A 144179-nucleotide genomic window follows, 5' to 3' on the forward strand; every position below is an offset into this window, starting at 1 on the left:
CTTTGGTCCATGGTAGTTAGTCCTTGGTATTTGAACCTATGGTTTTGGACCATGGTACCTCGTCAAAAGTGTGTATATGTTGGAGAACTTACCTTTGGTCCATGGTGGTTAGTCCTTGGTATTATTGAGCCCCATGTTTTTGGGTCCCTTGTATTAGTTATCTATGGTATTGATCCATGATTTTAGGAAGAAGCTTGCCTATATAAAGCAAAGGAGATCACTTGGCTAATTCATTCTTGCAAATCGAATATCTTAAGATCTGAAATATTGGGTTATTGTTTTAAAAGTTTGATCTATGAAAGGGAAGTTGAAAGCGAATCTGTGAAGGATGATCTCTCGAGCGCTGCAGCTGCGGAAGTGCTGAGGCGCCACAGAAGGCGCAGTGCGGAGACGCCACAGAAGGCGCAGTACGGAGACGCCACAGAGGCGCCACAGAAGGCGCAGTGCGGAGGCGCCACAGAAGACGCAGTGCGGAGACGCCACAGAGGCGCCACAGGAGGCGCAGTGCAGAGGCGCAACAGAAGGCGCAGTGCAGAGGCGCCACAGAAGGTGCAGTGCGGAGGCGCCATAGAAGCCACAGTGTGGATGCGCCACAGAAGGCGCAGTGCGGAGGCGCCACAGAAGGCGCAGGTGCGGTGGTCGCGGCGCCACAGAAGGCGCAGGTGCGGAGGTAGTACAAATATCCGCAGATCTATACCAGTGAAGTTGCGATCCCTGCTTAAAATTTGTTTTAACTGTCTTTGACTATTCTGCATGGTTTTGGGTGCATAACTGATGTTTGGTTACTGGTATTGAGTTCAGATAACAGCATGATTAATGACTTATCTTTATGTACTAGATCTGGTTGATAACTCTCATAATATCATTGTATATGTATGGATCTGGTGATTGGGTGATTCAGAAGGTTGTTTGATTATGAGCTTCAATGTTGTTGTTGGATCCAGTTTGAAAATTTATGAAAAGTGGTCCTTGAAAGAAAAGATGTAGGGGGTTGTAGCTCCCTTCCAGGAGAGATTGGAAAACGAGAGAGAGTTGTAGCTCTCTGCAGGTTGCAGCCTGCGTACTGGTAAAGGACTGCACCAGTACAAAATCATTGTAACAGGAGTTTCTAATTTGAAAGAAGATAGAGACATATTGCAGCAGGTGGTTTTCACCCACATTGGGTTCCACCTTATATCTGGTGTTCTTTGGTGTGACTATTTGTTTTTCTTGTTCATGCTCATTATTTTATGGTACTGATATGCAAAAATAATTCAAAGTGTAAATAAGGAAGATTTGTTAAAATAACTTGATAATACTGATTCACCCCTCCTCTCAGTATTATTTTCAACAATTGGTATCAAAGCAGGTCCTTCAGAGAAGCTTGATTGCTTGAAGGTAGATCATTCATCATGAGCAACTACGAGAGAGAAGCATCAATCAGGCCACCAATTTTTGATGGGATGAACTTCAATTATTGGAAGATAAGAGTTACTGCCTATCTTCAATCTCTTGGTACAGAAGTTTGGGATATCATAGAGACAGGCTACACTTTTCCTTCAGCTAGTCCTACAGATTCGGCCGAGAAGAAGAAATATGAAACAAATGCGAAAGCAGTCAATACTCTATTGGGATGCTTATCCCAATCGAAATTCGTGAAGGTAATGCACTATAAATCCGCAAAAGAAATATGGGACAAAATTGTCACGAGCTATGAAGGAGACGAACAGGTAAAGCGTGCTAAACTTCAAACTTTCAGGATTCAGTATGAGAATCTCAAAATGTATAATGATGAAAGTGTGGCTAACTATTTCCTTAGGGTAGATGAAATTGTTAACTGCATGAAAAACTTGGGTGAAGAAATAAAAGAGGCTATTGTGGTTGAAAAAGTCCTAAGATCCTTGTCCCCCAAGTTTGAATCTAAAGTGTCCACTATAGAGGAAAAAGCAAATCTACAAACTCTCACCATGTCTCAACTACATGGAATTCTAACTGCTTATGAAATGAGAAAGGGAGGTCCATCAGACAGAAGAGAAGCGGCTTTCAAGGCTTTAGGCAAAGGAGATTACTATGAAGCAAGTCACGTGCCAGAAGAGGAAGAAGAAGAATCAAATTTTGTCAGAAATCTTCAAAGGGGTTCTGGAAGGTTCATAGGTAAGTTACCTTTTGAATTTTTTGCTTGTGGAAGAGTAGGTCATTATGCTGCAAAATGTCCTTATAAGGATAAAGGAAAGGAACCTGCTAGATGGAACAAGAAACAGAGTGCAAACAAGAAAAGTTACTACACTCATGAAGATAGTGATGGTCTATCGATTAGTGATGAAGATGAACAAGGTAATGACTATAAACTGTTAATGGCATTTGAAGATGATGATTATATGGATGCTATAGATGTGGATAGCCTTTTTGAAGAAATTACTAAACTCAAGAGATGTATAGAAGAAAAGAATATGATCATTGATACTCTACAATTTCAAATTGATGAAAAGGAAAAACATCTTGAAAAATTAGAAGGTGAAATTGTTGGTCTTAGAAAAGAGATTGAGAAAACAAAAGCTATTAATCTTAAGTTTGTCAAAGGATCTGAAACTTTGGATGAGATTATCAATGTACAACGTTCTCCACTAAACAAGACAGGTCTGGGCTATAATGGAGAAACTTCTCAAGCAACCACTTCAAAAAGTTATCTTGATGCAGCAAGAAGGAATGAGCAAAAGCACAATGAAGACCATCAGGCAAGGCAGGGACGAATTGCAAACAGAGACTATCAAGGGAAATCCGTTTTAAGGGTGAACAAAAGCTACAACCAGCAACAGGTAAAATCTTCTCAATTTAGTTCAAGAATGGATGACAATAGAAATTACAATCATTTGGCCGATAGATTTGATAACCGCAGAAATTTCTTCAATGGACAATGTTTCTCTTGCCATAACTTTGGTCACAAAGCAGCTCAATGTGTTGCATATAAAACAATCATGACTAGAGAAGCTCAAAAACAAAGAAGTATGATCGGGATTACAAAAAGGACCTATAACAACTTTTCTGCTCTTGAAAATGAAGTTGAATGTTCTATTTGCAATAACTTTGGTCATGAAGATTCTGAATGCAGGAGCAGGTTTCAGCAGACAAAGGAACAAGCCTCAAACACCAAAACATGGAGAATAAAGGAACCAAAAACAGAAATATGTGGGATAGCATTCTATGCAGAGGGACAGGAAAATCTATGGGACATTGACAGTGGATGTTCGAAGCATATGACAGGTGATAAAGAAAAACTTGAGTCATATTCTGCTCTAGAAAAGGGAAAGAAAGTTTCTTTTGGAAATGATACTCCTGCAACTATAAAAGGAAAAGGCACTGCTCAGTTAAAAGAAAAGGTCAAGGCTGGAAATGTTTTGTATGTTGATGGATTGAAACATAATCTTCTAAGTGTCAGCCAGATGTGTGATCAAGGAACCGAGGTGATATTTAGAACAAATGGATGTCTTGTTCGTGATCTTGATACAGGTAAAACGGTGATCAAAGGTAAAAGAACTCCAAATAATCTATACGTATTGAAGAAGGACAACAACAATGCTATCTAAGCAAGGATGATGAACACTGGCTATGGCATCGGAGGTTGGGGCATCTAAGCTTTTCACAAATAAGGAAAGCATGCAAATATCAGGCAGTTCGCGATCTTCCAAATATCAAAATTCCAGACAACACCATATGCAAATCATGTCAGTTTAGAAAGCAAACCAGAACTAATTTTCCAGAGAAGGAAGGATCAGCTAGCATGCCTCTTGAGCTAGTACATACAGATACATGTGGTCCATTCAGAAAAAGAACACCTCGAGGAGAAGAATACTTGATATTATTCATTGACGATTTCTCCAGGTTTGTCTGGTTAGGACTAATGAAGCACAAAGATGAAGCATTCGAAAAATTCAAATCCTTCAAAGCCTTGGTTGAAAATGAATCAGGATACAAAATTAAGTGCCTCAAATCTGACAGAGGTGGGGAGTTTACCTCGAATGAATTTTTCGATTTCTGTGAAGAACATGGGATAAGAAGAGAATTCTCTACAGCTAGAACTCCTCAGCAAAATGGAGTTGTGGAAAGAATGAACAGAACAGTCCAACAAATGGCTCGTGCTATGCTTGATGAGTCGGGTACTCCCGCAACTTTCTGGGGTGAAGCTGCACATGCTGCGGTTGTTATTCTCAACAAAACAAATGTCCGTGTTAACAGCACTCAAACCCCTCATGAGCTCTGGTGTGGTGAGACTCCTTCGGTGAAGCACTTCAAAATCTTTGGGAGCAAATGTTATATTAAGAATACTGATGAGCAACTTGGCAAACTTGAACCTAGAGCAGATGAAGGCATTCTTCTTGGTTATTCTCCACATAGCAAAGCATACAAGTGCTACAATAAAAGACTTGGCAGAATTGTTGACAGCATTGATGTAGTGGTTGATGAGAAGGGATACATTCCTAGGCAAGTACATCATGAAGACATCGAAGAAGATGAAGGCTACCCTCAAAGACAGAATGATGAAGAAGAAGAACCTCAAGAAGAACCAGAGGAGCAGACAAGAATAGAAGAGAAGACTCCATCCAGATATGTTCAGAAGAATCATCCAGAATCTCAGATTGTGGGGCAGAAAGAAGCAGGTGTACAAACAAGAAGAACAATTGCATAAGCTTCAAGCTATTTGGCATTACTCTCTTCCACTGAACCACAAAATGTGAAAGAGGCATGCAAAGATGAATGTTGGGTCAAAGCAATGGATGAAGAACTTGAGCAGATCGAAAAGAACAACACTTGGGAGTTGGTTCCTAGACCAAAAGATAAGAATGTTATAGGAACAAAATGGGTCTTCAAAAATAAATTGAATGAAAATGGAGAAGTAATTAGAAACAAGGCCAGACTTGTTTGTAAAGTGTATGCGCAGCAAGAAGGAATAGATTTTGAAGAAACCTTTGCTCCTGTTGCAAGACTTGAGGCCATCCGAATGTTCCTTGCTCTCTCAAGCTTTCAAAACTTCAAATGGACGTGAAATCAGCCTTTTTGAATGGAGACTTAGAAGAAGAAGTATATATTGAGCAGCCAGATGGTTTCATTCTTGGAAATGATCCAAATCTTGTATGCAGATTGAAAAAGGCTCTCTATGGTCTCAAACAAGCTCCAAGGGCTTGGTACTATCGTTTGGACAAATATCTTCATCAACAAGGTTTTTCAAAAGGATCAGAAGATAGCAATCTTTATATAAAAGTTGAAAATGACAAATTGCTAATACTTGTTGTGTATGTAGATGACATTATCTTTGGCAGCAATGAAGAAGCTATGAGTCAAAGCTTTGCCTTGGTCATGCAGAAAGAATTTGAAATGTCCTTGCTGGGAGAACTGACATATTTCCTTGGTTTGCAAATCCAACAAAAGGAAGGAGGAATCTTTTTGTCTCAAACCAAGTATCTCAAACAGATTTTGAAGAAATATGGCATGGAAGATGCAAAACTAGTATGTACACCCATGGTCACAGGATGTAGCCTCAGTGCAAATGATGAATCTGCAATAGTACATCAACCAACCTACAGATCTATGATTGGAAGTCTACTTTATCTGATAGGTACCCGACCGGACATCATGCATGCAGTTGGAATTGTTGGAAGATTTCAGGCAAATCCGAAGGAGACTCATCTTCAGGCAGTGAAGAGAATTTTCAAATATCTTCAAGGGACTCAAAATTATGGTTTATGGTATCCTAGAGATACAAATCTCACACTTCATGCTTATACAGATGCCGATTGGGCCGGAAGCGTGGATGACAGGAAGAGCACAAGTGGTGGCACATTCTTTATGGGTTCCAGACTAGTATCTTGGTTCAGCAAGAAATAGAGTTCGATTGCCTTATCTACAGCTGAAGCAGAATATGTTGCTGCTGCATCTTGCTGCACTCAACTCCTTTGGATGATGCAGACCTTGCAGGATTTTCAAATCACTTGTACACCACCTATCTCCATCTTATGTGATAATACAAGTGCAATAAGCATCTCAAAGAACCCAGTCATGCATTCAAAAACCAAGCACATACCAATCAAGTATCATTTTCTTCGGGAACAAGTGCTTGAACAGAAGGTCAAGTTGGAGTATGTTCCTTCTAAGGAACAAGTTGCTGATATACTCACCAAACCATTGCCCAGGGAGACTTTTGAATACATCAGGCAAAAGCTGGGGGTTGTTGATGCATCATCTTGTTGTTGAATCTCTTCTGATTGTTGGTTGTACGGGAATATGCGTACATGTGCTGGGTTGCGGATTGGTTGAAGATCAAATAGCACTGGTTCAGGGGGAGCTTATAATGCATTGTTGGCATTATGGAGGATGTACAGAAGGCGATCATGGATGCTGATCTGAATATTACTGCAATATGTCTCTATCTCTTTCATGGTCATTTATGGTGTTTGGTGGATTATGTTTCTTCTTTACAGATCTGGTTCATATTCAGGGGGAGCATGCTGTTAGGGGGAGCATAACCCTTTGCCCTTGATGTCAAAGGGGGAGAATGAGCTGAAGATTTTGAGGTTGCCATCAAGTCCAAAGGGGGAGATTGTTGGCATTATGATTCTGGTATGGCTTTATGATACATATGTTGTACTTGATGGCAACCCACTCATCTCAGATGATAAATTATAGTGCAGAAACGTTCACGCACTTATATGCAGAGAAAAGCTTATTCTATGTAGAGAAAAGTTCACGCACTTATATGCAGAGAAAAGTTTATTTCATGTAGAGAAAAGTTCACGCACTTTTATGCACAGAAAATTTTATTTCATGTAGAGAAAAGGTTCACACACTTTCATGTTGGAGAACTTACCTTTGGTCCATGGTAGTTAGTCCTTGGTATTTGAACTTATGGTTTTGGACCATGGTACCTCGTCAAAAGTGTGTATATGTTGGAGGACTTACCTTTGGTCCATGGTGGTTAGTCCTTGGTATTATTGAGCCCCATGTTTTTGGGCCCCTTGTATTGGTTATCTATGGTATTGTTCCATGATTTTAGGAAGAAGCTTGCCTATATAAAGAAAAGGAGATCACTTGGCTAATTCATTCTTGCAAATCGAATATCTTAAGATCCGAAATATTGGGTTATTTTTTTAAAAGTTTGATCTATGAAAGGGAAGTTGAAAGTGAATCTGTGAAGGGTGATCTCTCGAGCACTACAGCTGCGGAAGTGCGAAGGCGCCATAGAAGGCGCAGTGCGGAGGCGCCACAGAAGGCGCAGTGCAGAGACGCCACAGAGGCGCCACAGAAGGCGCAGTGCGGAGACGCCACAAAGGCGCCACAGAAGGCGCAGTGCGGAGACGCCACAGAGACGCCACAGAGGCGCCACAGAAGGCGTAGTGCGGAGGCGCCATAGAAGGCGCAGTGCGGAGGCGCCACAGAAGACGCAGTGCAGAGACGCCACAGAGGCGCCACAGAAGGCGCAGTGCGGAGGCGCCACAGAAGGCGTAGTGCAGAGGCGCCACAGAAGGCGCAGTGCGGAGGCGCCACAGAAGGTGCAGTGCGGAGGTGCCACAGAAGGCGCAGGTGCGGTGGTCGCGACGCCACAGAAGGCGCAGTGCGGAGGTGCCACAGAAGGCGCAGGTGTGGTGGTCGCGACGCCATAGAAGGCGCAGGTGCGGAGGTAGTACAGATATCCATAGATCTATACCAGTGAAGTTGTGATCCCTGCTTAAAATTTGTTTTAACTGCCTTTGACTATTCTGCAGGGTTTTAGGTGCATAAATGATGTTTGGTTACTGGTATTGAGTTCAGATAACAGCATGATTAATGACTTATCTTTATGTACTAGATCTGGTTGATAACTCTCATAATATCATTGTATATGTATGGATCTGGTGATTGGGTGATTCAGAAGGTTGTTTGATTATGAGCTTCAATGTTGTTGTTGGATCCAGTTTGAAAATTTATGAAAAGCGGTCCTTGAAAGAAAAGAAGTAGGGGGTTGTAGCTCCCTTCCAGGAGAGACTGGAAAACGAGAGAGAGTTGTAGCTCTCTGCAGGTTGTAGCCTGCATACTGGTAAAGGACTGCACCAGTACAAAATCATTGTAACAGGAGTTTCTAATTTGAAAGAAGATAGAGACATATTGCAGGAGGTGGTTTGCACCCACATTGGGTTTCCACCTTATATCTGGTGTTCTTTGGTGTGACTATCTGTTTTTCTTGTTCATGCTCATTATTTTATGGTACTAATATGCAAAAATAATTCAAAGTGTAAATAAGGAAGATTTGTTAAAAGAACTTGATAATACTGATTCACCCCCCCCTCTCAGTATTATTTTCAACAAATTACACAACTGCAGATCCTTGAAAATACTATAGGAAGCTTCCCCAACCCAGGAGTTCACAGAACTGGTTGTTGATCAAGATATGGCTGGCTAACACACTTCAAAAGAGGGTAGAGAGAGTTAGTGACTGCACTAACTCTATGTATGCAAGACAACGGAGTGTTATAACTATCTGGTTGCACTATTGGGGCACGTTAGGGGGGCAAAATCTAAAAAATATGTCTTTCAAGGTCAGAACAAAGGTTGGGCATAGTGAGGATGGTGCTGAAGAGTCCTAAATGGTCAGAAAGGGAACCAATAATAATAGGAGGTCCTATAAGAAAGAGAGATCTAGGAACTTGGTAGGAGAAATTCAGGAACTAAATATAGTCCCTAGTGGAGTCACTAATTTTGCTATAGGGATTAATGCACGGGCTGTTGTGGCTAGAATACCGTCAAGGATCTTCCCTGCATCCTTGGTAGATAGATTAGATTAGCTGTAGCTGGCACAAAGAATCATATACATATCAAATTAATGTATGATATTCAAAGCAGGAGGGAAGAGATTACCTCAGATCTTGATGCATTTTTGATGGAGAACACAATGTAGCAGAGAGGAAGACTTCTTTGCTAGCTCCTACATCAACACCTGCATATAGACCAGACAAGAAGTAATACTACATCTTATAGACTCTGATAATGAAGATAATGATATATAAGGACATCAAATAATATGCATATAAGCTACTCATAAACTATGGCAATGCATCAACATGTAACATAACACAATATAAAAGACAAAGAGTAGACAACACAACTACATTTCTATATTATTAATAGGAAAGGATGATTACAACCATTAGGGAAATAAATCTTCCCTTAATCCTCCAACTCCTTTCTCTCTCTCTCTCTCTCTCTCTCTATCTTCTTAATCTCTTAGTAAACCACTATGTCTCATACAAAGTTTCAACAATAAGTTGGAAAACCTTCAACCTTTCAACCTCTTTCACAATTCCCCAAGTCTCCAATATATAGAATGAGAGGCTGATTGTTGCCAACTCTCTCATGAGTTCCCTTTGGCAAAGGCTAGGATGTTTCCTTTCTTTGTTTCTCTATCCATTTCTATTAGACTCTGTTAGAAATAACAATATCCTTAACCAAGTCGAAGGTCGATGTTTCCTACTTTTCGGGCTGACATATGAGTAAAACGTGGGATATTATTCAATCAATCTACTCATTTGACCTCCAGAACCTCACAAACGTTGACTAACTCTACCCCTAAGGCAACACAATGAGTTACCCTAGGGACTAACACCGTTGGCTCATGCATGGGGAGCATTATAACTCATCCTGCTAGTTCCAGGGGAGCATTACCCTAGAAAATAGGACTGTGAACTTGGTCATGTCTTCAGCCAAACTATCTTCCTCCTCTGAGTAGATGAGGAGGTCATTTTATTGTATAACATCCACTCCCCATCCAAAGCCTGCACACAAAAATAACCAAGCAAAGATGACAAGTGATCTTCTACTAAATATCGTCAGCTCAAAACATTTATAAATCAAACACATAAATTAGTGAAAAACTGATATACGGGGAAGGAACATAGATTTTTATTAACCGTATAAGTGAAAGTACATCAATATACCTTCTAGCAAAGGATATCCTATCCTCAAGCTTATAGTATGGTCTCCTCTCCCAATACAACAAAGCTCTCATGTTATAGTTGGGATACCATATCTTACTCCCTTTCCTCTTGGTGAGATTATACAGTCTCATTATATCCTTTGGGAGAATGTGTCTAGACACCTAGGGGTTTGATAAGTTAGGTAACTTCTACAATAATGGACTCCTATCCAACTCATACACAAGTGGGTCAAGTTAATCTCCTTGGGAATGGAAAAATCTATAAAACTTTATCATAATTATGAGTTTTTTCTCAATTATCTCAATTATGAAAGAAATATTATCTCATAATTATAATATTTGGGAAAAATAATTATGAAAAATTTCTCAATTATGTAATTTCACCCTTTTAACATACCATAAATCCCATATAAGTAAAATAAAAGTTGAAAAGGGATGCATTTTAGCCAGACAACTAAGGTAAGTTGATAATGGGTTTCTCTCTCTATAATGGAGTGACAAATAGGGTTACAAAATCATGGTTTGAGCAAAAATCTCCTTATAGAAGGATCATATTTTCCGTCGGAACTTCATTGACCAAAAGATGTAACCAACAGAAGAAAGGAGGACTGAAGTTTAGCCAAATGTTGTAGTATCACAATTTGTTTTTCAAATTTTCCACATTCATTTTGAGCCAATAGAGCATATTCATGCAAGGTCTTACAAAACAAAAGATAAGGCAACACACAACAAGGAAACAAAAGCAAAAGACAAAATAGGAGGCTAATCGAAAGATGATGCGAAACCAAAATGAGAAAACACAAGACAACTATAGAAACTGGATGTAAGATGAATGTGTAGGTAAACTAATATGAAACTAGACCTACTCCTAACCTAATCATCTAGCAGGTAAAGGTTATGTATAATGAAATTTCTAATGGATCCATCGTAACTTCCTCTGACCTACATTCGCAAAGATATAAGAAACTAAAACTAATATAAAGCAATGTGAAACAAAATAGACAAGAACTTAATTAACTTGCACAACAACTTGAAGGTGTTTCATTTCAGTAGAAAGATAGGCCATAGCCACTACTTTTAACCAATTCACATTCCTACCATTTTGGTGAAAACCATCATTGAAAAAAATCAGAGGCTTCTTGCGAATGTGTCTTCAGATACATCAAACTCCTTAGTAAGCACACAAAAAAACCAAAACTTGTTATTTGTGACGGAGCCTACCAGGTAAGATTGCTCCAACCATTCGATGATTGGATCACAAAATTTGTGACAAACCTCTTAAAACCCTGAAATATTTGAAAAGATGAATTGTCACTTAGAGGCATGTGATTACGATGAGAATATTGAAAAGGAAAATAGATATGATCATATTCAACAAGGATGTAAAGATAGTGACGATTTGACATAACCATCAACGAGTGTGGAAGTGCCTCAATAGCGTGACAAGTACCCAGATAGTGAAATGTTAAACCACAAATACCAAAGGATCTAAAACAACTGTCATTAGATGTATTGATGGGAAAATAGTAAGTTGAATGAGAGTCATCAGAGACAAAATCATGATCAAATGGGTTGATTAAAGCATCATATTCCCAATTTGAAATTACTAAATATAAATCAACTTGAACAACTTCATAAATTCTCTTCTATTATGCAACCAACTCACAAATAGATAGATCAACAACTTAAAACTTATCCTCTACTAGGGGGAAACCTCCTTTACATTACATAAATAAAAAAATATTGGATGACACAAAAGAAAAGACCTCATTTGTATATATAAGAGTCTAATGGTTCATAATATAATTAGAGCCTATATAAAAATACTAATGTAAGGGAACAACAATAGAAATATGGGGGCTACATAGGCAAAACAATAAAATAAGGGGGATACACTAGTATTATAGGGACCTAACATGCCCCTCTCCTTCAAAAAAGTGTTTTCCTCAACGATTGAGTAGTTCAGGATGCTTCTGTCTAAAATTTTCATCCTCCCATGTGGAATATTCAACAGGAAAGTTTTTTCACTTAATGAGATACTCTGAAATTGATCAATTCTATAGTTGTCAGGTTCTTGTTTCCATGACTGCTTGCGGCTGAAATATGATTTTTCCTTCTTCGACAAGTTCTGGAAACACTACTTAGACTAGAATCTTGTCACCTATAACCTTCTCTAAGTATGAAACACGGAGAAATGGGTGTACTTAGGAATATATTGACAGCTCCAATTTGTATGTCATAGTACCAATATTTTGCAACACCTTGTAAGGGCCATAGTACTTGGGTGATAATTTATTATCATTCTTAGCTTGCTTGAGATACATTTGTTTGTATGGTTGAAGCCGTAAAAATACCAAGTCACTTACATCAAAAAAAATTCACTGTGATGTTGATCTGCTTTTTGTTTCATTCGATTATGTGGCAGAATGAGGTTAACCTTTAAGAGTTGGAGAACTTGTTGTTGATGCTCTATGTGATCTTCCACTACTTGAACCTTAAACTTTTCTCCTCAATATGATGTGATGGATGTGGATGATATTCATAAAGTGCCATAAATGGGGTCATTTTTGTTGTAGTATGGAAGGATGTGTTATACCACCATTCAATTAGAGTTAACCACTTGACCCATTGTGTTTGTTTGTTAGATACAAAGAAACAAAGATATCCTTCCAAACATTTTCTCACTATCTCAGTTTGCCCATCAGATTGAGGATGATAAGATGAGCTATGAGCTAATTAAGTACCAAGACAAGAAAATAATTCCGTCCAAAAATTTGCAGTGAAAATGGGATCTCCGTCACCTACTATAATATTTGGATTTCCATGAAGCTTTTGAATTGTTTCCATAAATGCATAACACTTGTTCTAGCTTTAAAAGGATGAGATAATGTAAAAAATTGTGCATACTTGGTAAGTCTATCAACTATTGCCATGATGAAAATATTTCCTTCAGACTTGGGTAAACCTGTGGTAAAATCCATTGATACCTCCTCCCAATTCTAACTTGGAATGGCTAAAGGTTGTAGTAGACCTGGGGTATTAATTGTCTCAACTTTATTTTGTTGGAAAACCAAACATTCTGCCACAAGTTTTTGAATATCAGATTTAAGGCCATCCCAAAAAAAATCATTCTTGACCCTACAGTAAGTTTTTAAAAATTTTGAGTGCCCTCCTGAGGGAGAGGTGTGCAATTCGAAAAGAATCTTTTGTTTGAGTAGGGAATTCTTACAAATATATAAGTGATCATTGTACCATGATGAATCATTTTTCCAGCTAAATCTATCAAACAAGAAAAATTTTAATCTATCAAACAAGAAAAATTTTAAGGATGAAAATTTATCTTAAAGTTTAGAATCCTTGGTGAATATCACTAGTCCATAATATTTAAACTATAAAATTTTTGACTATGTGTTTATAAAATATTCAAATTTATAATGATTTTATATAGTGTATATAAATTATTGGCAATTTTAAAGGAAAAATATTTTTATACTATTAAATTTGGGCAAATAATTTTTAGAAAAAATAGAATTTGGGAATTTTTTTTTTTTTTTTAAAAGCATGAAAAATTAGCCTACCTATGAATATTAGCCCCTAAAGTTTTTCGTAGTATCAGATGTACTAGCATCTTTCTACAACTTTTGAACGAGTGACCACTCCTCTTCATCATTATTCCATTCATCCCTTGCTTCATCTATCTTCCTAGGTTGGATAATAGAAATTGCACAAAGAAATGCTTCCATATCCTCATCCTTTATTGAGAGTGCATCTACAATAACATTTTTCTTCCCCTTTTTGTAGATGATTTCAAAGTCAACCAAACATATTTTTCAACCATTTTTGCTGCTCTTTTGAAGATATTTGATCCAAAAAGTATTTAAGACTATCATGGTCTATGTTTACCTTGAAGTATCTTCCCATTTGGTAAGATCACCATTGCTTTAGTGCATGTAGTATCACTAGCATTTCCTTCTCATAAATAGTTTTGTGTAAATACTTTCTTTTGATTGGAAAACTTTCAAAATCAATGGGTCTTCGTTCTTGCATTAAAACAACACAAATTCCATTTCTTGAAGCATCACATTCCGTAATAAAATATTTTGTGAATTCTAGCGTAGTTAAGATTGGTTCTTGGTACATTGCCTCTTTAAGCTGTTCAAAGGCCTTCATTTCTTTTTGAATACATAAAAATGCATCTTTCTTTAGTAATGATGTTAGAGGTGCCGCTATTATCCCATAATTATTAACAAACTTGTGATAATACCCTGTCAACCCGAGAAATCCTCCAACATACTTTATGGTTGTGAGGATTATCTATTCCTTAATAGTTGTAAGTTTTTTAGGGTCTACCTTAAAACCTTCACGAGATACAATATGAACCAAATATTCCACCTCCTATACTCCTGTTGTACTTAACAACAACCCCCCATTTATTAATGTTAGTAGTAAAATATTACTTTAATAAATGGGGACCCTTTCAAAAAATATATATACCCAAAAAATCAATCTTAACATGGAGGTATTTTTTTTATTTTTAGAATAAATAAAGATATCAAACAAACCCTATAAAACCATTAAAATGCTACTTTTTCATATTTAGCATGAAATGCATCACACACAATACCTTTCTAAGCCGCCATGATTTACGATGAAACAATCAAAAAAGCAAATCTATATTTGAAAAATAGTCATAATGTTAGAAAGTCCTTAAAGCTTCTTTAAAAAGCTAAAGTCTCGAATCGCAACATCATTTTTTATAAAAACTTCTCTTAAGAGGCTACCCCAAAGGATTGCGATTTGCAAAATTGTGATGGTATAATAGCCTTCTTGCATCGCATTTCAGTCATACAACACAAGCCTCAACCTATTATATGCTGATATTGTGAAATGCGATCTCAGCCTGGACCCACCTCTTAATCTTTCCACCAACACATGCAGAGGTCCATTATTCGTTAAAAAGAAGCTTGACAAGTGATGACGCTTGTTTCTCACATCTCACATTTCGCACAAACTCAAAAAATGGTAAGTTAAAGAAAAACGAATTATGCGATATAACGATCTGTGATATTGCTTTGCAAATTGCAAAATCACTATTATCATAGTTTAAAGGCTCACAACCCTAGGAGATTTTTTCTCGATTTATGACGTGAATATTTGTGGACATTCAAGTTAAAAGACAATGAATCATTAGTGGGCATTTATGAAGAATTAATTGCATGTGTGTGTGAAAGGTCATTTAGCATGATTTGATATCTTCTTATGTGATCTCAAATAAAACACCTTTATCACCTTTACTTGTTTTCTTCATCGATTCATTCCTACGTTCAGTATTATTTTTATCCAATAAACTGTTCCTCTTGAAACTTTCAGGAAAAAGTCGCAGAACAGGACGCCGAAAGTAATGGTGAAGAAAGGGAAAGCAGTTGCCTCTAAGAATTCAACAATGACTCCTCTGTTCACGGATACTACATGTAATAAGGAAGCAGGGACATCTACATGGGAGGCTATGTATCAGTTATTGGAGGAAGAAAAACCAAGGATTCTTGAGACAATGATTACAGTTGATGGGCGTGATTCCTCTGATGCTTCCATAACTGAGCTTTCATTCTCATTTCTGCACCGAATAGCCACACAACCAAAAATAATCCCCTATTCCGACATGGTTAAGTGGATCACTGACGACGCTGATATATCTGACAGAGAATTCAAAACAAGAGGCTAGGAAGTTATAGGATCTTTCACTCTAGATAGCCTAAGACTTATGTACCACCTACTGGAGCCATAGGTTACCTACAACATGCAATTTGTTGAGAATTTATTCAAATAAAATGAAGACCCGATGGACTGCACAAAGAATTGGTCAAATAATGATGAAAGAATCAAGAAAGACAAAAACAATATGTACGCCACCGCATTTGTTTGTTCTCCTTTATGTTTTGCTGCAGCTATGCTATGTAGACTATTTGGAAAACCTGACAGTAACAAATTCTCCTCAGAATGGTTTCCCTTAATAGATGTAGCTGTTAATGCAACAATAATAGATTGGAACAATGTAAACTTTGAAACGGGAACTGATACTGTTACCCGTTTTGTAGAGATAGCAAAAAAGTGACCCGATTTTGAAAAGGGGTGATGCAGAATACACATGTTTTGTAGAGATAGCAAAAAAGTGACCCGATTTTGAAAAGGGGTGATGCAGAACACACATGTTTTTTTTAGAGCATAGTTTTTGGCACTTTAATTTTTTTTATGTACATTGTGTTTTAGAATGGTAGTGATTTTCATGTTGATTTTAAAAAGTGGTTATTCTGCATCAGACCTTTTTTTAAAAGACCTATTTTTTGACTTTAACTTTTCTAATGTATGTAATGTAAATAATTATTTTGTAAATTTAATAATTTTGGAAGTGGTCTTCTTCTTCATATTTTCTTGTTTTTATTTTTTTTTTTTTTTTTGGTAGTGAGGTTTTTATTGATTTGCATATTTAAAAAAGAAGGTCAATATTTTGCATTTTCCATATTTTACATATTTATACATCGTTAATTAAATTTTCAATCCAAATGAAATAATTGTCTCTAAAAAACAAATATAAAATTATATATAAAAAAAGACAAAAATAAAAGATAAAAAAGTGTTAAAAAATTTTTATCTTATAAACCATAAAACACTTTGGCAAAAAAAAAAAACAAAATTATATATATATATATATATATATATATATATATATATATATATATATATATATATATATATATATATATATAATTAAGTCGATAAAAGTTGAGAAATTAAAAAAAAAAAAACATTAGCAAAAACTAGGAATAAACTTTTAAAAACAAACTAGTTAAAAAAAAAAATAGAAAATTAACCAAAAAATAAATTAGAAAAACTAATAAAATAAATATTAAAAAAAAAGGGTTAAAAAAATTATCTCACAAAAAAAAACATTAGCAAAAATGGAAAAAAAAAAATAAAAAATTAAAAAAAAGAAGAAAATTAACGAAAAAAAAATTGAAAAAATAGTAAAATTAATATTAAAAAAACAAAAATAAATTCAAATTATAAAAAAAAAACAAAAAAATACGTAATTTTTATTAAAAAAAATGTAATTATTTTTTATTAAACATACATATTTTATTTAAAATAAATAAGTAAATAAATAAATAAATAAATAAATATATATATATATATATATATATATATATATATATATATATATATATATATATATATTAAAATTTATTATTTTTTTTAAACAACCTCTTTTATTATTTAAAAAAAAAATTATAACTTTTTAAAAATAATTTCTGTTTTTATTTTTATTTTTTCCCTAAAAATACAAATTATTAAATCTACGTTTTATATTTTAAAAAATAAATAAATAAATAAAAACTAAATTTAAAAAATAATATATATTTATTTTTTTATTTAAAAAAAAATTAATAAAATTAATTTTCTTTTTTAAACAATTCTTTTTTTGAAGGTGATCTCTACTTGAGGCACAATACTTGCTAAGGTTTTGCAAATGGGGTAGCAAGCTAAGTGGGCTTGATTGTGGGGAAAACTCCACAGTTAAGCGCGCTTGAGCCAGAGGAGTTCTGGGATGGGTGACCTCCTGGGAAGTCCTGGTTACCGGGTGCAAGCCCCGGAAGTGATGATTGATGCTATGTGATTCATTTCACTAGTTTCAATCCCACTTCTTCACCCCTGTGAGCATCACCCGATGCAATGAGTGCTAAGTGAACTATTCAAAAAATACCAAGACGCTATTCAAAAAATACCAAGATGAATTCTTTTTTTATTAAAAAAAAATTATAACTTTTTTTTTTTAACATTTTTTTTTGTTTTTTATTTAAAAATATAAATAATAATAAAAAATGATTTAAAAAAAATAAATTATATATATTTTTTATTTAAATATTAAAAAATTATTAAAAAAAAATTAAAAAATTTAAAAAATTTAAAAATTCGCATTTTTTTTAATTATTAAAAAAAAAAAATTACCGGCCGCCGGTGGTGGCGCGGCGATGGGCGGAGGGGCTGCACTGCAAAGCACTATTCTCAACAAGTCCAAAACCACACAAAACCTAAGAAACCAGAATGCATAAAACATAAAACAGTTCCTTAGTACTCGTCTCCCTCATCACCTTCCTCTCCCTCTGCAGACTCAGCGCCAACCTTCTCATAGTCCTTCTCAAGGGCAGCAAGATCCTCACGCGCTTCAGAAAACTCACCCTCTTCCATACCCTCGCCCACATACCAATGAACAAATTCTCGTTTGGCATACATGAGATCGAACTTATGATAGATTCTCGAGAACACCTCTGCAACACTGGTCGAGTTAGAAATCATGCACACGACTCTCTGAACCTTGGCGAGATCGCCTCCGGGGACAACGGTGGGAGGCTGGTAGTTGATTCCGCATTTAAATCCTGTGGGACACCAATCAACAAACTGGATAGTTCTCTTTGTCTTAATCGTTGCGACAGCGGCATTGACATCCTTGGGCACGGCATCTCCACGGTACATGAGACAACAGGCCATGTATTTCCCGTGGCGAGGATCGCAGTTGGCCATCATGGAGGACGGCTTGAATGCACTGTTAGTAATTTCTGCCACAGAAAGCTGCTCATGGTAAGCCTTTTTTTTTTGTTTAATTTCAATGCTCGCTTGAAATACAGAACAGCCTTTTCATGTTGACCTTTCAGACTGTAATAATTTCCAATAATGCAGCAAGACTGTGGCCTATATTTATCTGTAGAAAATACTCGGTGTGCCAAGTGGCTCAATGAAGCAAAGGACTCCTTCACATACAATATGTTTGAAAAAATATCCATTCCATCTACACGATAAGGATCATAGCGTAGCATATATGAATATAAGTTTTCTGCTTGGTCATATTCACGTGAATGGTAGAGACCTGATGCTATCTGACCTAAAATATACTCACTGAAAGGAAAAACCTCCTCTAACTTTGCATATTTTTGTAATCCTTCATTGTTTTTCTGTAGTTCCAAATAAGTACTTGCAAGAAAGAAATCTTTCATCCAGTGATCCTTTAGCTCAAGACTGTTTAAAGTGCTAATATCCGTGCACAGAGCCTGTAGCTCGAGCCAAGCACTCCAGTTCCATGGATAAGCATCAACAGACTTTACAAGAATATGACGAGCTGCTGTATTGTGTCCATTTTCACGTAGCACAATCCCATACATATACATCCCAAATGGATCAAGAGTACCATTCTTCTGACTGCTAGATAGCTCCTGTGCTAATACAGGCAGGTCACTATTTACAACATCATTCTTCCCTAAAGGCCCTTCAAGTTCTATCGCTTCTTCCTCCTTTCGCTTCTCCCCAGCCAGATAAAGAGAATAACAGGGGCGTATGACGAAAGCATAAAGTGGATTCGAGGATACGGGACCAAGTTTGTTTGGAACTCCGTTACATCGACATTCAAGGCACCGTCAAAACGGAGGGACGCGGTCAATGAAGAAATGACCTGTGAGACAAGTCGGTTCAGATTTGTGCATGTGGGACGTTCAATGTCCAAAGAACGACGTTCAATGTGGGATGTTCAATGTGGTTCAACAGAATTTTGATTCCGATTCTAAATTCATTGCTTTGTTTGCGTGGGCGGTTAGCATAAGATGTTAGGATTTGAAAAAAATGAGCAAATTAGGGTTTGAGTGCAACACAATTCATCTTAATTTGTCAACTCATGGAGGTGGAGTGAAGAGGCCTGCAAGTTGAGATGCCACAACGTGACTTTACCCATTCCAAGAAACTTCGCCTTACGCTTTCCCAAAGGTTTATCTTCACCATTCATCGTGACCAATTCTCCATGTGAGGGTTGTAAACGGTTTTTTCGGATTTGGCAAGTTAGGTTGAGGTTTATTTGGTTAAGGGAAGTGAGTGAGATTAATACTTAGTATTACTGGTATAATTTCATTAGTTGATATTTTATATTTTTTATTAAAATTTGGTAATATAATGTTGGGTGAAATTGTGATTTTATTATTATTTATAATGTATTTTTGAATTCATAAATAGATTTAACATTTAAAAAAAATGTTTAAGATATTCAAATTGTATAGATTACACAACTCAAATTTATGATACCAACTAAATTTTTACAAAAACCATTAAATATATATATATATATATATATATATATATATATATATATATATATATATATATATATATATATATATAAACCAAAACATCAAAAAATTAAAGTGAACTTATACAAGCAATTACATAAAGGTGAGAATATAAGTGTGTGAGTGTGTGTGTGAAGTAGTATATATATTTTTACATGATAATTAATATTTTCTCGTAGCTAGTTGTCTAAATATAAAACGTAGATTTAATAATTTGTATTTTTAGGGAAAAAATAAAAATAAAAACAAAATTTTTTTAAAATAATAAAAAAGGTTGCTTAAATTTTTTTTTTTAATATATATATATATATATGTATATATATATATATATGTATATTTAGTAAAAAATAATTACATTTTTTTTTAATAAAAATTACGTATTTTTTTGTTTTTTTTTTAATAATTTTAATTTATTTTTGTTTTTTTAATATTAATTATACTATTTTTTCAATTTTTTTCGTTAATTTTCTATTTTTTTTTTAAACTAGTTTTTTTTAATTTTTAAATTTTTTTTTTCCAGTTTTGCTAATGTTTTTTTTAATTTCTCTATTTTTACTTACTTAGTTTTATATATATATATATATATATATATATATATATATATATATATATATAATTTTGTTTTTTTGTTTTCCAAATTTTTTTATGGTTTGTGAGATAATATTTTTTAACATTTATTATTTTTTTATTTTTATCTTTTATATATATTTTTATATTTATTTTTTAAGTAATCAACATTTTAATCTTAATTTTAGTAATTTTTATCTTTTTTTTTTTTGGTTAATTTTCTATTTTTGTAGATCTAGTTGGTTTTTAATTTTAATTTTTAGTTTTTCCTTCTTTTTTTTTTTTTAATTTTTCTATTTTCACCTACTTAATTTTTTTGTTTTTTTTAAATGTTTTTTTTTTCTTTTCCATTTTTTTTGGGCAATTTTTTTTTTTTTTTTATGTTTTACAAGATAAATCTTTTTCTTTTTTCTCTCCATTTTTTTAAATATTTTTTTTACTATTTAATTGTTTATAGTTTTTTTTTTTTTTTTTTTTTTTTTTAAATTCTTATCATTAATTTTGTTTTTTTTTACATTTTTATGATTGACTTTTTTTTTTTTCGTTTTTTATTTTTATTTTATATTTTCCTTTTAGTATATATTTTAATCTATGTTTTGTTATTTTTTTTAAACCTTTTTTTTTGTGTTTTTTTATTGTTTTAATTTTTTTTTTATTTTTTTATTTTTTTATGTTTTCATTATTTTTTAAAATTTAATGTTTTTCAGGTTCATGATAAAATATTTTACACCATTATTTCTAAATGTTGAAATTTTACTGTTGAAAAAAAAGGTGTTCTCCCAACATCAACACTTTTCGTTTTGAGGGTGTTTTTTGGATATTTTTTGCTCAAAAAAATTGTTTTCACCGCCATTTTTAAAACATGTTGAAAATTTACGCACGAAAAAAAAGGTGTTATTCCAACATCAACACTTTTCATTTTTAGCACTGTTTTTGATGTTTTTTCGAGGTTTTTTGGCCAGAGTTCCCGTTTTGAGTTTATAGTTCCCGTTTCATAGTTTACATTGTTTTGGGCACAAATCTTGTCTGATAATTTAGCTAAAGCAATTATAGAGTATAGAAGGAAAAGAAGTATTGCTTCGAGGGTTTACCCTCCGTTTTTCATGAGTGCTTATGTAATGGATGCTATTTGTTTTGGTTCTAAATTCCATCTTATGGGATGGAAGTGGATTATTCAAGATCCACTTCCTATTCACATCCACCACAAAGACATGTGGGAATCTAATTTTGAACCACATTTTTTCAAGATTTGTCACGGGTTATGTTTCTTATCCATAAACAAATTTATAACTGAGATGCCCCCAGATTCTCCCAAGAAGCCGAGATAGACATCCTCCCAATAGCCCAATGGTTTGGGGAAAAGACATTTACATATATCAGAGTATTTGGCAACATTGCCTCTCCAAATGTTCTCCCTTTCTATGTCCCAGATAAATTAATGGCTAGAGAGATAGCTTATCAGACATGTAGTGAAGGAGGGATGAAAAAAACATTGAAGGAGTCAAAGAAGGCCATTTGGCCTCAATTTCCTATGTCATGTGGAGTGTTTGCATTGCATGACCTTGGACATGCGTTCAAGGAAGTAGATAATATCTTGTCCCTATGATTACCTAAGTTCCTCGGAAGACAATACGACCCATTTGGTATTGTCAAGGATTTTACCACTATGGTCAAAATAGAGATATTCAACAATGAGAAGGACCCATTTGATGATGTTTTCTTACAAAAGAATGCCTTCAAAGAAGTAAAGAATATGGCACAAATACTTTTTTATCAAGAGGGTCTTGAAGCATTTTATAGCTACAGAGAAAAGATATTATCAATGGTCCCATTGGATTAGTTGTTAATTGAACCAATAAAGGATCCCACTCCCAGTGTAAGCGTAGATGGTGACTCTAAGGAAAAATCTAAAACTAATTCTAGAAAGGAATCCCAAGAGAAATCTACCAAGGTATCTGGGAAGTCATAAAAAATAGGAAAAGCAGGAGCAGGGAATAAATCTAGGATACAACCCAGTCTACAGCAAAGACAGATGAATAGACTTCGACCATCAAGCAGACTGAAACCCATACTCCCTCTATACAACTGATAAAGCCTCGGGTAATTAATTTGGAAGAGGAGTGGGATAATTTCAACAACAAACTCAACACAGAGGAACAAGCACCGGAGATGCAAATGACACATTAGGAAACAATTCTGGAAATTATAATCGGGGAACTATGAATACTCAGGAAATAGAACACATTCCTGTCACCCCCACCTCTGAGATTGTTTTGAGAATAGAAGAAATTCCCCAAGATGAATTCTTTTTTTATTAAAAAAAAATTATAACTTTTTTTTTTAACATTTTTTTTTTGTTTTTTATTTAAAAATATAAATAATAATAAAAAATGATTTTAAAAAAAAAATTATATATATTTTTTATTTAAATATTAAAAAATTATTAAAAAAAAATTTAAAAATTTCAAAAATTTAAAAATTCGCATTTTTTTTAATTATTAAAAAAAAAAAAATTACCGGCCGCCGGTGGTGGCGCGGCGATGGGCGGAGGGGCTGCACTGCAAAGCACTATTCTCAGCAAGTCCAAAACCACACAAAACCTAAGAAACCAGAATGCATAAAACATAAAACAGTTCCTTAGTACTCGTCTCCCTCATCACCTTCCTCTCCCTCTGTAGACTCAGCACCAACCTTCTCATAGTCCTTCTCAAGGGCAGCAAGATCCTCACGCGCTTCAGAAAACTCACCCTCTTCCATACCCTCGCCCACATACCAATGAACAAATGCTCGTTTGGCATACATGAGATCGAACTTATGATCGATTCTCGAGAACACCTCTGCAACACTGGTCGAGTTAGAAATCATGCACACGGCTCTCTGAACCTTGGCGAGATCGCCTCCGGGGACAACGGTGGGAGGCTGGTAGTTGATTCCGCATTTAAATCCTGTGGGACACCAATCAACAAACTGGATGGTTCTCTTTGTCTTAATCGTTGCGACAGCGGCATTGACATCCTTGGGCACGACATCTCCACGGTACATGAGACAACAGGCCATGTATTTCCCGTGGCGAGGATCGCAGTTGGCCATCATGGAGGACAACTTGAATGCACTGTTAGTAATTTCTACCACAGAAAGCTGCTCATCGTAAGCCTTTTTTTTTTTGTTTAATTTCAATGCTCGCTTGAAATACAGAACAGCCTTTTCATGTTGACCTTTCAGACTGTAATAATTTCCAATAATACAGCAAGACTGTGGCCTATATTTATCTGTAGAAAATACTCGGTGTGCCAAGTGGCTCAATGAAGCAAAGGAATCCTTCACATAGAATATGTTTGAAAAAATATCCATTCCATCTACACGATAAGGATCATAGCGTAGCATATCTGAATATAAGTTTTCTGCTTGGTCATATTCATGTGAATGGTAGAGACCTGATGCTATCTGACCTAAAATATACTCACTGAAAGGAAAAACCTCCTGTAACTTTGCATATTTTTGTAATCCTTCATTGTTTTTCTGTAGTTCCAAATAAGTACTTGCAAGAAAGAAATCTTTCATCCAGTGATCCTTTAGCTCAAGACTGTTTAAAGTGCTAATATCCATGCACAGAGCCTGTAGCTCGAGCCAAGCACTCCAGTTCCATGGATAAGCATCAACAGACTTTACAAGAATATGACGAGCTGCTGTATTGTGTCCATTTTCACGTAGCACAATCCCATACATATACATCCCAAATGGATCAAGAGTACCATTCTTCTGACAGCTAGATAGCTCCTGTGCTAATACAGGCAGGTCACTATTTACAACATCATTCTTCCCTAAAGGCCCTTCAAGTTCTATCGCTTCTTCCTCCTTTCGCTTCTCCCCAGCCAGACAAAGAGAATAACAGGGGCGTATGACGAAAGCATAAAGTGGATTCAAGGATACGGGACCAAGTTTGTTTGGAACTCCGTTACATCGACATTCAAGGCACCGTCAAAACGGAGGGATGCGGTCAATGAAGAAATGACCTGTGAGACAAGTCGGTTCAGATTTGTGCATGTGGGACGTTCAATGTCCAAAGAACGACGTTCAATGTGGGATGTTCAATGTGGTTCAACAGAATTTTGATTCCGATTCTAAATTCATTGCTTTGTTTGCGTGGGCGGTTAGCATAAGATGTTAGGATTTGAAAAAATGAGCAAATTAGGGTTTGAGTGCAACGCAATTCATCTTAATTTGTCAACTCATGGAGGTGGAGTGAAGAGGCCTCCAAGTTGAGATGCCACAACGTGACTTTACCCATTCCAAGAAACTTCGCCTTACGCTTTCCCAAAGGTTTATCTTCACCATTCACCGTGACCCATTCTCCATGTGAGGGTTGTAAACGGTTTTTTCGGATTTTGCAAGTTAGGTTGAGGTTTATTTGGTTAAGGGAAGTGAGTGAGATTAATACTTAGTATTACTGGTATAATTTGATTAGTTGATATTTTAAATTTTTTATTAAAATTTGGTAATATAATGTTGGGTGAAATTGTGATTTTATTATTATTTATAATGTATTTTTGAATTCATAAATAGATTTAACATTTAAAAAAAATGTTTAAGATATTCAAATTGTATAGATTACACAACTCAAATTTATGATACCAACTAAATTTTTACAAAAACCACTAAATATATATATATAAAAACCAAAACATAAAAAAATTAAATTGAACTTATACAAGCAATTACATAAAGGTGAGAATATAAGTGTGTGAGTGTGTGTGTGTGAAGTAGTATATATATTTTTACATGATAATTAATATTTTCTTGTAGCTAGTTGTCTAAATATAAAACGTAGATTTAATAATTTGTATTTTTAGGGAAAAAATAAAAATAAAAACAAAAATTGTTTTTAAAAAATTATAATTTTTTTTTTTAAATAATAAAAAAGGTTGCTTAATTTTTTTTTTTTAATATATATATATATATATATATATATATATATATTTTAAATAAAATATGTATATTTAGTAAAATAATTACATTTTTTTTTAATAAAAATTACGTATTTTTTTGTTTTTTTTTTTTAATAATTTTAATTTATTTTTGTTTTTTTAATATTAATTATACTATTTTTTCAATTTTTTTCGTTAATTTTCTATTTTTTTTTTTAAACTAGTTTTTTTTAATTTTAAATTTTTTTTTTTTCCAGTTTTGCTAATGTTTTTTTTAATTTCTCTATTTTTACTTACTTAGTTTATATATATATATATATATATATATATATATATATATATATATATATATATATATATATATATATATAATTTTGTTTTTTTGTTTTCCAAATTTTTTTATGGTTTGTTAGATAATATTTTTTAACATTTATTATTTTTTTATTTTTATCTTTTATATATATTTTTATATTTGTTTTTTAAGTAATCAACATTTTAATCTTAATTTTAGTAATTTTTATCTTTTTTTTTTTTTTTTAATTTTCTATTTTTGTAGATCTAGTTGGTTTTTAATTTTAATTTTTGGTTTTTCCTTCTTTTTTTTTTTTATTTTTCTATTTTCACCTACTTAATTTTTTTGTTTTTTTTTTAAATGTTTTTTTTTTTCTTTTCCATTTTTTTTGGGCAATTTTTTTTTTTTATGTTTTACAAGATAAATCCTTTTCTTTTTTCTCTCCATTTTTTTAAATATTTTTTTTACTATTTAACTGTTTATAGTTTTTTTTTTTTTTTTGTTTTTAAATTCTTATCATTAATTTTGTTTTTTTTTTACATTTTTATGATTGACTTTTTTTTTTTTTTTCGTTTTTTATTTTTATTTTATATTTTCCTTTTAGTATATATTTTAATCTATGTTTTGTTATTTTTTTTAAACTTTTTTTGTGTGTTTTTTTATTGTTTTAATTTTTTTTTTTAATTTTTTTTTTTATGTTTTCATTATTTTTTAAAATTTAATGTTTTTCAGGTTCATGATAAAATATTTTAGACCATTATTTCTAAATGTTGAAATTTTACTGTTGAAAAAAAAGGTGTTCTCCCAACATCAACACTTTTCGTTTTGAGGGTGTTTTTTGGATATTTTTTGCTCAAAAAATTTGTTTTCACCGCCATTTTTAAAACATGTTGAAAATTTACGCACGAAAAAAAAGGTGTTATTCCAACATCAACACTTTTCATTTTTAGCATTGTTTTTGATGTTTTTTCGAGGTTTTTTGGCCAGAGTTCCCGTTTTGAGTTTATAGTTCCCGTTTCATAGTTTACATTGTTTTGGGCACAAATCCTGTCTGATAATTTAGCTAAAGCAATTATAGAGTATAGAAGGAAAAGAAGTATTGCTTCGAGGGTTTACCCTCCGTTTTTCATGAGTGCTTATGTAATGGACGCTATTTGTTTTGGTTCTAAATTCCATCTTATGGGATGGAAGTGGACTATTCAAGATCCACTTCCTATTCACATCCACCACAAAGACATGTGGGAATCTAATTTTGAACCACATTTTTTCAAGATTTGTCACGGGTTATGTTTCTTATCCATAAACAAATTTATAACTGAGATGCCCCCAGATTCTCCCAAGAAGCCGAGATAGACATCCTCCCAATAGCCCAATGGTTTGGGGAAAAGACATTTACATATATCAGAGTATTTGGCAACATTGCCTCTCCAAATGTTCTCCCTTTCTATGTCCCAGATAAATTAATGGCTAGAGAGATAGCTTATCAGATATGTAGTGAAGGAGGGATGAAAAAAACATTGAAGGAGTCAAAGAAGGCCATTTGGCCTCAATTTCCTATGTCATGTGGAGTGTTTGCATTGCATGACCTTGGACATGCGTTCAAGGAAGTAGATAATATCTTGTCCCTATGATTACCTAAGTTCCTCGGAAGACAATACGACCCATTTGGTATTGTCAAGGATTTTACCACTATGGTCAAAATAGAGATATTCAACAATGAGAAGGACCCATTTGATGATGTTTTCTTATAAAAGAATGCCTTCAAAGAAGTAAAGAATATGGCACAGATACTTTTTTATCAAGAGGGTCTTGAAGCATTTTATAGCTACAGAGAAAAGATATTATCAATGGTCCCATTGGATTAGTTGTTAATTGAACCAATAAGGGATCCCACTCCCAGTGTAAGCGTAGATGGTGACTCTAAGGAAAAATCTAAAACTAATTCTAGAAAGGAATCCCAAGAGAAATCTACCAAGGTATCTGGGAAGTCATAAAAAATAGGAAAAGCAGGAGCAGGGAATAAATCTAGGATACAACCCAGTCTACAGCAAAGACAGATGAATAGACTTCGACCATCAAGCAGACTGAAACCCATACTCCCTCTATACAACTGATAAAGCCTCGGGTAATTAATTTGGAAGAGGAGTGGGATAATTTCAACAACAAACTCAACACAGAGGAACAAGCACCGGAGATGCAAATGACACATTAGGAAACAATTCTGGAAATTATAATGGGGGAACTATGAATACTCAGGAAATAGAACACATTCCTGTCACCCCCACCTCTGAGATTGTTTTGAGAATAGAAGAAATTCCCCCTCTTGATGTATTTTACAACCCACAACACAAGGCCATTATTAAGAGAAGGAGAAAGAAAAGAAAATTGGAATCCACAATTGCTACCACTCTAGACAATAAGCCGATGGATGTCCTGTGGAAAGACTCATCCGCCGACCCATCGGCCAACCTCACCAACCTCTCGTAGTTCGTAGGTGCATATGTTGCGACAACCATTGACAAAGCAACAGAATTACAACTGTTTCTTAAAGAAAAAGAAGACAATTTTTTCACTCGAACAACAGTTACAACAAGCCAGAACCAACCAACAAGCAGAAATACAATTGGCTAAGCTACAACAGGAGTTCCAACAAATGCAAATAGAACATCAAAGAAGCTTGGCAAATAAGGAGGCATAGATACAGAGCATAACAGATTTGCATAAGGATGACCCAAATATTGAACAGTTTTTCACCGAAGCACTCGGCATCAATTCCCGGCTTACACACCAAAAAGAATTGCTGTGCCAAAAAATCTCGTAGTGGAAATCTCACTGCAAAACAAGCCACAAATTAATAAGACAAGTTGTGGAACTGCGACTTGAATATGATAAAATTCTTAAAAGGGCTTCAGATTTCATAACTTGGCAGAATTCTGAAAATGGAAGAAGAGCCGACATGCCCAAACTAGATGAATCACATAAGGAGATCTTATTTGCAAGTTGGGATTCTCGGCTCAAAGAAGCAGAACAGGCAACAAAGTATGCGGCAACGGTGGAAAACAACGTCATTGAAAGTGTAAATGAAAATTTTCATAATGATAATCTTGTGGTAGAGATCGCCCCTGGTTTCCTTCCGAATACAAAACAACTCGAATTACTATGGAAACATCGAACAAAAGAAAGAGCAGAAGAAATTAGGCAAGTGACCAGGTTAAACTAGGAAGGATATTGGCAATATCTAGTAAAACTGCACAACTAGTGGTGACCCTGAGATGCCTAATTGTTTCTATCGAGAAAACGGTGCCAACGCTCATCAATGCCATGTTTACAGGACAACTGAATGTCAAAGTCGGCCAACCTACACTCCTCAAGACCATGCTAGATATTTGCGATCTGAAAGATTGAATGCAGGATTAGTCATTATGCACATCCCTATTTTTGTTTTATTTTGCTTAAATTGAGGTAGGTCATTTAAACCTCCTCAACTTTTTTGTAATAATCTATTTTTAGTTTCATAAGTTAGTATTTAAACCCCTCTCATGAATTTAGAGAGGGGTCCAAAAATTTTATCAGAAACATTGTTTAGAACATGCACTTTTGTCCCTTTGAGGAAGTTCTGGTGAACTTAATGGAACATGATTTATTTTCTACTTGAATTTGACATCTTCTATTGAAATTTCACTTCTGTACTCTTAGATGATGTTGGATGATTTTAAAGTAGATCAATATTGCCGGAGAAAATGAGTAGAACGTATTATAAATGGTACTTTTATCTCTTAATTCTTTTTACTTATGCATCAAACAATACATTATCTTCAAGTTATTTATGTATGAAAGTTTGAATTTTTTATTGCCATTATTGCACTATTGTATGATGATGATCTATAGTTTATGCTAAATACATGAATGATTTTTATGCGGTATATCTCTCATATCGTTTCGGCTAACTTTTTATACGAAACAATCATTGCTAAACAAATTTACTTCTTATCATAATTGAATGATATTTATTATCAATTGCTTTCAGACATCATTTTAGATTTCATATATCATGTTACTCCCGGGATAGTTATAATTAGATAAATATTTTTGATTAGGACAAACTGCACATGATTATTAGTTAAATTAGATTAGTTTGAGGATAAGTATTACTCCAAAATCTCAAAACATCATCCCGTTAGCATGAGCATAAAAATAGATTGGGAAATTGGTCCCATCATCCCTAGTCAGAGCCACTATTCCAAATGGAAAAGGAGTTGTCCCAAGGTCCGGACCGGGTGGTTATCCCCCTTGTTGAGGCAACGATTTTCAAGCCTTCAACAACTCCAAAGAAACATTTGGAGGTTTTTTCATATAATTGTTTCTTCGCCAATAGTTTGAGCACCTTGTGAACATGTTGAACATGATCCATCCAAGACTTGTTGTAGATTAATATATCATACCAACAAATTTTTTCTAAGGGTTTGAAAATGGAATTCATCAAACCTTGAAATGTGGAAGCTACATTCGTAAGGCCAAAAGGAATGACCAAAAATTCATAATGATCCTCATGAGTTTTGAATGTTGTTTTTAGAATGTCTTTAGTCTTCATTCTAATTTGATGATATCCTGAATGAAGATCTAGCTTGTTGAAGTAAATTTCTCCATGTAATTCATGCAAAAATTCATCAATGACAAGAATCAAGTGAATCGCATGATTCTAATCACGAATAGGTGGGAGGCATTTTGGAGTCTCAAACACCTTGAATGATTGTCCAATACTTTTTGGAGATATGGAGAAATAGATTATTTCGATGTTTTAACCCCTAGTGAGAAAGATTGTACAATTATGCCCCATTTTTCTTTATTCATAAGATTTGTCATGCCATTAGAACATATTATCTTACCTCGTTTCCCTATGATACCCCTTAATTCAACTTCCTTTCCTTCCCAAAACAAATCAAGAAAATTTCTTGAAAATTGAAAGTTATTGACCACAAAAATTTTAACCATTGGACTCCTAGTACAACATCAACACTACCCATTGGAATGGAATGCATTGGACTATTCAACACATATTCCCCCATGGTTATCTTGATATTATAACACTTTCTAGAGAAATTTATAGTTCCTCCATTTGCAACCATCACATGACACTATGGTGCTGGATATAGGAAGAAATTCAATTCCTTGGCTATCTTACAACAAATAAAATTATGGGTACTACCAGAATCAATCAACACTATTACCTTTTTTTTCTTGATATATCCTTCTATATTCAGAGTTTGAGGAGTGGTAATTCCTGCCAATGCATTACAAGATATGAAAAGATTCATTTCTTCTTTCTTTGGGGTTGGTTCCTAGTGCATATCCTCCTCTTTTGATGTTTCTTGTTCCTTTTATTCCTCCTCTTCATATTCTATGTAGAATAATTTCTTCCTAGCACACTTATGACCTTTAATTTATTTTTTGTCACAACTATAACAAAGCCCTTTTCCTCTTTTTTCCTGCAATTTCTGTGGTGTCAACCTTGAAGGTTATGGAAGACTTGGAGAAACAACACTTGTATATTTATAGATGTTAGTAGTAGACTTCCTTGTTGCCATACTTTTTCTTTCAACTTTTCTTGCCACCTTGAATGCCTTCTCCAATGAATCACGTTCCCAAAGATGAACGTCATTTTGGATGTTATTTTTTAAAGTCCCTATGAAGACATCAATCCTATGATCCTCTGGATATGGGTTACCCTAATATTCAATTTTTTTGATGTATTCAATGTGTGCCGCCATTGAACCCTTTTGTTTTAGATTTATCAATTGGCTAAAGAAGGTGTTTCTCTTTGTATCTTCATAATGTGCTAACATTTCCTCTGTAAAAATTAACTTGGTGGAAAGTGGTTTGTGAGAAAAAATCCATATATACCATACAAATGGATTGGGTTCTAAATGTAAATATTCAATATGTACCTTTTGTGAGGGTTTCACATCATGTAGATCAAATATTGCTCCATATGTAGTATCCAAGTTACTAGATCCTTTCTAGCAAACTTAGTCATATATATCTTTTCAATGGGGTGGTTCTTAAACCCCACATTGGAGTCTCTAAAATATAAATTCATATTCCTTTTGTCTTCATCATGATTTTCATGGATTTCCTTGTCACCGCTGGGAAACCTTTCTTTTAGAAACTTTGCCAAACCTTCCTTCAACCCCTCTATCTTGACATTCATCATTTCTTCCATGTTTTCTTTTAAAGCATCATTCAAAGCTCCCAAGTCCCTTTTTATACCATCTATATTAATCCAATGTCCCTTTTTATACCATCTATATTAACATTCATCATGGTTTCCAATTCATTTTTTGTTACCTTTTGCAATAGAAAAAATTGTTGCACTTGGTCTCGTAAATTTGATATATGATGTTGCATTTCTTCCTCTTCTTCATGCATCATAGAAGATATTTCTGGTTTCTTACTAAGTTTGTTCAATTTTTTTAGGAATTTTGAAATCAAACAATGATATCTATTCTTTAATATGTCCCTTGAATCACTTAAAACTGATTTTTCCAACAAAATTTATGCAAAGATTTAAAAAAAATACACACCTTTTTCTTTCTTTTTAGGAGATCAATATTGCAGTTGTTGTATCTATGTAATTGCAAATCTCCAATATCTAAGATTCCTTCCTGTAGTATCTCTATAATTCTTCTTTCCAACCAACAAGTCAAAGCAATATTTGATTCCTCAAGAAATATTTAGGCCCAATATCCCACAATAACCTGATTATAGACTAGTTTAGTAAAGAGAACTTGTATGGAGTGCCACGTGTCAATGTTTCGACCTTCGGCCCTGAAAATGATACCCAAGAAACTAAATTCTTTCCTTGTTATGTCACTTTTTACAAAACTCAAATGCAATTCTTAGACATAAAGTTATGACGATTTTCCCTAGGTCACTAGTTTGAGTTGGAATTATGGAGCCTACAAAAACCCTAACTTCCTCGGACTATATCTCCAAAAATATAGTGAGACAAGATTTGAAATTCATACAAAAATTTCATCAATATTTTGAATCCACGCGGTTTTAATTTTAGCTTCTGAAGCTTTGTATAATTGTTTTATAGCGAACATGCCATGATGACCTATTTGAAGCAGCGAAACCCTAGAATCCAAAGCTTTAAAACCAAATATTATTCAACCAACTCACAAATAGATAGATCAACGACTTAAAAATTATCCTCTTCGAGGGGCAAACCTCTTTTACATTACATAAATGAACAATTATTGGATGATACAAATGAAAAGACCTTCTTTGTATATATAGGAGTCTAAGGGGTCACAATATAATCAGAGTCTACATAACAATAATGATGTAAGGGCACAACAATAACAATAAATGGGATGCAACACTATTATAGGGACCTAACATCTACATAATAGAATCATCTTCCTCGCATGATGATCATTTTCTTGCAACTGGTTACACACTAAACTAACATCATAATCATTGAAAGGAGTAAAAAGGAATGCTAATATAACAAAAGAACAAATCGAGTTAGGGTAAAATGAGTGAAGAATAATTGGATTCATTAAATAATCCATGAATTCACTAGCTCTCAAGAGGATTTCAGGTGCGATGAAGAAAAATATTAACATCATAATTTTCACAAGAAGGATTAGGAGCTGATTGTTTTCAAAATAGTGTGACATGCATGACTTCCTTGGCCAAAGCTAATATTTAGGATAAAAAACTTCACAATTCCATGATTTTGTGAGAGACACACACTCCAGATTTGGGTTAAGAGCAAGAGTTTTTCATGGAGATGAATAAACTAAAATAGGAAATTGAATCCAATTAGAAATTGAAACTTGAAAGTTTGAAATGTTATATCCAGAATGCCAAACATATTTCAAAAATAAATTTACATCAAGTGAAATCATGAAAAGAGAAGGATTGTGCGAGAAAAACCATATCTAAGTTAGTTTGGAGGGCTTATCAGAGTCATGAGATCCTAACATAACCGTCAACAAAAGTTGAAGTGCCTCAACTTACTAAATAACTCCCGAAACCTTTAAAGAAATCACATTTCAAATATTGAAATAGATTGTGCATGGTTTGAGGATAAAACCTACATTGCTTTCAATAATACCATTGCTCACTGGATGGTAGCCATATTTTTCACTGATTTGACTAGATTTTTTGACTTCAACAACTAGAGTATTGACATTCAAATATTTTTTTGATCGCAAATATGATGTATCAATAGGAGAAATTTCATGAGAAAGATGATTTGAAGAGTTATATTAACGCAAGAGAAGAGATGATGAGGGATTGAAAGTGTACTCAATTATTTGATTTTTTTCATTTTCATGATGGATAATCTCACCACCCAATGTCAATTGAGAAGTAAACTTTTCAAATGAATAACTTGAATAGCAGGAGTATCTCCGTCACAAATAGATGCATTGCAAATGATTAAGCACAAGGGATAGTGAGATAAAGAGGAAGTTTCAATAAGGACTTTGAACGAATTAGATTGTAGATCTAAATCAAAATCTTCATGAGAAATAGAAAGATCAGCTGATATACTTGGGTATTTGTGAACAATTGGGTCATCATCATGAGAATTATTGTTGCCCGAGACTTCAGATTAATTAGGTAAGTAAACTTCATTTGATTCATCACTGATATTCTCAGATTCAAAATCAACCAAGAATGGAAGAGAATTATCCTGGAATGGGGGAATTTGAAAAATATAATAAAGATAAAAGGTCTCTTCACTTGCTTGTCTGTCGACTTGTGTAATGTGACTGCCTTGTACTCGATCACAATTTGAACCAACAACTTGAATGTCAAGTGTTATAAGCCATTTTGTCACATCCAAACAGTGAGCCTCCTAATGGGATGAATCAACATCCTATTCCCCCTTGTCACCATCTTGCACAAATCCCTAATCATGTTCCCTTCATTCCCCAGAATTTCAGCCCTAAATTGCATCATCTAAGTAGGGTTTTCGATCAACACTCCCTATATGCCTACTGGGGTGTGATCACCTACATGTTTCTCCATTGTGGCATGTGTTGGTCACCATCATGTTTCCCCCCTTTGCACCTACGTTGGTTCTAGAAATCCAATAGAATGATTGGGATTCTGGAAGATTCCACTTCTAGGAGTTTCCAAAAGTTGTTTTAACTACTTACCTTGGATAAAAAGATTCAGATCCTATCCTTCACTACTTTGGGGTTTTCACCAGTTATCATTTGATCTAATCTCTCCATCAAATGTTGATCTCAAACCCTAGATTGGTAATTGGATAAGAACTCGCAACTTACCCTACTTCTCTATATATTCTGAGCCTTCTAAGAGGTTGGGGGTTGGCTTTTGGAGAGTGATTATGCCCTTATGCTACTGCAGTGAGTCGTTATTATCTCATGCATTTAAGGTGATTGATGTGCATATTGTGACAAGGAAAGGACAAGTCTGCAACTTGGAGGAGGTCTTCTACAAGATCAACTGCTACTTATGGTTGGAATCTCATTTTATTTATATCAATGCAATCATTGTTTTCCTATATGTGATATTGTTATTTCATATATCTCAATACCATGTTGATTTATTGAATGAATTATTTAAATGATACTGCATAGATCTCGTAGTTTCTTGGCTTGTGTTATTTGACTCTGCAGGTTCTAATTTTGGCATCTAGAGCTAGAAGGAGTGAAATGTATAAAGGATTCTAGCTAGGCCTCAATCCATTATCTATTTACTTTAAGGAAAATAATTGAGTTTCGTGTCTCTCTTTTCTTCTAGGTTAGCCACCGACCTATGGGAGATAATTTTGTCCACAATCATAAATCTTGTATAACATCAAGAGAGTATGAAGAATTAGTTGGTGAAGCAAATTGATTAAGAAGATAATGATACAAAGGGTCATGGCATATAAATGATAAAGGGTGAAATATATCCCTTGAAGAAGTAATATTTTCAGTGGAACAAGATTTACGATTGAAGTTAATAATGCCAAAATCATCTTGAGGAGTGGCAGAATTAGCCTTCACCATAGGCTTCACGAGCCATTCCTGGGTTCGCTCCATTGGATTTGAATCATGAAAATAAAAAATAGGATGAGAAGATGGATTAGGAATTTGATGTGCATATTTTCCACCTTTATTATCATCGCACAGAGGCACCCTCACTGCAAATTGAAAAGGAGGAGGAAAAGGAACAAAAGGAATAATAGATTCGTCCTCTGAAATTAGGGGTGTCTCATGATTTACAAGAGTTGGGGAAGAAGAGACATAAGGTGGTTTGGATTCATCGTGAAAAGAGATATGAACGAAATGCTCAAACTTATGTTTCAAGAAATCCCAGCACATATCTTCTTCAGGAAATTCGCAACGAAGGTGAAGGAATCGATTATAGAAATCCTTAATTGATTCATCAAGATCCATTCTAATATGATTGATTCTTTTATAAACATATCGGTAATCATACCTATCAAATGCTAAATGAAGCGCCTCGATGATATGGCTAAGAGAATGAATGAAATCAGGTGGCAGAGTGTGACACCATCGACTAACTCAACCTTCAAGGGTTAGGCAGAAAATAATACAAGGCACATCTTCATAATCAATTTCGTAATATTCATGGAAATTAAGAAAAGAGATGCATGCTCGACAAAGGACGTATCACCCTCACCATCAAACATGAGTTGAGAGAATTCATGGAGAGACTCATTGGGGATTTAAATTTCACCAAGGGACAAGTTAGAAAAACACCCTTGGAGTATGATATGAGGATGACCCATTTACGACAAGAGATTCAAAATAGACTCAAAGGGCTCAAATTGTCATCTCGCCCTCCTTCTAGCACCATTTTTTTATGGTGTTAGAAATACATCAACCAAGCTGGTCTCCCTGATGTGAATTTCCAATTAGACCTCACACTATTTGGAATAGGAGCCCCATATAGAGTATCAACCCATTTTCCATATTTTCTCATAGGTTTTCCTTGGTCATAAATTTTAGCACAAGAGAGTTATGCACATGTAATATTGGATCAAAAGGTGGATATGCCTGGTGAGTGTTTAGTTTTATTTGTTTCAATATTATTATACTATAGAGGGAAGTAAAAATTAGCCTCTAGGAGAGAGGTAATAGGACCACCATAGTAGACACACATACACACATAGATGAAATATCTATCTAACATCTAGAAGAATAGTCCACAAAGATGCGACAGTCATTGCAACTATCATAAACAAGAAAGATCTATCTAACAACTGGCAAAATAGTCCACAAGGATGCGAAAATTATAGCAACCATTATAAAAAATTCTCAATATGATAAGTACTAAAATAATTGAAATAGTTCAACTACTTTAGCACACATAAAAGCAAACATGAATTACAAAATTCCATAGAATAGTCTTACAAATATTCATACTCCATGCAGGAAGAACGTGTTGGCCATGATGCTTCTGATATTAAATAATAGTCACAAGATACATGTATACAATGAACACCACTAGCCCTAATAGTGGAGCAATGGAGCCACTCCTTGCTCCCCAAAAGAACTAGCTTGTCTCTCTAATTCCTTGCAGGAGGAGCCAAGGTGAAAAGTGCTTCACTCATAAAATGAGGGTGTATATATAACCAATGGGGTGATGCTTCACCTCCCTTATGACTCTTTGACTACCCTCATGACTGTTTGACCTTATGACTTTTCAACTTTACATGACTCTTCATATTATCTATGTGTCCTTTGGACTTCCATTTTACAATACATTTTGAATAGGTAATTACATAGTCCACAATAATTATGTGTCATATGAAAATTCATGATATGACATGACATGACACTACTGATACGAAATGCTTGATGACATGGCAATGTCAAGCCACTTCTGTTGCTGCTTGCTACATGTCTTCTTGAGGATGCTCTTCTATCCACCTCCTTATGGATTAGAGGTAAGGAGTATTCAATGATATCAATTTTGAGATGTGGTTTCAAACATGGAAAATCTTAGGGGCTAATATTCACAGGTGGGCTAATTTTCCATGATTTTTCCAAAAAACGATTCACCACTTTCCATTTTGTATAAAAATGGCTTACCAGAATTTTAAAATATAAAATTATTTTACCTTAAAAATCGCCAACGTTATATAAAGAGTATGTATAAAATCATTATAAATTTGAAAATTTTACAAAAAAATCAATAAAAATTTTATATTTTGCATATTAGGGACTAGTGAGATTCGCCAATGTTTTTGAACTTCAAGATAATTTTCCATCCTTAAATTTTTCCCTCATCGTAAACTAGTGTCCCTTTGTCTTTTCTCGATTGATCATATTGCATAATTATCGACAAAGATGTATTTAAACATGTTTCCCTTGTCCATTCATCATTTTTCATGGTGTGATAGAGTACATACATTAGAAATTCACTCATGATTACATGACATCAGTCTGATAAAACCCTAGTGTAAGATGGTGCACGTTGATCCAATAACTGAGCTGGAACTAGGTTGTAGGCTAAGGAGGAGGATTAGCCACTACACAATTGCAAAAATGAAATAGTAAGGGGTGAAGATTGAGCATTGAAACTACACAATGCACAGTTCAAGATGTACTAGGTAGGAAAATTACATAGTTTTGTGATTCATTGGGTTGGGTTGAGGGACTTTGCACTATTTCAACGAATTGCATAGTCCTAGGGGGCAGAGTAGACCTGGGGATTTCATAATTTCATAGCTCAAGGGTTGGGCTTGAGCTCAGAGACTACGCAATACGTAGTTGAGCCTAGGTTAGAGGGTTTGATCGCGCAATTATGGGGGCAAAGTTATGATCTTGAGCACTAGAACTGCGCAATGAAAATTCTTAGGAGGAAATAGTTGCACATTGTGTAATTTCAAGGGGAAGGGTTGCAGCTTGAGGGCTAGAACTGTGCAATGCATGGTTGTGGAGGGCCAGATGAGGCTAAGTTATTGGAAAAAATTTGGAATTTGGCTAAGTGTCAGATCAGTGAATTGATGTGATGAATGACATGACTTGATTATGATCACAGACTTAAAACACTTGATGGAACAACCATATAGATCATCCATGACACATGAACCACAAATTTCCGATAGTGTTGAAACTTCACGATGACTTACAACAAGTGAGACACTAAAGATATCCTTTGTGGCCACTATGACGACACTTGTGCGAGTGTGCCTACAACTTAGGAATGAATGTGATGATTGTTTACATGGTATGATCAACTCATTCACACAAATATAACCATTTGAAACCACCAAAATAGGCTTATATACATCATACGACACTTAACATGTGGAAATATGATATTTTTCTTTTCTCACAAAAGGGACCAAAACACTTACAGAAAAAACATGGAATGGATTTCAATGTTTGTGAAAACAATGTACAAGACTAAGGTAGGCTCTGAAATTTGGTGCAATCCAAAATTTCTGAGGGTGTTGTAGTAGCTATAATACATACATAAGATTGTTTCATAAATACACATATATGTTTTCGTAAATGTGCATTTATAGAAGTGGGATTTTGTATGTGCACATATATGGAAACATGATTTGGTAAGTGCACATATATGGTGTTAGCGTCCTAGCCACACTAACATCTAATAGATATATTAATGTAGTGTTGTGTAAGAAAAAATTCATTTGCTGTAAATAATTCTAGTAATAGTGTGAAAATAACTCTTCGAAGAGAGCTTACTAGAAAGTTTCTCTTACTAGAGAGTTTATCCTCTATAATATTCTAGAAGGATAGAATTAGTATATATAAATATAACCATTGTAAAATCTATCTAGAGAATTATTGTAACTAAGCTATGCTTGATTGGAGGTTTCTCATTGAAGGGGTGACTGAATATTATGCTATTGTAATAAAAGTAATATCTTTTTATCCTTTTAACATTATGCTAACTATTATTTTCTATAGTTTATTAAATATTTGGTGCATTCATATTCTAAATACACTTAGCGTATACACTACAACTGGTAACAAAGTGCCTTCCTCTAACCTATTTTTCAATTTTATTTTTTTAAATCTTTGTTAGCTAGAGAGGTTTTTTGAAATTTTTAAAAATCCATAGTGAATTGTCACTAGGCAGGTAAAATTATGGTTGAGGAAGAATACACATAGGTTCTACACATAGTTTCACATAAGCTATAATACAGTGAATGGATACACCACTTGAGGATGCCACCTAGAATCCCACTGACATTCTACTACAATTTCCAAAAGTAAAGCTTTGAAGACAAGGTTGTTGTCAAAGGGGAGAAAATCTTAGATTCCGACCTGCCTTAAAACCTAATACCTATACTAATGTATTTGTATGTAAGGAATTTCATTAGTAGTAAATGAGGTCAATAATAGTGTAAACACATCTCTTCTAATAAGTCTTACTAAATGGTTCCTCCTCCTAGAAACTTTCACGTCTAGAATGTTCAGAAGGATACAAATTAGCATAAATAGAAGTAGAGCCATTTGTTGGAAATAATACTGAGAGGGGGGGTGAATCAATATTTTCAATTCCCAAAAGGATTCATATACACTACTTCAATGAAGTGAACTTGTGTGTGTACACAATGGTGATTAAGGAAACTAGTGTATACCCAGAGAACTTATGATTTAGTCAATTTATCATGTGTTAATCTTTAATCAGTGCATCAATATCTTATTATATAGTAACTATGTTCAATAATAACATAATAAACCATCAAACATAAACATTGTTATAGACATTTTTGTGCCTTACAACATTGAGCATGAAGTGTCCATAATCTAAGGGATCCAAAGTCCCTAAACATGTTCCTACCCCTAGAGGAACAAGGCTAACAAACCACAGCAATTCACAAAAGTTCTCCACCTGAAACTGCTCAGAAACAAGTCAATTCAGGATCATTTCAGTGGCTACACTAGCTGTCTGTGCTGAATGTCAAAGCCAACACTGGCTACCTGCGTTGAATGTCAACTAGACCAAAGGCTACCTGCGCTGAACGAGAGTGGACAAGTGGCAGGCTCATTTCTCAAGGTGTCAAGACCCAGGAAGCTTCCAAAATGACACTTGCCTCAGGGAATTCGACTGGTGATGAGTAAGAGGTTCCAAATCTCCAAGTGGAAGCAAGAACCTCCAAGTGGACTCAAGAACTGACAGAGGGAGAGGACACTAGTCAGATCTCAAGCTGACTCATCCTCTCTCCAAACATCTATATATGGATCTCTCCTCCATGAGATCTAGAGGCTGGAATTTTGTTATTGCAAAGAATTGCTGTTGGTTTGAGACTGGAATCATTGGGTGCTTAATGCTTTCAAGGGGCTGAAGATAGGAATTCCATTCGCTGGGAAGGAGATGCTGGATTGGAGCCCTCTGGGTTGTATCTCTTCCTGAACCTTGTTATTCATCAATAAAGCTATCTTGGTTTTCTCGTATACGCTGATGTATTTTGATGTATGAATGTATTAGTGTATTTGGTTTATTTCTAATCCTAAACTAGTTATGAATGTGAACATCTGTCTTTGTGTAGTGTTCTTCTCTTGTCGCAAGTAGCTGTTCTCTTGTGATCTTGTAGGAACCCATTGAAGCTGGATAAGCAAGAAGGCAAGTAGCTGTGAACACCCAAAGAGAAGGGAGATTGGATCGAGGGACAAACGGAAGACACCGGTAAGTCTATTGATCTCTCTTCTTTCACATTTCATAAAGGAAGAAACCAATATAGCTGTACTCGTTTGTTGCTAAGGCACTGTCACACCTTAGGTGGATAGGATCGTCCTACATAGGCATTTTTCCCCACAACAAATTGGCGACTCCACTCGGGAGATTTGTTTAGTCATTTTATTTGTGTTTCTATCATTGTTTGCATCATAGACATGACAGCAACAATCAAACTGCATCTTTCCCGGATGCAAAGTAGAAAGTTGTTGCTTTCATCCAATTTCTGGACTTGTCTATGATCTTAACAATGGATTCACAAATGATTTGATGATCCTTGTGATAGATCTTAGTAACCTTTCAAAGTATCCCTTTGATTACACCTTGCTTGTTGCTATTATTTGGCCTAAAACAGTGAATTAAATAGCAATCTGTGACCCAGAACCTGAGGGAAACGAGAGTTTCTCCTTCAGCGCAGACCCAGTGAAGGGATTTTGCATTTCAACGCAGGTCCCGTGAAGGCTACCTGCGCTGAATGTCAAAACCCCTGTGTTGAGGTTGCGCTGAACCAGTTTGTCCTTGTGCAGCTGGGGTTCTCTGCTCTGTTTTGCCTTGATTTGATCTCTGATTTTTGTGGCCTGTAACTAGCATAGGTACTAGTCTAATAACCCCTTTTCTCTGCTTACATTCCGCCTCCTTTTGTACAAAAAGACTGTGAGTGTTTTTATGTGTTTGTGGCGTCATTTACAGTCTTCCTTTGCATAAGTGAAATAGTCATCCTGTAGCCCTTGATTCAGATCTGTTGGTTGTGATCTTAGAAGAGAGTTAATTGGCTGTTTGCAGATTGATTATACATTTACTTTTGCTTATCGGTTTGAATTTGTCTCTTTTAAGTGTCGAAACAAGTCTTTATTTCAAAAATCGTTAAGTGTTGTAATCTCTTCTATCTTCTCTGATTTTGAAAAAGTAAACTTGTTTGTATTGATCATTTAAAAGCAAATTCAAAGTTGTACAAAAAGCTTTCTTTGTAGGCATCAATACTAAGAAAGCGGAAAACAAACACCTGCATTGTGCATTTGCATTTGATAGTTTGCATGTTGGATTTAGGAAAAGTGCATTAGAGTGTGCTGATGGCTCTTTGAGAAAAGATGGTGTCTTTCTTTTCCCTTAGTAGCTAGGATTTTCAAAGTTGAAAAGATATAAAGCTTGCTTATCATCTTTAGACTGCATTTAGGAATTTGTATCATACATCTCGTGGTGAACCTTGAAAGGCAAACTTTAAAAAGATCAACCTAAAATAAATTGAATGAACTTAACAACGCTTTGTAACATATCGCACAACATAGAGGTCTAGGCTAGAGATGTGTTCCGGCGTCGTTAAGCCTGGTGACTGTCGATCTCGTGGAAGGTGGGTGATTCCTCCTGAGGGACGATAGCGCCAGTAAGAATTGTGCTCCCACGTACTGTCGCGTATATATTGGGAGACCCCTATAGGCATAAAACCTTTATCCTTAGGAAGCCGTGTCGGCCGCCCTACTGATCGCAATGCACTGAACACAGCATTCAGGAAGATCGACCGCCCGTACCCTAAAAAGTATTTTGCGGTTTTGCGAAAAGTTTGGCACACCCTCTGCCTAGAACTCCAGAGCAGTTCCTTTTGGCCTTTTTCAGACTCTATAACGGAAAAAGTCCATCCGAGCATTTGTCACTTCGGGCTCGTTAAAACATCGAAGGAGACTAGAGTCATCTTTAGCTTTTTCTCGACTCTTTAAAACTGAAAAAGCAAGTTGTGTCTAAAAGCGTCTAAAAAATTCATTTAATTCGGAAACACACTTTCCCCTTTTGTATTTTGTTGATCGAGTAATCCACAATCGTGGAAGAAAGTCAATTGAAACCCCGTCGTTCGCAGAGGCTTACGAGTCAACCGTCTTTGTCTCCGGAATCGAAAACAGTACGGACAAAGCGAACTCGTTTAACCGGTTCAAAATCTCCTATCAAAGTTAGAACAAGTGTTCCAACCACATCTGAGATTCCGGTTACTCCAAACATTTCTGGAAACCCTGCCTCTATAGAAGAAGTTCAACAGCCACGGAGGGACAGTAATACTGATCCTAGTCTGGGGGCAAATACTTGTGCTACTGAACCAGTTCCATCTGTAACCGGTTCAGAGAGTCTTGCTCCTCAAACAACTGTCGCTGTCGATTCAACCCCTTCTTCGGCACCAGAAATATTTTACGGACCTGACGGTCTTCCTCTTCCACCGGGTTTGATTGCGATAGAGGAAATTGCAGAGGATCCGCAAGCAAGTACTCCAACACATTTTGGAGTCGGGGTCACTCTATTTCCTTCATCAGAAGTTAATCCACCACAAGTGGAAGTTCCTGTAGAATCGCTAGGAAATCTATTGGATAGACTCAAAATGTCTGAACAACCGTCAACATCTAGGACTGTGTCGAATGACACAGCGACAGCAGAAGCCCCTTCCGTCACTCCGACGATGTTTGCCGGCATACCATTTGTCCCGACTAGCTCACAACCACTAGAAGGAGTCTACCAAGGGACTATTTCGACAGTGTGGTCTGTTCCAGTTTGCTCATCCGAAATAATATCCGGCAACTCTTATGTTGAGACTCGCCAGATTGATCCATATGGAGGTCAATTTGGGCAATCCATTCCACAAGGACAAACAATCCCCTTGAGTTCCGGATTGCTACCGTATGGGGGGCAGCATGCCCTTTCATTACCCCCTCCGGGAGGGTATCCATACGGGAGTTCACAACAGTATTCAGGTTATACTAGAATTACATCAAGTGGTTGGGTACCTATGCTACCTCAACAACCAAGGGTTGTATATCCTATGCAACAGTGTGTACCTATGTCGAACATCCCGACCACACCGGCTATTGTGACAGTGTCGCAGGTTCAAACATTGCCTGTTGTATGCCAACCTCAGATTTCTCAGGTTGTAATGCAACAGCCACTCGACCCTGGGTCACAACCACAATCGCCAACTGGTGGGGCGACACAGGTCCAAACGGGTACAATTACCCCACACCTTGGTCCAACAGTTAGTATAGCACCACAGAACATGGCTTCACAACCGTGGCTGGTGCAATACCAACAACCACAATTCCAGCAAGTGTACCAAGGCTCTGAGCAGCAGATCTTTGCGAACAGTGGGCAACCATATATTCAAAACGGTCAAAACCAACCGCTTTACAGTGGTCAAGTCCACCAACCGTATCAGTCATACCAACATCAATTACATTATGCTGGTATGCAAAGGCCCACTGCTCAGGCGATCCCATCGTACCCTAGGTATGCTTCACCTAACCTGAATCAATAGTTACCATTCGTGGCAACTTTAGAGTTACCCGATTTACACCGGTTAACCAACGATCTGATTGCTTACGCCCCTTGGTGGCCAGGGATTCCTCACAAACTTCCATCTGACATTCCTAAATTCAATGGAAATCCAGGTGAAGACCCATCGAATCACGTGATGACTTTTCATCTGTGGTGTTCATCAAACACCCTGAATGATGATTCGATAAGGCTTCGCCTTTTCCAGAGGACGTTAACGGGTCCAGCGGAAAAATGGTATATTGAGTTACCAAGAGCCTCATTCGACAATTTTAGATCCCTAGCCACGACTTTCTTAACCCATTTTCAATTACCGATAAGGTATGAAATGGGAACAGAAATATTAACCAACTTCAAGCAGACAACTGCCACTCATATATCCGATCATATACATGAATGGCGTCGTCGTCGTAGGATGGTGAAAACATACGTTCCCGATCAGCTGTTAGCTGAATGGTTTATAAAGTCGTTACTTCCTGCTATAACAGAAGATGTGGCAAAGGGGGAGTCGTAATAGAGGAGCAAGTTATTGCTCGTGCACAATATCTAGACTTAGTTTATACTCAGTCTGGCACGCTCTACGATAAAATACCTGACGCCCCTAGACCGGAATTTTCAATTCCTCCTCCTCCTAAATCAAATTGTGACTCTCATGCCGGAGATGGCGTGATTGGCACGGCAAACGCGAAATCGACAAAGGCTTCGTCTAAGAAAGCCCATAAGAATTCGGATCAAAATGCAAAAGAAGAAATTCTTGCTTCGGAAGTAAATGCCGTATCAGAAAATAAAGGAAAAGAAACCAAACAACCAGGGAGCAAGAAGAAGCAAAACAAGGGGAAAAAGAAGAAACAGGGTGAGTCATCCCCTGAAAAAACTTCTTCAAACCCTCCTAGAAATAGGAAATATCCATGTCAAATATGTGATGAAGAGGATCATTGGACAAGGGATTGTCCCTATAAAGCTGAGCTGAAGAGGTTCTTTAAAAGTTCACAAACCTCAACTGTGTTAACTGATCCATTTCCCAATCCAGGTCAAAATCTGGTTGATAATGGAAATGCTTCCCCGTCGCAAGTGCTTGTGTTGTCGGTTTCAAAACAACAGAATGATGCTTTGATTTCGACAAGGAACAAAGATTACGGGAATCCGCAGCTGTCGAACGACAAAGGTAAAGATCAACCAAGTAGTTCGACAACAACTTCGACAGAAGTTGTACCGCCCATCATTCCTGAATTAATGATAAAACCGCCAAAGGGAGTAGTATACAAGTCGACATTTAATCCTCGCGCCAGAGCGGCGCAGCATTATAACATAGTGGAAGATTTGGCCCAATCGCCATCCACTATGTCGACTATTGAAGTACTACAAAATTGCCCATCCCAAGGCAGGCGTTGTTATCGGCTATTGGTGGGCTTGATCCTAAGGATTCTAATCTTGTATCCTTCGACCACAAAGGATACGATCCTCAGTTACCAGCTCAACTAGCTTTCCTTATTCAAGTGAAAGCCCTCAACAAAACTGTTCACAGAACAATTATTGATGAGGGGGCATCTACATGTATTATGTCGATGAGTTGCTAGAAAACTTTAGGATCTCCAACCTTGTCGCGATCTTCGACGACATTAAAAGCTTTCGACGGAAGGACTTATACCCCGTACGGTATCCTGAATAACTTGAAGGTTGAACTGGGAGGAAAAACAGTAGAAATAGATGTTGAAGTCATCGATGGGAATCTTGACTACAACATCCTACTGGGAAGACCATGGATCTATGCCATGGCAGCTGTTGTGTCGACTTATTTTAGGAAGATCGCATTCCCGTTTGAAGGAGGGATTACGATCGTCGACCAACAAAACTTCCTCCCTAATGGTTCACAAGTTACAGGAAGCATTCCCATGATCCATGGAAGCAACCATTCGCTTCAAGACATCGGAGTAGGCCTACTGAAAGACCCCACATTAATGGGAACTTTCGCACTTCCACCTCCATTCTATATAGGAGAAGTAGCATTCGTAAGAGCCTGCAACATGATATCTTCCACGAAGATCTCAGAAGACGATGTCGAAATGGATCATGCAATGGTTTTGCCCCCAAGCCCTATAGAAATATTGTAGCAATCAATGTTTCAAACATGGGAGGCGAACCCAAATCAACGCTCATCAAGCGTTTGGGTAGATAGGTCTAGAGAATATGGTACCCCATTAGATCCTTGGTCGAAAGTACATGGGATTGACGAAGGAATTCTACAATCAATGTTGATTGAGGGGGCACCATGGAATGATTGCCACCATCGTTCCCTTCTTCCGGAATATGAAGAAAATACTCAACATGACCTTTATCACCCTTCAGTTTTTGAATTCCTATCAAATACTGTAAATACGGTGGATTCCGAGCGAGACTTATCCAATATTGAAGAGACTATAGCCATAAATATCTCGACTAAGAAAAATGTTGTAGAGAATATTTATGTCGGCAAAGGTTGTTCCCCTTCAGAACTGGAAATATATAACGCTCTTTTTTCGCGAATTCAGAGATGTCTTTGCTTGGTCATATGATGAAATGCCAGGCATTGACTCGAGTATCGTTGAACATGAAATTAAAATGTATCCTGATGTCAAACCAGTAAGACAACGGCTTCGGCAGGTGCACCCCAAGAAAGCCGCTGCCATTAAAGCAGAAGTTGAAAAGCTCCTCCACGCTGGTTTCATCTACCCGGTTCCTCTAACCGATTGGGTATCGAATATTGTCCCTGTTATGAAGAAACAAGGGACAATCAGAGTGTGTGTCGATTATAGGGATGTAAACCAAGCTTGTCCGAAGGACAACTACCCTACACCCTTCATCGACCAGATAATTGATGAATGCGCCGGATGTGAAATCTTTTCATTTATGGATGGATTTTCTGGGTATAATCAAATAAATATCCGCCCACAGGACCAGTCAAAGACTGCATTCATCTGTCCGTGGGGCACATTCGCTTATCGAAAATTACCCTTTGGTTTAAAGAACGCAGGGGCGACATTTCAGAGGGCAATGAATTATGCCTTCCATGACATCAAGAACATCGTTCAACCTTATCTCGACGACCTTTCGGCTCATTCGCGAAAGCGGACTGATCATCCACAGCATTTAAGAGCGATATTTCTACGTTTCCGACACTACAAGATAAGACTCAATCCGCACAAATGTGTGTTTTGCGTCGGTTCTGGTCGTTTACTTGGCCTTGTAGTCTCTAAGGATGGGATTCGGCTCGACCCTTGCAAGGTTCAGGCAATCATTAATTTGCCTCCACCTTCAAATTTTCTTCAGATTCAGAAACTCCAAGGGAAAGCAAACTTTCTGAGGAGGTTCATTCCAAATTACGCAGAACTTGCTAAAGGTTATACTCGTCTTTTGAAAAAGGATGTACCTTTTGTCTGGGATCAGGTGGCGCAAGCTTCCTTTGATGCTCTGAAAGATTCTCTAGTAAAAGCATCATTAATGTATGCCCCAGACTATCAAAGAGATTTTAACCTGTATCTGGCTGCAGCGGATACGACCATTGCGATGGTTTTAGTTCAAGAAGTCGATGGAATTGAACATCCTATATATTATTTAAGTAAAAACTTGAATGATACAGAAAGCAAATATTCTTACGTTGAAAAGCTAGCACTCGCTGCTGTTCAAGCGATACAAAGATTTCGACATTATGTCCTCTTTCGAAAACTACCATTCTATCAGATTGCAACCCCATGACTTATATATTGTCGCGACAGTTGCTGGGGGGCAAATATTCAAAATGGATAGCGATCCTTCAAGAGTTTGATCTGGAATTTGTAAAATCCAAATCAAAGAAAGCTTTAGTTTTCGCAGAATTATTGTGCGATCTCCCATCGTCGTCCAACGATGAAACATCAGAAGAATCAATCGTGGACGAAAGTTTGTTTCTGATATATGCAAGCAATGAATGGTATGGAGATATAATAATTTATCTCCAAACCAAAAAATTCAGGCCTGACACCTCTCACTCAGAACAGAAATGTATACGATACCAAGCAAAAGACTACATGATTGTCGGTGATGCACTTTACCGTCGTGGTATCGATACAGTTCTGAGGAGGTGCCTCACCCATGAAGAGGCCGAAAAAGACCTGAATGAGTGTCATTCAGGCGCGTGTGGGGGGCATCAATCTGGATATGCTACAGCACAGAGAATCTTACGAGCAGGATACTTCTGGCCAACCATGTTCAAAGATTGCATAACCGCAGTCAGAAGTTGCCATGCTTGTCAAATTTTCGATAGCAAAACCAGAAGACCACCCGCACCTTTACAGCCAATAGTTGTTGTTGGGCCTTTCGCCAAGTGGGGCATCGATTTCATGCAATGTAACCCCACCTCGACCGGGGGGCATGGGTATATTATAGTCGTTGTTGACTATTTTACCAAATGGGCCGAGGCGATGCCTACATTAGATAACACTGGTGAAACAGCTGCCCTTTTCTTTTTCAATCATGTAGTCGCCAGGTTCGGCGTACCACAAGCTATAGTTACAGATCATGGATCTCATTTTCGCAATCACATGATGGTCGAATTAGCTGCCAAGCTAGGGCTATCTCACGACAGCTCTACCCCGTATTATCCGCAAGCCAACGGACAAGTTGAAGCAATCAATAAGGTCCTGAAGCGTATGTTGCAAAGGATGATCAGGGTTCACAAAAGAAGGTGGCACCTAATCCTGTACTCAGCCTTGTGGGCTTACCGAACATCGGTAAAGAACGCGACCGGGTTCACACCTTTCCAACTGGTGTATGGCCTGGAAGCAGTCTTGCCAATCCAGTGTGAAATTTCGTCGCTTAAACTCGCAATTGATCTCCTCCTCGGAACTTCGGAAGAAGAGGCTCGTTTCTTGGAATTAATCCAATTGGATGAAACCCGTCGTGATGCCGCTTTGGCTAACGAAGCCCATAAGAAACGAGTCAAGGCGCAGTTCGACAAAAATGTCAAACCCCGTGTCTTCTCAGAAGGTGACTTGGTCTTGCTTTATGACCAAGAATCCGATAAATTGGGAGCAGGTAAATTTAATTCTTTATGGATGGGCCCCTATATTGTTAAACGAGTGTTAGCAAAAGGAGCCTACGAGTTAATGGATTATGATGGAATTCCACTGGCGCAACCCCGTAATGGGTTGTACCTCAAGCGTTACTATGCTTAAATAGTAACCTGTATGCTTTTGTTGTATTTTGTTTTCGCTAAAGTGTTTGTTTTGGTCGAGTGATCCACCCTTTTTCATTTATTGCAGATGTCAAACCTTCTGGAGACATGTGTTGGATATGCCGACGGAGCGAGTCGTAGTTCGCGGAACCTGTCCTCCGCAGCCTGGGCCATTTTTGATCCAAGCGGCGAGTTAGTAAGTTTCAGAGGTGTGTGTATTGGGCAATCAACGAATAACATCGCTGAATATAGCGCGTTGATAGAACTACTCTCTGATGCCATCACCCGTGGTATACGCCGACTAATTGTCAGGCTAGACTCACAGCTCGTAATACTACAACTCAATGGTATATATTCCGTTCGCAATCCAACTATTTATCGCATGTTCCTAAGGGTTAAGATTTTGGAAAGACAATTTGATTCAATTCAATACCAGCATATTTCCAGAAACTTAAACACATTAACCGACTCATTAGCAAACTATGTGTTAGATAGACATTTGCGACATTTATAAAAAGGGACACATCATCAATGATTGTACATATGGATCATATAACTCAACCAGAATAAAACTCGAAAATCAAAATATATATAAGTTGTTTATCGTTCATACATAATGTTCTGTAACCAAGAAAAAATCGGTCATATGACCCAAAAACTCAAAAATGCTAGGGGGCACCCTAGCTTAGTGATGCTCATGATAGCACGTCACGGCCTGTGCAATCATGCGCAAGAGACGAGTCCATCGTCTAGGCACGCCAGTAGTATGCCGCTGCAACTGTAAAGGTAACTCATCAATCCTCACATCGGGAATGCCAAGAGTAAGGCTCTCAACCTACTCCTGCACAGCTGTAAGGGTCTCGGCTACGTCAAGGTCGCGGAGAATAACTCTCCCAGCAGTCTCCCCTGCTGGGGCAGCAACTGGCGCTCTCGGGCGAACTGCTGGACGAACAGGACCAACATCTGCATGCACACATGAGTTTGACTAAAGTCTTGATAGAATAAAGCACAAGGACATTATAAATGAGAACAGTAAACAGTAATATGGTCGAAGATTTTACCAATAGCGCCCCACTGTTCGCCGTCCGGCAGTACCAAGTCCGGATCACCTCGGAAATCCATACCAACATATGGATACTCGGAATAGACCATCTCCTGACGCTCGAACCACCTGAAGAAGATATCAGTGAAAGAAATCTGAGATTGACCTGCATGCCTAGACATGTGATCAACCCATCTCTACATGCGTGGCTCGGTAGGAGAAGGCAAGTCGAGTGCGATATACTGAGGCTGCATCAGTGGTATTTTCTCCAAGGCAAAGGCAGTCAGAATAGAACCATATCCAAAGTTCTTCAGCTTCCCGTCCTTTACCTTGTTCAACTGAATTTTCATCTGAAGAAGTACTGCATCACACCAGTTGAATACTTTCGGTTGGAGACACTCCAAGGCGTGCTGCACATAAGATTTGTTGGCGACATGAAGAGATGCGCTACCGGCCATCCTACCAATAGTATACAAGATGGACCTGAGAGACCTGTCAGTAATCTCACGGATAACAACCTTGTCGTCTCTGCTCGGCTGGGATCCCTCCCTGCAATACTGGTGGACATAATCCCTCACGGAGTCATTCCCTCGGGCCGAACCAGACAAAGAAATGGGGGCACCCCGCCTCGACAAACCAGTCAAGAAGTAAATGTCTACCACGGTCAAAGGGATGGATTTTCTCCTGATCTGAAATACTTGGTTAATAGGATCCCAAGCATCAAGCATATACTGCAGTAAAGAGATCTGTGCTCTCATACTAGAGATACAGAAGAACTTCAGCATGCCACAGTTCCGCAGCGCGTTCACCGTGACAGGGTCGTGGAGGGCAATCATTTCCTCCTCTTCATGTTCTCGTTCTCGCCATGTGAGGGTCATTTTGCTCAAAAGTCCCTGCAAAACAAACAAGAGAAAGAGTAAGCTCCTGGATTTGATGAGAAACTGGCAAAATTTCATCAAAAACTGTGCAATAGAATTGCTTTTCTATGATCAACGCAATGGGCAAGTGTCCTACCTGCGTTGAAGGTCAAACTGCCTTAAGGCAGCTTGACATTCAACGCAAGTTTCGAATGGACTGCCTGCGCTGATGGCAGAGCGCCCTAGCAAAACCCCAGGGGCTCATGGGAACAGGAAAACAGGCATAGAATGGAAAAAGGAAACCATGAAAAGAAAGAGCTAGAGTTTAGCTCCTACCTGGTCCAGACGGCGCCGAAAATCGTCCGCAGAATCTCTCGGAATCAGCTGGTGAAAATCAAGGGGGAAGAGGCACCTCCAAAGCTCCAACAAACCAAGTTCAAATGAAATGGTAAAATGAGAGGTAAAAACACCTTTTAATTGCTTTTTACGTAGTTCAAAGCAAAATATTAGGGTTCTATTCTCATTTCCATGCAAATGTTATTCATTTCTAACTAGTTTGATGCAGCAATTGAGGATACAGTACTATCTTTGAAAAGGGCAAAGCTAGTCATGGTGAAAATAAAAAATTTGACCATATAATATTCGAGCAGTTTTAGCATAAAGTTCATGCTCGTTAAAAAATAAACGCAAGATCCGAGCAGTTTTAGCGCATAGTTCATGCTCATTAAAAAATAAACATAAGATCGAGCAAATGTTTCCACCCGCGTTTAAGCTCGTTAAAAAATGAACTATCCCAGTAAATAACCACTGTGAATGTAATATCATCTGCCATTAAAGCCTTGGTCGTGTTTGCACCATCACCACCACTTTTCATTTGGCCGATCGTTCACCTCCATATGATTGTTTACCCATTTTGAGGAACAGCTGCGAAGAGTGATTTCACCTAGCCATCCTTGTGACACTGCCGTGATTGGAAAATTCAAACCTGTACCTGGAATCAGCTGCTATCCCTGTTTATCACTCGTTCCTCAAAAGACGAGTCTTCTTTAAGCTCTTTTCAACTGACTCGTAAAATATGAAAAGGTTGCCGAGTTTTGGCCTTCCAGCTCGTTAAAGCGACAGGAAGAGCTATCCCTCCTCTAGATTTTAATCTTTTTGGACCTGAGGGATTATTGCACAAAAAGATCGAGCGCTTGTTTTGTTCGGCTCGTTAAAACTATCGAAAACTCATCCCTTCTGTATTGTTTTATACTTTTTTGGACTTAAGGGATTAGATGACGAAAAAGGACTTTTGGAGTTAACTTTATGTACCTTTTCAGACTCTCTAAAAATGAAAAGGACCGAGTTATCCTTGTCGTTAGACTCGTTAAAATCATTAAATAGCGACAAACTTGTCTTTAGACGAGAACGAGTTTCACTATCGCTAGGCTCGTTAAAACATAGCGATGGGCTTGCCCGAAGGGCAGGTTATAGAACAAGCATATGTTATCCTCCTCAAGCTTGACAAAAATAAAGAGGTACTGGTCAGCAATGACTGGGAAAAATTGGGAGAAATTAAAGGAAACTTTGATGGTAGCAGGTCGCTCTTGAACATGACACTTTTCCTCCGTACCACAATCGGGTTGGGTTGTTTCATTCACCGGTCACATCCATGGTCTCGCCATACCATCCATATTTGGGGTAATGCTACCGATCCATCGCATCAGTGTCGCCATATGTTCAAGAGAAGTCGTTCAGAAAGAGTCAACCGTGTCCCATCCACTGCCATACATTATCCTTCATCCTTTCATGACCGCCACCCTGAATCATATGTCACAGATCGTTTTCACCTCCACTAAAGTCATTAGCTCCGTTCCGTGTCACTGATGTGGGATTCATTATGGCCCTCCTTTGACGGATCGCTTCTTGTCGACATCAGCTCATTATCCAAGAAGTTGATCTAGGAATAACCCCTTCAGTACTTTGAAGCTTGCATGCCACAATGGCAAGTTTCTCACTTCCGGCGACAGGTATACATCAATGGCCTTCGACCGAAAGATTTTGCGTGGTGTTCGACGCCAAGTCCTTTATTCACACCACGTGAATTGTACTGCAGTACCTTGAGGGTCATTATCATTATCGGTGATTCCTCTCGCGCTTGTTAACGGTTTACATCATTGACCGGTAATCAAGCGATGTCTTTCCATGTTCGACTTCAGAACAATTCTCACATGGATCGACTTGTACTTAGAGTGAAGATCGAACGAGTTTGAAGACCCGGATCTAGTTTCATCCATCCAGGCTGCGATATATATTCAGGAAAGATAAAGACATTGACATGTACATCATTGCAGCAGATAATCATCCTACTCAAAGGATGATAATTTCATCAAAATTATCAGTCTATCATCAGACGATTGTCTGTTCTATGTACAGAAAAATGAATTTATAAAGCTGAGCATGGGAATGCCCGCCTCAGCTAGATCATGAAAGCAGTATGGAAAATAATATATTGTATTGTATTGTATTACAGGTCTCCTCCCAGCATTGGATGAACTTCGGATCCCCCTGATAAAGCATTTCGCCCGATGAACAGCCTCATACTTTAGGGGGCAACTGTTATAGACATTTTTGTGCCTTACAGCATTGAGCATGAAATGTCCATAATCTAAGGGATCCAAAGTCCCTAAACATGTTCCTACCCCTAGAGGAACAAGGCTAACAAACCACAGCAATTCACAAAAGTTCTCCACCTGAAACTGCTCAGAAACAAGTCAATTCAGGATCATTTCAGTGGCTACACTAGCTGTCTGCGCTGAATGTCAAAGCCAACACTGGCTACCTGCGTTGAATGTCAACTGGACCAAAGGCTACCTGCGCTGAACGAGAGTGGACAAGTGGCAGGCTCATTTCTCAAGGTGTCAAGACCCAGGAAGCTTCCAAAATGACACTTGCCTCAGGGAATTCGACTGGTGATGAGTAAGAGGTTCCAAATCTCCAAGTGGAAGCAAGAACCTCCAAGTGGACTCAAGAACAGACAGAGGGAGAGGACACTAGTCAGATCTCAAGCTGACTCATCCTCTCTCCAAACATCTATATATGGATCTCTCCTCCATGAGATCTGGAGGCTGGAATTTTGTTATTGCAAAGAATTGTTGTTGGTTTGAGACTGGAATCATTGGGTGCTTAATGCTTTCAAGGGGCTGAAGATAGAAATTCCATTCGCTGGGAAGGAGATGCTGGATTGGAGCCCTCTGGGTTGTATCTCTTCCTGAACCTTGTTATTCATCAATAAAGCTATCTTGGTTTTCTCCTATATGCTGATGTATTTTGATGTATGAATGTATTAGTGTATTTGGTTTATTTCTAATCCTAAACTAGTTATGAATGTGAACATCTGTCTTTGTGTAGTGTTCTTCTCTTGTCGCAAGTAGCTGTTCTCTTGTGATCTTGCAGGAACCCGTTGAAGCTGGATAAGCAAGAAGGCAAGTAGCTGTGAACACCCAAAGAGAAGGGAGATTGGATCGAGGGACAAACGGAAGACACCGGTAAGTCTATTGATCTCTCTTCTTTCACATTTCATAAAGGAAGAAACCAATATAGCTGTACTCGTTTGTTGCTAAGGCACTGTCACACCTTAGGTGGATAGGATCGTCCTGCATAGGCATTTTTCCCCACAACAAACATCACACATGAACACCAAGATTTAAGGTGGAAACCTAATGTGGGAGAAAAACCACCTGCTGCAGTCGTCTCTGTCTTCTTTTAATATAAATAAAATTTGTTTACAATCTTGTACTAGTGCAGACTCATACTAGTATGCAAGCACCCACCTACAGAAGGATACAACCTTCTCTCATTTTCTAGCTTCTACTGGAAGGGAGCTACAACCCCCTAGCTCTTGCACTAGCCGATGTGTTTACTACTATGTAGGCTCCGGCCTACAGAAGGCTATGACCTTCTCTTTTCCTTCAGGGACCACGTTTCATTAATTTTCAGACTGGATGCTCTTGGTACACATCAATACAATATAAAGGCCTCGTTTCATCAAATTTTCATACTAAGCCCATCAGAAACTTTGAAACTCAAACTACATCAACCTACAATCAGTTAATCTAAACAATCAGATCACTGTCACCAGAACACTGTGCTCAACCCAAAAACCACCATCATCATTTAGAACCAGCTGCAACCTCAAAATCATGCATTAGAATGCATACGGCACTTTACTGAACCCAACCTGCATGTCTACCTACTTCCTTTAGCAAAACCTTTGTATACCTTCAGAACTATTGAAACATAACAACTTTTGAATCAAATATGTACCAACCAATAATATTCTGAACATCTACTATCAATTTGCAAAAATCTAGACAGTCAACATCAAAGATAACCCTTCTTACTTAATTAATCAATCAATTAGACACAAACTCCTTATGCATTCATTTTTACATTCAAATCTAAGAATACATCATTCACTGACAACAATAAAACAATAGGAGTGATCAGATAGATCAATCATTTCTAAATAATAGGATTTTCCTTTACATATGCTACTTGGAAGAGATGAACCTGCATGTACACACGCCTTTACCAAGGCAAACCAACATATAGATCTATACATATTAACTCACAACTTCATTGCTATTCTAGACTTTAGACATACCCTGATCATGACATTTAAAGAATAAAACATGTCTAAGCAATCAGATCTAGCCCAACCAATATCAGATAATTCAATGATAAGTCGTTTCAGGTCTCATGATCCTGATCCAACATTGAATTCAAGGTGCACAAAATATTTTAGATTATATCATAATCATAACCCCTGCAACATCAAATATAATTCAGATAGAAGTATTCCTGAGAAAACCTTTTCATTTGCACACCTAGACCTTTGATCTTCTCCTCCTTATATAGTTTTGGCCTCCCTCAATACCTTAGACAAAAACCACACTTAGGACCTATGGTATTCTTGGATGGGCTAAAATAGTCATTACCACGGTCAATATTGTGGGCTAATACCTTGGTATTCTTTACTCTTGAATTTCCTTGATTTTCCAACCCATACACATTTTTCCTCTTGTGAACGTGCATGTATACGTATACACACTTTTTCTTCTGTGAACCTACATGTATATGCTGCTTTGACAAGGTGAACCTGCGTATACAGCTTAAAATATCTGAAAACATCCCTTTCCTTCAACTTCTTGATTCTGATAAGTAGACCTTTGTTCCAACTTCCTATTCTTTTGTACCACTACCCTGTTACCTCTGAATTGACCTGCTACACTGCGAGTTTCCTTTTATAAAATCTAAACTGACGTGTGAGTGAGTTTCCATGAAGGACAACACCTGTATCATAATGCCAACAATCTCCCCCTTTGGACTTGATGACAACCATATTGGTGTTGATTACTGAAGATGTAGAAACTGTTAGATATATCAAACAACATCAAAATACTCTCCCCCTTTGAGATACACTATGATGTTCATGTCACCGTTGAGTACATGTAGAGTCTGCAGAAATACATTTCAAAAGAATAACATGACTCTATAACTCAACTAAGTGACTATGACCTCCCTAAGACCAATAACTCAATGTACATCAATCACCCAACCAAGTGGGGATACACAAAATTTGACTCATCCACCCAACCTAGTGGGAATATACCAATTGTTTATACATGACTGAAATACAACAATTATTACATCATCCATCCCATGCATAGTGGGGATACAAATTATATCATATTTCCAATAGGACTCAAAAAATAGACTATGACAGAAGGAGACATATAACATCATAGATCTATACATGACTTATGCAACAATTGATATAAATATTTGAACCATAGTAGAAGTTAGCAACCATAATGCCAACAATGCAGAATGTTTGTGAAGGCTAATGGTCCCCCTGAACCTGTGCTACCTGTGCATTGTAAACAAATTATTCATCAAGGCATCTTCATCAGTTAGATAAAAAACAATGAACAAAGAATATCAACAGACTGTAGTCATCAATATCAGACTGAGCACCCATATCAGAGTCTGACCCACTGTTTTTCTATCAAAAAAACATATACACTCCTGTAGCCACATAAAAATTCTTATATACGTGACTAGATTTCATGAAAACTACGTATATGAACCTTCCTCTTAAAATATGGATTTAACAGCAAGATGATGTAGAAACTACTCTTGACTTTTGTCTGAGATATTCAAATGTTTCTCTGGGAAGCATTTTGGTGAATATATCAGCAACCTATCCTTTGGAGGGAACATAATTGAATTTAACCTTTTGTTCAAGCAGTTGTTCTCATAGCAAATGGTACTTAATGTGTATGTGCTTGGTCTTGGAGTGCATGACTCGATTTTTCGAAATACTGATGGCACTTGTATTATCACATAGAATGGATATGGGTGGAGTACATATGATTTGAATGTCTTGCAATTTTTTCATCATCCAAAGTAGTTGTGTGCAGCAAGATGAAACAACCATATATTTTGCTTCCACTATAGATAAGGCAATCGAACTTTGTTTCTCACTGAACCAAGACACTAACCATGATCCCATATAGAGTGCACCTCCACTAGTGCTTTTTCGATCATCAACATTTCCTGCCCAATCTTCATCTGTATATGCATGAACAGTAAGATCTATATCTTTAGGATACCATAGACCAAAGTCTTGAGTTCCTTGAAGATATTTGAATATTTTTTCTACTGCCTAAAGATGTGATTCCTTTGGATGTTCTTGGAACCTTCCAAAGATTCTTGCTGCATGCATGATATCAAGTTTGGTACCTCTTAGATAAAGCATACTTCCAATCATAGATATGTATGCTGGTTGGTTAATTGTAGGTGATTCATTGTTAGAACTGAGACTACATCGTGTTACCATTTGAGTACATACTGGTTTAGAATCTTCCATTATATACTTCTTTAGAATCTGCTTGAGATATTTAGTTTGTGAAAGGAAAATACCATCTTTTCTTTACTGTACTTGTAGACCAATAAAATAAGTAAATTCAGGAAGTAAAAACATTTCAAATTCTTGCTGCACAATCGAGGCAATGTTCTAACTCATAGATTCTTCATTTCTACCAAAGATGATATCATCTACATAAACAACAATAAAGTAGTTTATCGTTTTCAATCTTTGTATATAAGTTGTTGTCTGCAGAACCTTTTGTGAACCCTTGTTGTTGTAGATATTTGTTAATGCAATAATACCAAGCCCTTGGACCTTGTTTCAATTCATAAAGAGCCTTTTTGAGCTTGCATAGAAATTTTGCATCATTTCCTAGCATGAATCCTTATGGTTGCTCAATATAAACTTCTTCTTTTAAATCTCCATTAAGAAAAGCTGATTTTACATCCATTTGATATAGTTTGAATTTTCGAAAACTAGAAAGAGAAAGAAGCATTCTTATGGATTAAAGTCTAGCAACAGGTGCAAAAGTTACTTCAAAGTCTATACCTTCTTGTTGAGCATACCCTTTACAAACAAGTCTTTCTTTGTTTCTAATAACATCTCCATTTTCGTTCAACTTATTCTTAAAAATCTATTTTGTTCCTATAATATTTTTATCATGAGGTCTAGGAACTAATTCCCAAGTATCATTATTTTCAATTTGGTCAAGTTCTTCATCCATGCACTTAACCCAACATTCATATTTACTAGCTTCATTTACATTCTGTGGTTCTATGGAGGATAGTAATGCTAGATAACTGGAGGTACCTGTAAGAGTTCTTCTTGTTTGTACTCCAGGCCATTTTTCTCCTAGAATTTTAGATTCTGGATGATTCTTTTGAACATACCTGGATGGAGTCTTTTCCCTATCTATTGTATCTTCTTTTGGTTCTTCATTGGATTATTCCTCTATATCATTTTGATTTGATACAGGAAAGCATTCACCATCTTCCTCATTGTCATATTCATCTGTTGATTTCATTTGTTTCGGATTTCTACGTGCTTCATCAATTACTACATCAATGCATTCAAATTTTTTTGAAGTATTTTATTATAACATTTATATCCTTTACTTCTTTATGAATAACCAAGAAGAATTCCTTCATCTTCTCTGGGTTCAAAATTACCAAGTTTTTCATCAATCCTTTTGATGAAACATTTATTTCCAAAAACTCTAAAGTGTTTTAAAGTAGGAGTCTTACCATACCAGAGTTCATATGAAGTATGATCACTATTTACCTGAACATTAGCTTTGTTGAGAATAGTCACGACAACAAATGCAGCTTCACCCCATAAGGTTGCATGAGTTCTAGATTCATCAAGCATAGATCAAGACATTTGTTCAATTGTTCTGTTCATTCTTTCCACTATGCCATTTTGTTGAGGAGTTCTGTCTACTGAGAACTACCTTTTTCTTCCATATTGTTCACAAAAATCAAAGAATTCATCTGATATGAATTCTCCCCCTCAATCATATCCAAGAAATTTGATTTTTCGATCTGATTCATTTTCAACTAAAGCTTTAAAGGGTTTAAACTTTTCAAATTCTTCATCTTTATTCTTTAGTAGACCTATCCAACACATTCTAGAAAAATCATCAATGAATAAAATAAAGTATTCTTCTCCATGAGGTGACTTTTTCCTTGTTGGTCGACATAAATTAGATGGATGAGTTGAAGAGGCTTACTTGTTGGTCCTTCTTTTTCAATGAAATGAAATCTGGTTTTCTTTTTGACTTGAAAAGGTTTGCATATGGTATTTTCTGGAATGCTGATATATGGAAGATCACAGACGGCCTTGAGCCTGCATGCTTTTCTTATTTGAGAAAATCATAAATGCCCCAATATTCTGTTCCATAACCAATTTTCATATGTTTTTCTTAGATATCATTGTTTTTGTCCTCCTTTGAGTATGTATAAATTGTTTGGAGTTCTTGTACCTTTGATAACTGTATTTCTTGTATCAATCTCATGAACCACACATCTATTTGATTGAAACAAAACTTCACTTCCTTGATCACACATTTGATCAAAACACAAGTTCATTTATTTTAATTTTATTCATAACATTTCCAGATTTAACCTTTTCTTTCAAATGAACAAAACCTTTACCTTTAATGACAGCTGGTGTGTCATTTCCACAGGAGACATTCTTTTCCTTTTCTAAAGAATTATATGAATGAGGTTTCTCTTTATCACTTGTCATGTGTTTTAAGCATCTGTTGTCGATGTACCATTGATTCTTTTGTCCTTCTACAAATAGAGCTATGCCATATATTTTTGATTGAAATTCCTTCTTTCTCCATATCTTGGAATTTGATGATATTTGCTCCTTTTGAAGTGTTAGTTGAAATTTTCCCCCATATTCAGATTCTTCATGACCAAAGTTATTACAAAACAAAAATTCAATTTCATCTTCAAGAGGAGAAAAGTTATTATAGGGACTTCTCTTGATTCCTATTACGCTCCTTTTATTTCGTGCTTCTCTAGTCATGATGGTTTTGTAAGCAAAACATTGAGTAGCCTTATACCCAAAGTTATGGCATAAAAAACATTGCCCATTAAAGAAGTTTCTGTGATCATAGAATATTTTGGCATTGTTTACCAATTGGTTGATGCTTCTATTGATGTTTATCCTTGCAATAAATTGAGCATGATTTACCTGATGAGTATTTTTAGGCTTTTCCAGATAATTGACATACTGTTCACTTCTATTTGTTGCATCAAGATAGCTTCTGGTGGAGGCTGATGGCTTTTGTGACTGGGATGATTCTTCAGTATATCGAAGGCCTGTCTTTATAAGAGGAGAATGCTGAACTTTGATGATTCCATTTAATGTTTCTGACCCTCTAGCAAATCTAAGATTAAGAGATTTTTTTTTCTAAAGTTCTTTTCTTAGACCCACAACTTCACATTCTAGTTTTTCATTGTGCTTTTCTCTTTCAATGAGTTGATGTGTCAATGTGTCTATGATCATATTATTTTCTTCTAAACAAATTTTGAGTTTTGTGATTTCTTCAAGAATGTCTTCCTCTTCTAAGGCATCCAAACAATCATCATTGTCATAAGCCATGACTAGTTTATAATCTTGTTCAGTTTCATCTTCATCATTATTAGATAAACCATCACTATCTTCATGGGTATAATAACTTCTTCTATTAACAACCTATTTTCTATTGCCTTTTTCATATTCCTTTCCCTTTTCATATTTATCTTTATGAGGACATTTGGTAGCATAATGGAGGACTCTACCACAAGCAAAGAATTTGAATGGTAGGTTACCTCTGAATCTTCCGGAACCCTGTTAAAGTCTTCTTCTTCTGAAATTTATCCTGATTCATTGTGCCCTTCCTTTTCTTTTTCCTTTGTTGAAGCTTTGAAAGAAACTTTTCTCATATCTGATGGACCTCCTTTCCTCATTTCAAAGGTAGTTAGAATTCCATGAAGTTGAATCATAGTAATATATTAAAGATCCCACTTTTCTTCTATGGAAGATACTTTTTCCTCAAATTTAGAAGACAAATATCTTAAAATTTTCTCTACTAAAGTAGCCTCCTTTATCTCGTCACCCAAATTATTCATACAATTAACAATCTCATCTACATGTAAAAAGTAACTAGCAATATTTTCATCACTATGCATCTTAAGAGTTTCATACTGAATTCTAAGAGTTTGAAGCTTAACACGTTTTACCTGGGAGTCTCCTTCGTAGCTATGAATGATTTTTTCCCATATCTCTTTGGCTGTCTTGAAATGCATGAATTTGACGAATTATAATTATGAGAGACTTCCCAATAAAGTATTGACTGCTTCGGCATTGATTTCATATAACTTCTTACCTCTTGTATCTATTGGTATTTCTCCTGGTAATTGATATCCTCCTTCCACAATTTCCCAAACATCAGCTCTAAGCGATTGAAGATAAGCTATGGTTCCTATTTTCCAATACACCAAGTTGTTCCCATTGAATATTGGTGGTCTAATAGATCCCATACCTTTGTGATTATTCATCTTGAAATATCTCCCTTAAAGCAATCAAACATCTTCTAAGGGACCTTCTCTAATACCAAATGTTGGAAATAATACTGAGAGGGGGGGTGAATCGGTATCTCTAATTCAATAACTTTTCAATTCCCAAATAGATTTATATACGCTACTTCAGTGAAGTGAACTTGCATGTGTATATAACTGTGATTAAGAAAACCAACGTATACCCAGAGAACTGATGATTTAGTCAATTTATCATGTGTTTATCTTTAATCAGTGTATCAGTATCTTGTTATACAATAACTATGTGTAGTAATAACATAATAAACCATCACACATAAACAACACAAATAAAAACCAAGATTTAAGGTGGAAACCTAATGCAGGAGTAAAACCACCTGCTGTTGTTATCTTTGTCTTCTTTTAATACAATGAAATTTTGCTTACAATCTTGTACTAGTGCAGACTCATACCAGTATGCAAGAAACCACCTTCAAAAGGCTATAACCTTCTATCATTTTCTAGATTCTACTAGAAGGGAGCTACAACCCCTAGCTCTTGCACTAGTTGATGTGTTTACTAGTACGTAAGCGCCAACCTACAGAACGCTACAACATTATCTCTTCCTCTAGGGACCATGTTTCATTAATTTTTAGACTGGATTCTCCTGGTACACAACAATACAATATGAAGGCCTCGTTTCATCAAATTTTCTTATTGGGCCCATAAGAAACTTTGAAACTCAAATTGCATCAACCTACAATCAGTTAATTTGAACAATCAGATCATTGTCACCAGAACACTGTGTTGAATCCAGAAACTAGCATAATCATTCACAACCAGCTGCAACCTCAAAAATCATACATCAGAATGCATACACCACTTTACTGAACCCAACCTACATGTATATGCTACCTCCTTTAACAAAACCTGCATATACCTTCAGAACTACTGAATCATAACAAATTCTAAATCAGATCTGTACCAACCAATAATATTCTGAACATCTACTGTCAATTTGCAGAGATCTACACAGTTAGCATCAAAGATAACCATTCTCACTTAATCAATCAATCAATTAGACACAAACTCCTTATGCATTCAGTTTTTCATTTAGATCTAAGAAGACTTCATTGACAGACAACAATAGAACAACAACAGTGATCAGATATATCAATCATCTCTAAACAATAGGGTTTTCTTTTTCATACGCTACTTGGAAGAGTCGAGCCAGTGTGTACACGTGCCTTTACCAAGGTGAACCAACATATAGATCTGCAAATATTAACTCACAACTTCGCTGCTATTCCAGACATTAGACATACCCAAATCATGACATTTGAAGAATAAAACATGTGTAAGCAATCAAATCTAGCCCAACCAATATCAGATCATTCAATGATAAGTAATTTCAAGCCTCATGATCTTGATCCAACATTGAATTCAAGGTTCACAAAATATTTCAAATTATATCATAATCATAGCCCCTACAATATCAAATATACTTCAGATTGAAGTATTCCTTAGAAACCCTTTCACTTTCACACCTGGCCCTTTGATCTTCTCCTCCTTATATAGTTTTTTCCTTCCTTAATACCTCGGACGAAAGCCACACTTAGGACCTATGGTATTCTTGGACGGGATCAAATAGTCGTTACTCCACTTAATATTGTGGGCTAATACCATGGTATTGACCCTTGGTATTCTTTACTCTTGAATTTCCTTGATTTTCCAACCCATACATGTTATTCCTCTTGTAAAAGTGTGTGCATATGTATAGGCTCTTTTTGTTCTTTGAACCTACATGTATACACTGCTTTGAGAAGGTGAACCTGTGTATAAAACTTAAAATATCTGCAACTATCCTTTTCCTTCAACTTCTTGATTTTGATCAGTAGACATTTGTTCCAACTTCCTGTTCTTCTTTACCACTGCCTTGTTACCTTTGAATTGACCTGTTACACTGTGAATTACCTTTTATCAAATTTGAATTGACTTGTGAGTGAGTTTCTATCAAGGAAAACACCTGTATCATAATGTCAAGACCATTATAAATGATGTTTGGAGAATTATTTTAAGTAAAAATTGCTTGATTAGAGGTTTCCCCCTCAAAGAGTTTAGTGAACATTATGCAGTAGTAATAAAAGTATCATCTTATTAACATTGTAATCATTATTCTTTTCTATGGTTGGAAAAATATTTTGATATCATTTTCATTCTTATTCTAAATACTTATGTTAGCTACCTACATGTGGAAGCTAAATGGGAATTTACAGAAATGCATATGTAAATGCAGATCTATGGAAGCATGCTTCTATATATGTGGATAAATGTAAGTTATCTTCCTTAAGTGAAAATATATGGAATCACTTATGATGTGTTCATTTATGGAAGCATTACTATATATGTGCATGTATGGAATATGATTTCCATATGTGCACATATAAAAAATTATTCTTTCATACACGGCATATATATAGAAGTTGTTTTGTAAATGTGCATTTGTAAAATGAAGCTTTAGTTTAGATGCATATATGGAAGTACACTTCAATTTGTCCTCATATATAGAATCCCACTTCTTTATATGTACATTTACAAAATCATTTATGTAAATATATTTTATACATGTGCATATATGCCAACAAGCTTCTATATATGTGCATATGTGTAAATCATTGTGTACATTCAAAAATTTACAAAAGTTCCCCCCCTATTTGTGAATATGTGGAGGTGATTTTGTATATGCGCATATATGGAAGTAAAATTCCATATATGTTCATTTATGGAAGATGGCTTTTGTATATGCACATTTATGGAAATTGACTTCCACCTATACATATTTATAGATTAATTTATTGAACTTAGCTTACATTTCTAAATATATACAAAACCCAATTTTTTGTATATGTGTATATATTGCAGGGGAATATGTATATGGAAAAATATAGAAGTTATTATATATATATATATATATATATATATATATATATATATATATATATATATACATAAATGGAAGCCTACTGCTATAGGAAATGAGTTCCTTATATGCACCTATATGGAATTTTACTTCCGTATATGCTCCTATTTAGAAACCCACTTTCGTAAATATATATTTATGGAAGCACTTTGATAAATGTGCATTTATAGCAGGGATTCTATAAACACACATCCACAATATTAGGATTCTATATATGTGAATATATGGAAATTGTACATATATGGAAGAACTTCCATATGTGTGCATATATAGAACCTTTTTATATTCACATTTTCATAAGTGCTTCAATATATGTGCACTTACAAAATCCAACTTCCATTTATATGCACATAGAGAACCTTTCTTCTGGAAATGCCCATTTATAGAAGGGTTTTTCTAAATGTACATATATGGAAGTGGGGTTTGTCTTATACGCACTTTTTCATATGTGCATATACAAAATTATTCTTGTTGATATGCGTCTATATGAGAACTTGCTTTCACATCAGAAATACACATTTATAGAAGCGCTTAGGTAATTGTGTATTTATGAAAGTTTGCTTACATATGGTGGTGGACACATGAAAATGAACTTCCAAATATATTCATATACAAACGATGACTTTTGGAAGCCCAAGTATGAAAGAAGGATTCTATAATTGTCAATTATAAGAAGCATTTACAAAACTAGCTTTAGTATATGTGCATATATGGAAGCCATCGTTTTCATATTTGCATATGGAGAAACCTTTGTATATGTGGACTTATAGAATGTGGCCTCCCTATTTGTCCTTGTGTGGAAGAACTTCCATGCATGTTCATATATGGAAGACAAATTCCATATATATGCATTTACAAAAGTGTACTTCCATATATGTGTATTTACAAAATAATTTACTTAAGTTGTCTTACATTTATGAACATATATGGAATCCAACTCTATATATGTGTATTACTGAATTCACATCCACATATTCACAAATATGAAAAAGCTTCCTTATACGTGCATATATGGAGGCCTAGTTCCATATAAGACATCTTGTTTATATACACCTATAAAAAAAGCATGCTTTTGTATATGCACCTATATGGAAGCTCACTTTCATATACACATTTATGAAAGTTTTTCCATAAATTTAATTTAAAGAAGTATCCTTCTGTAAATCTTCATTTTTTAATGTGGGCTTTCATATATATGAAATATAGCTTCTATACATGTTTGCACATGGAAATGTTTCTAGTTGGGGAAAATAGATGGGGGGGTGGTGAATCATTATTTTAAACACACTTCAACTTTTCAATTTCTTATTCTAAATTATGTATGATACTGTCACTCAGGAAACCAGTGTATGTACACGACTATGAGCAAAGAAAACCACATATATCGAGATAACTAATTTTCCATTTATTTCATTAGCTATTCATCTTTAACTAATGCAAAATTACTTCATTATTCAATCATTAAAAAATAACCATTAGCAGTAAGAAGTAGTTATATCGTCAAAACACAAAAAATATATCAATACACATGAACACTATGATTTTAGGTGGAAACCCAATGTGGGAGAAAACCACTGCTGTCATCATCTTTTTCCTCTTCTTCATTATTGTTGGGTACCAAATCGGGCCATCTTTCTGTCCATTTCCACTACCCTTTTTGACCTTTTTGCACTCATTTACCTATGCTATTATGATAAAATTACAAGGTAAATTCCCCCCTTACTTTTCCAATTGGTATATTTTAATTAATGAAGTAAAATGCATGGAGTCTATGTATTTGCAGTACTAAACTGTGTGTTTGACCGTAGCATGAGAATAGGAAACCTCACTTCAGCGTATTGCAATAGATCTGGCAATGACTGGCCAGAAGGAGGTCGCGCAGCTCCGAGAATAGTCTCCCTGAACTATTCTTAGGCCTTCTTGCTATCTTAGACACTTGATGCTGATACTATTCCAGCTGATGTATATCTTTGTATCAGCGGTTACTATGTTTCCGGGAGATCTGTTAATCTCCCTCGCTGTGTATAAATTGCAGGTTGATCTTGTGAATGGGGGTTCACCCATTAGTATTGTAAACATCTATTACCAAGTAAAAAAAGATCATCCATTTTGTTGTTCTAGTTCTTTTCGTGGCTAACGCAGCCCTAATTAGAGAGCTGGGTCCACTCTTCTGATTAGGTGCTCTATCTTTATGTGTGTGTGATTTATCAGTTTATGTTTGTTGTCACAATTCTTTGTTGTTTATGATTATTTCTACAGTTCTGTAATTTTTAATCTTGCAGTCATGTTTCGAATCTTAAACCATGAACCGTTGGTTGGAAATGATTATGCGTTTGCCCTTGCATATACCTTGCGCATTGCCTTGAAAGGATACGCACCCGAATTGATAAAAATCAATGTCAGAACAAGGTGGATAAATCAACCCTACTTGGACACCAACATTTTGACGCCGTTGCCGGGGAGGCTAACAAGGTGCAAACAATGATCCAAACCGACTAGAGGGTCAATCTCTCATCCTCGGGAGAGAACGAGTTTTCTCACTCTGCTTCACGTCCTGAGCGTAGGTATTCTTTTTGTTTGTTCATTTTTATTTTTCTGATTATTTTGGGCCATTCTCTTATCTTGGGGAGGGAGCGGTCCTTTGATGCCCTGCTCCAGGCCTTGAGCTAGAATTACTTTGTCTCTTAACCTGTGTGTGCTTTCTTTCTGGGAAGCCCCTAGCTTTTACCCTGTAGAGGGATAGTTTTTCTTACATCCTGTTTCAGATCTGGGAATATTAGGGCTTCCCGTGGTTTTTTATTGTTTTTGGTTCTTGTCCCTGGGGAGGGAGGAGTCCTTTGATGCCTTGCTCTAGGATTGAAACCCTAGATTTTTGGATATAGCCACCTTTATTTTTGTGATTTTTTTCATCTTGGGGAAAAAACGGTCTTTTCGACACCTTACTCTAGGGTTGAAGCATTGTAGGTTCATACCAAGACCCCCCCATCAATCCAACTTTTGTATGAACAAAGAACCTAATAAAAGGGGCAAAGGGAGAGCCCCAAGGAGGGGAAGACTAGATCTGGGAAGAAAAACGTATATACAAGATATTATAGCAAAGGTTGAACCCGAAGCATCCTCTCGCGTAGCTGTGAGACCAGGAGCAAGAAGGGTGAAGTCAGAAGGACAATCAGTGGAATAGCCAGTATCGACTGCAGCATTCTATGGTGACTCAACACAGCAAGTTCCTTTGACCGTGGAGGAAGCATCTAGTAGTGGACCTGATCCAGAGAATCTTGCGCTGGTGTTAGCAGAGGATGAAGTTGCAAGAAGAGCATCGGTAGGATTGGAATGTTCTAGTAAATGAAAGGGAGTTGTAGTTGAAGGATCAAGCCATCAGGCCAGAGGAGAAAAATACGAGGAGATATTTACATCACCAAGAGATCAGGGAAGTGCCACCAAAGTAGCTCGAATTCTAGTAGCTAAAAATCCTCAACCACCCTCTATAGAGCCTGTTGAAATCCCCAGTGATTATTGGAAAAAATTCATGGCTCCTACAAACTCCACCATCGATTTCCCTATTGGGGATTTGGGAACCGGTGTGCCTACAAAACCTATTCCGTTGGCAGCTTTGCCAACCTTCCATGGGCTTATCTCGGAAGACCCCAACACATTTCTATTTGAGTTTGATATAGTATGTCAGGGCTATGACTATACAATAGATGCTTAGAGGCTGAAGATTTTCCCTTCCACTCTAAAAGGGACGGCTCTGCGATGGTTCATGGGCCTTGGAGGAAAATCCATTTCTACATGGGAAGATATGCAGATGCCTTTCATGGAGAAATACCAGGATTACTGTAAATCCCGAAACATTAAGGAGGAACTCTTCAAGTTCGCACAGAAAGAAGATGAAAGCTTGGAAGATTGTGTGGAGAGGTTCAACTACACCTTACAGAGGTCAGGACATTCTGACCTGGATAAGGAAATATTAAAGATTATCCTCCTTCAATCCCTTTGAGAAGACTCGATGGAGCTATTGAACATTGTGGGAAAGGGAGATATCTCAAAGGAGAAGTTCGAAGATATTTGCAAATTATGTATTTAGTGCTCAAGGGGGCTTGTGAGAAACAAGCAGGGGGTCTGTTCAGTAAAAGGATCTAGCGGGGGTGTTACAAAAGTAGAAATCAGAAATTTGCTAGACAACCTGAGAATAGATATCCTCAGTACCCTGTCAGCACAGATGGACACTTTGCAAGTAAAACAAAAATATCTAGAGTTTGATAGGACTATGGCAGTGTTTTTTCCAAAGTGCAGAAAGAAGCATACGGAGAGGGAGTGTCCATTGAATTCCATAGAGGAATGTGCGATCTGCGAGCTCAATCATGTGACAAGCTCATGCCCTTCCTTACCAAGCTTGAAAGAAGTATTTCAAGGAACAGGGGAGGACACGGAGTAGCTGTACCTCATGGCATCTAGGAAGCCATGGCAACTTCGACCACCAATGGGAAATCAAGGTATGTACCTGGATCCATCTCAGTATTTTAACAATTGTAATATGAATCCTCAGACCATGCCTTACCCTCCCATGTGGCTGCAATATCAGTACCCACCTTGGCAGCAGTGGAACCCCCAAGCCAGTACGAGCTCCCCATGGGCTCCAACCTAGCGAGGATCTGCTCCTGGTTAGTTTCCTCAGCGAATGCCACTGCAGATGCCACAACAGATGCCCCAGCAACAACTTAAACTACCCTCCAATGTGCCCCGTGGTAACTAGCCTGCCTGTCCTCAGCTCCCAATGTAGCCTAACCCTAACCCCAACAATAAGGGAGCTCATCAAGCTGATGTTCTTAACCTGCCTTCATATAGTATCTCCACTGCAGAACTATACGAAATGAATCTACGATCAGGTCAAATAGTTAACGTCCAACCTCCTCTAGTTATCTTTGAACATCTTAATATTGAAGGTAAGGAGGCAGGGCCAGTCAGTAAAGAGCCAAAGCAAACCGATAGAACCCAAACACCTCCTGTCAAGCAGCATCAATTTGAACCACCTTACCCAGAGAGATTAATCATGAGTAAACCAGGTCCTCAATCTGAATTTGATTTATTAGGAGAATTGCAGAACTTATTTGTTAAAATTCCCTTATTACAAGCTATGAAGGATGTGCCAATCTATGCAAAAACTCTTAGGGAATATTGTTCAAGGAAACTTGCCAAGAAAATTAAAGATCCCCTCGCTATCCATGTTATGGGAAAGTTATCGGATTTTATGATGGGAAAATCAATGCTCGTGAAATATGGAGATCCGGGGAACCCGATCTTGACAGTACAGATTAATGGGGTAGAAATTCCAAATGTGTTGGTAGACCTAGGAGCTACCATCAATGTAATCACCACTAAAACTATGCATGTGCTAGGACTTTGTAATTTAAAGCATACACCTACAGTGCTGGAACTAGCATATTGATCTACAGTCAAACCTGTAGGAAAGTTGGAAGATGTGACAATTTTAGTGGACTCATGGCATTACCCCATAGACTTCCTGGTATTACATACACAATCTTTACTGGGCGGTCATTCCCTAATTTTGGTAGGCCATGGATGGCCACTGCAGATGCTTACATTGGGTGCCGCTCAAGGAATATGGTTCATTTCTAATGGGCATAACACTAAGAATTTAGTGTTATATCCACTTTCAAAACCAAACTCACCAATAAAACCAGTAGGTAGTAAGAAGGCCATATTTGTGGTGGAGGATGGAAAGGAAGATGAAGAACTAAGACCCATCCTTACTATCGGACAGGCCCTGCAATTGAAAATAGGATAAAATAATGATGTAATCACTTCCTTCATGGATGATCCTTGTTCCATTTCGGAATCGAACCAGAAGAACCTAGAATCTATCCTAAGTTGTGAGGCTTAGGAAACCATGGAAACAACAGATGGATTAGAGGAACCACCTGTTGATGCACCTCATGAAAGTATGCAAGTGGAATTGGAACCTGGGAAAACCTTGAATATTAATCTGAACCTGTAAAAATCTTAGAAGGAGCAGCTTATAGATGTCCTACGGAAACATAAAGAGGCCTTCAACTAGGATTATGCAGATATGAAGGGAATCCTTGCCAACTTATGCACCCATCACATATACATCAAAGAAGATTGTCATCCTATAAGACAACCTCAGAGAAGAATGAACCTTGCATTAAAGAATGTGGTGAAAGAAGAAATTCATAAATTACTGGATGTAGGTTTCATCTACCCAATCTTAGACAGCCAAAGGGTCTCACCATTGGTAATGGTCCCCAAAAAGAATGGAAAATGGTGGATCTACGTAGATTATCAAGAGTTGAATAAGGCAACACAGAAAGACCACTTTCCCTTGCCATTTATTGATCACGTGTTAGACACATTGGCTGGTAAGAAGTATTTCTTTTTTCTGGATGTGTTTAGTGGATATAACCAGATCTAGATTGCTCCTGAGGACCAGGACAAAACCACGTTCACATGCCCCTGGGGGACATTTGCATACCGAGTCCTTCCTTTTGCCCTATGTAATGCTCCTGTGACATTCCAGAGGGCAATTCTGGGAATCTTCTCTGACTTGATAAATGACAGTGTTGAGATCTATATGGATGAATTTACTCCATATGGGGACTCTTTCATGGTGGGACTGAAAAATCTGCAAAAATTTCTCGCAAGGTGTATACAAGTGCGTGTCTCTCTGAGTACAGTGAAATGTCACATGATGATGGAGGAGGGAATCGTTCAGGGACATTTGCTCTCATCTAAAGGAATCAGGATGGATCCAACAAAGATACAGGTAATTTTGCAGTTCCCAAAGCCTAAGACGGTCACACAGGTACGTAGTTTCATTGGTTGTGTTGGGTTTTATAGACATTTCATAGAAAATTTTGCAAAAGTAGCACACCCACTATTTCAATTACTAACGAAAGATTTAGAATTTGTGTGGACAAAAGACTGTGATGCAATGTTTACAAAAATTAAAGAGTTAGTTTGCAGTGCTCCGATCCTTAGAGGACTTAACTAGGCTTTACCTTTCCACATTCATACGGATGCCTCTCAAACAACAATTGGTGCAGTATTGGGACAACAAGAGGATAAGGTACCTTATGCAGTCTACTATGTTAGTAAAAATTTGGCTCCTGTCGAATTAAACTACACAGTGACTGACAAAGAATTTCTTGTCGTCTTTTATGCCATCAATAAGTTTTGGCACTATATTACCGGGTATCCTACTTTTGTGCACACCGATCATGTAGCCTGTTATGAAACCAGCTCACAAAAAGAAAGAAAAGATAGTTGAACGCCTTAGAATTCAGCCTCTTCGAGGGGGCAACCTCCTTTACATTACACAAATGAACATTTCTTCGATTATTCAAATGACAAAACCTCCTTTCTATATATAGGAGTCTAAGGAGTCACAATATAACCCAACCGACCTAAAATTAATAATATAAAGCCACAAAAATAACAATAGAGGGATTCTCTGGGGCACAGTAATAACAATATGGGGACAATAGGGGCACAACAATATTAATAAGGGATACAACTACAATAGTAATGGGGTAATCACTAGTATTATAGGGACCTAACATGCCCCTCTCCTTCAAAAAAGTGTTTTCCTTAACGCTTGAATAGTGATGGATGCTTTTGTATAAAATTCTCATCCTCCCATGTGGAATCTTCAGCGGATAAGTTCTTCCACTTGATGAGATACTCCGAAATTTATCAATTTCGTAGCTGTCAAGTTCTTGTTTCTGTGACTGCTTCCAGTTCCAATATAATTTTTCCTTCCTCGTCAAGTTCTAGCAATATTGTTTGAACCGGGATCTTGTCGCCTATAACCTTCTTTAAACATGAAACATGGAAACTGGGTGCACTCGAGAAGCTGCAGGAAGCTCCAATTTGTATGCCATAGTACCAATCTTTTGCAACACCATGTATAGACCATAATACTTTGGTTATAATTTATTATCCTTCTTAGCTTGCTTGAGGGACATTTGTTTATATGGTTGTAGCCGTAGGAATACCCAATCACCTACATCAAAACTTCTTTCATTGTGATGCTTATCTGCCTGTTGTTTCATTCTATTCTGTGCCAACATGAGGTTATCCTTTAAGAGTTGGAGGACTTGTTGTTGATGTTCAATGTGATGTTCCATTGCTTGAACCTTAGAATTTTCTCTTAAATATGATGTGATGGATGGTGGCTGATATCCATAAAGTGCCATAAATGGGGTCATTTTTGTTGCTGTATGGAAGGAAGTATTATACCACCATTCAGCCAGAGGCAACCATTTGACCCATTGTGTCTGTTTGTCAAATACAAAGCAACAAAGATATCCTTCCAAACATTTGTTTACTATCTCAGTTTGTCCATCAGATTGAGGATGATAAGATTAGCTATGAGCTAATTGAGTATCAAGACAAGAAACTAATTTTGTCCAAAAATTTCCAGTGAAAATGGGATCTCTGTCACTTACAATAATCTTTGGATTTCCATTTAGCTTTTGAATTGTTTCGATAAATGTCGTAGAAACTGTACTGGCTTTAAATGGATGTGATAATGCACAAAAGTGTGCATATTTGGTAGTCTGTCAACTACCACCATGATGACACTCTTTCCCTCAGACTTGGGTAAACCTGTGATAAAATCCATTGAAACCTCCTCCCAACATTGGCTTGGAATGGATAAAGGCTGTAATAGACCTGGGGTCTTAATTGTTTCAACTTTATTTTGTTGGCAAACCAAACTTTCCGCCACAAACTTTTGAATATCTGATTTAAGGCCATCCGAAAAAATTCTTTCTTAACCCTGTGGTAAGTTTTTAAAAAGCCTGAGTTCCCTCCTAATGGAGAAGTGTGCAATTCCATAAGAATATTTTGCTTGAGTTGGGAATTCTTACAGAGGTATAAGTGATCTTTGTACCATAACAAATCATTTTGTCAGCTAAATGTATTAGATGTACTAGAATCTTGTTGTAACTTCCAAATAAGTGCCCACACTTCTTCATCATTCTTCCATTCCCCCTTGCTTCGTTTATCCAATCTGGTTGGATAATAGAAATGGCACACAACAATGCTTCCACATTCTCATCCTTTCTTGAGAGTGCATCTGCCACCACATTTTGCTTCCTTTTTTTGTAGATGATTTCAAAGTCATAACCCAACATCTTTGTGACACACTTTTGTTGCTCTTTAGAGGATAATCTTTGTTCTAAAAAGTATTTAAGGCTATCATGATCTGTTTTTACCTTGAAGTGTCTTCCCATTAGGTAGGGTCACCATTTCTTAAGTGCATGTAGTATTGCCAACATTTCCTTCTCATAAATAGCTTTTTGTAAAACCTTTCCCTTGTTTGGACAACTTTCAAAAGCAATGGGCCTTTCATCTTGCATTAAAATAGCACCAATTCCATTTCCTAAAGCATCACTTTCCACAATAAAGGTTTTTGTGAAGTCCGGTGTAGCTAAGAAGGGTGCTTGGCACATTGCCTCTTTAAGATGTTCGAAGGCCTTTGTTGCTTGTGGAGTCCATGAAAATGCATCTTTCTTCAATAATGTTGTTAGAGGTGCTGCTATTCTACCATAATTCTTAATAAACTTGTGATAATAACCTGTCAACCCGAGAAATCCTCGCAGATGCTTTATGGATGTCGGAATTTTCCATTCCTTAATGGCTTTAGTTTTGCTAGGGTCTACCTTAACTCCTTCATGAGATACAATATGACCCAAATATTCCACCTCTTGCACTCTAAAGAAACATTTGGATCTTTTTGCATATAATTGTTTCTCCTCCAATAGTTGTAGCACCCTGTCAACATGTTTGACATGATCCTTCCAAGACTTGTTGTAGATTAGTATATCATTGAAAAATACTAACACAAATTTTCTAAGGACAGGTTTGAAAATGGAATTCATAAAACCTTGAAATGTAGAAGGTGCATTGGTAAGGCCAAAAGGCATGACCAAATATTTATAATGACCCTCATGGGTTCTAAATGTTGTTTTCGGAATGTCTTCAGTCTTCATTCTGATTTGATGATATCCTGAATGAAGATCCAACTTGGTGAAGTAAATTCATCCATGCAATTCATCCAGTAATTCATTAATGATAGGAATGGGAAACTTATCTTTAATAGTGAGCTTGTTGAGCTCCCTATAATCCAGACACATGCGCCATGATCCATCCTTCTTGTGCACCAATACTACTGGAGCAGAGAAAGAACTTTGACTAGGTTGAATTATACCAGCCTCTAGCATTTCTACAACCATACATTCAATTTCACTCTTTTGGGCATAGGCATATCTGTATGGCCTGATGTTTGGAGGAACACTTCCTGGAATCATATGAATAGCATGATCATGATCACGAATTGGTGGGAGACCTTTGGGAGTCTCAAATACCTTGGAATGATTGTCCAAGACGTTTTGGAGATCTGGAGAAATAGATGATTCCAATGTGGAAACATCTAGCAAACATAATTGTGCAATTACACCTCTTTGTTCCTTTTTTAGAAGCTTCGTCATACCGTTAGAGCTGATTATCTTTCTTAGTTTCCCTACAATACCCCTTAATTCAACTTCCTTTCCTTCCACAGAAAATTTCATGAAAAGTTCTTGAAAATTAAAAGCTATTGTACCCAAGGATTGTAGCCATTGGACTCCTAGTACAACATTAGCACCTCCCATTGGAATGGAAAGCATTGGGCTAGTCAATACATATTCTCCCATGGATAGCTTGATATTATGGCACTTTCTAGAGCAATTTATTGTTCCTCCATTTGCAACCATCACTTGACACTATGGTGCTGGATATAGGAAGCAATTCAATTCTTTTGTTATCTTACAATGAATAAAATTGTGGGTACTTCCTGAATCAATCAACACTATTATCTTTTCTTCTTGATTTGTCCTTCTATCTTGATGGTTTGAGGAGTGGTAATTTCAGCCAATGCATTACAAGATATGGCGGATTCATTTCTTCTTTACATAGGCTTTGTTCCTGGAGTATATCCTCTTATTTTGACCTTTCTTGCTCCTTTTCTTCTTCCTCTTCACAATCTATGTAGAATAATTTCTTCTCACCACACTTATGACCTTTAGTGTATTTGCTATCACAACTGTAACAAAGCCCTTTTGCTATTCTTTCTTCCAATTGTTGTGGTGTCAACCTTATAGGTTGTGGAAGACTAGGGGCAACAACACTTCCATCTTTATAGTTGTGAGTGGTATGCTTCCTTGTTGCCATAATTTTGCTTTCCATTTTTCTTGCTAACCTGAATGCCTTCTCTAATGAATCAGGTTCCCAAAGGCAAACATCATGTTGGATATTATCCTTTAAAGTCCCTATGAACACATCAATCCTATGCTCCTCTAGAATATTTTTTACCCTTATGTTCAATTTTTGGAACTCCTCAATGTGCTCCATTATTGAACCCTTCTGTTTGAGACTTATCAATTGGCTAAAAAAAGTGTTTCTTTTTGTATCCTCATAATGTGCTGTCAATTCTTCCATAAAAATTGCCCAAGTGATAATTTGTTTACGAGAGCAAAGCCATTGATACCATACAAACTGATTTGGTTCCAAATATAAAGTTGCAATACGTACTTTTTGTGTGTTTTGCACATTATTGAGATTGAAAAATTGCTCCATCTGTAATATCCATGTTGCGGGATCTTTGCCATCAAAATTCCTCATATCGATTTTTGGAATATGGTGGGTCTTCGATCCAACATTAGAGTCTATGAAATCACGATTAAAATTTCTTTTGTTCTCATCATGAGTTTCCTTTACTACCCTTTCACCATTAGTAAGCATTTCTTGTAGAAACTTTGTCAAATCTGTCTTCAAATCTTCCATGCCTGTCTTCAAATCTTCCATGCCTATCTTCAAATCGTCCATCTTAGCTTCCATGTCATTCATCTTATCTTCTATGCCTTTCTTTAAACAATCCGTCTTAGCTTCTACGCCTTTCTTTAAACCATCCATCTTAGCTTCTACATCTTTCTTTAAACCATCCATCTTAGATTCTGTTGCTTTTTGTGCAAGTGACACTTGTTGCACTTGGTCTCGTAATTTTGTTATATCATGTTGCATTTCTTCCTCTTCTTCATGGGTCATGCTAGAGATTTTAGGTTGCTTACTAGTTGTTTGAATTTTCCTTTCTCGGGGCATCAATTACCGATAATAATGCTTTACTATGCTCTTTGAATTCCTTCAAACTAATTTTTCAAACCAAGCTTATTAAAAAATTGAAAAAAACTACACACCTTTTTCACTTTGTAGGAGCTTGATATTGAATCTGATGTATCTCTGTAATTTTGGATCATCCAGTTCTAAAATTGTGACCTGCGGTAGCCCTCTGTGTCCTCTTTCCAATGCCACTAGTCTAATCCAAATTGGATTCTCCAGGGAAGAGTTATGCCAATTCTCCCACAGTGACCTGATTATAGACTAGTTCAGTAGAGTGAACTTGTATGACGTGCCACAAGTCACTGTTTCAACCTTTGGCTCTGAAAAAAATATACAAGAAACTACAATCCGTGTTCCTTTTGTACCTTCTTACGAAATTTCAATCTGATGCTCGGAGAGAAAGTTATGACGATTTTCCCAGGTCCCCTATTTGGAATGTAATTCAGGAGTCTACAAAAAGGCCAACTTCCTCAGATCATATCTCTGCCAATATAGTGCGAAAAGCTCTGAAGTTCGGATCCGAGGTTCAGTGCGAATTCGTCTCAAATGGGTTTTTTGTTTTAGCTTCTGAAACATCGCAGAAAAAAGTTACAACGAAAATTCCATGATGACCTATTTGGAGCAGTGAAACCCTAGAATCCAAAGCTCTGATACCAAATGTTATGAAATCAGCTCACAAAAAGAAAGAAAAGATAGTTGAACGCCTTAGAATTCAGCCTCTTCGAGGGGGCGACCTCCTTTACATTACACAAATGAACAATTCTTCAATTATTCAAATGACAAAACCTCCTTTCTATATATAAGAGTCTAAGGAGTCACAATATAACCCAGCCAACATAACAATAATAATATAAAGCCACAAAAATAACAATAGAGGGATTCTATGGGGCACAGTAATAACAATATGGGGACAATAGGGGCATAACAATATTAATAAGGGATACAACTACAATACTAATGGGGTAATCACAAGTATTATAGGGACCTAACACAACCATCAGGTATTTAATGAATAAACCTATTACCCCTGGTCGAATTACAAGATGGTTGTTGCTACTACAGGAATTTGATATCACTATAGTAGATAAAGCAGGGAAAGACAATGTGGTCGCAGATATTTTATCTAGGATAGAACGTGATGGTAAGGAAACACTAATTGAAGATGATTTTTCAGATGAACATCTTTTTGCAGTTTCTACTAACACTCTGTGGTATGCAAATATTGCTAATTATCTTGCTACATGTAAAGTACCTCGTCATCTATCCTATAAGGAGCAAAGGAAGATCATTCACCAGTACTCGATATCCATGGATGGCAGGATATCTCTTCCATACGAGAGTTGATCAGCAGATTTGGTGTTGTGTGGTAGGAGATGATATTTTAGAGATATTAAAAGTTGCACACAGCGGACCCTGTCGGGGACACTTTGCTGACAAAATAATAGGTCATAAAGTGCTGCAAATGGGATATTACTAGCCCTCCATCTTTTGTGACACTTGGGATTACGTGCGGAGGTGTGATAGCTATCAATGGGTGGGACAACCTAGGAAAGCAGATGAAATGCCCTGCATGCCCAGATAGTCCTTGAACCAGGGAAAGACAATGTGGTCGCAGATATTTTATCTAGGATAGAACATGATGGTAAGGAAACACCAATTGAAGATGATTTTTCGGATTAGAATCTTTTTGCAGTTTCTACTAACACTCTCTCGTATGCAGATATTGCTAATTATCTTGCTATAGGTAAAGTACCTCGTCATCTATCCTATAAGGAGCAAAGGAAGATCATTCACCAGAGTACCCGATATCCATGGATGGCAGGATATCTCTTCCACACGAGAGTTGATCAGTAGATTCGGTGTTGTGTGGCGGGAGATGATATTTTAGAGATATTAAAAGTTGCACACAGCGGACCCTATGGGGGACACTTTGCATACAAAAGAACATGTCATAAAGTGCTGCAAATGGGATATTACTAGCCCTCCATCTTTCGTGACACTCGAGATTACGTGCGGAGGTGTGACAGCTATCAACAGATGGGACAACCTGGGAAAGCAGATGAATGCCCCTGCAGGCCCAGATAGTCCTTGAACCATTCGAGAAATGGGCCATCAATTTCGTTGGTCCCTTCAACCCGCCTTCGAATCAGAAGGCTTATATCTTGGTCTGTACCGACTATGCAACTAAATGGGTGGAAGTTAGGGCGGTCACGAGAGTAATAGAGCAAGTGGTGGTAGACTTCCTTTTTGAAGAAATCTTTGCCAGGTATGGGACTCCACGAGAAATTGTATAAGACGGTGGATGAAATTTTACATCTCATATGATAGAAAAGCTAATGCAAAAATATGGGATCAAACATAGAGTGACAACCCCCTATCATCCCCAGGAAAATGGACAGGTAGAAAGCACAAATAAGGTATTGGAAAATATCTTTACAAAGACAGTAGCAAGCCATTGCCGGGACTAGGCACAGAAACTTCCAAAAGCTCTATGGGCATACAGATCAACATGGTGGAATACAATAGGGTTTTCTCCATATGAATTAGTCTATGGAAAATCCCCCTTCTTTCCACTGGAATTTGAGATTAGTACACTCAGAACAGGTCTGGAAGTAGGCCTAGACTTATTAAAAGCCTAGAAACACCAACTGGAATAGCTAAATGAGTTGGACAAGATTCGAGTAGTGGTTGTCCATAAAACTACTACTGTTCAACAATAGAGAATGAAATGGCACGATAAATTTATCAAAACTAAGGTGTTTTAGGTGGGGGACTGGGCGTTACTATATGACTCCAGATTTTAGGATTTCAAAGGCAAGCTCTACACTCACTGGATGGACCCATATCAAAGGACACAGTTTTTGACAATGGAATGGTTATACTAAGTACAATAGATGAAAACCATACTTCGTTCCTGGTAAACGAACATCGTCTTAAATTATATCACTGTCTAGCCTCTAAAGATGCTTTTTTTAAAAATCTTTCTGCTTCATCTGATTTAATGGTCGTTGGAAAACAAGATACCCTCACTCTGCTCTAAAAAAAATAAATAAAAAAACAAAAATATATATAGATATATATTGCTATTTACTTGTTTATCTTTTGCAGGAACAACAAAAAAATATGGCAAGGAGAAATGTAACACCTGGTGCTAGCACTTTATCAGTCAGATATTGTTATATTCCACTGTTATGCTAGTTGTTGTTACTCCACCGGAGCCATTACTCTAGAACTGCCATTACACCGTAGCTACCATTACTCCAAAACTATTATTACACTGTAGCTGCCGTTACTTCGGAACTTTCGTTACACCGTAGCTGTTGTTACTCCGCAACTGCTGCTACACAGTAACTGTTGTTACTCCATAAATTTCGTTACATCGTAGCTATTGTTACTCTGCAACTATCATTACATCATAGTTGTTGTTACTCCGGAAATGCCATTACACCATAGCTGTTGTTACTTCGGAACTATCATAACACCATAGCTGTTGTTACTCCAGAACTACCGTTACACCGTAGCTGTTGTTACTCCACAACTGTTGTTACACCATAGCTGTCATTACTCTGCAACTACCATTACACCGTAATTGCTGTTACTCCACAACTACTGTTACACCATAATTGTTGTTACTCCATAACTGTTTTTACACCGTAACTACTGTTACTCCATAACTGTTGTTACTCCATAACTTTGGTTACTCCATAACTGTCATTACACTGTAACTCCTATTACTCGATAATTGTCGTTACACCATAACTGTTGTTACTCCACAACTACCGTTACACTGTAACTTCTGTTACTCACTACTGCCACTACTTCAGAACAACTGTTACTCATTGTTGTTGTTACTCACTATTGCCACTACTTCAGAATAGTTATTACTATTGCTGCTACTCATTGTTGTCGCTACTTCATAACAACTGTTACTCACTGTTGCCATTACTCATTGTTGCAGCTACTCACTGTTGCTACTACCCATTGTGCTATCACTCCAACAGGTAAGTCCGCAGGTACGTCTCTATCGTTTTATGGATTTAATTAAATATTCCAAAAAGGACAATTAAACGTGCCGATGATGACCATCATTAAGTTGGGGGGGGAACCATCATAATAAATGATGGCGTACCATGAAAAGTCATTTAGTGCACATAAATCCTGCTCAACTGAATATAATGATTTCGATACTTCGTAATCATATTTTTAAAAAGTGTTGGGATGTAGATTTGTACGCGCCAAGTCATATCAGTCATTTCCCCCACACGCCGCATTTAATTTTCAGAACACATGTTGCGTCCCTATAATACTAGTGATTACCCCATTACTATTGTAGTTATACCCCTTATTTATATTGTTGTGCCCCTATTACCCCCATATTATTATTTCTGTGCCCCATAGAATCCCTCTATTGTTATTTTTGTGGCTTTATATTATTATTGTTAGGTCGGCTGGATTATATTGTGACTCCTTAGACTCCTATATATAGAAAGGAGGTTTTGTCATTTGTATCATCCAAGAATTGTTCATTTATGTAATGTAAAGGAGGTTTCCCCCTCGAAGAGGCTGAATTCTAAGGTGTTGATCTATCTTTTCTATCTTTTCTTGAGCTGGTTTCATAACATTTGGTATCAGAGCTTTGGATTCTAGGGTTTCGCTGCTCCAAACAGGTCATCGTGGCATTTTCGCTATACATTTTTTTCTGTGACGTTTCAGAAGTTGCAAAAAAAACCCATTTGAGAAGAATTGGCACTGAACCTTGGGTCCAAATTTTAGAGCTTTTCGCACGATTTTTCGGAGATATGATCTGAGGAAGTTGGTCTTTTTGCAGACTTCTGAATTACATTCAAAACAGGTGACCTGGGGAAAATCGTCATAACTTTCTCTCTGAGGATCGGATTGAAATTTCGTAAAAAGGTACAAAAAGAGGACGGATTGTGGTTTCTTTTGGTTTTTTTAGATCCAAAGGTCGAAACAGTGACTCACGGAACATCGTACAAGTTAGCTCTACTGAACTAGTCTATAATCAAGTCACTGTGGGAGATTTCACATAACTCTTCCTTGGAGAATCCAATTTGGGTCAGACTTGTGGCATTGGAAAGAGGACACAGAGAACTACTACAGGTCACATGTTCAGAACTAGATGACTGGAAAGTACAGAGATACATCAGAGGCAATATCGAGCTCCTACAAAGTGAAAAAAGGTGTGTAGATTTTTTAAATTTTTGCTTAAGCTTGGTTTGAAAATTTATTTTGAAGGAATTCAAAGGGCATAGTAGAGCATTATTATCGGTAACTGATGCCCCGAGGAAAGAAAATGCAAACACCTAGTAAGGAACCTGAAAGCTCTAGCATGACTCATGAAGAAGAGGAAGAAATGCTACATGATATATCAAAATTACAAGAACAAGTGCAACAAATGTCACGCTCACAAAAGTTAACAGATGCTAAGATAAATGGCATGGAAGCTAAGATAAATGGCGTGGAAGCTAAGATGAATGGCATGGAAGCTAAGATGGACAATTTGAAGATAGATTTGAACACAAATTTGAAGACAGGCATGGCAGATTTGAAGACAAATTTGACTAATTTTCTACAAGAAATACTTACTAATGGTGAAAAGGTAGTAAAGGAAACTCATGATGAGAACAAAAGAAATGTTAATCATGATTCCATAGACGCTAATGTTGGATCGAAGAATCACCACATTCCAAAAATTGATATGAGGAAGTTTGATGGCAAGGATCCCGCCACATGGATATTACAGATGGAGCAATTCTTCGATCTCAATAATGTGCAAAACACACAAAAGGTACGTATGGCAACTTTATATTTGGAACCAAATCAGTTTGTATGGTATCAATGGCTTTGTTCTCGTAAACAATTTATCACTTGGGCAATTTTTATGGAATAATTGATAGCACATTATGAGGATACAAAAAGCAACACTTTTTTTAGCCAATTGATAAGTCTCAAACAAAAGGGTTCAATAATGGAGCACATTGAGGAGTTCCAAAAATTGAACATAAGGGTAAAAGATATTCCAGAGGAGCATAGGATTGATGTGTTCATAGGGTCTTTAAAGGATAATATCCAACATGATGTGCACCTTCGGGAACCTGATTCATTAGAGAAGGCATTCAGGTTAGCAAGAAAAATGGAAAGCAAAATTATGGCAACTAGGAAGCATACCATTCACAACTATAAAGACGGAAGTGTTGTTGCCCATAGTCTTCCACAACCTACAAGGTTGACACCACAACAATTGGAAGAAAAAAGAGCAAAAGGGCTTTGTTACAATTGTGATAGCAAATACACAAAAGGTCATAAGTGTGCTGAGAAGAAATTATTCTACATAGATTGTGAAGAGGAAGAAGAAAAGGAGCAAGAAAGGTCAAAAGAAGAGAATATATTCCAGGAAAAAAGCCTAGATGAAGAACAAATAAATCCGACCATATCTTGTAATGCATTGGCGGGAATTACCACTCCTTGTTATAGACATTTTTGTGCCTTACAACATTGAGCATGAAATTTCCATAATCTAAGGGATCCAAAGTCCCTAAACATGTTGTTCCTACCCCTAGAGGAACAAGGCTAACAAACCACAGCAATTCACAGAAGTTCTCCACCAGAAACTGCTCAAAAACAAGTCAATTCAGGATCATTTCAGTGGCTACACTAGCTGTTTGCGCTGAATGTCAAAGCCAACACTGGCTACCTGCGTTGAATGTCAACTGGAACACTAGCTACCTGCGCTGAACGAGAATGGACAAGTGGCAGGCTCATTTCTCAAGGTGTCAAAACCCAGGAAGCTTCCAAAATGACACTTGCCTCAGGGAATTCGACTGGTGATGAGTAAGAGGTTCCAAATCTCCAAGTGGAAGCAAGAACCTCCAAGTGGACTCAAGAACTGACAGAGGGAGAGGACACTAGTCAGATCTCAAGCTGACTCATCCTCTCTCCAAACATCTATATATGGATCTCTCCTCCATGAGATCTAGAGGCTGGAATCTTGTTATTGCAAAGAATTGCTGTTGGTTTGAGATTGGAATCATTGGGTGCTTAATGCTTTGAAGGGGGAAAAGAGAGGAGTTCCATTTGCTGGGAAGGAGATGTTGGATTGGAGCCCTCTGGGTTGTATCTCTTCCTGAACCTTGTTATTCATCAATAAAGCTATCTTGGTTTCTCCTATATGCTGATGTATTTTGATGTATGAATGTATTAGTGTATTTGGTTTATTTCTAATCCTAAACTAGTTATGAATGTGAACATATGTCTTTGTGTAGTGTTCTTCTCTTGTCTCAAGTAGCTGTTCTCTTGTCGCAAGTAGCTGTTCTCTTGTGATCTTGCAGGAAGTTGAAGCTGGATAAGCAAGAAGGCAAGTAGTTGTGAACACCCAAAGAGAAGAGAGACCGGATCGAGGGACAAACGGAAGACACCGGTAAGTCTATTGATCTCTCTTCTTTCACATTTCATAAAGGAAGAAGCCAGCATAGTTGTACTCGTTTGTTGCTAAGGCACTGTCACACCTTAGGTGGATAGGATCGTCCTACATAGGCATTTTTCCCCACAACAAATTGGCGACTCCGCTGGGGACATTTGTTTAGTCATTTTATTTGTGTTTCTATCATTGTTTGTTTCATAGACTTGACAGCAACAATCGAACTGCATCTTTCCCAGATGCAAAGTAGACAGTTGCTACTTTGATCCAATTACTGGACTTGTCTATGATCTTAACAATGGATTCACAAATGATTTGATGATCCTTGTGATAGATCTTAGTAGCCCTTCAAAGCATCCCTTTGATTACACCTTGCTTGTTGCTTTTATTTGGCCTGAAACAGTTGAATTAAATAGCAATCTGTGACCCAGAACCTGAAGGAAACGAGAGTTTCTCCTTCAGCGCAGACCCAGTGAAGGAATTCTGCATTTCAACGCAGGTCCCGTGAAGGCTACCTGCGCTGAATGTCAAAACCCCTGTGTTGAGGTTGCGCTGAACCAGTTTGTCCTTGTGCAGCTGGGGTTCTCTGCTCTGTTTTGCCTTGTTTTGATCTCTGATTTTGCAGCCTGTAAACAGCATAGGTACCAGTCTGATAACTCCTTTTCTCTGCTTAGATTCCGCCTCCTTTTGTACAAAAAGACTGTGAGTGTTTTTATGTGTTTGTGGCATCATTTACAGTTTTCCTTTGCATGAGCGAAATAGTCATCCTGTAGCCCTTGATTCAGATCTGATTGATTGTGATCTTAGAAGAGAGTTCATTGGCTGTTTGCAGATTGATTATACATTTACTTTTGCTTATTGGTTTGAATTTGTCTCTTTTAAGTGTCGAAACAAGTCTTTATTTCGAAAATCGTTAAGTGTTGTAATCTCTTCTACCCTCTCTGATTTCGAAAAAGTAAACTTGTTTGTATTGATCATTTAAAAGCAAATTCAAAGTTGTACAAAAAGCTTTCTTTGTAGGCATCAATACTAAGAAAGCGGAAAACAAACACCTGCATTGTGCATTTGCATTTGATAGTTTGCATGTTGGATTTAGGAAAAGTGCATTAGAGTGTGCTGATTGCTCTTTGAGAAAAGATGGTGTCTTTCTTTTCCCTTAGTAGCTAGGATTTTCAAAGTTGAAAAGATATAAAGCTTGCTTATCATCTTTAGACTGCATTTAGGAATTTGTATCATACATCTCATGGTGAACCTTGAAAGGCAAACTTCTAAAAAGATCAACCTAAAATAAATTGAATGAACTTAACAACGCTTTGCAACATAACGCACAACATAGAGGTCTAGGCTAGAGACGTGTTCCGGCGTCGTTAAGCCTGGTGACTGTCGATCTCGTGGATGGTGGGTGATTCCTCCTGAGGGACGATAGCGCCAGTACGGATTGTGCTCCCACGTACCGTCGCGTATATATTGGGAGACCCCTATAGGCATAAAACCTTTATCGTTAGGAAGCCGTGTCGACCGCCCTACTGATCGCAATGCACTGAACACAGCATTCAGGAAGATCGACCGCCCGTACCCTAAAAAGTATTCTGCGGTTTTGCAAAAAGTTTGGCACACCCTCTGCCTAGAACTCCAGAGCAGTTCCTTTTGGCCTTTTTCAGACTCTATAACGGAAAAAGTCCATCCGAGCATTTGTCACTTCGGGCTCGTTAAAACATCGAAGGAGACTAGAGTCATCTTTAGCTTTTTCTCGACTCTTTAAAATTGAAAAAGCAAGTTGTGTCTAAAGCGTCGTTAAAATTTATTTTAAACGGAACAATCACCCTTTATTCCTGCGTTGATATTTAGGTTGAAAAAATGGAGCACACCAACCAAGGAATTCCCCTTGGTGGAAATCCTAGTCCCTTCTCCTCTTGGGGAGATGTTGGTGCGCCCCACATGGCCACATTGTCGCTTCCAGGACTGACAATTGGCCTGCCAGTCTGGCTCTTTTCAACCAATGTCGTTCAGAACACCACCATTCCTGAACAGTCAAGTCAACAGTTAGACCAGACCAGAGTTGCCAACCAGCCTTCTACTTCATCTTCCTCTCCTCCTTCCTCTTCGCTTGACGGAACTGGTAAAACCAAAAACCAGGTTCCTAAGGAGAAGAAGGAAAAGAAGAAGAAAGAGAAGAAGAAGAAGGAGCGGAAGGCGACTGGGGGCAAACGAGAGTCGTCCGACAAAAATCCACACACAGCACTGACCAGGCCTAAATCGCCATGTGTCATATGCAAGGGAGACCACTTCCACAGAGATTGTCCCTGTATCCCTCGAATACTAAGGGACTGGTCTCCCCGTTTGCACAATTCGGTAGCATCAACCTTTGACAGCCATGTTGACTGCTCACCGTCGACTAGTGAAAGTGAAGTCCCAGGACAGAGAGGGAGAGCTAGATTTCCCTGCAAACTGTGTGAAGGCGATCACGCCATCCACCGTTGTCCCTTCTTAGATGAGGCTAAAAGAGTTCTGGAAGATCGCCCGATCTTACAAGCGCAACTTCCTCCTGGATATCAAAAACTCCTGCCAAGTCCTTCACTAGTTGAGAATCCGGCTGGCCTACCCAGGTGGTCAGCCGAAGCACCTATCATTGAAGATGAACCGTCTGGATCCATGCCTGACGAAAGTCAAAAGGTTGAGGCGGCAGTTGACCCGGTTTTGCCTTCAGAGGCTCTATCTTCGAATGATACCATCACAGAGGAGAATAAAGACGATACCGTCCAAATTCTCTTCATCAGCACTGACTCTGATGAACAAGGGGGCAATGCCCCTATTCCTTTATCGCAGGAAGGAAGTTCGTCAGAGCGATATTCGGCCATTTATTCGGTCCCACCACCAAGCAACCTGGTTGTGTCCTTCGACTGGAACCAACTAGGCAGACCCCGGTTGCCAGCAAGCATACCATTCAGAATTATCGTTCAAATATACAGAATGGTGATGGCTGGCACTATCATTGATGAGGGGGCATCTGTGAGTATCCTTTCCTCTATTGCTTGGAAAGCACTTGGTTCGCCAGCGCTTTTGCCTGAAATGAGAAATCTATCAGGCTTTGATAAAGGAACCAGTCGACCTTTAGGGATCCTCCCCAATGTGCCCATAACATTGAAAGGGAAGACCGTTCAAATGAACGTGATGGTCGTTCAAGGACCCTTGGATTATAACCTACTCCTTGGACGAGACTATATATATTGCATGGGAGCTATAGTCTCCTCACTCTTTAGAGTAATGTGTTTTCCGCATGGAGGAAGAGTGGTCAAGCTCGTAGACTAACTTTCATTTCCCGGATCACGCATCGCAAATAGTCATGTACCATCCCTAAATGGTCTATTCACGCAAGAAGTGTCTCAACCCACGGTCCGTCCTCCTGATGAGCGCGAGTAATCCGGGAGGATATGACTGGAACCCAGGGGGCATGCGTCCTGGTCTGCTTCGGCAGGGAAACTTTGGGTATAGGGTAGGTTTCCGCGGGAGAATATGACTAGTCTGTACCCCGTCCGTCTAGGAAGAGGGTTATTCTAGAATAAGATTCTTTTGTCAAAGTTATGTGAGTTGGCGGGCTACGTCACTCACCTTTGTCTATTTCGGTAGACATTGCCGAGGAAGTGTTTTGTTTGAAAGATTAACGAGACAATCTTTGGGTAACCTGAAAGAGGTAAGCCTCTCTCGTTAAAACAAATGTTTTGGCGGAAGTGAAGTAGAGGTAACCTTGAAACTCTGTTTTATACCTGGGGGCATGCAAACCTTTTGGAGTGCAAGCGAGGGGCGGCTATTTATTTTTTTTAAATTTTTAGAACCTCTAACCCTTTAAACTCGTAGGATTAGTCGTTTCCGAACTTGCATAATGAAAGGATCCGGAGCAAAGCTTACGTAAGATCTAAGCTCCCTAAAAAAATAGCATCTTCAATGAGACACTCTTATCATATGACTGGGTAATCGAGCAGTTTTAGCACAAAGTTCATGCTCGTTAAAATATAAACGCAAGATCCGAGCAGTTTTAGCGCATAGTTCATGCTCGTTAAAAAATAAACATAAGACCGAGCAAATGTTTCCACCCGCGTTTAAGCTCGTTAAAAAATGAACTATCCTGGTAAATAACCACTGTGAATGTAATATCATCAGCCATTAAAGCCTTGGTCGTGTTTGCACCGTCACCTCCACTTTTCATTTGGCCGATCGTTCACCTCCATATGATTGTTTACCCATTTTGAGGAACAGCTGCGAAGAGTGATTTCACCTAGCGATCCTTGTGACACTGCCATGATTGGAAAATTCCAACCTGTACCTGGAATCAGCTGCTAACCCTGTTTATCACTCGTTCCTCAAAAGACGAGTCTTCTTTAAGCTCTTTTCAACTGACTCGTAAAATATGAAAAGATTGCCGAGTCCTTGGCCTTCCAGCTCGTTAAAGGGACAGGAAGAGCTATCCCTCCTCTAGATTTTAATCTTTTTGGACCTGAGGGATTATTGCACAAAAAGATTGAGCGCTTGTTTTATTCGGCTCGTTAAAACTATCGAAAACTCATCCCTTCTGTATTGTTTTATACTTTTTCGGACTTAAGGGATTAGATGACGAAAAAGGACTTTTGGAGTTAACTTTATGTACCTTTTCAGACTCTCTAAAAATGAAAAGGACCGAGTTATCCTTGTCGTTAGACTCGTTAAAATCATTAAATAGCGACAAACTTGTCTTTAGACGAGAACGAGTTTCACTATCGCTAGGCTCGTTAAAACATAGCGATGGGCTTGCCCGAAGGGCAGGTTATAGAACAAGAATATGTTATCCTCCTCAAGCTTGACAAAAATAAAGAGGTACTGGTCAGCAATGACTGGGGAAAAATTGGGAGAAACTAAAGAAAACTTTGATGGTAGCAAGTCGCTCTTGAACATGACACTTTTCCTCCGTACCACAATCGGGTTGGGTTGTTTCATTCACCGGTCACATCCATGGTCTCGCCATACCATCCATATTTGGGGTAATGCTACCGATCCATCGTATCAGTGTCGCCATATGTTCAAGAGAAGTCGTTCAGAAAAGTCAACCGTGTCCCATCCACTGCCATACATTATCCTTCATCCTTTCATGACCGCCACCCTGAATCATATGTCACAGATCGTTTTCACCTCCATTAAAATCATTAGCTCCGTTCCGTGTCACTGATGTGGGATTCATCAAGGCCCTCCTTTGACGGATCGCTTCTTGTCGACATCAGCTCATTATCCAAGAAGTTGATCTAGGAACAACCCCTTCAGTACTTTGAAGCTTGCATGCCACAATGGCAAGTTTCTCACTTCCGGCGACAGGTATACATCAATGACCTTCGATCGAAAGATTTTGCGTGGTGTTCGACGCCAAGCCCTTTATTCACACCACGTGAATTGTATTGTAGTACCTTGAGGGTCATTATCATTATCGGTGATTCCTCTCGCGCTTGTTAACGGTTTACATCATTGACCGGTAATCAAGCGATGTCTTTCCATGTTCGACTTCAGAACATTTCTCACATGGATCGACTTGTACTTAGAGTGAAGATCGAACGAGTTTGAAGACCCTGGATCTAGTTTCATCCATCCGGGCTGCGATATATATTCAGGAAAGATAAAGACATTGACATGTACATCATTGCAGCAGATAATCATCCTACTCAAAGGATGATAATTTCATCAAAATTATCAGTCTACCATCAGACGATTGTCTGTTCTATGTACAGAAAAATGTATTTATAAAGCTGAGCATGGGAATGCCCGCCTCAGCTAGATCATGAAAGTAGTATGAAAAATAATGTATTGTATTGTATCTTATTACAGGTCTCCTCCCAGCATTGGATGAACTTCGGATCCCCCTGATAAAGCATTTCGCCCGATAAACAGCCTCATACTTTAGGGGGCAACTGTTATAGACATTTTTGTGCCTTACAGCATTGAGCATGAAATGTCCATAATCTAAGGGATCCAAAGTCCCTAAACATGTTGTTCCTACCCCTAGAGGAACAAGGCTAACAAACCACAGCAATTCACAGAAGTTCTCCACCAGAAACTGCTAAAAAACAAGTCAATTCAGGATCATTTCAGTGGCTACACTAGCTGTTTGCGCTGAATGTCAAAGCCAACACTGGCTACCTGCGTTGAATGTCAACTGGAACACTAGCTACCTGCGCTGAATGAGAATGGACAAGTGGCAGGCTCATTTCTCAAGGTGTCAAAACCCAGGAAGCTTCCAAAATGACACTTGCCTCAGGGAATTCGACTGGTGATGAGTAAGAGGTTCCAAATCTCCAAGTGGAAGAGAGAACCTCCAAGTGGACTCAAGAACTGACAGAGGGAGAGGACACTAGTCAGATCTCAAGCTGACTCAACCTCTCTCCAAACATCTATATATGGATCTCTCCTCCATGAGATCTAGAGGCTGGAATCTTGTTATTGCAAAGAATTGCTGTTGGTTTGAGATTGGAATCATTGGGTGCTTAATGCTTTGAAGGGGGAAAAGAGAGGAATTCCATTTGCTGGGAAGGAGATGCTGGATTGGAGCCCTCTGGGTTGTATCTCTTCCTGAACCTTGTTATTCATCAATAAAGCTATCTTGGTTTCTCCTATATGCTGATGTATTTTGATGTATGAATGTATTAGTGTATTTGGTTTATTTCTAATCCTAAACTAGTTATGAATGTGAACATCTGTCTTTGTGTAGTGTTCTTCTCTTGTCTCAAGTAGCTGTTCTCTTGTCGCAAGTAGCTGTTCTCTTGTGATCTTGCAGGAAGTTGAAGCTGGATAAGCAAGAAGGCAAGTAGCTGTGAACACCCAAAGAGAAGAGAGACCGGATCGAGGGACAAACAGAAGACACCGATAAGTCTATTGATCTCTCTTCTTTCACATTTCATAAAGGAAGAAGCCAGCATAGCTGTACTCGTTTGTTGCTAAGGCACTGTCACACCTTAGGTGGATAGGATCGTCCTGCATAGGCATTTTTCCCCACAACACTCCTCAAACCATCAAGATAGAAGGACAAATCAAGAAGAAAAAGGTAATAGTTTTGATTGATTCAGGAAGCACCCACAATTTTATTCATTGTAGGGTAGCAAAAGAATTGAATTGCTTCCTATATCCAGCACCAGAGTGTCAAGTGATGATTGCAAATGGAGGAACAATAAATTTTTCTGGAAAGTGCCATAATATCAAGCTATCCATGGGAGAATATGTATTGACTAGCCCAATGCTTTCCATTCCAATGGGAGGTGCTGATGTTGTACTAGGAGTCCAATGGCTACAATCCTTGGGTACAATAGCTTTTAATTTTCAAGAACTTTTCATGAAATTTTCTATGGAAGGAAAGGAAGTTGAATTAAGGGGTATTGCAGGGAAACCAATAAAGATAATCAGCTCTAATGGCATGACAAAGCTTCTAAAAAAGGAGCAAAGAGGTGTAATTGCACAATTATGTTCGCTAGATGTTTCCACATTGGAATCATCTATTTCTCCAGATCTCCAAAAAGTCCTGGACAATCATTCCAAGGTATTTGAGACTCCCAAAGGTCTCCCACCTATGCGTGATCATGATCATGCTATTCATCTGATTCCAGGAAGTGTTCCTCCAAACATCAGGCCGTACAGATATCCATATGTCCAAAAAAGTGAAATTGAACGTATGGTTGCAGAAATGCTAGAGGCTGGTATAATTCAACCGAGTCAAAGTTCTTTCTCAGCTCCAGTAGTATTGGTGCACAAGAAGGATGGATCATGGCGCATGTGTCCAGATTATAGGGAGCTCAACAAGCTCACTATTAAAGATAAGTTCCCCATTCCTGTCATTGATGAATTACTGGATGAATTGCATGGATCAATTTACTTCACCAAGTTGGATCTTCGTTCGGGATATCATCAAATCAGAATGAAGATTGAAGACATTCCGAAAACGGCATTTAGAACTCATGAGGGTCATTATGAATTTTTGGTCATGCCTTTTGGCCTTACCAATGCACCTTCAACATTTCAAGGTTTGATGAATTCAATTTTCAAACCATTCCTTAGAAAATTTGTGTTGGTATTTTTTGATGATATACTAATCTACAGCAAGTCTTGGAAGGATCATGTTGAACATGTTGACAAGGTGCTACAACTATTGGAGGAGAAACAATTATATGCAAAAAGATCCAAATGTTTCTTTGGAGTCCAGGAGGTGGAATATTTGGGTCATATTGTATCTCATGAAGGAGTTAAGGTAGACCCTAGCAAAATTAAAGCCATTAAGGAATGGAAAATCCCCACATCCATAAAGCATCTGCGAGGATTTCTTGGGTTGACAGGGTATTATCGCAAGTTCGTTAAGAATTATGGGAGAATAGCAGCACCTCTAACAACATTATTGAAGAAAGATTCATTTTCATGGACTTCGGAAGCAACAAAGGCCTTTAAACATCTTAAAGAGGCAATGTGCCAAGCACCGGTCTTAGCTACACCGGACTTCACAAAAACCTTTATTGTGGAATGTGATGCTTCAGGAAATGGAATTGGTGCTGTTCTAATGCAAGATGAAAGACCCATTGCTTTTGAAAGTCGTCCAATCAAGGGAAAGTTTTTAAGCAAAGCTATTTATGAGAAGGAAATGTTGGCAATACTCCATGCACTTAAGAAATGGCGACCCTACCTAATGGGAAGACACTTCAAGGTAAAAACGGATCATGATAGCCTTAAATACTTTTTAGAACAAAGATTATCCTCTGAAGAGCAACAAAAGTGGGTCACAAAGATGTTGGGTTATGACTTTGAAATCATCTACAAAAAAGGGAAGCAAAATGTGGTGGCAGATGCACTCTCAAGAAAGGATGAGGATATGGAAGCATTGTTGTGTGCCATTTCTATTATCCAACCAGATTGGATAAACGAAGCAAAGGAGGAATGGAAGAATGACGAAGAAGTGTGGGCACTTATTCGAAAGCTACAACAAGATTCCAGTACTTCTGATACATTTAGCTGGCAAAATGATTCGTTATGGTACAAAGATCGCTTATACCTCTGTAAGAATTCCCAGCTAAAACAAAAGATTCTTATGGAATTGCACACTTCTCCCTTAGGAGGGCACTCAGGATTTTTAAAAACTTACCACAGGGTTAAGAAGGAATTTTTTTGGGATGGCCTTAAATCAGATATTCAAAAGTTTGTGGCGGAATGTTTGGTTTGCAAACAAAATAAAGTTGAAACAATTAAGACACCGAGTCTATTACAACCTTTATCCATTCCAAGCCAACGTTGGAGGAGGTTTCAATGGATTTTATCACAGGTTTACCCAAGTCTGAGGGAAAGAGTGTCATCATGGTGGTAGTTGACAGACTTACCAAGTATGCACACTTTTGTGCATTATCACATCCATTTAAAGCCAGTACAGTTTCTACTGCATTTATGGAAACAGTTCAAAAGCTACATGGAAACCCAAAGATTATTGTAAGTGACAGAGATCCCATTTTCACTGGAAATTTTTGGACAGAATTATTTTCTTGTCTGGGTACTCAGTTAGCTCATAGCTCATCTTATCATCCTCAATCTGATGGGCAAACTGAGATAGTAAACAAATGTTTGGAAGGATATCTTCGTTGCTTTGTATCTGATAAACAGACACAATGGGTCAAATGGTTGCCTCTGGCTGAATGGTGGTATAACACTTCCTTCCATACAGCAACAAAAATGACCCCATTTATGGCACTTTATGGGTACCAACCACCATCAATCACATCATATTTAAGAGAAAATTCTAAGGTTCAAGCAGTGGAACATCACATCGAACATCAACAACAAGTCCTCCAACTCTTAAAGGATAACCTCGTGTTGGCACAAAATAGAATGAAACAACAGGCAGATCAACATCGCAGTGAAAGAAGTTTTGATGTAGGTGATTGGGTATTCCTACGGCTACAACCATATAAGCAAATGTCCCTAAAGCAAGCTAAGAAGGATAATAAATTATCACCAAAGTATTATGGTCCGTACAAGGTGTTGGAAAAGATTGGTACTATGGCATACAAATTGGAGCTTCCTGCAGCTTCTCGATTGCACCCAATTTTCCATGTTTCATGTTTAAAGAAGGTTATAGGCGACAAGCTCCCAGTTCAAACAATATTGCCAGAACTTGACGAGGAAGGAAAAATTATATTGGAACCGGAAGCAGTCACAGAAACAAGAACTCGACAGCTACGAAATCGATCAATTTCAGAGTATCTTATCAAGTGGAAGAACTTATCCGCTGAAGATTCCACATGGGAGGATGAGAATTTTATGCAGAAGTATCCAGAACTACTCAAGCGTTGAGGACAACACTTTTTTGAAGGAGAGGGGCATGTTGGGTCCCTATAATACTAGTGATTACCCCATTACTATTGTAGTTATACCCCTTATTTATATTGTTGTGCCCTTATTAACCCCATATTATTATTTCTGTGCCCCATAGAATCCCTCTATTGTTATTTTTGTGGCTTTATATTATTATTGTTAGGTCGGCTGGATTATATTGTGACTCCTTAGACTCCTATATATAGAAAGGAGGTTTTGTCATTTGTATCATCCAAGAATTGTTCATTTATGTAATGTAAAGGAGGTTTCCCCCTCGAAGAGGCTGAATTCTAAGGCGTTGATCTATCTTTTCTATCTTTTCTTGAGCTGGTTTCATAACAACACACCACAGTACCATCTTAACTTGCCATTATTTCCAAGCGTACTAGTACTAGACTTGTCATTATTCCCATACGTACCAGTACTGTTCGTCTGATCGTTCCCAAATCAACCATGATGTTATTTCAATCTCCAATTGTTTGGAGACTTGTCACTCTCCCTTGCCAACCAATTGCAGTCGATGTGCTGATTCTGCCTTCGCAACAATGGGTGGCTGATCTATTCAACATGAACCTAAGAACACAAGGGCAGTTTAGAATAATTAGGAGGTATGGCAGATTTTCCAGAACGCAGGATGGGATGTGTATTTCGATAGGTTGAGGGGGTCTAATGAAGGAATGACAATGGAATTTGCATTGAACTTGAGAGAAGAAGGCTCTCGAGTTTGCGGAGTGGAGATCCTCGTAACAGAAGAAATCATCGCAGAAGTCACTGGGATTCCCCAAGGCCTTCCTTCAAGCCGGAGAAAGTATAGCACAAAAAGGCAGGGGTATGATAGAAATTCACTACCATATCCATGGGGAGAAGTAGTAGAATTTGTCATAAAATATATGACGTGCGAAGGAAGATACTCCACAATCTTCAAATACCACTTCCGCATATTAGCTCACCTATGATTCCCACAGGCAGAAGCTTTCTCCATGAATGTGCCCTACTTCCTACTAAGGAGCCTTCATTTAATGGCACATTTGGCTCAGGGGGTGTGACAGGTATTGGTGGTCATCACTCATCATGGGTTGGTTCAGCTGCTAATAATGAATGCCATTGGATAGATCCCGATTTCCTGGGAGTTGTTTCAGGACTCCATGGAGGAGCAAACAATAGCTGTTATGGCCGCTAGGGCAGAAGAATCCGAAGCTATGGAGGAGGATCATGTAGAAGATGATTATGTTGACCAGGAGGAATAAGAGGAAATGGAGATGGAAAAAGAGGAGCTAGGGGATGAGGTAGCTCCCCAATATCAAGCAGAAATTATGGACGCAATGGCAAATATAGGGGCTGATGCAGAAAGGCCCACTAGTACCACGAATGAGGCTATCCCACAAGAACCAGCTTCACTCGTGGAACTAGCAGAACAAGTTGATGATATGGTAGTCACGGGAGCAGACACACAATAGGCTAGCGTGGGTGAAGCGGTTGACTTGGTGACAGAAGGAACCCCACAGGGATCTCCTGCCACCACGAAGATGATGGAGAAGGACAATTTGGCTGAAGAGGAGGTCATGATCACTCCAACCATGGAACTCAGAGAAGAGGAAGGACAAAGACAAGAAGGGCCTAGAGTTGAGGAAACCATGGGACCTGTGGAGGAAGTAATAGGAGAACCAGGGCATGAGGTTGACACTGAACCATAAGAATGAGCATCAAATTTGGGGCCAAACGTAGAAGATGCACCCTAGTTCCCTTTCTTTGCCTCAATTGCAAGAGGAGCGAGGGTAACTCATTCCTCTCGACAGGAAGAAAAAGAAGATTTTGCAATTCTGGGGGCTCTGAATCTGTTACAAAGGCCACAAGCTCACAGAGCGGAAGTCACTCAGGTGGAGGGTACCTTCGAGCAGGAGAGGAGAAAAGGAAGTCGGGAGGCTGGAGAACTGGGAGGTATCCCAACAGACACAACAGCAGGGGAATATCTCGCCAGCACATTGCCAGTCGCGGTGCGTGTGCACAAAGAGGAGATCGATGTTGGCAAAAAGGAGGGACCAAGTGAAATGGTCCCGATGAATGAGCCAATGATACAATCAGGCGAGGAGGCTGTTGGGCATGAAATTAGTGGAGAAGAGCGAGTAGGGAAGGAACATTCCCTAGTCAACATAGTAGAAGATGCTTCAAGGGATTTACTGCTAGTTGAGGAAATATTAGTTAAGAAAGAGTGGATAGAGCTGTGTGAATAGCAAAGGCTTCCAATGAAACAAAACTATTAGTTGTAGTTTAAGGAAACGATGCGTCTCAAAATGGAAGTAAGGAAACTAAGAAAGAAGGTGCACAAAATGTAGAAACAAATAAAGAAGCACAAATGGCAAGCCAAAAGGGCCAAAACTATTGGGATTGACGCAAAAACCCAAGTAGACTAGATAGTCATGACCTCTACTGCCACTCAGACAGACCCGATCGAACAATTGTTTGAAGATTGCGAGTATGCCTTAATAACTGAGATACAGTCTTGGAAATCTACTATGTCCCTATACAAAAACAAGATTATAAGGACTGAGGAAAGGTCCTCCACAACAATTTTTGGATATGTGGAATGCATAGATGTTATGAAGCTACGACATGCAAAGCAAAAACTCAAGATGGAGCAGATGGAGAAGAAGGTGGCAGAACTGAAAGATGACAAGGAGCAGATGTTTAATCTAGTGCAAGAGGTTAGGGCATGTCATCCCCCTGCATCTTGTTATTCCTTATTTTTGCACGAACGTTTCCTTTTATTTTGCATGGAAAGTATTAAGAAGGAGAGCAGCTATGAGATGGAGGAAGGTGTGCAATTTCTTTGAATTTTGAGGAGTCATGATGTACCAACGCAACATCTGATGTGTGAGTTTTACTAGCATGGATACTTATTGCGGCTAGACAGAAATTTTAACCTGGTCCGGTATGTAGGGGACATTCATTTAAGGGCTCTCACCTCTTACGCTTTTAATCAGATTCACTGGCAAAAGGCTTGTAAAAATTTTGAATCTAATCAAGTTACAAAGCCATTTATAGTAAGGGGGGACCATGACAGGTCAGACACAATGTTCAATAAACACAACACCTTTCTGGGGATTGGGGGAAACCGAGATAGAATGGTGAGGACACAAATATGGTGTCTTGATCTTTGTGTGAGGTAACTCACCACATTTCAAAAAGAGGCCTTTAGTTGCTGTCAGAGGAGGTGGATGAAGTCACCTACAGCTGTTCGGAACAGAGAACCTTTTGGGGCACCAAATTTTTCACGTGTACTTACTAGGGTACCTAGGTATGTGGCATGTGTATGTGGGACTTGGTGGATGGGGCTCCGGTTCCAGTTTCCTGTTCTCTGGTTGCCTACTGAAGTTTATACTCCAGCTTATGATGTCTTGGCAGACTAGTGGAAGGAAGTTGTCCTTTTGGATGGATTTAAAGTTCCAGGGACAAAAATAGCTACGGAATATGATCTTGCCCAGCTTCATAAAACATACAGTCTACGAAACCCAGATTTGCGAGGGAAGTTAAATGCATGAGGACATGCAGAAGGTTGGTTGGCAGGAGGTGTTGGGTACCAAATGGGGCCATCTTTCTGTCCATTTCCACTACCCTTTTTGACCTTTTTGCACTCATCTACCTATGTTGTTATGATAGAATTACAAGGTAAATTCCCCCTTTACTTGTCCAATTGGTATATTTTAATTAATGAAGTAAAACGCATGGAGTCTATCTATTTGTGGTACTAAATTGTGTTTTTGACTGCAGCATGAGAACAAGAACCCTCACTTCAATGTATTGCAACAGATCTGGCAACGGTCGGCCGAAAGGAGGTCACACAGCTCTGGGAACAGGCTCCCTGCACTATTCTTAGGCCTTCTTGCTCTCTCAGAAATCTAATGCTGATACTGTTCCAACCGATGTATATCTTTGTATTAGTAGTTACTATGTTTCTGGGAGATGTGTTAATCTCCCTCACTCTGTATAAATTGCAGGTTGATCCTGTGAATGGGGGTTCACCCATTAGTATTGTAAACATCTGTTACTAAGTAATAAAAGATCATCCATTTTTTTGTTCTAGTTCTTTTCATGGCTAACACAACCCTGATCAAAGAGCTGGGGTAGCTCTTCTGATCAGGTGTTGCATCTTTATGTGTGTGTGATTTATCAATTTATGTTTGTTGTCACAGTTCTTTACTGTTCATGATTATTTCTGCAGTTATGTAATTTGTTAATCTTGCAGTCATGTTTTGAATTTTAAACCATGAACCCTTGGTTGGAAAGGATTATGCGTCTGCCCCTGCATATACCTTGCGCGTTGCCTTGAAAGGATAAGCACCTGAATTGATAAAAATTAATGTCAAAACAAGGTGGATAAATCAACCCTACCTGGACACCAAGATTTATAAAGGAAAACATCTTACATTCTTGTATTAGTGCGGAATCATACCAGTATGCAGGAACTGACCTATAGAAGTCTACAACCTTCTCTCATTCTCCAGCACCCATAGGAAGGGAGCTCCTAACTCTTGATTTCATTTACTAGATCCTACTAGAAGGGAGCACCTACTCACTGCACAATTCACTAGCTACCAATGGAGGGAAGCTACAACTCCCTCACTAAAGTTTCCAACCGTCAACACCTCTCTTGGACCATGTTTCATAAGGTTTCATACTTGATCCACCTGACTCAAAACATCAAACCCATAGGCCACCTCTCATCATATTTTCAGGTTGGACCCACTTCAATCATTAAGCCCAATACTAAGTAAAAGTTATGGAACCAAATTATGAAGAAACTCATCCGATCATTAAACCAATTGAAGCACTGTAACATTAGAAAAACAATCACTGAATCTCAATCAATTATTTTAACTGAACAAAACCAATAAAAACCATATCATACCAATCCACAACCATTCATAAATATACTAATCCATACTTTTTTCATGACAAAAACTAATTTTTGTTACTCCAAAACATGGTCAAACATACATCAAACTATATATGCTACTATTCTGAAGAACATTTGGGTGTGTACATGCTTCCTCTTTAAAAAAGTTGTGTACATATCTCAGAATACTAAACATTGAACCTTCAATCACTAAACGATACTTAGATCACTCTATCAGTCACATATTTCTTGAACTAAGCATATATTACATAACCAATCAATATACTATTCCACATTTAACCCATTCAACACTATTGGATATAGATCATCATAATCGAGACATTATCGATAGACATGAACAATCAAGAAAAAAAATGATCAAATGTCATCAACAAGCAGTACTGAAAAAATTAGTATTCATATGTAGCTTTCATAAAGCATGTCAGCTTATGTACACACTTTCCATTCACATGACTCATGTACAATTTTGTGTAAACTAGAAAAACATTTCATAGAATGCATACACGACTACCTAAAGTACATTCTCATATGTACACAACTAACCTGAGACAAACCTGTGTATAGATCTAAAATTTTTCACTATAAACATAATATTTACACTTTCTAACCATTACTGTTAGAAGGAAATACTTTAGAATACCTTATTCATATCATAGCATTATTAAAACAATAGATCTATCATTGTTAGATATTTTCAATAATTACATCAAACAAGAAGACATGATACCATACTTCTGATCTTTCATATATGAGTGTTCTCCTTGATCCTTTGTGTACACATATTTTAGATCAAATCATTCATAAACAATCTATCACTTGCACAAATAACACTTTGATCTCCATCTCCTTATATAGCTTTATCCATAGCCAATACCTTATGCCAATCCCTTAGTATTGACGTTAGTATTCTTTGACGGGATCAAAAAACCATTTTTGCTGTCATTACTATGGGCCAATACCATGGTAAAGTCTCCTGATATTCAAATTACCATGGTGTGTATTTTGTACGTGGATTTTCTTCACAATGCCTGCGTATGTGTGCAGCGCTTTTGAATAGGATCTACAAATACTTTCCAAACATCACCATTATTATTCATCTATCTCTAAACTAAGATTCCTTTTTCCATATCACCTATCACATTTGTACTATCTTGCATAATAATCTTGTTACCATAATGTTGACATCTTATCAAGTAGGTTTCCATCAAGGATGACGCATTAGCCACAATTCCCACAATCTCCCCCTTTGGACTTGATGGCAACCACTTTGGTGTTTGGTTACCACCTGTAATCACGTGCAAATAATCTCAAAACACCAAGATTATCTCCCCCTTTAAGATCAAGGGAAAAGGGTTCACCAGTGCTGAATGAAGGCTTCTTTCCCTGTTTGTAGAGAAGATCACTGTAGGGCTAATATACTAAAAAAGGCATATTGACCATGGTCCCCCTGAGCATATGTGCAACTTCTAAAGAAATCACAAGACTTTATGGCTCAAACAAATATAACCTATCACCAATGGCTCATGCTTACATCAGTCATCCAACAAAATGGGGTTACATATTTGAATCACCATTACATTAATTGCCCAAAATAATGGGATTACATACATGAGTGACTTGACCCCAATAGTCCATATATGACTTGATTTTACAATTATTTACAAAATGGGTATTTACATAACCTTTACATCAAGAGATGGATATGGAATTTATAACCAAAACCAAGAACCTCAATAGTGAGGTAGCATGACCATGATAGTCATTAACAACAATCATGCACCATATATGAACCTACAACATGAACATCCTCATCATCATCATGAATTAAGATACGACAATATAGCTTCAATATCATCAATATTTGATGAAATATCCAATATTTTCAAGTATCACCAAGCAACTGTAATAAAAGAATAAGATAGTGTAGTAGATATCTATCAGAAACTCATCCCCTTGACCTCATATCATCAAGGTCAACATTCTCTTTCCATTTGTAGGAAGAGACACAATATACGAATCATCAAGGACATACTAATCTCTTGCAGGAAAACACCATAAGAAGCATATCTTTCCATGCATCAACAACATATGTGAGAACCAATAATATCACATAGAACTGTGCAACGACATCATTAAAACATTTCAATGTAGCATAAGAAACATATATACATCATCCATAACTTCACCATATGCAACCTGTGGATCATTGAAGAGATAATGACAACACCATATAGATTTCAAAAATAAATTAGTGTTAAGGGAAATGTTCCCCTAGGGCTTTTGGGTTGAAACCCTAGCAGATTGAAAGTTGTCTATATAGAGAAACACACATTCCACACAGCCATTATTCTAGCATAAGCAAATTCTATGATAAGGGGCATACTTGAGGTCCTACGTTTGAGAAGGTCCTTCTAGGGTCCAAACCCTTCTTGGAGTTCCTTTTGCTCCTTTGACCTGCAAAACAACCAATTCGAGAAGGTACAACAGTATATGGACTAAACCTTATAAAGAAACCATCTTCATATTATAAAGAAAGGTAGTTAGTTATGAAATTAAACAACCATTCACATATGAATTCTAACATGAATATCATAAACATGAAGAAGATTTATATCAGGAACAAAGACATGTGTTTCTTTTATTATAGACAAATAAAGTACAAAAAGGAATAATTTCACCTGAGTCGTCCTTTCGCAGGCTCCAAGCAAAGCCTTCTTCCAGATTCGTCCAGCTTCAAGCCTTTAACAAACTCCTTCCATGACTTACTCCATGATATCACAAGTAGTGGATGGACATCAACACACAAGGAAACAAGGGTTTCCTGTAAAAATGGGGGAAGTGCAGGAGGCACAAGGATCTTCAGACTTGGTCAGGGACATCTCAGCATAATAACCTTTCTCTCTCTTCTCTCCTCCTTTAGGCCTTCCCATTGAGGTCTTTTTATACCTCTCCAAAAGTAGTTTTTTAGTTGGGAGTTTGCTGGGAACAGTTGGGCCACAGGCACTAACAGGTGATCAGCAGGTAAAACCCACGATCTCCGGCCGAAATTAAGGAGTTTTATATTTTTTTAAGTGTTTTAATACATATACGTGGGTTGGGTATATGCCTACCCGTGTATACACGTGTTTAACTCAGGGCAATGTCACGTATAAGGGAAAAAACATTGTTTTTTAAATTTTTGGACCAGGTCTGGAAGGAGGGGTTTCCCTGGGCCATGAGTGTAGCATCACAAACCATAAGAGTGAGATTTGGAGCTATAACAATGAGTGAATCATAAAATCATCATCGTCAACTAATGGCAATAAATACCATAGCATGCACATCCTCTTCATCAAGTGTATCATGTAGGATCAACTTCGATAAGTGCAATTTAAGCAATATATAGTCATCATCTAAGACTTCATCATCATTAATGATAGAATAAAAAAAAATATGTGTCTTCAACAAAAACAACAATACATCACCAATGATATATACTTATCATGAATATAATAATGCAACAAGGAATGCTCAAGAAAGCGTAATGCCAACAATGCACTATTAGAATTGTAGCAGATTCTCCCCTTGAACCCGTTCCAACTTATCATTATCAAATATTATTATATCCAACTCATCAATAAAAAAATCCATTAAAGAACAAAATTATCAATGACACTTTATCGCAACTCATGAACCATCATAAACTAACATCATTTCAAAGTAATATTTGAGCATCATCAATAGACTATAATCAATTAATGTCTAAACCAGAAAGATAAATTATAACTTATTGAAGGATATCATAAACACCCCTTGATTTTGTCCCACTATTTCTTCCTATTAGAGAAACATACGTGTCTGTCTAGATCAAAACTCATGTATATAATTGAATGTCCTTCATGTGATCTGTGTACAAAAAGTAAGTGTTGAACTTTTCATAACAATAACTCCCTCTAAACATACCATACATGTTCCTGTTTACTATCATCTCATCAATGCAAGCATCATCAAATGAATATCAAAATAAGCTAGAGAAATATCACCATGATAATCATGCATAGCTCCCCCTCAGATCATATATTACTGATCCTGTGGACCTGATAGTCATCAACTACTCTTCATGAACTCATGTACCTCACATCAATTTTTTAGTCACTGTTAGAAGTATGCTTTTAAGAGAAATGGATTGTGGTAAGGTTTATCTTCCCTACATCTTTGAATGATGTTCCTTATTCTTCCAAATTTATTTTTAATTTTTAAGCATGTGCTAGAATGTATCCCATCTTCTACTTCCATTCCAAGTGCTTGACCTACAATCTGTGGCATTATGCCCAAATTAGTTACAAGAGAAACAATATGCATGAAATTAAATTTTATTCCTAAGGATTGATCTTTAATTTTATGTGGAATATTCCCTTTGAGATGAGTGACTTAGTTCAATTTTATTTTGAAGCACCTCATGATGTTTGTTCTTTTCATTGCAATGAGGATATGAATCCATGTAACCAATGAAAGTCTTGATTAGAGGATATCTTTGTTTATCGATAATCCTCTTTAGTGATTTAGATGCCTTCATGCATTTGTTGATTTTCTCATATTCTTCCCTTAGACTTATAACTTCATATTCTAATTTTTCACAATTCACTTCATTTTGTTGAAGTTGTTTTGCTAAGACATTTGTTCTTCTATTGGATGCTTCCAACTCCATCCTTAACATGTTTATTTCCTTAATCATACTACTTTCTTTTGTTTCCATATCTTTGTTTGCATTCCCGAGTATGATTTATTTTAATGTTTTCATTAATTCATATACTTCACAACTATTTGATTTAGTTGACTGATCTTTAAGGGCCATAAGTACTTGATAAAAACTTATAAACTTTGAATATAAAATTTCTTGATCATCAAATTTGCTCTGATTATATTCATTAGAATAAAAAAATTTCTTGCTGTAAAGACTTATTCTAACATTCCACTTTGGAACATTCTTACCTTACTCATGATTATATTTATTAGAACATTTAGATGCATAGTGAGCTACTCTTCCACAAGCATAAAATTTAAAGGGAAGCTTACCTTTGAATTTACCAATTCCCACTTATAACTTTCTCATGAAATTTGCTTCTTCCTCATCTAAAATGTAGCTTATATCTTTAAGATATTTTTTTCCTTCCCTTTATGAGTGGCTTTGAAGGCTGCTTCTTTCACATCTGATGGACCCCTTTTTCTCATCTCAAAGGCTATTAGAATCTCATGGAGTTGTTAAATAGTGAGACTCTTCAAATCCTATATTTATTTAATGGTGGAGACTTTGGAATTGAATGTTGTAGTTAGTGATCTCAGAAAATTTTCAACATTTGTAGAATCCTTTATTTCATCACCAAGATTTTTCATTATGTTAACAACCTCATCTACCCTAATAAAAAATTCTGCATTGCTTTCATCATCATGCATTTTAAGGGTCTCATACTAAATTCTAAACATTTGAAGTTTGGCTCTTTTTACCTTGGTATCACGTTCATAACTTTGTATAAGATTGTCCCACATCGCCTTTGCAGTGTTCGGGTGCATTACTTTCACAAATTTAGACTCAACTAGACTTCCCAATATGAAATTTACAACCTTTTCATTGGTTTCATATTATTTCTTCCCTACAATATTTGTGGGAATAGGGGCTGGATATTGATATGCTCCTTCAACAATTTCCCATACATTGGCTCCAAGATCCTGAAAAAATGTTCTCATTCTAAATTTCAGAAATACAAAGTGAGTTAAATTTAACAAAGTTGGCTTAATCTAAAATTATCCTTCTAGACTACCCATCTCGATGGATCTCCCTATAAGCGATCATGCTTCTTCTGAGGGACCTACTCTGATCCCTATTGTTGGGAAAAATGTTGAGAGTGGGGGAAGTGGGGGGGGGGGGGGGGGGGGGTTGAATTAGTTTTTTAAACACACTTCAACTTTTTAATTTCTTATTCTAATTTATGTATTCTACTGTCATTTAGGAAACTAACATACATATGCAACTGGTAGCAAAGAAAACTGCAATATCCAGATAACTAATTTTCCATATATTCCATTAATTGTTCATCTTTAACCAATGCATAATTACTTCATGATTCATTTGCTAAATAGTAACCATGAGAATTAAGAAGTAGATATATCATCAACAAATAAGAAACATTTCATCACACATGAACTCTAGGATTTTAGGTGGAAACCCAATGTGGGAGAGTACCAGCATTGTCGTTGTCTTTGTCTTCTTCTTTATTATAAAGGAAAACATATTACAATATTTTACTGGAGAAGACTCAAACCAGTATGTAGGCACCCACCTACAAAAGGCTACAACCTTCTCTTGTTCACCCGCACCCACTGGAAGGGAGCTCCAACTCCCTGATTTCATTTATCGATTCCTATCGTAAGGGACTATGTATGCCCTGCACAATTCAATAGCTTCCACTCAAAGGGAGTTCCAACTCCCTCATTGATGGTTCCGATCTTCAACACCTCTCATGGACCATCTTTCATAATGTTTCATACTGGATCCACTTGACTCAAAACATCAAAAATATAGGCCACCTTTCATCATATTTTCAGACTTGACCCTCTTCAATCATAAATCCCAATACCATGTAAAAATACTGAAACCAAATATTGAACAAACTCATCCAATTATTGAATCAACTGAAGTACTATAACATCATTAAACCAATCACTAAATCTCAATCAACTATTGTAAGGAAACCAAACGAATCATGACCATATCATACCAATTCACAACCATTCATAAATATACCAAGGCATACTCTGTTCATCCCATAAACTAATTGTTGTCATTGCAAACCCTAGTCAAACATACATCAAAATGTATATGCTATTGTTGTGAAGAACATCCACGTATGTACATGCTTCTTGTATACAAAACCTACGTACATATCTCATAATACCAAACACTAAACAATCAATCACCAAACCATACTTAGATATCTCTATTAGTCACATATTTCTTGAACCAAGCACATATTACTAAACCAAACATAGTTTGCCGTATTGTAGGATCATTACCAATCAATCTACAATTCCACATTTAATCCAGTCAACACTATTGAATAAAAATCATCATAACAACGACATTTTCGACAGACAATAGCAATAAGAACAAAATTGATCGAATTTCATCAACAAGACATACTAAAAAAACCTTGGTATTCATATGCATCTTTCATAAAACATGTCATAATATGTACTGGCTTTCCATTCACACCACCTGTGTACATATATTCAAAAACTAAAAAAAACTTTGCAGAATGCATACACGACTACGCAGAAGTAGATCCACATATGCATGTGACTAACCTGAGACAAACTTGCATACATATATGAAAACTTTCACTGTAAACAAAATCTCACACTTTGCAACCCTTATGATCAGAATTACTTTCGAATACCTTATTCAGATCATAGCAGTATTACAACTTCATATCTACCATTGTTATACATTTTCAATAAGTACATCAAACAAGCACACATGTCACCAAAATTTAGATATTTCAAATTTGAGTCTTCTCCTTGCTCTTTGGATCACACTTGTTTCAAATAAAATCATTCATAAGCAATCGATCACTTGCAAAAATAACACTTTGATATCCATCTCAATATATAATTTTAGCTGTAGCCAATACCTTAGATCAATCCCTTAATAATGTCAATAATATTCTTTGATAGGATCAAATACCATGGTAAATTCCCCTAGTATTCAAGTTACCGTGGTGTGAATTCTACATGACTTTTCTTCACAATACCCAAGTATGTACATGACCCTTCCGAATAGTATCTGTATATACTTTCCGAAATATCACCTTTATAATTCATATGTCTCTAAAGTGTTATTCCTTTTTCCATATCACTTGTCACATTTGTACCAGCCTGTATAATCATCTAGTTACCGTACTATTTACATCTTTATCAAGTGGGTTGCCATCAAGGACAACACGTTATCCATAATGCCAACATTTATGTATATGCATTTATGAATTTAGTCACCATATTCAGGTATTTCTAGAAGTTTTTCCATATATGCACATAATTATATGTGCTTCTATATATGTTTCCATCTATGGAATATTTCACATAAGCACACATAGGGAAGTTTCTTTCACATATTTCAATATATGCAAGACCATATCCACATATGCACCTATATTGAAAATGATTTTCATATATTTGTATTTTAAATTTATCTTGCAAGGGAAATAATTCAATGTCCACATATGAAGGGTCAAAGGGATCTTATTATCCATAAATAAGGGTCTGTATGTCATTCACTTCACTAACAAAAATACGTTTTGGAATTCAATTGTGGTATTTTTTCTTGATGTAATCCTATGGTCTACATCTTTAGAATGGCTACAATGTTGTTATTCTAGATGTAGTTTTGAGTACAAACTACTCTGGAACATGATTAAGGATTGTTGATATGGCTTATTATTTGGTGTAAAATACACATAAGCAATCATTGGAAATTCCACTTATAATTACTCTACAATGAAAACTCTCGAATTACTATATTGTTGGGATTTTTTTTTCAATGCAACTCCTTTACTTGTGAATATCTAGCGAAACCAAACATACCAAGGTGATCAAGGGTATGATACAATCATGGTTTTATGTGTGTATTCAGTCCTTACTATTGACTTGATTTATGAATTGTAGACTTATCCCAAATGTTGAATTTTTTATTTTATTTTATTTATTTATTTTTATTTCTATTTTTTAATTTTTTTTTTTTTTTTCCTGTACTCAAGACTAAGATGTCATTAATGACACTTAACTCTCTAGATTGGTTTCACTTGAATGGTTGCACTATCCAATGTTTGGATTTGAACACATTCAACTTAATGACCAAGCTTTTCTTATATTGTAACTTTTCTGAAGCTTGACAACATGATTGCATACATGGTCCAATTTCCATCGATTTACTAGATTGAATAGTTACTTAAAAATTGTTTGTTCTCTGCACCAAACTCTAATTAATCTTGGAAATCATGAATAGAATACATTTCCAAATGAAAATTATAAAAGAAAATGTACAAGTGTTATCCATTAGGTGAAACCATGAGATATTTCCATTACTTAACATAAGTAAATTGGATTTATATGATATGGGAAAGGAACCCATTCCACAAATGCCATTGTGTTGAACCACAAGACACCGATGAATGTTTAAAACATTAAATGCCAAGACAATATGAGAAGTAATTTTTCGGTATGTGTTATATTGTTTGCATGATTGGACACAAGTAAGCCCCAAATATTATGCACAAATATGGAAGGAAGAGGTGGTAATGTGGAACTATTGTGTTCCACTCTAGGATTTATTTATTTTTACTTGTTTTTGGTGTTTTTAAATAGTTTTTTTAATCCCATTTGCAAAAGAATCATGTGTGTAAAATATATTATCTTAATGGATTGGGGTTATGGATGATATGCAGTAATGTATTGTATTATGAAAATGGTAAATTTAATGCAACAACAAGTTAGAGGTGTTGCTCTAAACATTTTGATGGTTTTCCTAGTTAAAAGTTTCTAAGGTAGATCTCCAAGTATCATGTGTCAATTTCATTGTATATTTATCTATTTATAAATCACTGGCACATGAATTTCTTACTTTGAGGGTTTAAAACTCATAGTAATTATGAAAAATTCAATTTGGTAGCATGAGATATCACTTAATTCACTAGGAAACATAGATACCCATATCTAAAAACTCTCACATGTATGTTCTTCAATTTGTGTGATGATAAAGTAGATGAGGACAATGTGCCAAGCTATGTAAGACACAAATATGATCTCTAAAAGACACTTGGATAACATGCTATTGTGGGATATAAACTTAGAATGTGTATTCAAATAGAGAAGACAAACATTACCATGTAATCTTTAACAATCACTAAATTAACCAACAAAATAAAAAACTTAGCGCGTCTCTTGTGGATTTAGATGTCTCAATATAATATTCGAGCAAAAACTTCTCCAAATGCTTCAAAAAGTTGTGAAGTTGGCCAAGTAATTCTAAAACATATCTATTTAACAAAGGATACTTATCATTGGTGTGGTGGTCCATTGTATCAAGATCAAGCTCTAAACCTGTTAACTGTAGTTCTAACTCAATTTCCAATTCTACATAGCCATGATCACTAGAATGAACACATTCAAGTGGAGTAACAATAGGACTAGCATGGGTATTGGGAATTAGAATAGAATTTTGATCAATTTACAACAAGAATAATTCTACTAAATCTTGAACCATATGTAATCAGTAATTTTCAAGTGTGGACACTATAACTATTGTAGTATTTCATCTTCAAGGATGTAATGGTGTCATTGGTAATTCTCCAATTTACCTACTGTAAGCTCAAGTGCTACACCTAAATGCGTTCACTTCCTAATTAGGTATAGTGTATGGGATTTATTTAATATGATATCCAAAAAAATCCACACCTTGTTATTTGGGAGGGAAATCTTTAGAATTTGGATTTTATATGTGTGGGATATTTGTATGGATTTCCATGCAAGGCCCTCCTTCAAGGGGAAATTATATTGAGGGGGATATTCTCAATTTTCAATAAAAACAATGAAACCTAAGGATTATTCACCATTAGAATTATCCATGTTTGCTTTGGAATGATCCTTCAAGTTAATGTCTGAAAAAATTTAAAATGGTATTTATGATTTAGGAGGATCCAAAAAGGCTCAAATTTTGAAGTCCTCAAACCTTAGAAAAACTAGCACCAAGTCGTAGATCTCATCAAAATGATTCCAATGACATGAATGAAACCTCAATGTGAGTATGTATGAAGAATATAAGCTCATCTAAAGTTTTTCACAAACAATAAAAAATATTGTGTAGGTACTACCATGTGGCAGCAATAGAAGGTGCCACATGGCACTATGTATGGACAAGTGGACCTATGCCAAAATGACATGTGGATAGATATGGTTGGTGGGCAGGGTGTTGATCTATTGACATGTGGACATTCATGGCTAGTTGATGTGATGCTAATGTGGTTCCATGTGGAGAAATGGTGTGATGCTGCATGGCACCACAATGGCTGTTAAAATGACCCAAACACCTGGGTTAAAGAGTAGTGTAGAGTGGACAAGGATTGAACCCACAAACCCCCAGTTCGTAGTCCAATTCCAAATCAATAGAAAACAAGCAACAATGCTAATATGGATGGTGGAATCCTATATTTAAATTGCATTTATAAGTTTATGAAAAAAATGGGAAGGCCAACAGGCTTGACCTCAGGACCTCCTCCCAACCACTGGTCACTTGTTATTCGTTAATTATGACATACCAAAAATGATAACACACATAATCTATATTATATGGTGAAGTTTTAACGTGCCACAATTGATATTTACCAACATGAATTTCACATATTTGAACAAATATGCTATGGTTTTTGCATGTGTTTCGGGCCATGACAAATAGGATGAAAACACATTTTATGGGCTTGGGGTTGGATTATGGTTATAACCCATATACCATATATTATATGTTGGTTATAAAAAAAAATGTACATGCCATTTTATGCCAATGGATTTGATGGAACATCCACTATAATATTAATATTTAAACCCATTCTATTCGACTGCCAAACGAATCATACCGAGGATGGGCTATGGAGATTCAACGTGTAGGTTAAGAGGGGACCCGCACCCAAGTTGGAACATAAATTAAGGATTTATATTCTGTGTTATATTCTACATCATATTTCAAGTATATTCTGATATGTTGTGGCACGCATTAAGGAGGAGGAGATAGTCCAGAACCTAGTCAAGTTTATACTCATTTTAAAATTTCATAAGGACTCCATTGGTGTAGTCAAAATTGGTATCTAAGTAGCAGATCTAAGGGCTCATGGAATAACCCCACATGTCATTAAATGCTTTTCATCAACTTTAGGGAAGCGTTGGACATGTCAAAAGGTGGTTGTATTTATACTCTAAAGTAGTAAAATTCTAAGGGAGAGCTGTTGGTATGGAGTATATTGTAGTTTGAGTAAAATATTTTCGGGTCATCCCTAGATGTGAGGCATTTTCATATATTTTTCCATGTACTTTTCTTTCATTTTGCTGAGATAATATAAAATCCTCTCCACTTTGAAGTTGGGCTTGGAGGTATAGCTTAGACATTGTGAGTCAACTCCATTAAAAAATCTTGTTGCATTGTCTATAATGTCTACATTTTGTGTTTCTTCTTCATAGATGTTTCATTTAGGGAATTTTCATGCTATTTAGGCAATTATATTTAACATCACTCAAGGAAACATACAGGATCACCTTAATTGTTCAATTTTTCTTTATTTTTTTCTACTCTATTAACTATGAGCATTCAAAATTAAAAATGATATTATAATGATAGAAAAAAAAAATCATGTTCAATGATAGTTCAGTACAATAGTAGATAATAAAAAAAATCATTTGATGCATGTTGATAGTGTTGTGAGTCCTCCAACATAGTGGAGGGTCTGCCTGTATGAATTCCCAACTGGAGCTCACGTTTTTTGGATTACAAGCCCCATTTGGATAATGGGCCCAGTTGCCATAACTTGAAGGTTTTCCTTGGCTACAATAAAAAACATAAGAGAGTGTGCAAAAAAACTTTTAAACAAGCAAGTTGACATTGTGAAGCATAAAATTGTAATGTATATAAGGATCTTCCATGAACAAAGTAGAAAGAGTGATCCTTTAACAGAAAAGTAATAGTATTATTATAGTAAAGACACATGGAAACATAGAAAGAATCATTAATTAACTTGTGAAATAGTTCACACAGTAACAATAATAATGAATGAATGTAATAATGCACATTCAACAATATGTATACCAAAACTAATGAAATATTTAATTTTCTTTAATAGGTATGAGTACAAACATATATCGTAAACATTAAAAGAATAGTCTTACAACATCCACAATAAATGCATGAAATTGCATCGTCTCTGAGAGATTCAAATATTACGTGAATGTTTCAAGTATACAATTGAAATAATGCAACACTAGCTCCAATAGTGGAACATTAAGCCACTACTTTCTCCTCCAAAGAATGATCTTTTCTCCTATGCCTAGATTTAGGAGCCATGGTGGATTGTCCCTTTCTTGACCTATGAGTATGTATTTATAACAAATTAGGTGACTGTTCACCTCCCTTGTGACTCTTGATCTCCCTCATGACTCTTCAACTCCATGTGAATTTTGAGCTCCTACGTCACTTTTGGACTTCCTAGTGACTCTTTTACATTCCATGTCTAACCCTTAGTCTTCCACACATTTTACATATCCAATTTTTTAAATTACATAATTAATTTCCACCAATAATGTAGCAAAAATAAATGAGACAAGATAACACTTTTGTGTTGAAAATTTGGAGAGTTACATTTTGGCGACTGTGATATGAGACTACATTGTAATGTATTAGTGCCAATTTATTCTCTTTTTTTCTATTTCTTCTTTTCCTTCAGGTTAGGTATTTATTGTACTTCATCCTCCAAAAGGTCTAGATAAGTATTAGAGTATTCCATGTCATCTCAGTCTTTACCCATCTTTCATAATTAAAAGTTCCTTTGTGTCCTTGTTTAATGGTGAATTTGTGTCTCATCTTTCTAAGTGTCCTCTTGCAACCTCTTCCTGATGACCTCCTTAAGCATCATCTTTCCATGTTAGTATGATAGTACCTACAAATATATTTCATTCATGACAAGACAATACTAGTCCAAAAATCACCTAATCTACCTTGTTTCATTATGCAACATGTTGGCTGTGATGGGACTATGGGCAAGGACTGAGAGAAAATCTTGGGGATTTTTAGTGCATAGGTCCAAGAGGTAGGGATTCAAGGACTGGTAACTTGTATTGCACAATTTATATTAGCAAGGGAGAGGAAATATATGAATTACACATTAGAAAAGTCCAAGAGGTATGATATCAATTTTAGGCACTGTGACTACGCAATTCATAGTGTTTCGGGGAGAGTATACATCCACAGTGAGGGTAGGGCTAGCCAAGGCATTTCATAGTTGAGCTCTGTGGGAGACAAGAGTGACTGGCTTAAGCACTGTAGCTATGCAATGCACAGTGGTTAAAGAAGTGTCTAAAGGGATTATGTAGTTGAGCACTACAAGGGTCCTTAGATGGCCCCACTAGCCACTGAAAATGAAAAAAGCATAACTCATGGTAGGGTTGATTAGTACTGTACAGTTGAAAAAGTTTAACAAACATGAAGGAGTTCTTGTTATTTGAGGTTTCTCAATGCACAGTTGAAGGAGGTTTTTATCTTAGCAATTTTCAATGCACAATACACTTGGTTGAACACTAAAGAGTAGTCATGGATTGTGCAAGTTGTGACAACTAAGAGAACTATGGAATTGACTAAGTGTGGGATCCATGAAACATGAGAGTAAGAGCATGTAAGAGGTCTTAAACATGATCACACCACACATATATATATATATATATATATATATATATATATATATATACACCCATGCACATATAAATAAGATACATGGTACCTAGAATCAATAGAAATACAACAAAAGGACAACAAATCAACACTTATCTCCAAGTCAACAATTAATATACACCATTAGGACAAAAGTGTCGACTACAACCAAAAGTTGTGTTATGCCATGAGAAATTCTCCAACACATGTTTGAATGATAAATAACATTAACTAGTGCAAGAGAGTGTGTTGGATCTACCACAAGAAGTTATGCCATGGTGACCTTAATATGTGTGAAAATGAGCGAAAGTGACACATGAAAGAGTGAAAGTGACACATGTAAAGAGAAAGAAAACACAAGTGATACATGTCAAAATGAAGGGAAGTGAAAGAGACACTTGAAAATATAGAGAAATAAAAAAAAATCATGTAAGAGCAAAAGAAAGCAAAGGACACACTTTCGAAAGAAAAGCGACAACTTAGAAATTCACTTAGAAGATGGGGTATGTGCAACCACGAGTGAGAGAATGCTCCTTATACTCCAAAATTGTACAAATATCAAAAAAGAAATATGAATATAAATATGAGCTCTAGATTGGAATTATTATATAGGGAGAGAAAACATGCAATTAGGGTTAAGTTTGGTGACTGCACTTAGTTCATGTCAGGGATCTAGGAGCAAAGGGTGAATTGACTAATGTGAAGAAGTACAATTTCACTGTCAACAAAGAGTTTGCAATCACCATCTACAGAGGATTCACTTACACTATCACTAAGGATTACACAATAACTATCACATGGAACCGCACAATCAATTGTTCACAAGGAGTGCACAGTGACTTCCTAGTCACCATCTCTAAGACATGTAAAATCACTGGTATTGGAGATTTCTCAAACACTATGACAAAGAGTTGTGAAATAACTATCACTAGGGACTACTCAATCACTAGCACCAAGAGATGCACAATAATTACACATTGTCAATATGAAGTATGGTTAGCCTATCTTGGGATATGTGTTTGTGAAGTCATCAAGAGGTAGGCATGTGAAAACAAGTAGTTTGACACTTAGGATTCCTACAAGAAGACTTTAACACTTAGAAAACATGACCAAGAATTACATTAATGACTCGAAATGAGGGATGGAATGATCATAAGGAAGCTCCAAAATTTGAATGTAGGAAAAATTTGGAGGGTGTTGTAGTAATGACAACACTTAGTGACACACTAAAAGAACCCCAACTTCTCTGATTAGGTATAACCTTGACAACAAGGTATAGCCTTATAAAAATATTGTCTCATCCTATTGACCACCCTCACTTCCTTACTTAGCTAGGTTATAGATGTAGTTTCTTCTATTCCCCTTGTCTACTTAAACATTTCACAAGACTAGTCAAACTTCAATGGTTCGATTAGGGAGTAGGATTATATGAGTTCCATAAGTTTAAGATGTCAACAATTTTATTATTATCTCTAGTTTTTCTCTGATGCTAGTAGGCTTTCTCAGTACCCTTAAGGAGTCACTTCAAGGAATCACAAGCATTGCTTCGCTACCAACAAGCATGTTCAGTATCCTAAAAAAGTTTCTTGATTCACCTATCTACACAAGAACCCTTTCTCTTCTTTCACCATTTATTTATTTTATTACTTTAGGGTGAATATATGCAGATGGTTTACACTTTTGGGCCAAATGTGGTGACAAAATTTCAAAATTTTACTCTTTTATCAAATTGAAGCCCTCAAAATTAATATAGGCATTATGAATTTTGATTCAGAGTAAAAAGAAACTTTGTGGAGAATTACGTTATTGTCCTAATGATATTTTTTCGAAAAAAAAAATAGTGTTGTATAATATATCAGTTTTCCATTAAATGAAATGCTTTTCCTTACAAATTTTTGCACATATTAAGTGGTATGGGTGTGTTCATGTGACATAAATTAGTATAAAATGCGTAACTAAAAATAAGGTATATATGAGCATGATTTACATAGAGAGAACTGAGTTATGCACATTAAAAAATTAAATTTCATGAAGTATTATACTTTTTATCATTTTACAATGTTGGTAAAGTAATATTTCAATTGCATTCTCCAGACACAAGTGTTCTCATAAGACTTTTTCAAATATTAAAATAAATTCAAAAACCAAGGGTACTATTTTGAAGAGGACTGGTAAATGAAGATATTAGTTTTTTTGAAATTTTTGCATTATGTATATTTTATGTTATTGATTTTTTATTCAAGCCCTTTGAATTTGCCCAAAGAAATTAAAGCATTACTGTTTAAAAAATTAGATGAAAATATCATATGAATTCGAAAATGTCAAACTCATATGCCATTGGATAGAGGATTCCTTCATGAATCCAAGATGATTAACTTCACCACCTAAGGAAAAATTATGCCTTAAGTCCACGAGGGTACAAAATGGAGTTGGAGAGAAATCTACAAAACGGGAGCTAAACAATTGATTTTTAGGCCCTTAGCAGATCAATCGAGTGCTCAAAATGCTCGATCGAGCGCTTGAGATAGAATTTCAAATAACTCGATCGAGGAATGCTCAATTGATCACTTGAGATAAAATTTAAAATAACTCAATCAAGGGTTTAAGAAACCCTCGATCGATCCCTTAATGTGGTTAAACAAAGCCTCAACCTAGCCTATAGCTTAATCTATATTTAAGGATTGATCTAGCTTTAAGGCTCGATATACTCCCTTTTTTTAACTATGCACCTAGGTTGTATTATCAGGAGATTTCAAACACATGGCTCAATTGAACCCATTGCTCGATTGAGACACTGGATTGATCGAGCTCCTAGATAACCTCGGGTTACAAAAGAGCTCTATTGAAAGTTTATTTTAACACTCGATCAAGATATCTTTAAGCCCTCAAACAACTCGATTGAGGGCTCAAATATTGCTTGATCAAGCACTTAAAATGGCTCAATCAAGTTATTTTTTTCACCCAAAATTTGCCCTTGCTTTCCAAAAGGTATAACCTAGCTTCATGCATAGACCCTATATGCACATTAACATTTCATAGGCATTAATTTTTCCAAGGGCGAAAGAGGAATCCTAATTTATTTGACAAACAAGAGAGGTTGTTCCTTGTTTTGTACTCTTATATCTACACATTTGAAATTAGTATGCTCGATTAGGGTTTTCCTCCTTCCCCTTCTCTACTCAACTGAGCTAACAAATTAAAACCAATCAATATGAAAGTTGATTCAAGGAAAGGAGATACCATTATAGATATGAAAATTGTAGATTTGCTTGAGCTTTCACTTAGGAAGAAATGTATTTTCCATACATGCATCATTGACCTTAAAATATATTTAGGCCCAAATAAAGGAGTAGACCAAAGATAAGCTAAGTGTTTCCAGTTGTCACAGTTACCCTTTCAACCTTTTCCACATGTCGTCATTACTACAACAACATCTAAACTTTCCCTACATTCAAATTTTGGAGCCTACCTAACTATCACATTAAGTTTTCATTTGGTTATCAAGTGTAATTTCAAGTCATTCTACATGTTTCAAGTGTTCTTGATCATTCTTAAGTCTCGTCACATTATTTAGAGCATCTCTAGTGCACTTCATGGTCATAACACCTTTATTTGTTAAAAAACGACACTTTTGGTCACGGTCAAGCACATTTGTTCATTGTACTTGGGGAATGCTTGTAAACTATTATTTTTATCTGTGTTTATCATTGTTCAAGTCTACCTAGGTTTTGTGAATGAGTTGGTATGTGTTGCACTTGATTTCATGTATAGACCCATTATTTTCGCCCCTTGTTATATCTTCTAGACTTAGAAACATTTTCATTGCAAAGTGAAACCATTAAGGCTAGGAGCACAAAAGTGAACTATTAAACCTTGATCGAGAGTATTTTATTTTCAAAAGTACTCCCTTCACCCTCCAAGAGAACATAGCACACTCGTAAGTCTCATTCCCTTTCCTTGCCCCGATTTGTATCCTCAAAGAATGACGTCCTCCTTATTGAGTGCATGACGCAACATCTGATCTGAATTGGATCATTATATTTTCTTTCATCCATATTGATTCATTTGGAGTGGAAAAAGTGGAGGAGTCAAATCACGGGACCATTTTTACCTGCAGGACCTAGTTTCGTGAAACGAGGTTTGAAACCTTTTAGAATCATTTTGAGGCATCAAACGATGTGTTTTGGGGGGTAAAACTTTGTCACTTTATCATTAGAATTCTTCAAGATATTATACACATAGAGACATTTTCAACGATGCAAGAAGCACATCAATCAAGGTCCATGTGCAAAAATTATGCCACTCAGAAGTTGACCTTCTTATTTTCACACATATAGTTTGGGAGGATGCCGCATTAGTCCCCATTATTCATGGAAAAGGGGCTAGCCATGTGTTTTTCATGTAAAATTCTCTAGAATAGTATATTTTGTAACTCTAGTTAAGAGTTGATGTAGTCAAACTTAAGCATTAGTAAGCTATCGACCTGTGTTAGGATGTTATTTCGAGAGAATTTTGTTCCATGGTTGATAAAATATAGTTATGAGAGATAAGAGATAGAGAACTTTGAGAGGATATATGCACTATAGCATCCCATGGACCACAGGCATTACTTCTTTGTACCCACAACCATATTTCTGCACAGAGAAAGAGACCGAAGGGACCTCACCTTCTAGGTGGGTTTTCTCCTAAAAGGGTTTCCTAGAGATAATATCTTGTGTCTTGTGTGTGTGTGTGCTTATTTTTTCGTTCTCTATTTTTTGCATAATTTACATTCACATGCATGCACTAATTACAATTAAATTCACATATATTAAAGTTTAATAAACTATAATAATGTAGAATAGAGTTTTAATATAATATTATTAGATCTGTTATGACAAGTTGTCTAGTGGAATATGCACGAAAGTTTATAGATCATCATCGAAGCATCATCATGCCCCCTTTAGCCTCTAGCGATGCTCATTACACCCTCCTTAACACTCTTCAGTGAATGATCACACCCAGAAGCCCTGAAGCCTAACCCTTCGGCCTTCAATATTTTTCCTTACACCATCCTTGGCCTCCTTGAGCACATGAGCACAACTCGAATCACTTAAACTTTTTTCCTTCGACACTATGCCTTATGCCCTCCTTGCCTCCCTTGAGTGAAAAATGTGTTCGGGAAGCTTGAATGCTCTTCCTTTTTCGTTTGTACCTATGCTCTGCAACCTCCCTTGAGATTTGTCTCTCCCCTTGAGTGCATGAGCTCATCCCGAAGCCATGAAGCTTCAGCTCTTTAGTCCTTCGAGGTGCACCCTTATGCCCAAAAGTTCTCATTACTCTTCCAAGTGCACATTAAGATATGAAACTAAAATTTATGTGAAACATGTTAGGGTAGGGGATTTTTCAGGCTCATTTTTTCTTTCCATGAGTGAGTTGAGTTAAATATGCTTCAAGAATAGCATGGAAAGGATGCATAAATAAGATCTGGCAAAGAGGGAAGTCAAAGGAAGAATTCAAGAACGAAGGACACATTTAAACCTCGATGATTGAAGCAACCCAAAATACTCCATGAGATGAAAGACACTTTAGAGGGTGAAGACATCAACAACATGACATCTTCATGCATGATCAAGGACACAATTGGAAACCTTGTCACTTATTAAAGAAATTCCATGTCATCAATCACTATGAGTCCAAGTCATCAGTGATATTGACTTGTCATGTCCTCATCACATGACGATGTGGAAATTTTGATGTAATCATGTAATTATTGTAAAGACAAAGAAGTATAAGTCCAAGAGTCATGTATGGAAAAAGGAGTGACATGAAGAAGTAAAAAAGACACATAATTCCAATGTAATTACAAATGTTATTTGGAAGTTCAAGGGTTATAGAAGTCCAAATGTCATTAGAAGTTGGAAAGTCAAGAGTCACGAGGATATGAAAGGTATGCCTCAAGTTATAAAAGGAGCCTAATTTTTGAAGAAAAGGACTTTTAACCATGGATTCTCCTAGAAGGCATTAGAGAGATAAAGCTAATACTTTTGGTGAGAAAGTAGCGGCTCTAAAGCTACACTATTGGAACTAGTGATGTTAATTGTACTTATGTATCTTGGAACGTTTGCTTAATACTTGAAGCCATTTGGCCAACACATTTTTATGCATGGATTGTGGATGCTTTAAGACTAATATTCTGTTTGTGATCCATGTTGGTTTTCACATGTACTAAAGTAATTGAACTATTTTTGTGTCTTTGGTGCTAAACCTATTGGGAATGTGTTGTAGCTATTTTAACGATAATTGCATCTATGTAAACTATTTAACTTGATGCTTAACGATTCTTTCTTGTTTATGTGTATATGTCCCCACTAGATTAATAATATTACTTTTTTTTTAGAGGCTCATTTTCTCTCCCTTGCATTGAAATAACCTTGTAACATCTACAATGGAACATTCACATGGCACACTCTCTTTCACGTTCAAAAGCACAGGAGCACTTCTCTCTCATACTAATTTCTCAAGCCAAGGAAAATCTTTAAGTAAACTGTAGTCAGGTCATATTTCTAGATGAGACACCTACACCAAATGGTATGAGGTCTAATTGGGACCTCATATTAGGGAGATCCCCTATATGTTGGCGGAATCTACCATTGTCAACATTCTAGCACTAGAAGGAGGGAAACCAATGTTTTATGGTTGATAACTCTTCACATCCAAATCATTCAATTTCTTGACAAGGAAGTAATATCTTGAGTAACATCCTTCCTCCTATTCCTATGGTAGGAGGGTCTTCTCATCCTAGTTGGTATTTTAATTATGAATTTACCTGCAAATAACTCTAGGCAATTTGACCTATTACCTATCTATTTGTGAAAGCTATCAGTTTACTCCCTCTTTCTCATAATCTTCCTCATCACCCCAAGAAGAAAGAAACAACTTGTATTGGTGTACTCGTTGCATCGGTGGAATATTTGGTATTTTCCAATCTTGAGGAATTAGGAGAGTATTCGTAAGAAACTATTTAGTAAGATTCAATTCCACTTGTTCAAGAAGAGTAGGAGGAATATACTAATATCATGGAAAATTTTAAGGATGGAAAATTATCTTTAAGTTTAAAAACATTGGCGAATCTCACTACCCCTGAATATCAAAACTATAAACGTTTATTGATATATTTGTAAAATTATTCAAATTTATAATGGTTATATATATAGTCTCTATATAGTGTTGGCGATTTTTAAGGTAAAATTATTTTATGTTGTAAAATTTGGGCGAATAATTTTGATAAAAAATGGAAATTGACGAATGTTTTTTGCACAAAAATCATGGAACATTAGCACATTTGTGAATATTAGCCCCTAAAATTTTCCATGGATATTATTTTTTTTGATGCAAAACAATCAGGAGTTGGTTTTGAGTTTAACAATGGTGTAAATGGTGAAGGAGAAGGCTCCTCGGATTCAGATAAGGAGAAGGAGAAAAGATACGAAGACATGGATGATCAATACTTGGATTGGATGGCCCAAGTGTTGGCATTGTGACTAATGTGTTCTCCTTGATGGTAACCTATTTGATAAAGATGTCAACATGATGGTTATGTAATTTGACAAAGAGAATGGACAAAGGAATATCATTCCATAGATAGAGGAATGATGAAGGTAAAGTTTTAGAACGTATACGTGAGTCCTGTGAAGAGAGGTTGTGTACATACACAGGTATGATGAAGAGAAGTTGCTTACAGTTTCCGCACCATGGTATTATGAATGCCAGAGATCTTTACCATGGTATTGGCCAATAGTATTTAGCACACCAATGGATATTTGATCCCATCAAATAATACCATCAACATTACTAAGGGATTGGCCTAAGGTATTGGCTAAGGATTATACTATATAAGGAGAATAAGATCAAGTGTTAGGGTGTGTATATATGGATTATTTATGAATGAATTGATCTAAAATAGTTGTGCTCCAAGGAGCATGGAGATGGATAAGATCTAGTGGATCTGAAATGAACACATATTGAATAATCTCTTTATGGTTTGATAGATATGTGACGAGGATATTATGATGTGTGTCTGTAACAATTTGTATGTCGGTATTTGGACTTGACAGATGTTGTATTTTGTAGTGAAGGTATAACTCAGTGCTTATAGATTTGTAGAAAGGTACGCCATTGAGAATTGTGTACATATACAGATATGCTTTTCTGTAGTTGCGTATATATTTTTTTGTATGGAAAAATATGTATGCATGTGTGGTGCATGAAAGGTGCATACATACATGCAAGTGCTTTATAAGATTCATGTACATCTACTAGGGTTTTGAGGTATGGGTTGTTAATGATGTTGGATTAGTTCTATTATGTTTGTTGTCGTATGTCACTGAAGTCTCTCTTATGATAATATGTGTTTGGTAATGCTGGTTGGGTTGAATTATTTATCGAATGATATGTTGAATAGGATGATGCTATTGTGTGGTGATCTGTATTTGGTTAAGTGATCTATGATGGGTTCAGTATGTGATTCAGTGATTAATTCAGTGTGATAGTGATTTAGACTCAGTTGTTAAGTATTTGAGATCTGTATGCATGTCCTCTTAAGGCGAAGCATGTGCATACATAGGTATGACTCAAAATAGTAGTGAATATATTCTGACATATGGTTTATCAGGGTTTGCAATAATAGTTGTTGGTTTCTATGATGAGTATCAATGTTTAACTTATTGATGAGTAGTTATGCATTGATATGATTTGTTCTAGTTTAATTTGATCTAGTTGCAATAGGTTATTGATACTCAGTGATTGATTTTATGATTCAGTTGGTTTAGTGATTTGATACAATGATTGATTTTAATATTGTTATTTGGTATTGGGCTTAAATGATGGTTGTGGGTCTAGTTTGAGAATATGATGAAAAGTACCATAGAGGTTTGATGTTGTGATTTAGATGGATCCAGTATGAAATATTATGAAACATGGTCCACATAGGTGTTGACGTTTGGAGCCTTTATTGAGGAAGTCGTAGCTTCCTTCCTATGGTAACTGGTAAATATGATCAGAGGGTTGCGTTGGCTTGAGGGGTCTGACCCAAGTTCAACATTAATTAGCCAAACAAATCCCTACACTAGTGGTCCTTTCGACATCAGCCCATGGAGTGCGGACCGAAGTCTCACCCAAAGAACTATGGGGAGGATGCTGGAACCAAGTTTCCGCACCTTGAGATGGTTGTGATGTCAGTTAATTCCTTCTATTCCCGTCTTCGCACAAGTTACTTCACTCTAGGGCTTGGCATACAAGCCCTCTATTCTATCCTTCAATACCTTCAAGAAAGGGTACAATTGACCTTGGCACATCCCTAACCCTCAATCTAGACACTTTTGTGCTCCTAAGGCAGCGTACCATGTAGATTCCTTAACCAGTCTAAGTTTATTAGATAATACTCATAGTTAGCACCGCGTAAATAGATATTCTTATATGCATTCAGTTATCCAACATAATGATACACATTCATGCATCACATAAGATTCTATAAAGGAAATTCATACATAAAATGATAAGATGTATTAATCAGAACAAAGACACAAATATTGCAGAATACTTCTCTTTATTGATATCTTCCAAGTGGTTACAGACTCTATTCACCGTGCGCACATAGCTGCAGGGGTTCGCGCACTCAGCTGTGGACTTCTACCCTAGGCCTCTGCGCACTCAGCTGCAAAGCCTCTACCTACGCTACGACCCGAAACTTATACTTCTTACTTCAGGGCTATGACTCACTTACACCATTGATGATTCTAACTACTTAGAGCTTAGCTCTTTTTATACAATCCCATGGTCCACGGACCATAGGTAGATCTCTTACAGCTGACTTTACTTTACAAAACTAAGGGCAGACAACCCTTTATGACTTATGACACCTTCACGCTTTGCGACCACAAAATGCGAAGTCTTTACAAGTTTATTACAAAATTTGATGAAAACATGGGCTTTTACCTCCAAAACTGTCCTTTGGGGGATCCTGTTCCCAATAGGTCCCCAACACAAATATCGTTACTCGCCCTCGAGTCACTCGGTAGGCACAGAGATCTTGTGTGAAGCCCTTCTAGCTCTACCTGTATGACCACAACCTCGATTGTGCACTGAGCTGCTACTTGCTTCATGTCTTCCACTGTCGGCTAGATCAATCCTCCTACACTATTAGCCTGAAGATTTTGTTGCGTTGCCTGTAGAGTCACAAGCTTGCCTTTGATATTTCTTGTCACTGCGTAAGCCTTATCTAGCCAAGGCTTTAGTCTCACCTTGAGCATTGCTTCCTTGTGCAGTGATGCATCCACCTATTCCTTCAGCTACTTGGCCCCCTACAACTTGGCCAGTCTTTGTGTTAGCGCGATGGTTTGCACTGTGCCCTTAACCTCATCGTAGCACTATTGTAGCTCACACACTTCTGTCTCTAGTATATGTACTTTGGGGTCCTCCTGCAAGCTTGTCAGGACCTCAAATGATTGCTCAAACAGTTGCAAGCAGTCTCCTACTGCACTATCCACTGCCACTACTGCTTATGTGATAGCGGCCACCCACTGTTCCTTCACTTCTGGCGAAATTTAAGGGCGGGCCCTCAACTATAACTCTCTAATTTGTAGGGTAAACTCCAATTGAACCCGCAACATCTCAGTTCGAGTGTCGCGCACCCTTGTGGCCAACTTGCAGATGCGTAACTCGACTAACTCCTCCTCCGGAATTGCCAATTCTGGGACCATTCGACATGCCTCCTCAATGACCTGCATAATTTGCTTGCTCTGATTGGTTTCCTCGGTCTCATGTCTATCATTTGCTTTGTTTGGCTGCATTCCAATCATTAAATCATGAACAATGAATTTAACAATCACTTTCTGGCCAACCTACGCGATTTCTCCCTGGGTAGCGCAGCTCCCTTCACGCTGTTGCGGACCCTATGACACTTCCTTGCTTCGCACCATCCCCCAATCGTGTAGTTCCCCAACCTGGGAAGTGTAGTTTATAGTCCTGTGCCTTATTTCAGTTGCTTGGGGCACTAAGACTGTGCTATCATCATCTAGTCACATGGATGGACAACAAGTGTATGGATTCAAGCGACTACCATTCACCTTTCCTGAGAAGGGTTCTACATTCAATTTGACCAACTGTACCACTCCTCCATCAATAATTTCCTTAATGACATAGGGCCCTAACGAGTGCCTTCTGATTTTTCCTGGAAATTTATCAAAATTACTGTCATATAACAAAACTAGGTCATTTACCTTAAAGGTCTGCAGCTTAATGTGTCAATCATGACATGCTTTTTCGCACTGTTTTTAGACTTGTTGGTGAAATCCAACTAGAAATATCTCTTCCTCGAGCTCATCCAGTTGTGCAAGCCTTTCCTCCAGGGCTCCATGATCCATCATACCTATGAGTGCCGCTATGGGTAGATTAGGCACAATACATTCCATAGGCATTACCGCTTCAGCACCATAGACAAGCCTAAAGGGGTTTTTTCAAGTCAACTTCTTACATGTCGTTTGATATGCCCATAGTACTGCAGGGATGTGTAGTTCCCAATCGCTTCGATGAGCATTGCAAACTTTGGTCAGCGCATTTTCCAGCACTTTATTGAATTCTTCCACTAGTCTGTTAGCCTGCGGGTGATAAGGCATGCTCTTCTGGTGATATACCTAAAATTCCTTCATTAGCGTGCTAATTGTCTCATTCAGAACATGTGTACCGTGATCACTCATAAAGATCTTTGGATAGCCAAATCGCGTTAGTACATGCTCAAAGAGGAACTTTGTGGCAGTCATGCCTATGCAATCCTTTACAAGCTGTGCCTCCGCCCAACAAGCCAAATACTCGATCTCGGTGATAATGTACCTCGTTCTCGTCTTTCCTTGTGGCTGAATGGGTCCCACAAAATCTGTCACCCATTTCTCAAATGGTTGCAACGTTATTTGTGGATTCAAAGGCATCTCATCCCTCCGCGATGAGATTCTAGGCGTTTGACACACATCACATGCCTTGCAAGACACTTTGGAGTCCTAGTGGAGGGTTGGCCACCACAACCTTGTGTGTAGAATTTTATGTGCAGTTTCTCTCCCTGCATAATGGCCTCCCGTGGCGCCCCCATGAGCGTTCGCGAGGATTTTGCTTCCTTCAAACTCAGGTACATATTGTCGCAATATCTCATCATACCCCATTTTGTATAAATTCCCAGCAATGACAGAGAAATCTGTCGCGTGCACCAGTAATTCCTTCTTCTACTAGACAATGTATCCTCCTGGGGTAGTTCCTATTGTTAGGAAGTGTATTATATCCTTAAAATGAGCATCCATGACGTGCATTATAAATATCTACACATCCAACAATCCTTCCTCAAAATTAGTGGGCTTTTCCCCTATTTTGATGCATGACAGATGGTCTGGTCCCGCGTTCAGTTGTCCAGGCTTCACAATAACCTCAAAATCATATTCCTAGAATAATAACATCCATCTAAAAATTCTCCCCCCCAACACAGGCTTATTGACCAGGTATTTCAACACGGAATGATATGTGTACATATTAAAATGGCCTCCCAACAAGTAATTTCTAAACTTCTACAGCGCATACACCATGGCTAACCCTTTACGCTTGGTGGTGGATTAGTTCTTCTCTACCTTGGATAATCTTTTGCTTGCAAACGTGATAGGATGGTCCAAGTCTTCTCCCCCAGCCTGTGTCAGTACTGCTCCCAGCACTATACATGATGCATCAACATAGACATGAAACTCCTTCTTCCAATCTGGGAAGATTAGGATCAGCACGGTGACCCTCCTTTCTTTCAATACATCTAGGATCTTCGTATAGTCCTCATCCCAGTAGAATGTGACATCCTTCTTCAACAAATTTTCCATAGGCATGGTGATCTGGGCATAGCCTTTGATAAACTTTCTGTAATACCTTGTATGTCCTAAGGTAGCGCGCAACTACTTTATACTCCTTGGCACCTCTAGGTTTAGTATCATTGTGATCTTCATGGCATCTACCATCAATCCCTGTCTGCAAACCACATGACCCAATAGGGTCCCAAAAGGAACAAAAAAAAAAACTTCTTTAGGTTGAGCACGATTTGGTATCTTTGACAGGTATCCAACATTAGGCGCAAGCATCCTACATGGTGTTTCACCAGCCCAAACACAGTTTAGTCATCAAAGTATACCTCTAGGAGCTTATGAATAAATTCCTTGAACGCAAAAAGGACTAAGTGTGATAAGATCATAGGTGTATTCTTCAATCCTAACGGCTTTACATTGTATTGAAAACAACCCCACTCAGTCGCGAAGGTCGTTTTTCTCCTATCCTCCGAAATGATTTTGATTTGGTGGTACCTAGAGAACCCATCAGTGAAGGAATATGCTTCCTAGACACCTACATTGTCCAACACCTCATCAGTCAATGAAGTCAGGAAAGGATCATGTACGCAAGCATCATTTATCTTTCGGAGATCCACGCATATCCTTATTTCATCCTTCTGCATCTTCCCTTGTGCCATCATTGGGCTTACCGAGTTAGATTCTTCCACAAGCTCAATAATGCCTGCCGCAAGCCTCTTGTCTAGCTCAAGGCAGACCTTTTGCTTATACTTTGGATTGAGATGGTAAGACCTTTTCTTAACCGGCTTTGCATCGAGCTTCAACGTGATCTTCATAACACCTAGGTCCCCGATTATACCTTTTAGATCCGTAAATTTGGTAGGGAACAAATCATGATATTCACAGAGAAATTTAGTGAACTTATTGACCATTGCATCATCCCAGTAATCTCCAATCTTAGCAAATTTAGGCTGTGCCTCCATACCAATGTTCACTTGTTTCATTTTCAGCGGTGCGGTTATATTTGGATTCTCAATTTGCGGTCCTTCAACCTCGCGGTGACCTTCTGTTTCAAGGATGTTAATATTTTGTAGATCCTCATCCCATTCTTTAGCAGTTACATTATAACATTCTAGCATGTGACTCAGCTGAGTAGCCCATTCAGGCTGAATTAGGTCTAAAGGATCCCGCAGTATCCTAATGATCGCTTCTTTCACCTCTTGTAGCACTTCATCAATACTGTCAAACTCATCTTCAAAAATTAATGTCATCATGAATCCTTCACGTAGAATATCCCATTCACCTGTCCCATGGCAGAGCTCTGCTTGTACATACGAGTTCATCGGGACAATATCCAGGGTATGACAGAACAAGTGTACCCATTCAGGTTGGGGCTTCTCTGCATAATCCTGAGCCCATTTGGCCAAGTGTGCATGCAGATCATCTTGCCCATCATACTTGTCTGTCATTCACATCTTCGGCTTCCCAAAGCAAGTTCTCATCATTCTCCTACATTCGTGCCAATCATCAAAGCTTCCCTCGTGCGTACCCCACCACCTTACAGGCATAGCGTGCAGTGCCTAGTCCAATGCCTAGAAGTGCTGCTTTTCTGGTACCTCCCTCTCAAATGCATCCAGAAATATATCTACATAATTTAGGCCATCGTAAGTAGGCAGATTTATTTCCTCTGACGACACATGGTGCAACGACCAGGTCATCATGTTACAACTTAGCGTGGTTACTTCGTGTAATCGATTCTGCTAGTGCGCTAGTTCTTTATCAAAGTCTGAGGTGCATGAACTCTCGTGATCCCATGTAATTCATCCATCCATGGTGGGATTCACCAAATCTTGGTCTCATGCTGTTATCTTCTAAATACAATCCAAGTCATCATCACTCTCATAATCGCAGATTGGTTTAGTATAGCGTGATCCTTCAGCAGGATCTAGGGGTACTATTACGCGTAGCAATTTCTTCTCAAATATCATCTTTCACTTCTTTGGGTTGATTACCCTGTTCATATTAGTAGCCTAATCAATCCCCAAGAGCGTACGATAGGGGCCATTTTCATCCATTATCTCTATTACTTCAAAGTCAGCCAGCGCGCTCACACATTCAATGTCCACAGTCGCCCCCTGCAGCCGCCCCATGGGGATGATCTTCTGTTGATTTTCCATTCTTAGATGAATTGGAGACCATTGCAGCACGGGTCTCCCAATTCGTTCCCAAGTCTACTTTAGTATGACATTCGCATCTAACCCCAGGTCCAAAATAACCTGATCCATTTCATACTCTCCTATCTGTGCAGTCAGTTTCATCTTCCGTCCCGTCCTTGTTTTATGCTTACCAAGCTTTCACACTATGTGTGGCTCAACTAGAGTGTTTCTGGCACATCTTTTTATAAGCTCTTGTAGCCCCTTCATAGCCTTGCTATCATGTAGTAACTTCATACAGGTCTCCAGGAAGGTTGTAAGCATAGTAGGGTCCATCTCTTGGTCAGGCTTATCCTTGCTTCTTGAGGTGGAGGCCTTAGCGAAGCTCTTCTTCGCTTCCATGAAGGTTTCTCGTGCATGCCCCAAATCGAACTCAACCTCCTTCTTCAGAGCTTTGCACACCCATGTACTATCTTTGGGCTGTTTCCCCTTGTCATCTCCTATTGTGAATCCACTTAGGAGCACTATATTAATGTTTGCGTCCTCTTACCACGGCTCAGGCCTCATAATCTGTAGGTTCTGAGTAGGTTGTTGTGGTATCACCCCTTTGTCACGTATCCTAGCTATCAACATAGGACAGTGTTCTGTTTCATGATCAAACAGAGTGCAATACTTGCATGATGGACGCGTTGGGTTAGTACAATCGCGGGAATAATCTCATGGTCCTCCACAATTGTAGTAGATCAACTGTCCCTGACCTCTGCTGGGTCCTCTGCGACCTCGGCATCGTCTGTACCCTTGAAATCATGTCTGCGCCATCGTTGCGCTCTCGTAAGGGGGACGCGTTTCTACCTAAACCCTATAGGCAGGTGTTCTATCCATCATGAACTCATAGCTTCTACAGTTGCACTCATCATGTCCTACCGACCTACAAAAGTTGCAGAACAGTTGTTGCGGTGCCTGTACAAACTTCTGTAGCAAATGGCAGTTATCTGTGGCATGTTTTCTTGCTACCTGACAGATAGCGCACCATAGTGCAGGTCCCATGTTTGGTCCTACTTGAGCTTCTAGCCTCAAAGTCATCAGTCCTCCTCCTGCAATATAGTTCACAAATACTGGGCAATGGTCTTTTTCATGTCCCCAACTCTTGCATTTCAAGCACCATACCTTCTCGTGCACCCCTGGTCGAACCATTCTGTCCTGCTTCAAATTTTGCATCTCAAGGCACAGATTCTTCAACTACGCATGGATCTATTGAACCCTAGATTTGGATCTTGCATCAGTGTTTCAAGCAGTCTCATTGCAATCTCCAAGGCCTCTACCTGAGCTATTATCTTCTGCTGCAACATTGCAACCCTTAATTGTGGTAGTAGCGAAGCCACAAACCACTCTTGATGTTATCTATCTGTCAAATTCATATTAGCTTCGCGGATCTTACACTTCAATCTCTGATCTAATTCCCAAGGTGTTTCGCATGGTCGCATTGCGATTTATTTGAACCTTGCAATAGACTATGCTTCATATTTAGGCCTGCTGAATTCGTTAGTCATCGCGGTCTGGATGTTTACCACTCCACCATTTGGGTTATCATTAGAGTACTTGATGTAGCACATTAGCACACGAACCTGCAGAGCACTAACCAGTTTGCATTATTTATGTTATCATCTATAACACCTTGTGCTTCCCATGCAGCTCTTAGAAAGAACCAGAATTGGTCTGGGTCCTCATTCCCCAAGCCTTTGAATAAAGGCAACTTCACTGAATTTTCCATACTGAACTACAGTGGAAGCGGAGGTGGTACGGGTGAAGTCGTAGGTGATGGTGGTGAAGTCGGAGGTGGTGTGGGTGGAGGTAGTATTCGCGGGAATCCTTGTCTTATTAACCAAATAGCACTTCGCAGAGAAACTTGCGCTATCCCTTCTTTGTCACCTTGCGGAGGTGAAATCAATGGACTATATTCAGGACCCTTTTTTCCTTCATTCTTGTAAGTTTTTCCACTTCGCGTAGCTTCGAATATCAAGGTAGTTGGATAATCCATTTTTCTCACAACAACATTTTAATCCACGTACTCAAATATTTCACATACTTACCTTGCGGTCCTTTGAAAAAGCACTACTCCACCTCGCTGTACTTGATTGAGGTACCGACCATGAATTCAATTACAAATCCTCCTATGACGTAATCGAGCCAATGATCGACAACACAGGCGATTTTATTCTCTAATGCTTACAACCTTCACACTAGCTCTGGGGTCCACACAATATGACCATCAAGTTTCCACCTTCCTTGGCTATCTATTAGCTTTTGGATCCACTCATATAGCTCATCCGAAAAGGAGCATGAAACGATTTTGTGGATCTCTGTATATAGGTACCTGTCCAACCACTTTTCCTTTATCAGTCGCGGTGTCTATTTTCCCGTGCCGTGAATTCATGGATCTTCCTATCCAACCAGTCTCCAATCTATTTCTTAATCAGATTCCAGTGATACGAAATCATACATCTCTTATGAAGATTTTGGTCCTGACAATGGACCCATTTTTTGGCTTGAGGGGGCCTAATCTAGGTTCAGCACTAATCAGCCAAACAAATCCCTACACTATTGGCCCTTTCGGCATCAGCCCGCGGAGTGCTGGCCGAAGTCTCACCTGAAGCAGTATGGGGGGATGATGGAACCAAGTTTCCACACCCTAAGATGTCTGTGATGTTGGTTAATTCCCTCGATTCCTGTCTTTGCGCAGGTTACTTCGCTCTAGGGCTTGGAAAACAAGCCCTCTATTCCGTCCATCAATACTTCCACAGAAGGGTATGACTGACCTTTACGCAGCCCTAACCCTTGATCTAGACACTTTCACACTAATAAGGTAGTGTAGCATGCAAATTCCTTAACTATTCTAACTGTCTTACTTATCTTATTAGATACTCACAGTTAGCACTGCGTAAACAGATATTCTTATATGCATTCAATTATCCAACATAATCATACACATTTGCGCATCACATAAGCATTATAAAGGAAATTCATACATAAAATGATAAGATGTATTAATCAGAACAAAGACAGAGAAATTGCAAAATACTTCTCTTTATTGATATCTTCCAAGTGGTTACAAAATCTATTCACCCTGTGCACACAGCTGTAGGGGTCCGCGCACTCAGCTGCGTACTTCTACCCTAGGCCTTTGCACACTCAGCTGCAGAGCCTCTACCTATGCTACAACCTAAAACATAGACTTCTTAGTTCAGGGCCACGACTCCGTTAAATCATTGATGATTCTAACTACTTAGAGCTTAGCTCTTTCTATACAATTCCATGGTTCGTGGACCATGGGTAGATCTCTTAAAACCAACTTTACTTTACAAAACTAAGGGCGGAAAACCCTTTATGACTTATGACACTTTCGCACTTTGCGACCACAAAATGCAGAGTCTTTACAAGTTTATTACAAAATTTGACCAAAACATGGGTTTTTAGCCCCAAAACTGTCCTTTGGGGGATCCCATTCCCAACAGGTTGAAGCTCCCTTTCGGTGCGTGTCGATAAATGAGATCATGGGATTGGAGCTCTCTTCTAGTGGTTGCTGGAAAATAAGAGAAGGTTGTAGCCTTCTGCAAGTGGGTTCCTACATGTTGGTATGAGTTAGCACCAGTACAAGATTTTAATTTTTTTTGCTTTATAATAATATGAAGACAAAGACGATGACAACGGTGGTTTTTTACCACATTGGGTTTCCACCTAAAAATCATGGTGTCATCATGCCTTGATATGTTTCTTATGTGTGATGGTTTATTCTATTCTTACTGCTCATGGTTACTTTTTAATTAAAGGCTAATAAGGTAATGACACACTAGTTAAAGTATAACAGATGATGACTTATATAAAAGTTAGTCAACTGGATATACGTTGTTTTCCTTCATCATAGTGTCGTACATATGTTGGTTTACTTAATGAAAATGGTGTATAGAAATATGAATAAGAAATTGAAAGCTTTAAGTGATATTTGAAATATTGATTCACCCTCCCCCTTAATATGTTTCCCAACAATTGGAATCAAAGCATGTCCCTCATTAGAAGCTTGATCGCTTAAGGGAGATATGTCAAGATGAGTATTCAAGAAGGAGTATTTTCTATCAAACTACCTTTATTTATTGGAACTAACTTTGTCTTTTGGAAATTCAAAATGAGGGCATACTTGCAGACACTTGGAACATATGTATGGGAAATTGTTGAAGGTGGATATCAATATCCAGCCTCTATTCCAGCAAATATAGCAGGGAAGAAATAATATGAAACTAATGTAAAGGATGTAAATGCCATCTTGGGAAGTCTCATCAAGTCTGAATTCATGAAATTCATGTAGCTAAATACCATAAAGGAAATTTGGGATAAGCTTATCCAAAGTAATGGACGTGACACCAAGGTTCTACAAGATGAAGAAACAGTGGGATAGACTCAGGGAGAGGTTCTGATATTATTCAGTTAGTTATTATTTGGCTTTCTAGTTTTGACATTGGTTGTTTACAGTGTATTAAGGCTAACATACTATTTATAAGTAGTATTGGCTTATGATGGTTTATGTTAGGTCCCTATGATACTAGTGTAGTCCCTTATTGTTATTATTAGTGTAGTGTTTGGCGCGGGATCCCCAAAGGGAAGTTTCGGGGCTCATAGCCCAGATTTTGGTCAAAAGTTGTAACTCCGATGTAAAGACTCTGGATTTTGTGGGTGTGGAGCACATAGCTTGTAAATGAGTCATAGCATTGTCCACCCTTAATTTTGTAATGTAATGTCGGTTGTAGAGATCTACCCATGGTCCGTGGACCATGGGATTGTATAAATAGAGTGAGGCTCTAAGTAGTTAAGAAGATCAATCAATTGATGATCATGGAATAGAAGCATAGCGAAGTATTTGAAGTGTAAACTCTAGTTTTGGGTTGTAGAGTAGGAGAAGGCTCTGCAGCTGAGTGTGCAGAGGCCTAGTAGTCTGCAGCAGAGTGCGCGGACCCCTGTAGCTGAGTGCACAGGGCGATTTTAGTCTATAACAGTTAGATCCTTAATAAAGAGAAGTTTCATATCCATTTTGCATATTTATTTCCTATTTTATGCAACTATTACATTGAATATATATTTCACTTTTAATGCTTATATGATGCGTGAATATGTATGAATGTGTTGAAAAAGTGAATGCAAGATATAATATATGTTTACGCGAAGTTAGCTACGATATTTAAGAAGATAAGTAAGATATGCAGTGTAATTTGGGGAAATAGCGTTGGATGCTGCCATAACAGTGAGAAAGAATCTCATCCCCTGATTAGAGCTGTGTGAAAGGAGATTATAACAGATCGGGAAGGTATTGAAGGTCAGGATAGTGCGCGAAGTGACCTGCGTGGAGGTAGGCATAGTTGGACTAACTCAACACCTCAGACATCTCACGAGTGCGGAAAATTGGTTCTAGAATTCCCCCATACTGCTTCGGGTGAGACTTTAAACCACACTCCGCGGGCTGATGCCAAAAGGGCTAGTAGTATAGGGCTTTGTTTGGCTAACTAACTCCGAACCTAGGTAAGACCCCCTCAAGCCAACAAATGGTTCCGTTGTCAAGACCGAAATCTACATAGAGATGTCTAATGTCATATCATTGGAATCTAACTAAGAAGGAAATTGAAGGCTAGTTGGATAGAAGAATTCACGAGTTCGCGGTGCAGCAGAATAGGAACTTGCAACTGAAAGAAGAAGAGTGGTTAGACTGCTACCTGTAAATAGATATCCATGAAATCTTCTTCACATCATTCCCTACTGAGTTGTACGAGTGGATCGTGAAGCTAGCAGATAGCCAAGGAAGGTGGAAACTTGACAATCCTATTGTCTGGACCCCAGAGTTACTGTGAAGGTTGGAAGCATCGGAGGATAAGATCGCGTGCGCTGTTGATCATTGGCTTGATTGGATTATAGGAGGATTCATTACTAAGTTTTCAGTTGTCACCTCAGTTAGCTACAATGAAGCATAGCGATGCTTTCTCAAAGGACTGTGAGGTAAGTATGTAAAGTCTTTGGATACATGGATTAAAATTCTATTGTTTGAAAAGAAGATTATGCAGTTACTTTGATGTTCGATTCTAAATGAAGTGGAAAAGCTTACAAGAATGGAGGAAGTAAGGGACCATAAACTAGCCCCTTGATTTCATCTCCACAAGGGGATGAGGAAGATCTCACGAAGGTCTCACCACGAAGTGCGATCCATCTGATAAGGCAAAGAATTCCGCGAAGACCACCTCCACCCACACTACCACCAGCTTCACCACCATCACCTCCATCTTCGCCCGTACCACCTTAGCCACCACCACGACTCAATATGGCCAGCACTGTGAAGTTTCTTGTGTTCAAGGGATTAGGGAATTAGGATCCAGACAAATTTTGGTTCGTGGTAAGAGCCGTATGGTAAGCACAAGGAGTTACAAACGACAATATAAAGAAAGCGAGATTGCTTAGCGCCCTACAAGACTATGTGCTGACCTAGTATATTAAGCACTCCAATGATAATTCAAATGTGGGAATCATGTGTTGGAATTATGATACAGGTATGACATAGGTGTTTTCCTTGATGGAAACTCACTTAGATGACAGATCAGTTCAGGTTCTTAGAATGAAGAAAATAAAGGTATACACAAGTTCACTATATACCAAGTCGTGTATATACATAGGTTAACTATATACCAAGTCGTGTACACACGCAGGTTCACTATATACCAAGTTGCGTATATAAACAAGTTCACTATATACCAAGTAGTGTATACACGCAGTTTCACTATATACAAGTGTGCGTATAACGTACACATGCACTTTTACAGAAGGAAAGACACGTACTTGTCAGAAAACTAAGTTTTGGTCCGTGGTATTTGGTCCATGGTATTTGGTCCGAGGTACTGGTCCTACGTGGTTTTGGACCATGGTATTCAGGGAGGCCTAAACCTATATAACGAGAAGAAGATAATTAGGCCAAAAGGGAAGGGTGCAAGGATTGAATATCTGATGAAGTGTGAGATCTAGTATGTTGGTTATGGGTTTGTGATGCTTTGCTTGATCTGAACCAAGGATGCACCTATGTGGTTGATGATGGATGATGGATCAGGATCATAAGGCTCGGAATGCATTAACATTATGTGGTTTGGTAATGGATAGGCTAGATCTGAATTATTGATGCATGTTTTATTGTATAGATGTTATGATCTGGGTATGGCTGATGTTTGGAATAGCTACAAACATATGAGTAAATATTTTCATATCTGTATGCAGGTTGGCTTTGGTAAAAGTTCATATACACATTGGTTTGGTTCATCATAGTAGCGTATACATTGTGAGATATGATATTTGAAGTTGCAGTTGGATTTGGTTGTTGTTGCAGAGTTCTGTGTTTTGCTCTATGTTTTGGTGACTCTGTTTTGTTGACAGGGTTTCAGTGATTCAGTGTTCAGTGATTCAGAAATGAATGATGCAAGTGTAGTTGATGGTTGTATTGTAGTGGTGATTGATTTTGTGCTTCAATGTTGTTGATGGGTCCAGTATGAAAATTTGATGAAACATGGCCTTCATATTATGGTGTTGTGATGAATAAAGAAGGTTGTAGCCTTGAGTAGGCCGGCGCCTACGTACTAGTAAATGGATCGACTAGTACAAGAGCTAGGGGGTTATAGCTCCCTTCCAGTAGTAGATGGAGAATGAGAAAAGGTCGTAGCCTTTTGCAGGTGGGTGCCTGCATACTGTTATGAGTCTGTGCGAGTACAAGATTGTAAATAGGTTTTTCTTATCTTAAAGAAAACAACAACAGGTGGTTTTTGTCCCGCATTGGGTTTCCACTTTATATCATCGTGTTCATGTGTGCTTCGTATGTGTGATGATCTGTTTTGTTTTACGACACTTGTTTACTGTTCATATGGTTAATGAAGTTTTGATGCACTGATTAAAGATCAACATATAATGGATTAACTGAATCATAAGTTTACTGGATGTACGCTAGTTGCATTAAACACAACTGCATGTACACGCGGGTTCCCTTAACTGAAGTAGCGTATATGAATCTAAGCATGGAAATGAAAAAGTTAGTGATTTTCTAATACTTATTCACCCCCCCATCTCAGTATTATTTCCAACATCATGGATATCCAAGTAGTTCTAAACAAAGAATTTAGCAGGCCGAAGTGTGAAGCATAGTCGATCATTAGATTCAAGGAGATCATGATGCTACCAAGCGAGACTCCTTGGGAGGAGGACCAAAGGCTGAAATGTATGATTCGCGAGGCTAATATGAATTTGATGGATGGACAACATCGTGAATGGTTTGTAGCTTCACTAATGCCACATCTGAGGAGTGCACTATCGCAGTAGAAATTAACGACTTAGGTAGAGGCCTTAGAGATCACAATGAGGCTGCATGAGACCAGGATGTAGGATCCTAATTTAGGAGTTCAGTAGATCCATGCACAGTTGAATAATGTATGCCTTGAGATTAGGAGTCTAAAACAGGACAGGATAGCTCAACCAGAAGTGCACGAAGAGGTGTGGTGCGTGAAATGCAAGGGTTAAGGTCATGATAAGGACCATTTCCCGATTTTCACAAATTACCTTGCAAGAGGAAGACTGATGTCATTAAGGCTGAAATCACATCTAGGACCTCGCGCGACACCTACTTTGTGGTGCACGATTTGTCAAATAGCTAGAAAACATGCCACAGAAAATTTTCACTTGTTACAGAAGTATACGTAAAATTCACAATAGTTGTTCTGCAACTTTTGTAGGTCAGTGGGACATGATGAGAGCACGTGTAGAAGCTATGAGCTAATGATGGATAGAAATCCCACCTATAGAGTTCAGGCCGAAACGTGGCCCCTTCACCAGAATGCAGAAATGGCACGAACAAGATTTCAGGGGCGCGTACGAGGCCGAGGTGGAGGAGGACCTGGAAAAGGTCGCAGAGAGTTGATATGCTACAATTGTAGAGGGCCAAGACATTATGCTCATGATTGTACAAATCTAATGCACCCGCCATGTTTGTATTGCAACTTGTTCAGTCATGAGACCGAAGATTTTCCTACACTAATAGCTAGGATACGCGACAAAGGAGCGCTATCACCTCCCTTGACTCAGAACCTGTAGATGATGAGGTATGAGCCGCGTGAGGAAGATTCAAATGTAAAAATTCTACTCCAAAATGGAATCACAATAGGAGATGAAAACGGAAAACAACCAGAAGATAGTACTTGGGTTCACAAAGCTCTAATGAAAGAAGTAGAGTTTGATTTGGAGCGCACTCAGGAAACCTTCATGGAAGCTAAGAAGAGCTTCCCTCATGCCTTCACTTCAGGAAGTAAAGATAAACCAGAGTTGGAGATGGACCCATTTATGCTCAAAACATTCCTAGAAACATGTATGAAGCTACTGCATGATAGTAAGGTGGTGAAAGGGTTACAGGAACTCATTAACAGATGCGCTAGGGCTATGCCAGGAGAACCGTGTGTAGTTAGGAAGATTTGAAAACAAAATACAAGAACGGGAAGAGAGATGAGACTAACTGCACATATTGGAGAATATGAGATGGATCAAGCTATCCTAGATTTAGGATCAGATGTGAATGTTCTGCCGAAGAAGACATGGGAGAGAATGACAAGACCTACGCTACAGTGGTCTCCTATTCAACTATTAACATTGAACCAACAAAAAATAATACCCATGGGGCAATTGCAAGGAATAACCGTGGACATTGAGGGAGTGAGCATGATAGCAAACTTTGAAGTGATAGAGATTGTTGATGACAACAATCCCTACCCGATGCTCTTAGGAATTGATTGGGCCACTGACATGAATAGGGTGATTAATCTAAAAAAGCTGAAAAAGATTTTCGAAAAGAAGTCACTACGCGTAATTATACCCTTGGACCCTGCTGAAGGATCATGCTATACAGAGCTAGTGCGTGATTATATCTATAAGATAATAGCGCAAAACCAAGACTAGGTGAATCCCACCGCAGATGGGTGGATTGCATGGGAGTGTGAAAGGTCCTCTACTTTGGATTCAGATGAAGAAACTGAGTGATGGAAGAATCGGTTACATGAGGTAACTACACTGAATTGTAATATGATGATAAGGTCATTGCACTGCATATCAACAGAAGTAAGAGACCTACCTACTTATGATGGCCTAAGTGAGGTAGACACCTTCTTGAATAAATTTGAAAGGCAGGTACCAGAAAGCAATGCTTCTAGGGCATGGATTGGGTATTGCGCGCTACACTCGTGAGGTGGTGGGGTACGCACAAAGGGAGCTTTGAAAATTGGTGCAAGTGTAGGGGAATGATGTGCTTACGATTTGGGAAGCCTAGGGTGTGACTAACAAATAAGTACAATGGGCAATATGATTCGTGCACACATTTGGCCAAATGGATGAAATCTTATGGGGGAAGCCACAACCTAAGTGGATACACTTGTTCTATCATACCTTGGATGTTATATCAATGAACTGGTATATAGAAACAGAGATCCACCATAGGATAGGTGAATGGGATGTTTTGCGTGAAGGGTTCATGATGACCTTTAGTTTTCAAGATTAGCGGGATAGTATTGATGAAGTGCTACAAGAGGTAAAATCAGCCATCTTTCAGATAACATAGGAGCCAGTAGAATCGATTTAGCCTGAATGGGCTACTCAGCTGAGTTGAACGCTGGAATGTTATAATGTAGTTGTTGAAGAAGAAGATGAAGATCCACGGAAAATTAACATCCCAGAGATGGAAGGCCACAGCGAGGTTCAGGGACCACAGATTGAGAACCCTGACATAACCACAACGGTGAAGACTAAGTAGTTGAATATTGGTACGGAGGCGGAACCTAAAATTGCGAATATTAGAGACTATTGGGATGACCCGACAGTGGATAAGGTTGTTGAATTACTCTGTGAATATCAGGACCTATTCCCAATCAAGTTTACAGATTCAAAGGGAATAATCAGAGATTTAGGGGTAACGAAGATCACGTTAAAACCCGACGTGAATCTAGTTAAGCAGAGGTCGTATCGCTTAAACCTAAAATACAAGGAGAAGGTCTGCGTAGAACTAGACAAGATTCTCATGGTAGGCATCATTGAGCCTATGGAGGAATACAATTGGGTAAGCCCGATGGTGGTACAAGAGAAGAAGTAGCTGGAAGAAAGAAGAATATGTGTGGATATTAGAAAGTTAAACGACGCGTGTGTACATGATCCATTCCCAAATCCATTCACAGATGAGCTGTTGGACAGTGTAGGCGATGAGGAAGCATATTCTTTCATTGATGGGTTCTCAAGGTACCACCAGATCAAAATCGCGCTAAAGGATATGAGAAAGACAACCTTCATGACTGAGTGGGGTTTCTTTCAATATATTCTCATGCCATTAAGATTGAAGAATGCCCCTGCTATCTTTTTGCGCGTAGTTGTTACAGCATTCAGGGAATATATTCATTAATTCTTGGAGGTATATTTTGATGATTAGACTGCATTTGGGTTGTTTAGTTTCCATGTAGCAAACCTGTTCTTGATGCTAGATACATGTCGAAGATACAAAATCACACTCAACCTCAACAAGTGTATGTTCCTCGTTCCCTTTGGGAACCTGTTGGGGCATGTGGTTTGTATACAAGGGTTGATGGTAGACCCCACAAAAATCATGGTGATTCTCAATTTGGAAGCACCGCAGAGTGCGAAACAGCTGTGCTACTCTGGGGCATACAGGGTACTACAGGAAGTTCATCAAAAGCTATGCCTAGATCACTACGCCGATGGAAAAGTTGTTGAAAAAGGATGTTAAGTTCTGCTGGAAGGATGACTGTAAGAAAAGCCTGGATATATTGAAAGAAAAGATGGTTACTGCACTGATTCTGGTCTTCCTGAACTGGATGAAAGAGTTTCATGTCCATGTTGATGCATCAAGCATAGCGCTAGGGGCAGTACTAACACAAGAAAGTAGAGAAGGCTTGGATCACCCTATCGCATTCGCAAGATGCAGATTATCTCAATCATAAAGGAATTATCCCACCACTAAATGCGAGGGACAGGCTATGGTGTATACGCTCTAGAAGTATCGACACTACTTGCTAGGGGGACACTTCAAGATGTATACAAATCATTCTGCTCTCAAATACTTGGTGAATAAGCCTGTGTTAGGGGGCGCATATGCATATGGCTTTTATTGTTCCAAGAATATGATTTTGAACTTGTTGTGAAGCCTGGAAGATTGAACGCGGGACCAGATCACTTGTCGCACATTGAGACAGGAGAGGAACCTACTAGTATGGAGGAAGGATTACCTGACACATAGCTCCTTGCTATGCACATAATGGATGGAAATTTTGAACATATAATTCACTTTCTCACAACTGGAACTGCACCAAGAGGGTACTCTATCCAGCAGAAGAAGGAACTAGTGTTGAACGTGGAAAATATCTCTGTCATTGCGGGGCATCTATACAAAATGGGGAATGATGAGATACTGTGAAGGTATGTACCTAAATTTGAATGAAGCAATATCCTCGCAGATACTCATGGGGCGTTGCGGCAGGATATTATGCAGGGAGAGCGACCGCAGAGAAGATTCTCCACGCAGAGTTGTGGTGGCTAACCCTTCATCAGGATTCAAAAGCACATTGCAAGGCCTGTGATGTATGCCAAATAACAGGTAAACCATCATAGAGGGAGTAGATGCCTTTGAATCAACAAATGACGTTGCAACCCTTTGAAAAGTCGGCAATTGACTTTGTAGGACCTGTCAAACCTCAAGGAAAGGCATGTGTGAGGTATATTATCACTGCGACACAGTACCTGACTCGTTGGGGAGAAGTGCAGTCAGTAAAAGATTGCACGGCTGCGATGGCCATGAAGTTTATGTTTGAACACGTATTGATGCGATTCGGATGTCCAAAGATCTTGATGAGCGATTGCGGTACACATTTCCTGAATGAGATGATTAGTGCACTGATGGAAGAATTTCAGGTGTATCATTAGAAAAGCACACTGTATCACCGACAAGCTAATGGGATAGTAGAAGCATTTAACAAAGTACTAGAAACTACACTGACCAAGGTATGTAATGCACAGTGAAGTGATTGGGACCTACGCGTACCCACAGTATTATGGTCTTATAAGACGACATGCAAGAAACTAATGGGACAGACACCTTTTAGGTTTGTCTATGGAGTGGAAGTTGTAATGCCTATGGAATACATCATGCCTAGTCTACACATAGTAGCACTGACAGGTATGATGGATCATAAAGCCCTGGAGGAAAGGCTCGCACAGTTGGAGGAGCTTGAGGAAGAACGATTTTTGGTCGGATTTCACCATCAGGTATAAAAGCAACGTGAAAAGGCTTGGCACGATCGACATATTAAGTTGCACACCTTCAAGGCAAATGATTTGGTGTTGTTGTATGATAGTAAGTTTGATAAATTCCCAGGAAAGCTCAGAATGCATTGGTTGGGACCATGTGTTACTAAGGATATCACAGATGGTTGCGCAGTGCAGTTGGTGAAGTTAAATGGATAACTCTTCCCAAGGAAAGTCAATGGCAGTCATTTAAAGGTGTACATAGGTGGCTTTTCCATCTGACTAGCCGACAAAAGCCCAGTATTAGTGCTCCAAGTAGCTGAAAGGAGGTGGAGGACTATAAAATACTCTGCTTAGGAGCTACACAATGTCAGTTCTGTGCATAGTAGCGAAGTGTCATAGGGTCTGCAAGAGTGTGAGGATAGTTGGGCTGCTACTCACGTTAGCTGTAAAGTGATCATTGCAATCACTATTCACAATGTGATGCTTGGTTTGAGACCAAATGGAGCAAGTGGTAGGCATTTAAG

General features: G+C 37.6%; 4 pseudogenes; all 4 read right to left on the reverse strand.

Annotated features, from left to right (window-relative positions):
• Nucleotides 1-18005: 18005 nt before the first annotated feature.
• LOC149145293 (tubulin alpha-1 chain pseudogene) lies at nucleotides 18006-18576 on the reverse strand (annotated as a pseudogene).
• On the reverse strand, nucleotides 18550-19763 carry LOC149145294 (anaphase-promoting complex subunit 8 pseudogene; annotated as a pseudogene).
• A 3526-nt stretch (nucleotides 19764-23289) lies between these two features.
• Nucleotides 23290-23772, reverse strand: LOC149145295 (tubulin alpha-1 chain pseudogene; annotated as a pseudogene).
• An 18-nt stretch (nucleotides 23773-23790) lies between these two features.
• On the reverse strand, nucleotides 23791-70750 carry LOC149145296 (anaphase-promoting complex subunit 8 pseudogene; annotated as a pseudogene).
• Between the last annotated feature and the right edge of the window lie 73429 nt (nucleotides 70751-144179).

Source organism: Pinus tabuliformis, chromosome X (assembly GCF_031772625.1).
Source record: "Pinus tabuliformis cultivar Carrire ecotype Pingquan chromosome X, CPIR1, whole genome shotgun sequence".
Taxonomy (NCBI): domain Eukaryota; kingdom Viridiplantae; phylum Streptophyta; class Pinopsida; order Pinales; family Pinaceae; genus Pinus; species Pinus tabuliformis.